The following is a 144,179-nucleotide window of genomic DNA, read 5'->3' on the forward strand; positions in this document are numbered from 1 at the left end:
AAAGTTTGTTTAAAATTTCCCAGCTCCTAAAGAACAACGGAAATATTTTTGAGATGCTCTGCTGCGACTGGTCAGTTGATTTTATAGTCACTATACAAGCTTTTGTTTTTGGGATTGTCACAGTTTCATTATACAGATTTTTATGTCTTAAGCACAAAATAGCACCTTTAATTCTGGTATATTTTGTGTCAGATTTTTGCTTGGTGTTCCTTTTTGCCGCTGGGATGTTCTGTTTTTAATGTCCAGTGTTGATCACGAAAGAGCTCTAATGTAACAATATTGTAATTTTTGAAAAGCTTCTATGTGCACCTGTGGTTAAAAAATGACTAAAATAAAACATTTTAAATTAATTTTTATTTTGCAATACATTTTTCAAACAAAAACAATTTGACACGTTAATATGAGATATGCCAATGCAACTTTAGGCACGAAAGCCAAGCCAAAATGGAACAGATTCCACAGTTAATAAAATGGAGTAAATAAATTCTATTACATGTACAAACATTCAATTTGCTTATTTAGTTGGAAATTTGGCCTTTAACCGGTCAAAACAAGATGATATCAAATTAAGGGAAGTAAACGCCAACTAAGATTTTTTTTTTTTCATCCAAATCATATATGTTTAGTTACATGTTCACACATTTAAACATTGTAGGGGAACAAAATATTGATTGAATAAATATGTGGAAACATTTTTTGTTCACCGACTTACCCAGCTTTACATGTACAATGTGCAGCTACAACGTATCCCTGCTTCTTGTTCAGGCACACCCATGGCTCATGTGGCTTGTCGTTGGCCCGTTGGGACGGAGATACCTTTGCTTTCAGAAAGCACACAGCCGTAAATGTAAATGTCGCTGTACGGAACCCTTGGCCAGCATTTCACAGACTTGCTCCGTCCCTTCAGGCTTTTGCCATATGGATCTGGCAATCGGATACCATCAATCATCAACTTACTCTTATAACGATCTTGTGATACGTTATCTAAAGAAGAAAAATACGTCGAGAACTCCTCGTGTCCGTTGTTTGCGTCTGCCATCGTGTTCGCCTTCTGCCTTCCAGTCCGGCGCGCATGCGCGCAAAAAACCTGGATAAAAACAATAGCAGTGAACTGGTCTATGGAGGCGCTCCAGGACTGTTTTGAGTGCTCTGACTGGGACATGTTCAAAGCTGCAGCAACTTATGAGGACAAGATCAACATTGATGAGTACGCCATGACTGTGTCAGCCTACAGCCTTTCAAATGCATTGAGGACATCAGCACCACCAAGACCATCATCACCCAAGCCAACCAACGACCCTGGGTCACTGTGGAGGTCTGTCAAGTTTGAGGCACCAAACAGCACTCCAGCAGTGAAGGCTGTTCCCCATCAGGAAGAGGAGGTTCTCTGCCTTGACACCGCCGACGTGTGGAAGACTCTGAGGAGAGTCAACCTGCGGAAGGCCCCAGGTCCCGACAACATACCTGGGCGTGTGCTCAAGGAGTGTGCAGGTCAGCTGGCTGGTGTCCTCACAGACATCTTTAACCCCTCGCTGGACCAAGCCACAGTGCCAGCATGCTTCAAGTCTGCCTCCATCATTCCGGTGCCAAAGAAACCTCAAGTCACCTGTTTTAATGACTACCGGCCTGTTGCACTGACTCCCATCATGATCAAGTGCTTTGAAAGGCTGATAAAGGAACACATCGTCTCCAGTCTCCCCCCAACACTCGACCCGTTCCAGTTTGCCTACCGACGGAACCGCTCCACTGAGGACGCCATCTCCTCTGCTCTTCACCTGAGCCTGGCACACCTGGAGGAGAAGAACACGCACGTGCGGATGCTGTTCCTGGACTTCAGTTCAGCGTTTAACACCATCATCCCACAGCATCTGGTGGGAAAACTGGAGCATCTGGGCTTCAGCACACCCCTTCACAACTGGCTGCTAGACTTCCTCACCAACAGACCTCAGTCAGTCCGGGTCATCAGAACATCTCTGATGTCATCACCCTCAGCACGGGCTCCCCTCAGGGCTGCGTCCTGAGCCCCCTGCTGTTCACCCTGATGACACATGACTGCGTCCCCCCTTATAGTAATAGCTACCTGTATATCATGCTCACAATTCTGCCTATAGTAATAGCCACCTGTACATATATTCATAGTACATGTAAACTCTGTTATATTATCAATCATCTGTATATTATGCTATTGTACATATCTGTAAAACTCTTCTCACAGTAATATCCACCTGTATATTATATTTGGTACATATCCAGCTGTAAATTTAGTTCACAATACTAGTTATCTATACATTATACTCATAGGACAAATCTGTCAATAAAATTATGTTTATAATAGTAATTGTTGAAAGTCCGTCCGTTTGTTTAGCACTACATTACCCAGAATGCATCTGTTCTTTTGTAGTTCTCACTTCACGGAGCTAAGCGAGCTGTTGTGTTTTTCTCCATGCTTTTGGGCGGTTCTGTGAGATAGAATTAGACTCCCTGGAGAGCATCCACCGTTAATCCAACCCAATCCTGTGTGTATAAACCTGTGTGCGTTCTTTGTCATGTAAGTATACAGTTAATGTCGGATATTTGTGGTTTATATTGGTCATTAGCCCAGGAAGTGAAATCGTCCCGGTGTTTCTCTGGTTGCCGACAATGTAAGAGTTTGGTTATAATAAACTCTTACATTGTCGCTGGCGTTGTTTTGTCAGTTGTATGACTGTTGCGTTTGACCGATGGTGCATCTGTGGTGTTTTGGTGCCGTCTGGTGGATGTTTTGTAACACTGCAGGTCATTTCACCCTGCATCAACGTGTAACCAATGTTTGCATAGCTACTAATATGCACCTTTATTGTTATTCTGTTTCAGATAACCACACACTCACATGCAACCATACACACAGATACATCTCCAATGTACCCATCTTCATTTCAATAATAAACCTTCTGAGCTGCACCGTTCAAGTTAAGCTGTTCCTTCTGACCGAGGAAGATTCAATTGATTAACAATCGGGAATTAGCGTTTCCTGAACGCACGCGGTCTTATACAAGTGGTCCTTCGAGCCGGATTTCATTGGTTGAATCAACAACATGGCAACTTCACAAGACAACGATTCTCAGGAGAAAGGGCATGAACATAGTCCCCGTCCACGCAGGAGCAGGAACATCTGGCGGAGTATGAGCATAACCTACCTGATCCAGAGGAGTCAGATTCGTCAACAAGCAGCTCAGAAGGATCTAATAAGGATAAGAAACATAGATGGGACAAGATGGAGGCTGTATGGGGCAGTGTTTTAGAAGCGATGAACGAGATGCAAGTCACTATGAAGGAGACCAATGGTGCATTAACCAAGCGTGTGGAGCAACTAGAGCGAACATGTAAGTCATGCAGCCCTTTCCTGCCACCCAGTCATGCTCAACAACATAATAGAGCAGAATCCCTTCCTGCATTCCTACCACAGCCTAGCAGTATAGATATACATAGCAGGCACACCAGGAGTCAGTTGGACATCCTGACATCAGCAAGGCAGGACAACAGAACACCTGCTGCACCCTTATCATCGCTAAAGGCAAGCCCAACGGTACAGACAGCACCACGGCCAGTTCCACAGCCAGATGTACTTGCAGCACCTCAGCCTATGTTTCAGCCACCACTTACATCCCAGCCTTGGATGAACAGAGCCTTCCAGCCTGTGGGTCAATCCGTACCTTTACCTGTTCCACAGCCAAGAGACCCTTTGGTTTATCCAGAAATCCAGCCAGCGTCGTTACCAGCTCCGCCTCCTAGAGTGAGACATGTGATCCAGCCTGCTCTGCAACCCGACATCCAAGTAGCACAATCCACGCACCTTGGGAAGCTCGAACCACATCAGGCTGAGTCTCTATACAGTCAGAGATACCAACAACCGCAGCCACCAAGCAGCACCAACCAATTACATCATGCGCCACCCTGCAACCTCTCTGCAGCCTCCGCTAAACCTCTGTATCAGCCACCACAGGGAGCAGCAGCACAGCAGAACTACGGCCAGCAATATGCAGCTCCACCTGCAAATTTTCCCAGCCATTACTCTGCTGCCTATCCAACACCTCCAGTTGTATATCAGGCAACAGCCCCCTTGCCTTCGACAGCAGAAGTTAACCAGCCAAACCTGATGGAGATGATTGTGGCATCATCATACAGCATTCCAAAGCCTAAATTGGTAAAATTCAAATCAGGCCGCGAGAGTGAATTTGCACTGCTGAAGAAAGGATTGGACAGCCTACTAGGGCCCCATGCACATCTCATGGAAGAATATAAATATCACATCCTGCTGGATCATCTAGATCACCCAAGTGCTCTGCAAGTTGCTAAGCGCTATATTCACGACCGCACTCCCTACGCTAGTGCAATTCGAGCATTGGAGCAGAGATATGGACAGCCTCGACAGTTAATCCAGAGTGAACTCAGTGCTATCCTTGACTGCTCTCCTGTTAAGGCTGGTGACCCTCAAGCCTTTGAAGATTTCTCCCTGTCAGTGTCTAGCCTTGTAGGGCTCCTCAGCACTATGGATGATGTAGCAGCCAGTGAGCTCCAGTGTGGTTCACATGTAGACAGGTTACTCACCAAACTCCCTCCTAGCTACAGAGACAGTTTCATCGAGTACTGTATCACACGTGGCATTATACGCACTGGTAGCAGCCGCACATACAACATGTATGACCTGTCCGAATGGCTCGAACGCAAGTCCCAAGTTCTTCAGCTATCCAGGGAAGTCACTCAGCCACAGTCATCCGACAGCACGATCGGGGAGAAGTAACTTCAGCGCATCTACAGGGTCCAAAGCACAGAGTAAGTCTGCATCCATATACTATGGCTCAGATCCTGCTCAAACACCACCAAAGACACACACTAAGGCAGAAGCCGCTAGTCCTTCTTCCCCTTCCAAGAAGAAGCAGAAGTTTAAACCATATTGCTCATACTGTGAAGGAACAGAACACCACCTCGGTGGCTGTGTAATCTTTAAGAAGCTAGATCTCACAGCTGTCGCCACTTGGCTAAAGGATAAATCCAAATGCTGGCGCTGCGGCTGTAAACACACTCCAGAACAGTGCACTCTAAAGAAGCTGTGCACTTATTAGTGCTGCATGACCTGGCTGAGGCTAGAAGGGGGACCCTAATATTCTAACAGTGAGTACCAGAAGAGTATTCCTGGATCCTGTCAGTCACTCTGGCCGTGTTATGCTTAAGGTTGTGCCCATTCAGTTACACTATCAGAGAAAATCTCTAGACACATATGCTCTCCTCGACGACAGCTCAGACACGCCTTCCGCGGACCGTCTCGCGGAGGGGGGTGGGGGGGTGGGGGGGTTGGACGACACATTTTCCGCGGCCCGACTCGCGTTGCGGGGGGGGGGGGGGGGGGGATACGACACGTTTTCTTTCCGCGGACCGACTCGTGGAGAATGTTGGCGAGGCGGTAGCGTGAGTTTAGCGAGGGGGCCAAGATAGGGCTGCGGGAAACCCTGCATTTACAGCAAGTGTCGCTGGAGGGATTCAACCAGATACAGCCTCTAGTGTTAATCGGTTCAGATAACGCTCACCTTATAACTCCTGTTCATCCAGTCAGGCGTGGCCCAGCCCGTGCTCCTGTAGCCGTTTGCACCAATCTAGGGTGGGCCATCCAAGGTCCAAGCAGCAGTATGCCTATACATCAGGGAGACATGCACTACCTGAATATATCATGCCTTTCTCCTGCTGAGGCCCTACATCAGGATGTTCAACGTCTGTGGCAACTAGACGCTCCCATACATAGACCTGAGAAGGAGGTCACACGCTCAAAGGAGGACAAAGAAGCCCTAGCCATGTTAAAGGCTAAGACAATCAGGATTTCCGTAGACGGCGTGGAGAGATACGCCACTCCTTTGCTGAGGAAGAAAGACTTCCCTCGGATGCATGTCCCTCCAGAAGTGGTTAAAGGCCTGCTAAGGTCCACAGAGCGGAGGCTGATTAAACATCCAGATCTGGCCTGCACATACAACCAGGAAATTAAGAAGCTGGCTGATTCTGGTTATGTGGTGAAGCTGACTGCAGAAAAATTCAAAGTTCTGCTGAGTCTTGGTATGTACCACACCATATAGTACATCATAACAACAAAGTTCGGGTAGTCTTTAATTGCTCTTTTGAGTTCCAGGGCACCGTCCTCAATAACTACCTCCTGCCAGGCCCCACACTGGGACCTACACTACTAGTTGTACTCCTCCGCTTCCGTCAGTATCCTGTGGCAGTTAGCGGAGACATAAAGGCCATGTTTCACCAGACCTGTCTGCTCCCTGAAGACTGCCCCCTGCTACGGTTCTTGTGGAGAGATGGTGAAACAGAGAGGTCCCCAGATGTATATGAGTGGAGAGTCCTACCCTTGGGGACAACGTGTAGCCCCTGCTGTGCTACGTTTGCCCTTCAGAGACACGTAAGTGAACATCAAGACACTCATAGGGACATCTACGACTCCGTCCATACAGCCTTTTATGTGGACAACTGTCTGCAGTCCCTTTCTGACCCACAAGAGGCCAAGTTGCTCATTCACAGGATGAGAGAGTTTTTTTCCCCAATATATTTATTGATTTTTTGCATTGCATAACAATTCAAAATAGAACATTAACACATACCCCCCCACCCCCACATACACACAGACCTAGGCTAAACCTGCAAATTCCACCTTTGTACAACTTAGCTTAAGGAATATATACATTTGAAATCAAGTACTCAAATGTAAAAAGGATCTTTGTTAAAAAATTATAATGAAAAACAAATAAATAAAACATTTAAAAAAAAAATACAGAACTTAGGATAAATAAACATTATATCTCAGACTCTATAATGCTCATATATGGTTCCCAGAGATTATAAAACTCTTTCTGTATTCCCTTAGCAATATATGTTAGTCTTTCCAGTCCAAGGCACTTGGAAAGCTCCTTTACCCAATGTTTCATTGAAGGAGCCTCTACACTTCTCCAATTAAGTGCAATCACCCTCCTGGCTTGTAGAAGTCCAAAGTCCACCAATCTAGTCTTTCTGTGCATTTGTATAAAGTCCAATGGATAGATCCCAAGTACACACAGTTTAGCATTCAGTGATATGTTAAGATGAAAGGTCTCTGACAGAGAATTTATAACATCTTTCCAAAACTTCTGAATCAATGGACATTCCCACAAACAATGAAAAAGAGTTCCCTTGTTATCTTTACATTTACTACAAGTGTCTGGAATGTTGCCAGACATATGATGAAGTTTGACAGGGGTCATATATGTTCTCATTAACCATTTATATTGGAGGAGTTTAGACCTTGTATTTATTGTCTGTACTTGTGCCTTTAAACAGGCCGCCTTCCAATCCACTTCAGTTATGTCTTCTTGTACGCCATCTTTCCAGGCATTTAACCTGTCCACTGCAGATTCTTTAGAAGTAGATATAAGCAAGTTATAATAGATAGAAAGTAGGTGTTTCCTTCCCATACGCCCAAGGGAGACTTCTTCTATTTTTGATAATGGTTGGACGTGTGTAAACGGTTTGTATCTGGATGAGATGAAATGTTTTAACTGCAGATATTCATAGAAATGCTTTGAAGGGATTTGATATTTTTCACATAATTGTCTGAAGGTTAGCAACACTCCGTCCATGTATAAATCTATCATTCTCTGTATACCTTTTGCATGCCATAATTTAAACGCCCCATCTTTTTTACCAGGAGTGAACTGTTCATTACCCCAGATTAAGGTGAATTGAGAGATTACTGGAGAGTCCCCTATTTGTTTGTGTGCAGCATGCCACACTAAAATTGTGTTTTTCAGGAAGGGATTTTTTGTTTGTTTTTTAAGTCTTTTTTCATCTGAGGAATATATATAGCTATGTAAGGACAGTGGAACGGATTCTCTTTCAATGCTTACCCAAGATGGAGGTGATGCACTAAAATAATGTGTAGCTAATGTTAACTGGGCAGCCATATAGTACCACCTAAGATTTGGAAGCTGGAGTCCCCCCCTCTCATATGGTTGATATAACAGTTTTAGGTGAAGTCTCGCTTTCCTGTTGTTCCAGATAAACTGATTAAACAATTTAGCTAAATTATCATAATACAGTGTTGGTAATGGTAGAGGAAGTGTTTGGAAAAGGTACAGAAATTTAGGTAAAATTGACATTTTTATAATATTAATTCGCCCCATCATAGATATAGGCAAACCAGACCATCGGTTTAATAATTGAGTTACCTGATTTATCAAGGGGTCGTAGTTTGATGGGATTATTTTATTGAGATCAGGAGTAATTTTAACGCCCAGATATTGATATATTTAATTTAGGTAAATATTTGTCTAGTCTCTTGGCAAGAGCCTTACATAATATCTTAGTGTCACATTCCATGAGACTTATTCCCCTGTAGGAGGAACATTCAGTTGGGGGTTTGTTAGGTTTTAATATAAGAGTTACAGTAGCTATTCTCAATGAGTCTGGCAACATTCCCAATTCATATGATTCATTATACATGTCTAGAAGGGGCTGAACCAATTTACTTTTAAATTCTTTATAAAATTCTATTGGCAACCCATCTGGCCCAGGTGCTTTACCACTATTCATGTCACCTATTGCCTCTAAAAGTTCCTCTATTGTTAGTGGGCTATCCAGCATTGTTTTATCCTCCAATGTCTGCAATTGTAATTGGTCAAGAAAAGTGTTCTGGGCTTCTTCATTTCCATTATATTCTGATTTGTAGAGAAGCCTGTAAAATTCTCTAAAGTTATCATTTATCTCTGTGGGGTCAATTGTTAAGTTGCCTTTTTTTGTCTTGATACTATGAATAGTTCTGTCAGCCTGTATTTTCTTGAGTCGCCAGGCCAGTAATTTACCAGCTTTTTCTCCTTGATCATAATATGCTTGTTTAGTCCACATTAAATTCCTAGCCACTCTTTCAGCTGTCAGTTTATCAAATTTAGCTCTCATGGCATTTAGGCTTTGTAATTTTTTAGGATTTTTGTCATGATAGAATTCACTCTCTATTTTTTTTATTTATTTTTCTAATGACTGTATTTCTTGTCTGTATTGTTTATTTTTGTTACTAGAGTAGCTTATAATTTCTCCCCTTATGTAGGCCTTGAAAGCTTCCCATCTAACACTAGCTGTAGTTTCATCCCCATTTAATTCAAAATACATGTGTATAGAATTTTCCATAAATTTGACAAAGTCTGGGTCCTTCAACAAAAATGATTGTAGTCTCCATCTTTTTGGACAATACCCAATCTTTCCCAAACGGACTTCCATTGACACTGCTGCATGATCACTAATTAGAATGCTATTATACCAGCATTTTTTAACCTGAGGTTGTAACTCTATAGATATTAAAAAATAATCAATTCGTGAGTGAGTTTTATACGAACTAGAGTAACATGAATATTCACGATTGTTAGGATTACTAACCCTCCAGATGTCACATAATCTCAGGTCTTGTATATAATCATATAATATATTTCTGGTTCTTGAATGAGTGCTGTCAGTTTGAGTAGATCTATCTAAAACTGGGTCTAGGGTACAGTTAAAGTCTCCTCCTATGATGTATAGGCCCTCCAGAGTAGACACAGTTAAGAATAGATTTTCAAAAAAGGACGGGTAATCATCATTGGGACCATATATATTAATAAGGTTTAGTTTTTGTGACATAATACTGACTTGTACTATAATGTATCTCCCATTTGGATCTCTGATGAGTTTTGTTGTCTGAAATGGTATCGATTTGTGTATAAGAGTAATAACCCTCTAGCCTGACTACTGAGTGAAGCATGAAATACCTGACCAGGCCATCTTTTGGCTAACCTGACTGGGACACCAGTAATGGAAATAAAAAGAAATAAAATAAAATAAGAAAAAAGGGAGACCCTATTGGATAGATGCAGGTTTACACATACACTCAGACACACACATACACCAAACACTGAACCCCAAATAAACAATCCCTCACTGAACATTGGCATTTCCTCTGTGAAATGCCTACCCCTCCCACAGATTCAAAGTGGATTTTGAGAATGCTGATCTACAGTTTGAAGATCAACTATCAGCCTGAACACACAGTCCTCCAACCATATATCCAAAAACCGTGGTACGTTTACATAACGAACCCTTATAAAAATATCACTTATTTTAAAGACTTGCTTTCAACATGTAGTCTTGTACAAAAAAGTTGAAATTAAATTAAATTAATTGTATCCTTTGAACAACACAATAGCCTACAATATAGACTAATAAGAGAAAAGGGAAAAAACAAACAAAAACAATCTGCACATTCAGTGTAGCCTCCTCATAGTCCTACATGCATTTGTCAGGAAGAAATTCTAAAACATCACCTGCTTTGATTTAGCTACATCTAAATGTCCACCTGTTTCCACCAGACTCGCCTGAAATGTCACTCACTCATTGGATCCTCTCCTGTTGCTGCTGCCGCTTGTGTTGGGATGGTTTTATAAAATTCTTCTGCTTTCTGTGGTGTCGAAAACACACGCACCTTCCCATTGTAGAAGATCTTAAGTCTGCAGGGATTGTGCAAAAATCCACGGAAGGCGTTGATATCAACAAACGACTGTATAATCGGGTGAAACCCCCGTCGGATGCGCATCGTCTCCGCGGAGAGGTCTTGAGCAAATGTAATCTTGGCCCCATCATGCTTGACCTCTTGTTTTCTTGTCATCCGGTATACAAGTTCCTTGTCTTGGTAACTTTGGAAGCGAACCAGCACCGCTCTGTTTTGATTTGGCTTCCTTGAGGCCAATGTGCGATGAACCCGCTCCAGGATTGGCAATTCCAACCATTTTGGCAGCATGACCGTCATAAAGTTGAGGAGTGTTTGGTCTCCCTCTGCTCCTTCTTTTAATCCAAATATGCGCAGATTCTTTCTCCTTCCCCGGTTCTCTAGGTCATCGGTTTTTGCCTCAAGGAAAGCGATTCGCTTGGTAACTGCTTCCCAAGCTGTCTCGACTTTTTCTAGCGCCCTCTCCGTTCGGTCAATGCGAGTTTCGGCTTCTTCGACACGTGCTGCATTAGTCAAAACATCTTGTTTCATCTCTGTCACTTTCCCCTCCAGAGCAGACAAAGCATTTGACATTCCGGCCAGTTTTGTGTCAATATTATCCAACTTTGTCTCAAATTCCGACCGTAATAATTTTAGCTCATTTAGCACCTCCATGCTAGCATCTGTTTCTGGCCCACTGGATGAACTCGGTTGAGAAATCTTACTTTGTCTGCGTCCACGGCCAAAAATATCACACTGCTTAACTGCCGTTGGCTTTGACATACCTCGCTGCGTCTTTATAAAGGGTTGTTGAAAGTTTGTAAGGGTACTTTTTAAAGAAATGTAGTTCACGGTTTCTGAGCTTCTCCTCTAAGCTACCATCTTGGTCACGTGACCTCTCCGTCCTCCCAGGATGAGACAGTTACTCCTCCAAGGTGGATTTGAGATAAGACAGTGGGCCAGCAACCTACCTGAAGTAGTTACCCATCTGCCCAGTACAGTCAGGTCAGAAAGCCGTGAACTGTGGTTGAATCTCAGTAGCCTTGATCCACAGGAGTCAACATTGGGCCTCAGCTGGCACTGCCCAACTGATGTCCTGGGATACAAGCATCGCCGAGTGTCCTATACAACTGTAACACTGCGCAATATTTATAAGGTGCTAGCCAGTCAGTATGACCCATTGGGTTATATTTGCCCTTACACCACAAGAGCAAAGCTCATTGTGCAGGCCCTGTGGAACACAGAGAGAGGATGGGATGAACCCATAGAAGGAAATCTGCTTCAGTTGTGGATTGAATGGGAGGAAGAACTGTCTAACCTCCAGCATATCATCATCCCTCGCTGCTACAGTCCTCACAGTGTCACAGGTGCTACAAACGAGGTTCACATCTTCTGTGACGCCTCTGAAAGATCTTATGGAGCTGTTACCTATCTGCGAGTCACAGAGCAAAAGGCACACATCTCCACCTCCTTCATCATGGCACACTCGAGAGTTGCACCCCGCAAGCAGGTGTCGATTGGAGCTGTGTGCTGCATTGACCGGAGCCCAACTAGCCAAAGTGCTCCAAACCGAATTAACATTACCACTGCGCTCTATACACCTGTGGACGGATTCTACTATAGTGCTGCAGTGGATCCAATCCAGTTCCTGTAGGTACAAAGTTTTCGTTGGGACTCGGATTTGTGAAATACAGGAGTTGACCTCTCCAGAGCAGTGGGGGTATGTCAACTCGGATGAAAATCCGGCTGATGACATCACAAGAGGGAAACCGCTGTCAGAGCTCACCATCTCCAGCCGCTGGTCACAGGGCCCACACTTTCTCACACAGAGTCCTGACACCTGGCTGAAACCCCCAACCGAGTTCTCAGATTGTGGCAGCGAAGAACTCAGGAAGACTACTATCTGTAGCTTTACATCTATATCTCAAAGTCTACCAGATCCTGCACAGAGTACATCATTAGAGGACCTGATTCTGGCCACTCACCACTCCCTGCATGGGGCGGCTGCCACCTCCTTCACTGCTGCCGAACGTCTGGAGGCAGAGACCCAGCTGCTTCGCTCTGCACAGGAGGACAGTTTCCCAGAGGAGGTCCGAGCCCTCCAAGTCGGTGATTCTGTGCGCCCAACCAGTCGTCTTAGTGCTCTTTCCCCTGAATATGACCGTAACAGTGGACTGATCAGAGTTGGAGGCCGCCTGCGCCAAGCTATAGATGTGGACTTTGACAGCATCCATCCGGTTGTATTAGCTCCTGATCATCCTCTGACTCGTCTCATCATAAAGCACTATGAAGCTCAGCTGTTTCACCCAGGTGCAGAGAGGCTCTATGCTGAGATACGGCGCACATATTGGATTCTCAGAGGTCGACAGGCCATTAAGAAACACCAGTACCAGTGCGTGGACTGTAGGAGATGGCGTGCCTCACCTTCCGCACCAAAGATGGCTGACCTTCCTTCAGCTCGCCTGAGACTTTACAAACCCCCATTCTGGTCTACAGGCGTAGATTGCTTTGGACCCTACCTAGTTAAGATTGGACATCGAAGAGAGAAACGCTGGGGGATCATCTACAAATGTATGACTACTCGATGTGTCCACTTGGATCTCCTCTCTAGCCTTGACACCGACTCCTTCCTGATGTCTCTACGTAGGTTTATTGCTCGCCAAGGGAAACCGTTTGAGCTGTGGTCGGACAAATGCACCAATTTAAGGGGAGGACACAAAGAACTGCACTGCAAAAACGGATCTAAAAATAAGTAAAATGTTCTTAAAGTTAGTGTAATTGTCCTTGATTTGAGCAGGTAAATAAGATGATTTGCCAATGGAACAAGATTTTTGCACTTAAAATAGGAACAATTCATCTCCATCATCCTATTTCAAGTGCAGGATGTCTAATTATCTTATTTTAGGGGTCAAAATACTCATTCCATTGGCAAATAATCTTATTTACCTGCTCAAATCAAGGACAAATACACTAACTTTGAGAACATTTTACTTATTTTTAGATCCGTTTTTGCAGTGTGCAGAGCGCCTTTGAAAACATGGCCCCAGTGTTGCAGCAACAGTTAGCTAAGCAGACAATCAACTTCAACTTCAACCCGCCGCATTCTCCTCACTTCGGGGGAGCTTGGGAGAGGGAAATCAGGTCAGTCAAATCAGCTTTACAAGTTGTTCTGAAAGACCAAGTTGTGGCAGACGAAGTACTTCTAACAGCTCTTATAGAGGTTGAAGGCATCCTTAACTCTAAACCTCTCGGTTACGCCTCCTCTGACGTGGCTGACCCCGACCCCATCACGCCAAACCTTCTGTTAATGGGGCGGCGGGATGCAGGACTACCACAAGCAGTGTATGGTCCTCATGATGTCCTGTCTAAGAGAAGATGGCGACACAGTCAGATCGTCAGTGACCATTTTTGGAAGCGCTTCATCCAGAACTACCTCCCAGGACTTCAGTTACGACAGAAATGGAGGAAATCTACTGCAAATGCTGCTGTGGGACAAATTGCGATGATCGTTGATTCCAACCTTCCCCGAGGACTATGGCCTGTCGGGACCATCACCAAGGTTTTCCCTGGGACAGATGGCGTCGTTCGAGCTGCTGAGGTGAAGGTTAAGGACAGTATCTACATCCGCCCGGTAACCAAACTGGTAGAGCTTCCTGAAGTGCCTGAAGATTGGGATCCTCCTTTAAATTAACAGACTTTGTATGAGTGTATTTGTTTGCAAATACAGGGGCGGCTGTTGAAAGTCTGTCCGTTTGTTTAGCACTACATTACCCAGAATGCATCTGTTCTTTTGTAGTTCTCACTTCACGGAGCTAAGCGAGCTGTTGTGTTTTTCTCCATGCTTTTGGGCGGTTCTGTGAGATAGAATTAGACTCCCTGGAGAGCATCCACCGTTAATCCAACCCAATCCTGTGTGTATAAACCTGTGTGCGTTCTTTGTCATGTAAGTATACAGTTAATGTCGGATATTTGTGGTTTATATTGGTCATTAGCCCAGGAAGTGAAATCGTCCCGGTGTTTCTCTGGTTGCCGACAATGTAAGAGTTTGGTTATAATAACTTGAATTCCATATTATACTTTGCCAGATATATCGCTATTATATTAATGTATAGAGGGCATTACCGTTCATTTCATATCCTCTGGCGTTGTTTTGTCAGTTGTATGACTGTTGCATTTGACCGATGGTGCATCTGTGGTGTTTTGGTGCCGTCTGGTGGATGTTTTGTAACACTGCAGGTCATTTCACCCTGCATCAACGTGTAACCAATGTTTGCATAGCTACTAATATGCACCTTTATTGTTATTCTGTTTCAGATAACCACACACTCACATGCAACCATACACACAGATACATCTCCAATGTACCATCTTCATTTCAATAATAAACCTTCTGAGCTGCACCGGTGGAGTTAAGCTGTTCCTTCTGACCGAGGAAGATTCAATTGATTAACAATCGGGAATTAGCGTTTCCTGAACGCACGCGGTCTTATACAGTAATCATCTCTCTATTTATTTATTTAGTAAAACCCATGTCCTGTACTTATGGAACCATTGTTTATCCTGCACTTGCTGCTATTGTACTTCTGGTTAGACCTAAACTGCATTTTGTTGCCTTGTACCTGTACCTGTGTAATGACAATAAAATTTATTCTAATCTAATCTAAACTTTGGAGTGTTATAAAGATTTATAGTTACGACTTTATGGCTTCCTTTCAGGACCACAGTGAACTGTATGAGGTCCAGTTACTGATAAAAGTCGGATCCATTTCAATCTATCCAAGTCATCCAACAAGTACAGACCTTGTTTTGCTCCCATCTACACCGCCGCCATGCAGAACTAAATGGTTTGGAAAGTCACTCACACCATCAGTTTTACATGTTTTAAACTTTAGTATTTAACTGTATAAAAAGTGAAAGTGTGTTTGTTTTTTCCTGCCTTTTTACTGCTGGCTGTAAAACACAGTTGCCTCCAAGGATAATAAATGGACGTTGGACTTTGAAGCTTGATGGTTGGCAGCATGAAGATGGATGTTTACCTCACAGGAAAAAAGAGAGAAAGAAGTGACAGCAGTCACCTCCAGACTTAAAAATCCACAATTTCAAATCTGACCTCAGTGTTTTAAATCTCGGTTTACTGTAGTTATAAAGAAGAAATGAAAAGAAAGGTGTTTAAACAGACCTTGACAGCAGGGACGTGCAGCGGGGGGGACGGAGGGGGCTTGAACCCCTGCCCCTTTGCCCCTCGATGCCCAAAGTGCCCTTTTGTCAGTTTTTTTTTCACTCTGCCCTTCTCCTCTCGCAGTTCCGCTGCATGGCGGCTGCTGCTGCCGCTTGTCTGACTGCCTTTCCCTTTAAATCTGCAGCACACGTGACTGTGCTCTGTCCTTTTTTTTTAACTCCACTCTCATTGGTTGTACTGCCTTAAATTCCAGCTTTCCTCTTTCTGACTGGCTGCTTTCTAGTGCGTGCGTGTGAGTGCTTGCTTGGAGCGTGAGATTTACAGTTTTTTAAAATCACTATGACACAGTTTTCAATACATTTAACAGGTTTCCTAAACTCTTAACGCACCAACACACCTAAAACACACAATTGGCGAAACTGTTAATTTCATGTTCAAATTCACACATCGTAAGCTAAACTCCAAAACTAATTTTCAACATACAATAATACACTAACAAAACACTGCAAACATGTTTCAAAATTAAATAATTATTCAAAACACTAACACATGTTCTCTTCCAACAGGAACATTTAGTCAATCATAACACAATGACAAAAAAAACACTATCATCAGCTGAAATAACAGAAACTGCATTATTTTAGATATGTCAGGTGCATATATATATATATATATATATATATATATATATATATATATATATATATATATATATTCATTCAGGAGCTTTCCTCTGCCCCCTGAGGGAGGTAGACGTTGAATGCTTAGAGAGACAAAATACAGTTGCATATCAGAGACTGGAGGCATAAAGTCACTCTATACTGTAAATGGTAATTTTGCAGTATTTACACTTTGCTGTAGGAGAAGCAATATCCTAACTGTTGGTTTCTCTGAAAATACGGACAATGGATGCCACTGTGTCCCAGCTGATATTTGGCTGTACTCGTTCACCAGCCTCTGTGAGATAGCCCGTGGTTTATGACATGGTCAATGATAGTGGCTCTTATTTGATCAGTTACACATAACATCATCTGCCTACTCCGACTTCTTTTGTGTACTTTTTTTATATTCTTATGTATTTCTCATTTTCTTTTTGATCCACTGTACATAATTGATGCACCCTTTCCTACTCCTGACTGACTACTGAGCTGATATGACAAGTGAATTTCTCCAATGTGAGATCAATAAAGACTATCTTATCTTATCTTAGCTCTGGTCCTTCTTTGAGCGCCACCACGCATTCTTACTCCTCCCCCTCTACCTTGCCCCACTCCTCTCCCTTGTCCTGGTACTCGTCTTCCTCACCCCCGTGCAGGCATTTCTTTCTTTCTTTCTTTCTTTCTTTCTTTCTTTCTTTCTTTCTTTCTTTCTTTCTTTCTTTCTTTCTTTCTTTCTCACATTCTGTTGCTCCAAATTGTTCCTTTTCCAGCCAAGACCAGCCCTAAGATTCCTCTTTTATAGCATATGATCATGTGATTGAAAGAACATCAACACTTGAGTGTGCTTCCTAGATGGGAATTATCTGTGATTTCAACAACTGCATAACTTCAATCAGATGTTTCTCATTAGCAATGGAATAAAATACAGGGAATATATTTGTGTTTCAATTCAATATGAAGAGTTGTTCACCTTGACTTTAGCCTGTAAGGTTAGGTTTAGAACGTGGTGTTATCTGTTCTGACATATAGTGTTAAAGCATTGGTAAATTTGGCTGTAAAATTCTATTGTTTTGGTCCTGTTTGAGCCGGTGTGTAAAAGGAGTTTAAGCATTTTTAATTTGTGTTAATTGTATGCATTATGTGTTAAAGCAAGAAGAAATGTGTTAATCGTATAGCTTACGCATGTGGATGTAGTGCTAACTGTGTTAAGAGTTTTGGAAAATTGTTAAAAGTATTGAAAAATCTGTCATAGCAATTGTAAAAAACTGTAAGTTTTGATTCATACTGGGATACTGCCATCACCACAATTAATATCAGGCTACGAAACTAATCCTTGTTAAGAAACTATATATTATCAGCACTAAAATAGGTGAAAGCTGCTGAGTGCAGTTCTGTAAAGAAGCAGGAGAGAGTTTTGATTTCTTGAACTAGTGAAATTTAAGTAACTAATGTTAGCATCTCAAAATAGCATTTAAATTCTGAAGTATAATGCATTTATCAGCAAAAACATAATCTCTTTTCTAAAACTAAGTATTCTGTGCCAGACAGGAGTTCTGAAGACCACTGGAAAGATGGAAAAGCAAAGACTGCAGGTTATTAAAAATTCAGATTCTTAGCCACAGCTGCCTGAAAAAGAAAAGGTGAGGGTTTCCCTTTTAGCAATATTTTGTTGCTATTATTGCTTTCATTTTTTGTTGATCCTTCGAGGCAGTTCAGGCAAAAATAGCAGGTGTTATTTCTTTTACATTATATACAGCACAACAACACTAGATGCCACCTAAACAACTGCTATTTTTTGTTTAGACTAATTAGGATTCCATAAAATGATAGTGCTATTTATTTCACAATTTCTACTTCTAGAATTGGAATAAAGACAAATAAAACCAAGGAACACCATTTACATTGGTTTTATTGTACAAAGGTTTCCACACTGTCCAGTAGTAAATTAGTGCAAACCAGAAACAAAGCTAGACATTCTCATCACCAGAGGCTTAGCCCATAAAATATTTCATCATTACGAGGGTAATTTGGTACACCAAAAAAGTAAGAAATGATTTAATCTGTTGATGTGGTCGCAAAATTAATTTAATAAAGGCCTTAACATATCTTAAAGTTTAATCTGCTCTTCTTGAATAGTTGTACTAGTATATACCAATAGTACATTAATATGTTCTCATTTCAATGATGAAATGGACAACCACTCATGTAACAATTCAGTCTTGGTGTCACCCATCTTACTCAAAGTACAGTATTGGGTCCTCCATGCTGCTTATGTATTAAGATTTACTGCACATTTAAACATCGACAACTCACTATTGTTAGGGAAATAATTAGTTGTCTGAGAGGATGTAAGGAGAAGCTGTTATCTACACTTCAGATATATGATGTAAGAGGTGTGTTTGGAATATTAAGATAAATTACATGAAATGGGCTAAAGAGAGCAACTACAGCCCAGTTATACATTTGTTGTTTGAATTTAATATTTGAAATGCTGTCAGTGTCAGTTACAGTTCTTATTCCAGTGCAGAGTAAATACAATACATTTATTTGCAGTCCCTTGAATGTATAATTTTTCTGTGTTATATAATGCAGATAAAGTATCTAGGATAAAAAAAATAATAGTGGGGTTTATCTCTGCGCATTTCTATATCTTCAAAAGAAAATACAGGATAAATCTGGACAACAGACATATTTTGACTATATTTGGTTTAATAGGCACGTATTTACCGTCTGTCTCTGTTGTGGGTAAGTTCAAATGCAAACTTTTTCAAAGTGGGAAAAAAGTCCCAATTCGACATTGATCAGATCCGGTGATGCTTTAAACATTAACAAACAGCATCTAGTGTGTGTCGTGCTTATAAAATTTGTATAAATGTAGCAAATAATGCTTCCTTTTGTCTTTAGACAGGCAAAACGAATCCTGATGCTCAAATCAAGTATCAAGAAATAGGAGCAAGTATATTGCGTAGGACCAATGACATCAGACCAATGAAGCTTTGGACCAATAGTGTCCCTACCAAAGTTCAAATCAAACCTACGCCTTTGATTCCATGTTACATTCTTTATAGTATGGGATGGTACATTTCAACCGGTTGTATAGCAAGGTATGTTTCTGTATCGTGTTTTAAATCCGTGCCCCATGTGCCCTCTTTTAACTTTGAGCACCTGCCCTTCCAACGGTCTCTGCACATCCCTGCTTAACAGGTGGGCGGAGCCTCAGTTGAGTTAGTTGTAGTTGGGGTTCAGATCAGGAGAGACAGGTTCAGAGTCCATTTGGTAGCAGAACAGAACAAAAAGAACATCCTGGGTCAGGTTTAGTATTAACTTCTCCTGGTTTTCCTTTCAGTGGGTTTTGTCTTTGTGGACTGTGGAAGGACCAAGACACTTACTGGACCTGAATGACTGGGAACTGACTGGTTCTGGTTTCTCTCTCAGACTGACTGAAGTTCAGAATTGGTCCAGTCGTCCATCTATGAGGAGTGACAGGTCCAAATATACACCTTCAGACTTCAGTAAAGACCATGGACCCTCAGGATCAGGGTAAGACCTCAATTCAATTCAATTTTATTTATGTAGTGCCAATTCATGAAACATGTCATCTCAAGGCACTTTACAAAGTCAGAATCAATCATATTATACAGATTGGTCAAACAATTCCTATATAAGGGAACCAGTTGATTGCTTCAAAGTCCCAACAAGCAGCATTCACTCCTGGAGAAGCGTAGAGCTACAGGGAGAGTCATCTGCATTGTTGATGGCTTTGCACCAATCCCTCATACTGAGCAAGCATGAAGCCACAGTGGAGAGGAAAACTCCCCATTAACGGGAAGTAAAAACCTCCAGCAGAACCAGAACCGGGCTCAATATGAACGGTCATCTGCCTCGACCCACTGGGGCTTAGAGAAGACAGAGCAGAGACACAAAAAGCACAGAAGCTCACATTGACCCAGGAGTACTTTCTATGTTAGAGAAGACAGAGCAGAGACACAGAAAGCACAGAAGCTCACATTGACCCAGGAGTACTTTCTATGTTAGAGAAGACAGAGCAGAGACACAGAAAGCACAGAAGCACACATTGACCCAGGAGTACTTTCTATGTTAGATGGTAATAGAGGATGATCTGCCTCCCCTGATGATGTCACAGCTAACAGAACACCAGACCAGGTGTACCTTCTATGAAGAGAAAAATGAGAAAAATGACAGAGAACAAAAAGTTAAAAGAATAGATAACAACAAGCAATGGAAAACTGGAGAACAGTAGAACTCATCAGAGTGAGTGAAATAGATCCTGACGTCCTCCAGCAGCCTAAGCCTATAGCAGCATAACTATAGAGGTAGCTCAGGGTAACATGAGCCACTCTGACTAGAAGCTTTGTCACAAAGGAAAGTTTTAAGATTAGTCTTAAAAGTAGACGGGGTGTCTGCCTCATGGACCAAAACTGGGAGTTGGTTCCACAGGAGAGGAGCCTGATAGCTAAAGGATCTGCCTCCCATTCTACTTTTAGAGACTCTAGGAACCACCAGCAGACCTGCAGTCTGAGAGTGAAGTGCTCTGTTAGGAACATACGGGGTAATCAGAGCTCTGATATATGATGGAGCTTGATTATTAAGGGCTTTATACGTTAGAAGGAGAATTTTAAATTCTATTCTTGATTTAACAGGAAGCCAATGAAGGGAAGTTAAAACAGGAGAAATATGATCCCTCTGGTTGATTTTCATCAGAACTCTTGGTGCAGCATTTTGGATCAGCTGAAGGCTTTCAACTGCATTTTGTGGACTTCCTGATAGTAAAGAATTACAATAGTCCAGCCTTGAAGTAACAAATGCATGGACTAGTTTTTCAGCATCACTCCTGGACAGAATGTTTCTAATTTTGGCGATATTCCAGAGGTGAAAAAAGGAAACTCTGGAAATCTGTTTAATATGAGATTTAAATGACATGTCTTGGTCGAAAACAACACCAAGATTTTTTACTTTATTACCAGAGGCCAAGTTAATACCATCCAGATTAAGTGATTGATTAAGTAGTTTATTTTTTGAGGACTCTGGTCCAAAGATTACAACTTCTGTCTTGTCAGAATTTAAATGCAGGAAATTTAAAGTCATCCAGCTTTTGATGTCATCAAGACATGACTGCAGTCGAAGTAACTGATTGGATTCATCAGGATTTATGGATAAATATAGCTGAGTGTCATCAGCATAACAGTGGAAATTAATCCCATGCTGTCTGAAAATTTTGCCAATGGGAAGCATATATATATAGTAAATAGAATTGGTCCAAGGTCTGAACCCTGTGGTACTCCACAGGTGACCCTAGAGTTTGAGGAAGATTTATTATTAACATGAACAAACTGGAATCTGTCCGACAGATCAGATTTAAACCAGCCTAATGCTTTCCCCTTAATCCCTACAGTATGTTCAAGTCTTTGTAGGAGAATATTGTGATCAACTGTATCAAATGCAGCACTGAGGTCTAACAGGACAAGTATAGACACAAGTTCATTATCTGAGGCCATGAAAATATCATTAGTGACCTTCACCAGAGCTGCTTCAGTGCTATGATGAGCTCTGAAGCCTGACTGAAACTCCTCATGTAGGTCATTTGTAAATGTTCACAAAGTTGATTAGCAACTACTTTCTCAAGGATTTTAGATAAGAAGAGAAGATTAGATATAGGTCTGTAATTTATTAACTAATCTTGATCAAGAGATGGTTTCTTAAGTAAAGCTTTAATAACAGCTACTTTAAAAGCCTGTGGTACATTTCCATTTACTAAGGATAGATTAATCATGTCCAAAATAGTGCCACTGATCAAAGGGAATATCTCCTTAAACAACTTGGTTGGGATTGGGTCTAACATACATGTAGAAGGTTTAGATGAAGCCAGTGTGCGATTTGCAAAAAAAAACAGAGGAGGGGGGATCATTTCCTCGATTAATCACATAATGTCGACAGGTAACTCGAGATTAATTGCAAATTAATTGTATGTTGTATAGTTTTATTTCTGAAAGTGTAATAGCCTGTTTGGGCATTTTAATATACAATTTTCCAATAAATGACACTAATAAAATACATGCTTGTACAAAAAATATTTTTATTTTGTTATTTTTCAAGCACTTTTGAGAATTGGAATGAAAACATCCTAGTGACAAATGTTAAACTCTGGTCTATGATGGCTAAGTGACTAATCATGACGCCCTGATGTTTACACAATGTGTAAATAAATACCATGCCGATATATTTTTTGCCTCTTAAACAAAGATAGACATGGTATTAGGCATTAATAAAAAAGAAAAAAATTTCAATAAAGTCATAAGTTTAATTTTTCGTTTTTTCACTCTTTCTCACACACATATAATTCTGAGCTTTCACACCAACAATAACTTCTTTGAATATTTTTGCTTGCTGTTTCTATCCATATTCATACAGTTTAAGCCTGGAAAAAGGTTTTAAATTTCCAGGTCATTCCAGTCTTACACTTTGCTTGCAACTGGCCAGGAGCTTAATACCCTGAATGAGACTGTTTAGCAACTGTTTAGTAACTCCAGGTCCTTCGTTTGGCAACGTGATTCAGCCTTAGTTTGTCAAATACAGAGAAAACAAATTAATAAGCATTAAAGTACGGTTTATGGGTTGGGTTTCTGCAATGTTCTCAGCATGTTAAAAACTCATCTTCAGAACCAATGTCTGATAAAATGGTGATCTGCACCAAGTAATCTACTTTCAGCAGTTATCACCGGTTATTGCACCGTAAACTGCAGAAAATACGTGCAGAGTTGCTCTGTCTGCCTTTACTACCGTCGGCTCCTATGGCGGAGGGATATTTCAGCTGGATACAAAGTGTCTAGTGCAGGCAGGTCTCTTAATAACCGCTGTTTCGTCACTTATTTTAGAGCCCAAATAAGCGATTTCACTTTCAGAAACGTGCCCAAAAAAATGCAACCCGTGACTTATAAGATTTACAAGCACCTTTAGAATAAAACAAGCCCAAAGTTGCATGAAATGAACAGCCTATGCAACAGTGAGCGTGGGTCTGTTTTGCTACAGTCTCTAACTCTCTTGAGACTACGGAAAGCGCCGAGGGTAAAAGAAACCTCAGTCCGGAGAGCGCAGCGGGGAAAAACATTAGGGAACGGTGTTTTGACGCGCGATTAACGGCGACAAAAAAAATGTCGGCGTTAACACTGACAGCCCTAATTTATATACATTTTTAAATTCAGACCAGAGGGGGGGGAGGAATGTATCCACCCCAGGGATAAAACATGAATGACCAGAGGGGGGGACGTCACAAGCAGAGGGGGGGTAAATCCCCCCCATCCCCCCCGGCAAATCGCACCCAGGATGAAGCTAAAACTTTAGATAGCTGTGACTCTGTGTAAGTTTGGCATCTGTACTGAAGAGAAATCTAGGATTATTTTATCTCCTCTATTATTTATGAATAATATGCTGCTCTAACTCTGCGAAGGGTCCTTTTATTCAACAGTAGACTATGTAGGATTCCTCGAGATTTGTAAAGCACCAAAGAGAACAATCCAATGATTCAACTGGTCACATGTAGACAGAATCAGATGGTCCTCACTCAGATATAATGCAGTAATAGAACAAGAAAAGGTTTTTAAGACCTAAGGAGCCACGATAAACAGACTCTGTGGGGATCCCTGTGTGTCACAATATGTCTAATTGCTGTTGATGATGTTTTTCTCATTTTGAATTAATGATGTTTCTGTCTGTTGTTTGCCTGCAGAGAAAATACTTGGCAGTGTTCGTGCAGAATTTGTGGAGAGGGTTACTGAGACCGTCCTGAAACAGCTCCTTGACTCCCTTGAAGCAGGTGGTGTCTTTAATCATTTGGAGAAAGAGGAGATACTTGAAAAGAACCAAACCAGAGCAGACAAGGCCCGCTCCACCATAGATGCTGTGAGGAAAAAAGGAAAGGAATCCTGCAAAATGATGATCCAACTTCTTCAGCTAAAAGATCATAAACTGTCCAAACAGCTGGGTTTGTCCTTTGCCTTATCTGCTCAGCCAGGTTTTGCTGCTCAGCCAGGTGAGGCTACACAGTTTTGTAATGCTGCTGTTACTGCAAAGTTAACTGCCTTAAAGGGCCTTTACAAAAACATTAGTTAAAACACACAAGACATACCTAATAAAACACATAGACATATCATAGTAAATTAGCTGTGCTCACAAGACTAACTTTTCTTCAAACACATTTAAGATCACATCTAAAATGTCCTCAGTCCGAGTCTAATTTGGGTTCAGGACTTGTCCGAATGTCTGAAACAAGTTTATTGTCAAGTAGGTTTGCACTTACAAGGAATTTGACTTGATGCTGTTGGTCCAGACAAAATAAATATATATATAGAAAATCTATAGCTATATCCACAGTAGACTGTGTGTTAATGTAACACAGAAGGTCTGGAGATGCTACGTTGGTGTAGCTTGTACGTCCTGAACAGGGGAGGGAGACAAAGGTCGCTGACAACAACAGACTGAACAAAGTGATCAGGAGGACGGGGGATGTTGTGGGGGAGGAGCTGGACACTCTGACAACCGTGGCAGAGAGGAGGATGCTGTCCAGGCTCCAGTCCATCTTAGACAATGTCTCACACCCTCTCCACGACACACTGACCCAGCAGAGGAGCTCCTTCAGCAGAAGACTCCTCTTACCCAGATGCACCACAGAAAATCAAAAAAAATTCCTGCCTGTGTTCATCAATCTCTGCAACGCCTCCCTCAGAGAGTCAGACACCCCCCCCCCCTGTAATTGACCTTTATTCATTCTTTTGCGCTATATTTTGCACGTCACTATTACTTTATCTTAGATCTCTCTCTCTCTCTCCACATATATATGGGTGGTTGACGAATAACACAGACATGTGTCACATACTCTTAAAAATTCATAACCTTTAAGAATACATATAAAAATGTTGTTCCTCTGGTAAGATAAACCACAATAATAGCAAAGGTGTTGAGGTTTTATTTAATATTTCTGGGTGGAATTTCGATCTAAACATAAAAATGTCATATGGTGTGACTGTCCGGCATATGTGTGTCCTCAGAAATAAGCACATATTTCCAAATAATTTATAAATGTTTGTTAGTTATATGGTGCATATAATATAATAATGAGTTATTAATGACCACATTAAGTCTTGATGTTTAAGCATTATGTGAAAATAAATTATGGCGAAATGCATTTTGTCCACAAAATGGTCACCATATGGTGTGACACAATAATGTACATTTTGAACGGGCAATAATTTGGACATAATAATGATAGAGAGGACCAGGCCCAACCAGGAATGTACAGTAGCATCTTTGGAATGACTTGCTGATTCTTGAGGTGAGCTGTTCTTCTTTGATTTTTTGTTGAAAAGCTTTAAATCTGACATCACTAGTGGTGGTCAATGTTTTGCGTTTTATGATGTGACATTATTTGCATGAAAAATGAAACATTTCTTGTAATGAATTGTATAAGGAGAACCCAAATGTTAGCCGGACACAGAGCTGTAGCTTGAAAAAGGGGTTTATTAACAAAAAGGTTCAGGGGACAAAAGAAGTGGCTTCAGGCAACAAAACAAGGCAGACTCCAAAAGCAGACGAACCGAAACAGGCAAACGGACAGGCAGGCTAAACAAAAACAGACAAGGAGAAGTATTCTTACCGGGGAACTTGGACATGGGGATAACACGAGACGTCCTGACAACAAACCAAAAACTAAAGCGAGCTTAAATAGATGAACGGAACAGAAGAGCAGGGCGGGACTAATTAACTAACACAGGTGGAAATAATAAACGGAGCACACAGACTAATAAACCTAAGGTAAAAAGCAAGACAAAGACTAGCCGAAATAAAGACTAATACCGGAAATCCAATACAAAACAACACAACACGGAAATAAATCCTAAAACAGAAAAGTCGACTAACTGAAAATAACCAAAACCACAACAGAACATTACATTTCTCACAAATTTTACTTATTAATTATCGAAGATCAATGCTGACAAGTGACTAATTGCATGTTTACTTTTGGCTAACTGTTTTTAGTTTGCTATTAAATTAGCTTGAATGATCACAATATCATATGGTGTGACAGGTTTTCCCAGTAACACTATATGACAACTGTCACACCATATGACATTAATGTTTTTCATTAATATTTATATAAAGGTTGATAGAAGTACAATATATTTATGATAAATAATACTTTCCATTTTTATATTGCATGCATCTATAGTTTACTAGTTTTTTACTTTTTTTTAAACCATATTTAAAAAATTTTCATAGTATGCATATTAAAAGAGAAGTCCGGTCAAAATCAGAATTCAAACTGCTTTAAATATAACGTTTCTTTTACATACTGTTCAATAAATTATAAGTTTTTTAAATTAAGAGTAATTTTCATTTGAATGTGCTTTTCGTAGAGGTTTCCATGTTTGTTGAACAGTACTGCACCTCCCAGTTTGACGTCTCACCGCGCGGTCGGCTGTTGAGCAAGTCCCAAGGCTCTATTTGTTGTGTGTCACTGCACACTATTATCCAAGATGGCGACGACCAGTGCTCTATAGGATAGAAGAAGAAGACGATTTTGATTTTTAACAAATCATTTATTTACACAAGTAAATAAGTTAACAATACACTATTGTCTTCCAGTTTAAAAATATTTACATTAAGTGCTTGCCATATTTCTATTATTTTCTATCAGACACAGTGCTCAGAATTCCCCTAAAACCGCCAAAAAAGCACAAAGTCTTCTTAATTCTCATTGAATACATAAAAGCAATATTCTAGCCGCAGCCTGGCCTTTACATTGCACCTCCACAAACTATTGACATCAAGCTGAGGTCCAGCCTGCAGTCTGTCCTGCCGAGATAAATAAATGGCCATTTTAGCCTCAGAAACTAAAAAATTTTAAATTTGGGACTTATTTGCTCTGCTGTAAGGAAATCCGTTAATAAAATTAGAATTTTTAAAAACCACACCGAAAAGGCTAAAAACACTCATAAGTAGGTTAAAAAACTGTTAATCTATTACAATCCATAAAAACAAATCACTCTCGGGCAAAACTGCAAAAAGGACATTCATTTAAAACTTGGGACTGATGATCGATAAAAATTAGTTTGTTGCAATAGCACCATGAAGACTCCTCCACTGAAGATCACCAGTCTGTTTTTTTATTGGAGGTTTCTAAAGAGTTCTCCACTGGGGTTTTTGTCCTCTAAGCTTGTCCACCCATACACTGATGGCCCTTTTTTCCAAGGTTCTTCTATTCATTACCTTCACACAACACTTATATGCAACTTTTGAGGTTATGTTGCATAAAATCTTGGAATCTTTGTTGCTTTAAAGAGGACTTTTCAAATCCAGAAAACCTGGATCCAACTCTACTTCGGGGAATGGATCTGCCGAGTCAGGTGAACGTTCTCCTTCAGCAAACAGTTGTAAAAGACACCTCTCTTTCACCGTGACTCTCTCTTTCAACAGTCCCAGGAATCTCTGCACCAGCCTTTCAGACCGCATCCCCAGTAGAGAAGCCACTGCGTTGGTGGCATCAGTTGGTACCAGATAGGCACAGCGCTTCCGTCAGGCCTGGTACTCTGCTGTCACAGACATCAAATCTTGCCCCACAAATTAAAGGTTCCTTTAAAAGCCAATGCAGAGAGTCAGGCGCTTGTGATCTTTTTAACTTAAAAAAAAACACATGACCTAAAAATACTCTGATAAAACTGAGGTAACCCCTTTAACTTTAAATGACTAAAATCGGTTAGAAACAGAGCAGCATCCAAGCCCAACTTATTCACGCGTCTGAAAATGCAGCTGGCCACGTCCCTCCAAATAAGTATTTCTGGATGAACTGTATGTGAAAAGTGGCTGTTCTACTAGCCAGGTGGACAAGTACCTGCCCCCCCTCCTCTTGGGGTGAAAACAAAACAGACTGTGGCACCCGATGCAAAGCGTTCCAAAAAAACTTAACCATCTCCGACTGTATTTTGACTAAAAGGCCAGGAGGTGGATCTAAAACAGAGAGCTTGTGCCACAGCTGCGATGCAACAAGATTATTTAAAACCAACACTCTGCCTCTGTATGACATTTGAGAATGTAACCATTTCCACTTTGCTAGTTTATTTTTTATTTTTTGTTCTACATTTTCACAATTTTTCAGTTCTATAGTTGTATCACCTAGATCAGGGGTCGCAACCTTTACCACTCAAAGAGCCATTTGGACCCATTTCACACAGTAAAGAAAACACTGGGAGCCATAAAACCCTTTTGAAATGTTAAATTAAATCATACTGCATATAACACATTTTTTTCGACACAATGGACCGGGAGCAGAACCAACGCATCTTTGCCTCTTTTTTTTTTTGTAGAAGTACAAAACTTCTATTGTTTTATGGAAATCATCAACTCTGCTAATGTCAGAGTTTTTATTTTGAATAAAGCTTGGTGCGAGTAAACACACGTTATGGTTGGATTATTTGATTTTCATCCCATATAAACGGTACTTTCGGAATATTTTTCTTTTAATCCGAACACATTTTAATCACATCCGGGAAAGTTATTATCTGACTCCGCCAGATAGATTTGCTCCGCATATCCATCTGGAAACCTTCCGTTGAAGTAATTTTGGGAAGGGGCGAAAATACTGGTTAGCTGATTGGCCTATGTTGGTGATAGACGGGCCAAATGAACCAATCAGATTCCTCGTCGCTCGTAACAGAGCGACGACGAAAACACAACCACAAGCCAAGCTACTCTTGCTGCTGCAGGTAAAGGCTCGTTAGCTCAGCAAAGAAATACTCTGTGATTCCGATAAAACTTGCTCGATAGCCACGCTAACGCTAGTTTCATCGGCTGAAGCCGCCATGTTCTTTAGACTGAACTGTCGCGCTTCCCGTTGCGTCACACCTCAACCCGCCTCAAAGCCAACGCTGATTGGACGTTCGTTTGGTGAACGGCTCCAAATTTTCTTTAACGGAGAGTAGCCAGACTGATCTGCGAGTGAAACCTTGAAAGCTCGCGAGATCAGGATGGTCTCACGAGGCTAGGAAAGTTATGCACTAAAACGAGCTCCTGTCATTAACAAGCTACCAGCTGCATTAGACTTCAGCTGCGCGGGACTCCGCTCACAGCCTCGAGCAAAGGGCTGTTCGCTTTTCCTCACTTTGAAAATGAACAAACGTCAGATATAGAAACGACTCTTACCCTGATGTTTAGCTCTCTTCACCCTCATCAATGACTCCATGTTATTTTAGGTCCCGTGTCATCGTGGTCCCCTTGTCATTTGTAAAATTTACTACAAAAAAACAGCATCTGAAAATGCCGCCTTCTCTACTTATTTCGCTCTGCAGCCACTCGCAAGCATTATTTCTTCTTCTTGAGTTTATTGACAGTTGGCAAACATCTTTTCAGTGCGCATTACTGCCACCAACTGGTGAGGAGTGTTCGTCAGCCAGCATTGACGACCGCCTGCATGAGGTACACAGCTCTGCGACATAATTGTTTTCAACAGATGAGCCGCATCAGATGCATCAAAGAGCCTCATGCGGCTCCGGAGCCGCGGGTTGCCGACCCCTGACCTAGATGAATCCCAAGGTATTTAAAACCATCTTTTTTCCACAGAAGATTTTGAGGGAGAACTGGGAATCCTTTAGGCCACTCACCCACAGCGAGGGCTTCACTTTTTCTCCAGTTCACTTTAGCTGCTGACATACAAGAGAATTTCTCCACGTTGCTCAGTGCATTAACATCTTGCTGATCTTTTATAAAAACAACAACATCATCAGCATATGCAGATAAAACTATATTGCTGTTAAAACCAGGTAAAATCAAACAACGAACACATGAACAAATTTTCTGGAGGAGGGGTTCCAGGGAGAGTGCGTAGAGCATCCCTAGAGAGATCAACCCTGCTGGATGCCTCTACACAACCTAAAAGGAGCACACAGGCTACCATTAACCTTTAACACACTCTCAATGTTACTGTATAGTACCTGGATCTTGGCTATAAAACCAGCGCCGAACCCAAACCTCTCCATAGTTTCCCAGAGGAGGCTGTGCTTGACGCGGTCAAATGCCTTTTCTTGATCTAGTGCGATTAAGGCTGTATTCAAACCCAATGGACCTCCAAAACATCCCGAATTAGGTAGATGTTATCTACCATGGACCTGCTGGGGACGCAGTAGGTCTGATCCCGGTGGATGACCTGTTCCATAACTCCTCTCATCCTGTTTGCCAGGGCTTTGGAAAGTATTTTATAATCGGTACACAGGAGAGACACGGGACACCAGTTTTTAATGTCCTGCAAATTCCCCTTCTTTGGAAGAAGGGTGAGGACCGCTTTACGGCAAGACAGTGGAAGCGAAGCAGACGTCAGGCTCTCATTATAGACGTCTAACAGGTCTGTTGCTATGATGTCCCAGTAAGCCTTATAAAACTCTACTGTGAGCCCGTCTATGCCAGGGGCTTTCTGGCCCTGCATGCTCTGGAGGGCTGTGTGGAGTTCCTTCAGCCCCAGGGGGCGCTCCAGCTGAGTTCTCGTTTCCTCAGAAACCTTGGGTAGCTCACAAAGGAACTACCTTAACAGCTCTTCATTCTTCTTGTATTCACTCTTGAATAACAAGGAATAAAACTCCACAGCCCTCCTCCTGATCTGACCCGGTTCGCTCAGTTGTTGGCTTGTGTCCGATAGCAGAGAATGTATTAATTTCCTCTGCCCACGTTTCCTCTCCAAATTAAAGAAAAAGCTGGACAGGGCATCCATTTCCTTGATGTTCTGAACCCGGGACCTGACCAATGTGCCTTGCACTTCGGTTTCCAGCAGGTTTGCTAAAACTAGCTTTTTAGAACTGAGAGCCTCAAAAGGCTCTCGATTTTCCGTGGTTTCACTCAGCTGTTCCAACTCCACAATGCTAATCTCCAGATCCTTGATAGACCTGGTAATATCGCGAGTAACATTGAGATTGTGCTGCTGACACAGCAATTTTATTTCAACTTTACCGTAGTCCCACCACTATTGCAAACACGTAAAATCAGTCTGTCTAAAACCAGTCCAAAAATAAGTCGGAGTTTCTTTAAAACTACGATCATACGTTAAAACTGAGTAAAATGCCAGTAAGTGTCAGGGTGCAGTTCTGCATGTCACACCCTGAGAATTTCCTGGCTCCTTCTTCCTCCAGTGCACCCCTGATCAGTCACACCTGTCAGGCTGCAATCAACCACGGTCTCTACTCACCTGTCTACTCTCCTTTACAAGCCTACCTCAGTTTGCTCTTCGCTGCCGGGTCATCAGCAGTCTCCACTCACACCACGCCTGTCTAGTCCAGTACTCTCCCTTGCTGTTGGAACTCCTGTTACCCCAGTGTTTCATTTCTTCAGTTTCCTCCAGTCAGCCTGCTCCTGCAACTCATCAACTCCAGCCCAGTACCTGACTCTGGTTTTCACCTTCCACTACTTCTTTGCAATAAACTCTCAAGACCAGCTCTGAGTTTGTGTGCTCTGTTTGGGTTCATGAAGACAAATCATGACAGTAAGCCCTTTTAGGTAAAATATTTCTAATAAAAACACTACCTAAAACCAGGGAATGATCGGTAAAACCTACTGGTAAAATCTGGCACGTTTTAAACACATTAAAATGTTGTTTAAAACAATAAAACCGGTCAAGACGAGAAAATGAAACATCCTGCTCCTTACGTCCACCAGGCCCTGAGACAAGACCAGCTGCTTCAGAGCGCGCTGAGCTGCTACATGCGGCTCTGCATGATTACGAATTAAAGAATTGCCTTCTGTACAATTAAAATCCCCTCCTATAAAAACGTAATCCTCAGACCCGCAATCTCCCAACTTCTCATCAGTTTGTTCTAAAACACGCTTTTTCTCTGCATTGGTAATTGGAGCATAAATATTGATAAAAATCACATTAAAATGATCAAAACCAGCCCTGGCTAAAAGACACCTTCCTGGAACAATGTGTTTTATTTACAGTGATCCTGGAGTGAAAGCTTTAGAAAAAAGGAAACCCACTCCTGCGCTCTGGGAGGTGCCATGACTTAAAACAACCTCCCCCTTCCACTCCTTATGCCGATCCGTTTCATTTGACAGATCACTATGAGTTTCTTGAAAAAATAAACCATCTTTTATGGTTTATTGTTTGATAAATCTGTACACGTTTTACTGCCTCTCTAGCCCCATTGATGTTTAAGGATGCCATTTTAAAAGAATCCATAATGGGTGCGAGATTAAAAACAACATACCAAACAGCTATACAAATATTAAAGTGCCTGTGCGTTTCTTGGGATTCAAAATTGCTTTCTAACTTTTCTCATTACTTTTTTCAATCTGTAAACAGTAAAACCAACCTCTTCTTTATTTTTAATATGGTGTCTGGTTGAAAAATAAAAAGTTCTCAAGTCTGGACTTTCAACCTTCACCCCTTTCAAACCTTTTGTTTGCTGCAGAAAAGGTAAAAACGGTTCTACAGGATATCTGCAACAGCTGCTCTGGGACAGCGACACCTCACTGCTGTCCAGTGACGTGTCAGGGGAGGCAAGTGAGGCCAGGCTTCACTTGTCATCATGGAAAGAAAGAAAATATATAACATAATATACATTTTTATTCATTCAGTCATTTGTAATAAGTCATTTTTTGATCTAATTTCCTCATTTTTGATCATATTCTCTTTAAAATCGCAGACTTTTCGCTATTTTTCATGTAAATCCTTGGTGGCGCTTGATAGTGAAGCCGGTGAGGCCGCAGCGAGCTTGGCCTCCCCTGGGATTGCGCAATCCCATGTTAACTGCGCTGGCTTCCATTCTGTGAATGCATCTTCCTGTATCTAGATCATAAATTCAATTGTTCAAACAGTTATGAACTGATTTTCCACAATTTAATGTATGTGGATTACGAATTGTGTTTTGGTCATCAAACTGTGTGCAGGGGCGGACCCAGGATTTTTCAAAGGGGGGTGCGCACCTAAGAGTCATGTCAAGACAATGTGAGGCTAAATGTCCGAAGAATGCCTTCTTTACTCTTCCACACTACCCTAATTATTCATCTAAGGTTTTTTTTAAAAATTGATAATCATTATAATGGATGAAAATAAGTGGAATTAGCATGATTACATTATTGTAATTGAAAAAGGATTTTTAAGCCAAAATCTCTTGGTTTTTACAGCATGCACAAGGTTAAAAAGTAGTTTGAAGAAAAAAATTATCCTTATCAACAATTAATCAAACAAAGATTTTCTTTACTTCCAGAAATTATATTTATACAGAAAATGAGATAAAAAGATCCAAGGACTTAAGAACAGTTTGGTATGGTTCAAGTGATAAAGGAGTTTTAAATATTCATGTATTTTAACAATATATTTTAACCAGATAAACTATATCAAGAAAACAAAAAGACTTATAAAGACCCAAAGACTTAAGAACAGTTTGGTATGGTTCAAGTGATAAAGGAGTTTTGAATATATTTTAACAAGATAAACTATGTTGAGAGAAAAAAAAACTTTAAAGTAAGTTAAACCAATGAACATGTATGGTGAAGTTAAGCCATAAGCCTATAATAGAACAGTAAGACTTGACAAAGAATATTGTTCTCTTCTACAACACCTTCAACTTCATGATGATGATGATAATGGGTTTACAAATGTCAACCTTCAGGGATGCCTATGGACAAATATGTCTATGATTTTGTTGATGTCTAAATGAATGTCCTTGTGGACATACATAAGTAGCAAAGCCACAAACCTTTCCTGTCTCATTGTTGACCTTAGCAAAGTTTTCACTGCTTTAAGGCCCGGGTTAGCACGTTCCACAGAAGCACTCGTAACAGGTAGAACTGACAGAAGGTGAAGAATTATAGAAATGTTTGGGTAGCACTTCATATTTGTTATCCTTAGAATTTCAGGGAAGGGACTTCCGGTGACGTCATCCTGCAGACAGTAGCATAAAAAAAGGCTCCCCCAGCTAATTGCTAATTTCCTAACAAAACTACTTAAAACTCTTCAAATTTATACAAACTCAATATAACAAGTTCTTTGAGAGGCAAAGGCTCAAAACAGGATCTCACGGGCGACAAAAACTTGAGGCAACTAACTTTAAGGCAGACCTCGAGTGGCGCAGCAAGTGATAGCCCTAGCAATCACAAGTCTAAAATACTAGCTGAATTGGAGAAAATAAGGGAAGAAAATCAGGACGGACACAAGCAGACCAGGCAGTTGCTGACTAAACTTGAATCCTCCATACAAGAACTCAAAGGAGAAATTACCAAACTTGAAAAGAGAACCACAGAGGTAGAAAAACTTATTAGCACTTCAGAGGACACCAGGATGCAATAATTTGAAGCCTAGTATGTTTTCATAAAGGAGACCTGTCATGGTTTAGGTTTTGTTTGCCTTTAGTGTGCAATTCACTCAGCCCTCCCTCGCTCTGCTCCATACACTAATTAGCCTTAACTCCCCGTCACCTGTCAGGCAGCAATTAACCCTGATCTGCCATCACCTGTTTCCACCGCTTTATAAGACTCACCTCTTTCTGTTCCCATCGCCGGTCCATAGCGTTCACTCCCGCTCAGTCTCTGCCAGTATTCTTGTCAGCTCCGTTTTGTTACCATCAGCCTGAAGACTCCTTTCAACCTGGTTTTTGTTACAGTCAGCCCATAGACTTTCCGTCAGTTTGTTATCTCCAGAACACGGCTCAGACGTTCAGCTCTCCGGTGCACGGTTCATACGTCCTGCTCTCCAGTGCACGGCTCAGATGTTCAGCTTTCCACTGCACGGCTCAGATGTTCAGCTCTCCGGTGCACGGTTCATACGTCCTGCTCTCCAGTGCACGGCTCAGATGTTCAGCTTTCCACTGCACGGCTCAGATGTTCAGCTCTCCGGTGCACGGCTCAGATGTTCAGCTCTCCGGTGCACGGTTCATACGTCCTGCTCTCCAGTGCACGGCTCAGATGTTCAGCTTTCCACTGCACGGCTCAGATGTTCAGCTCTCCGGTGCACGGTTCATACGTCCTGCTCTCCAGTGCACGGCTCAGATGTTCAGCTTTCCACTGCACGGCTCAGATGTTCAGCTCTCCGGTGCACGGTTCATACGTTCTGCTCTCCAGTGCTCGGCTCAGATGTTCTGCTCTCCAGTGCACGGCTCGGATGCTCTGCTCTCCAGTGTTTGGCTCAGAGGTTCTGTTCTCAAGTCCACGGCTCCAGAGTTCCTCCCGGTCAGTCTCTCCACACGCCTCCTGCCGGCCAGCTTCTACACCCTTCACCTCCGTCTGTTGAAAGACTCTGGTCTCATCATCCATCTTCCACACTATTCAATAAAACTCACTCATAAGAACTGACTCTGTGTGTGCGTGCTGTGTCCGGGTTCATCCCAGAAAAATATCCTAACAAGACCATTCTTACTTTTAATAATAAAACACATGTGGCACCAACAGGTTTAGACCAGACAATACACACTACACAATAACTATTGTATGCATGTCAACGTCCACTATTTTTTTTAATTTTACACTCTTTTTTCATTATTTTTCAAAAACCGTGCAACAAAAATAAAATTTTCATAACTTTCCCGTTACTTGAAAAAGTTTCCCTAAAATTGCATTATTTTACAACTTTACACAACTTGTGAGAACCCCATGTTTTCTCATTGTCAACATTTTCTAGCAATCATCATACCTTTTTTCTGTGGGGAGAATATTTTTAATTTATTTTTTTATTAAAGATTTTAACAAATGTACAATATCACATAGCATGTACAAATATAAAGAAATGAGGTCTTACAATCTTAAGGCACACATATTAGAAGATGACAATAAATCAGAAATGACAAAAGCAAACAGAAAAGCCAAATGACAAACAAACAAATAAAATAAAATAAACAATAATGAGGCATTAGTTCTCAAAAAAATTGAGATCAAGATAGGCGTTTTAAGGTTCTGAAGTGGTTTTCCAGTGTGGGAAGAATATAAGATTAAGGTTGATCCATACTCCAATCTGGAAGGTGGCGGTAATGCACCTAAAAGTTGTTTGCCAACCACCATAAAAAAGAGAAGAAGAAGAACAAGAACAAGAAGAATCCAAGATGGCGACGACCGGTGCGGCAGAGAGTGATGAATTAATTTTAATTCTATGAAGGATGTTTAAAATTTCGGTCTCTAAAATAACACTTTTGGTCTCCAAAAGGGAGGTGCGCGCGCCCCCGCCTGAATCCGCGCCTGGTGTGCAGGTAACATGTTTTTGTGCTGCTGGGCAATCATAACCGGCAAAGAACTGGTTGTAGGTGGGGCCAGCAGTTCCTTGGCCTCTAGGCAGGGGGCGCTGAAGGGGCACCGCTCCTGATCCCAAACTAGAGTGACAGGAAGTTATGGATGTTTTATAGGGCTTGGGCGTCATGACGTAAGCACTTTGCGTGACTGCCATGTTGATGGCCTCCTTTACCGCTACTCAGACTACTGCCTATGACTACCGCGTACAGTACTCCCTCTCTCAGCCGTGGTTTAATTTGATTAATTTCACCTTAACTTGATTTCAACCATGGTAAACCGTTGCTGTATTGTGGGCTGTAACAGCGCAACACATGATCGCCATGGGAAAAAAATCGAAAATGGGTTAACTTTCCACCGCTTTCCTGCCTGGAGGCGCAACCACGGAAAACAAGTGTCAGAGATAACGAAGAGTCGTCAGCTCGCTTGGATCGCGGCTGTAAGACGACCGAACATAACTTTCCACAGTATCCCGATGTCAATCAGAGTGTGTTCCCTGCATTTTCATTCTGGTAAGTTAAAGATGCACGGTTTTATTTTATAGCCTACATTGTTTCTTTCCTTCAACCGCGACACCACATACATACATAAATGCGCGCACAGAGACGGCTGATATAGCATTTCATGCTCTTCAGTAGAAGACGTGATTTTGCTTACAGATTGGCGTGAAATCATGCTCTCACAACAACCACGCTGTTATCTTATAAAGGACATCACGCAAAGGTTGCCTTCAAGTAAGCAAAACGATGCTTTGAAAAGCGTCTTGTTTCTGGAAAGGCAAGGGGGTAACAACAGTACAGAGACTGACATGTCCGATGGAAGGGCTAACGTTAATGTTATGAGAGTTAATATATGGGATCTTTAACGGGAAAATACTAAAACGGCAGCGGGAAAAGGCTTAAATACGTGAGAAACCTGGAGGGTTTAGGGAGGTTTGGCACTTAACATTACTAACTACACCTTTGAAACACATAGCAGCTAGTTAAAAGTACATTACATGCGTGAGTGGTTGTTAGCACTAACGGTTAGCAGTTACTAAACTAGCAGGTGCCAGAGCCCGTCTGAGCACAGCTTACCTTTGTGCGAATTACTGTGTTCCCACTGTTTGCTGGCTTTATGATCTGCAGCTCCTGAACCCATCCATTCGTGAACTACACATGAGACTCCAAGGACTTGTAGCTTTGGAACTGTTATGAAGTACAGGCGCTCACACCACAAACAAGGTAGCTGAAGACGTCCGATATGGAAAACGGTGGCAACAAGTCGTCATCAGTGCTCCACTCATTGTTTGAAACTTCATATGGATCCAAATTATTAATAATGCTGATTTTATCAACAGTCCGGTCCCTGGCTTCTCTATTTAATTTGTCCCGGTAAATTTCAGATCCTTTTCGGGATTTTAACATCTTTTTTCTATCTATTCTACCACTACGTCTCTTCGTTCAGCAACGTTATGTCAGCGCTATGTTAACGGTCGCGTAGCCATCAACATGGCCGCCATGTCCCACAATGCAACGCGGATCCCAAGCCCTATTAGCGAGTTTTGCTAAACAAGTAAAGCACTAAAAAGACTAAATACAAAAAATGTATGAGATTTTTTTTGTATTTAGAGTCTTGAACAGGACTGATGAAGGAAGGCTTTCCTCCCTGGCAGTGAGCTCCACTGAAACTGAGAGACTTTTAAAACTGAAGAAGATAAAGAGAACTTTTACCGGAAAATGATGATATTTTTGTTCAGAAAGAGCGCCGCATGGACTTCATTTATAAGTAGAGGTAAGACAGCGATAATTATTAATGTTTTGTTTTTGTAATGAAATGTGCGTAATGTGGGTTATAGTTTTTAAATGTGTTACAAATGCAGAAATCCATCATAACTCATAAACTGTTACCAATCAAATGACAAATAATTTATCATTTTTTTTATCAAAGAATCAAACATTTCTTCATGTCTCTTGGTGAATTTATTTGGCTCAATCAGTCTCCTTCAGCACTGTATATATTTGTAAATCTGACTCTGATGACATCAGTGCCTCTCCAGCTATGAACCCTACTGCACGTCACTGGTGCTGTCAGAGATCTAACCCTCACTATCACTGCTGTCAGAAATCACTTTTCTCTCTGTGGTTTGCTTGCTGACCCGCCTGCTAGCCTGCAGAGCAGCCACCACGTTTTTCCTTTCACTGCACCTTTTAGTAGGAGCCTCCAGCTCCATCACCTGCTCCCCGTCACCTTTCTCCTCCACAAAAACCACCACAGGCTCCTCCACACTCACCTCCCCTCCACCTGCTACCACCTCACCTTTCCCTCCTGCTCTCCGCACACACCATCCTGCTCCATCTCACCCTGATTCTCCCCCTCCTCACCAGGCACACAAGTTTCTCCACCACCACACAACACCGTGCTCCCTTCACTCACCACACAATCACTCTTTTGTGGATCAGATGTTTTATCCACAGTGCTTTCCTCCACTAAACTCCCCTGCTGGTCTCCAGAGACCGGACCCGACACTACAGCTTCCTCCACAGCTACGCTGGAGTTCCCCGCAGTGCCAGACTCCTCCGCCGCGGCAGGAGCTCCAGCCTCGCCGGACACACCCACCTTCTCAGCGGAACCGACTCGGCTCTGTTTGGGCACGATTTGATCAAATGTCCCTCCTGTCCACAGCCGAAGCACTTCATGCCGGATGAGGTGGCGAACAAGACATAGTCAAATTCGTCCACTCTCACCCGGAAACGCAGGTTTAGTTCCTCGTCACGTTTATTGAGGATCATGAAGAGTTGTCTCCGGTGGGAGACAACATGCTTCAGCAAAGGTGATTTACACCCCGACGGAATCTTTTTAATGGGGGGAACCACCTTTCCATGACGAGAGAACTCTTTAACGAGGAACTCGTCGCTGATGAACGGAGGGACATCTGATAAAATCACCCTGGTAGCGGGCTGCGTGAGCCGCGACACCTGGATGAACGAGCCGTTCACAGAAATGCCTGACTCGATATGTTCGCTGCTCAACCCGCTCAACAAACAACACCGCGGCTCCGTTCATACGGGCCGCAGACTTGATGGAACCGTGACCAATCACCTCACCCACCGCCAAACAAACGTCCTCCACGCTGCACGGAGACCTGGCACCCACTTCCTTCTTCTTCTTCTTGTTTAATGGCAGATTGCAACCTCAGCTTTTAGGTGCATACCGCCACCTACTTGGCACCCACCTTCATGCCGTTCCTACGTGTCAGCGCGGAGAAGACGCCCGAACCACCACCCACCACCATGGCGTTTAAGACGGGACCTGCCGCCGTGCAAAACCCGACGGCCACCAAACCCCACAAAAACACCAAGAAACCCTAAAAAGCTAAAGTACAGCAACTATATACACAATATTTACACACACCCAGTGAAAAAGGATAGAGAAAAAAGTAAGAAAAAACACTCAAACAGATTTTCTCACAAACGCTCTCTTCCGCTCTTTTACTCACACTCCTCCCACACCAAGAAGAAGAAGAAGAGCTTGTGCCTGAAGACGGAGGACTTCACTTCCGGCAAGATGGCGATGTGGGCACATGTATTATTCTAAGCTCCATCTATGCAGCCCTCAACCAGCTACTTAAACTTAAGGTGACCAGATTTCTAAAATCAAATCTGGGGACATTTCTTGCTCGTGGATAAAAATCAATACATCTAATCAAGATGAAATAAGGAAACGGGGACAGTAATGGTTTCATTTATTTTTACATGTTTATTAATATTTAAACAATAAAAATCAAGTGTAAAAGACAGGAATGTGCCTCTCCAGACCTTTAGTGCATCCTAAGATTAATAAAATCAATAAATAGTGTTATTAATAGAAACTAGAACTGTGTCTCTGAGTTGGGGCAAAGTGGTGGGAGTGGGAGTGGAGGGGTCCAGAGTGGTTAGCAGGGTTTTTCAATTTTGTGGGGCTCAAAGAGCTCTGTCACCCCCTAAGGGGAAAGTGACATGAGGAAAAGAAAAACCAGTAAATACAAACATTTAGCCTGTGGCTGTCTGTGGAGTCCCCCAAATTTCAAAAAAGTGCAACAAATACTCATTCTGTTCACGTCTACATACCAATGAGAAATAGGTTTTTCTGCGTTAACATCAAAAAGTAGCAGTCAAGCCCGCTGGTAAAGGATGATATATGTTTCTTACTGTCACCTGACCACATAAGGGTTCTGTGCATCACAAAGCAGATTAATTTCTCCCACTAATGAGCTATAAGCACATAGAGCACATAGTGCATAGAGCCTGTTTGGGACAAGACATTGTCCAATGGATTGTGGTGATGTGAGGTAAAACAAAGGCACAGACTTGGAAATCCTCCTGACATGAATGCAAGTGATTGTGTGTGTAGTGCAGCATGAGCATGTATAAACTTACATAAAGTGTGTATAACTACATTATGTGTATGTGTATGGTAGTAGTTGATGTGCTAGTATATTGTTTGATCCTTTAAGGTGAGTTAACTCCGGTCAGTGAGTCAGCTAACATGAGATCATCTCTGGTTTCTTCAAGGCCTTCTGTGTCTGAAGAGCTATCAGCCACGGTATCCAGAGGTCTGGATAAAATAAGAGGAGAAGAGGATTTATTATGTGCAGAACTGAAATTTTTAAAACACAAGAAAAAAACAACAACTAAACTGCCTCTTTATTGTGCCACAGCTAGGGAAGTGCAGTGAAACTCATGTTCAGTGCAGAGACTCAGGAAGAGGTTATATCCTCAGACAATTGGGCTTCTCAGCTCAAACCTGAGTATATCATGTCAGAGCTTTATCACTTGAACTTTATTAATACTCTAAGTAAATATTTCTCCCTTCTCGTCAATCATTCTTTACATCAATATTCCTATTTTCCTCCACTCTCATTTAATCTCCTTACTGTCTTCCTATTCTCTTCCTTTCACCTCTTGTATCAATCTTACATTATTCTAAAACAGAGACATTATATATTTAAAATCACTTCCAAAAACATTAGATTGTACAACATGAAAATGTCCAATTATTATTATTATTATTATTTCCTCTGATTAAATACAAAAAATGCTAATTACCACAATACTAGGAGATACAAGCAAAAACAACATAATAAATGGACATTACACAGGTGGTTATCTCTTCCTCCATAGTTCTCAGATCATGTAAATATTTTCTCATTCAGTTTTCCTGTTACTGACTCCTATTTTTTCATGAGGAACTTTCATAAATCCAAACTGAGCAGTAGAAAAGCTAAACCTAAACCTGGAAGTCTATGCTCATAAATCACAACCATAAATCAGCAAAACAACTTGTAATAACTCTACTAATAACTAACTATCTGAAATATAAACTAAAGGTCACCAATCAGTTCTAAAACCTCTTTAGACGAACCCTTGTTGATCCCTGGAGAACCAGCGAACCAGATTAGCGCCTTGCAAAGAGTTTTCAATCATTCTGTTACATTTTATCTGAGTGTCTTTTACTCATATGAGCAGCAACTCGTGGTCATGTCTTACTTTTTATTGATTATTTTTTAACCTGGAAAAAAAAACATTTCTCAAAGGATCAGCTTGATCCAAATAAAATGAATCGATTAACACATTTACCATAACACAGCAGCTCCCCATCAGTTGCCACCAGTTGACGACTTTTCACTTCTTCTTCTTCTGTTTTAAAAGTGGTGCGCTCGTCTTCTTCTTCTTCCTCTTCGTGTTTTAATGGCATCTGACATCCAAAAGGATAATTACCGCCATCTAGTGATGCGCTCTGTTCCTCGTCTTTATATTATCAGCAGCGCAACCAGCTACCGCAACACAATTTCCCCCTCGGTAAAATCGGGGACATTTCCGGGGACAGCTTTAGCCGGGGACAGGTGGTCCGAAACGGGGACAGTCCCCGGAAAACGGAAAGGAAAAATAAGAGTCTTATAAAAGATGTCGGCTGTTAATGAGAAAGATTTCCCTAGTCTGAAGAAGGCTAACACTGCTAAGATAAACATGAATAACTATGCTGCTGCTGCTGCTGCTGCTGGTGCTGCTGCTAGCGTTGAAACAGCAATGGAGTTTTCAAAAAATGCCTCCGGTACAAGACGGCAACTGAATGCAACCAAGCCACTGAGAATGAGGTCTCCTTAGCTGTTGTTTTAGAAGCTATTAAAAGTCTGGATAGCAAAGTTGATGACTTTGGAAAACAGCTAAATAGGCCATAGGCTGAAGCTCAAAATGAGGCTAGAAATAGGATTTCGCTCCACTAACCTGGGGACTACTTTTCGACAGCAGTTTTCCAATCTTAAATATGTACTCGAGCTGGGGAAAAAAGTTCTCCATGGGATTCCTGCCAGTATTTGAGAAAATGGGTGCCAAAGGTGTCAGTTTACCCAAAAAAGTGACAAATTTGGGTCTTCTACCATTTTCAAACCCTTGTAACTTTTTTATTATTCAGGCGATCGGACTCAAAATTATGATTCCTACAGACATTCATACTTACTCAGAGCTTATAAAGCGGCAATGTTCTGCGTGCTTTAAGTAAGGAGTTATTCTAAATGAAAAAATACACTTTTTAACAATTTCACAAATGCCCATAATATATCTTTATTGCACATGAAAACTGCAATTCTTTGAATTTTCAATTGAAAAACTCTAATAGCAAGATCTCCTTTTGTGTCTGGTTAACTAATAACTATGAAAAGTGGTGTGAATTTTATCACCTAGCACAGTGATTCCCAACCTGGGGTCCGCGCCCCCTAGGGGGGGCGCCAGAGATCACAGGGGGGGCGCAGAGCTTTCTCTGCTTTGAGGTGATGAAAATTATGGTTAAAAAAAAAGAAAAGAAAATTATGGTTGTGATCATAATTAAAAAATCTGCACACCCAAATCGATTTTACAATATTTATAAATTGTATTAAATATTTTGGTCCAAGGTTGAATAATTTTTGGTTCACGCGTGTCAGTGCAACATCCGGGTCCCGCGGATAGGCAAAAACAGTACTGTTCTCGTCTACTACATGACAAAACGGGTGATTTAGAGCGTACTTTTAGTTAGTTTATTTTTCTAAACAATGCCTACGACTTGTTGTGCTCCCGGTTGCACACAGAGGCATTCCAAATCGTTGGATGTACGTTTCTGTCGTTTACCGAAAGAGGAAGGACGAAGAAAGAAATGGATATTTTCAAGAAAAGAGCGCAGGCAGACACTCCTGGGGGAGCCAACATACTACGACAGAATTTGCAGTCTACACTTCATCTCCGGTAAATACAACTTAATTCTGCTCTAGTCATTGTTCTACTTAAATAGCGGCGGAGGGGAGGTGGCGATCGATACACGGGGCCGGGAGAAGCGGAGTCGATGCGCAGCAGCCGCTGTCTGGAGCAGCAGACAGCGGCTCCATTACGCCCCCTGTTCACGCGCGCTAGTACGTCTGTGTTTACGTTGCAATGTCGCCCACACACCCACCCATTTTAACAAGACAAAAACACCAAAATAATCCTTTGTATATGTCGCGGTACGGAACCCTTGGCCAGCATTTCACAGACTCGCTCCGTCCCTTCAGGCTTTTGCTGTGTGGATCTGGCAATCTGATACCATCAACCATCAACTTACTCTTAAAACCATTATGTGATACGTTATCTAAAAAAGAAAAATACGTGGAGAACTCGTCAGCGACACACTATCAACTGTAGTTAAAGTTGTAAACTTCATCAAAGCTCGCCCTTCTAACAAAAGACTTTTTGCCCAGCTGTGCGAGGACAAAGCGCATCAAACACTGCTGCTACACACCGAGGTGAGGTGGTTGTCGCGTGGACTCGTGCTTGTGCGTTTTATTGAGCTACAAGAAAAAATAAAAGAATTCATCCAAGATCACAATCGGCCACTCTTTGAACAACTGACTGACGCATTTTGGATCAAAGCGGCTTATCTGGCAGACACATTCACTTTGTTCAACGAAACAAACAAGCGGATGCAGGGGCCAGAATCGAACATCATGCTTTGCAAAAACGCCCTGGACGCTTTTGTGCGCAAACTGGAATACAGAGTCACTAAAATGTCAAAGGGGGACTTGCAGCATTTCCCGCTGCTGCTGAAACAGTCTGGTGGTGCCGTGCGTGTGTCTTTGCGCACGGAGTTTACGCGGCACATGAACCTTCTCCGCGATGAGATTCAGAGCCGCTTTGCCGACATGGACCAGTATTTATCCAGAGAATCGTGGGTGTTGGAACCCTACGTTTCCACCCCGAAGGACATAGAATACATCGGCTGTGAAGATGAGCTTTGTGACCTTCAAGCTGATTCTGTGTCCAAAAGATATTTCCAGGAAAACGGATTTAAAAAGTTCTGGATTGCCAAAGGACACGCTGTCACTCCCACACTGGCCAAACACGCAACAACCAGGGTTATTCTCCCATTTAGCACTACATGCCTGTCTGAAGCAGCTTTCAGCGCGCTATTAACAATAAAAACTAAAGTCAGAAACAGACTCGATGTTCACTAGGACTTTAGACTGGCTATCACAACAATCAAACCTGACATCGCATCCCTGGTCAAAAATATGCAAGCTCAAGGTACCCATTAGTAACTGAACAAATAAGAAGTAAAAAAAGTTGTAAGTTTAGTACTGGTTTCTGAAACTGTTGTATAATTTTATTTTTTAAGCCAGTAGTTGAGTGTGTATAATCACATGGGACTGTTTTTTTTTTTTTTTTAGTTTATACTTTATACATGTTTTTAAATTAGAACTGGAAAATATATAGAAAATGTGGACATGCTCATGAAAGTTAAGCTTAGGTTTGAAGTTTATATGTTAGCTCTCTTTTTTGGAGTTTGTAGTTAATTTCTGTGCACTGTACACCCGTTGACATAAAAAATACATTATTAATCAAAAATAATAAGAACAAAATGACATAGCTGCCATTTATTCTTTATTTTTCAAATAAATAAATGTTCATTACAAATCACTTTAATCTTTTGATACGTTTGTGCGGGCATGTGTAAGGCTTGGGGGTGCTTGGCTTGTCTTGGACTTCAGCAGGGGGGGGCTTTAAGAAATAAAGGTTGGGAACCACTGACCTAGCAGACCAGTTACAATATTGGAAGCAAAATTTTACACAGCTAAAATTTGAACAGTGAAAACTAGGCACGAAGACATTTCTGTTTTTAAACAATGACTTTTGTTGGACCCAGCAAGAGATGTTAAACTTTTTAGGATCACTTCAGGTTGTTACGACTTCAGAATTACAATAGAAAATAGTGTGATGGGTGGTACCCTTCCCTGACGATGTTTCCTCTCCAAAATCTACATTGTCCCACACTAGAACAGTAAAGTTATTACTGGCAAACCCTTGTGGGAGATCCAAACCTCTGGACAACTGAAGCTGAGCAAGACTTGTCTCAAAACCTACAACAGATTCCCAAGATACACAGTGACCAAGTTTACTCACCATATGTACAACCTGAAATGACCCTGTCAAGTGGCGCAGAGTTAAACCAAGTGTTAGAGATTTTGGGGTTTGATTTCTACCTTTTGAGGATAAATAAATAATATCTTGGCAGATTGACAGTAAACGAAGATCAACCTCCTCCGATACATTAACCATGTTAGATAATGTCAATTCATCACTTACACCTATGCACCAAGCAAGCAAATTATACAGTTCAATTGGCACAATCTTTCTAGCTGAGGAAATATTTAGATCCTCAGATGTAGGAGGCCAATTGGCACTCATTTTAGGGGCACTCTTAACTGCTTGTTTAAGAATTATACCTGCACTATAAATGGTTCTGGTATGGTCTCGTTGTGCTGCATATGTACGACCTTCCTGAACTGTCTCTCCACCACTCGACAAAGTATCTTGCGATCCTGATGACTCAGTTTCAGTTGATGAACCCTTGTTGAGAAGTCCTGTAGCTTCTGTAAAAACCATTTCACTCAGGTTTTTCCTCAGAGGCTTGTAGAAATTTAGTTGGGGAAAGTCTTGCCTCAGTCTTTTCTTCAGAAGATCTGATCTGTGAAAAAGTTACAAGGAATAATAAATATATGCTGATGTGAATAATATCAAAATCTATTAATGAATCATAATTCTATTAATGAATCATAATTACCTGTAACTTCCATGACCATGGTGTTCTCGTATCATTTTCTGGAACAGGGAAGAGAGCTTTTTCATCCTCAAGATTTCCTGTTTTTTAATCAACTGTGCCCGAATTATTTTGTCACAAAATTCTGTGTACAGTGGCATACTCCCAGGCTTTTGGCATCCTGTGTAAAACAATGCAAAATACAGATTAGTTAAAATGCTTACTCAATCTTAAAATTAACAATGAGAGAATATCTCATTCAATAAAATTTTATGGTTAAAATGTTTTATGTAAAACTGCATCCAAATGTTTATTCTACATTATTTACTACAATATAATTTCTCTATAAACTGGGCTTCATTTGTAAGAATAATCAACTTTCAAAAACGTTTAACCCCAGAATGTAACCCTACCATCAATATAAGGTTCACTCTCAAGTATTTGTATTTCACATATATTCTACTTGAATTATCTGAAATTCACCTTTCATCACTTGTTGTAGCCACCAGAAATCTTGTACATTCTTTGTAGCACCGTTTGTGGTACCGCACTTCAATTGCGACACAATCTTTTCCACGTACATCCTTGAGGATGGATTCGTCCATTTTCAGTTCAGCTGCTTTAACCAAACTCCCTAGCAAAGAGAGAGTTAAAAAAAGTTCAATCATAAACCAGCTGCCAACAAATAATATAAAATACCTTTTCTCTGTTTTATGAGACTGAACTGGTAGTTGGGTGACAAATTTAAAATCTAACCATTATTTGACAAATTAATGAATTGCCTATCATCACTTCAAGTTCATAATAATGCCTTTTATTATTATTGAGGCCCTACACATAGCCTTCATACGCCTTTTTCATAATGATATGAGCAGGCTTGGGCTGGCACCAATTACACATGCATTTTTTTTTTATTACTTTTGCTTTTGGTTATAAGCCACAAACAAAGATGCAGTCTGCAAATTATCTACTCACCAGCATTTATAGTTTCTGCTTGGACCAATTTATCTTTCTTTGTCATGTGTCCTTCTTTCACAAAGCGGTCAAGCCTCTTGCAAATTATACAGATAGCAGGAAGTACATTGCCAGACCTCGATGATTTAGTCGTGGATCTCAACCGTTTTGGCAATGGTGGCCGGCTAGTCGTGGACGTGGTTGTGGAAGATTCGTGATCAGAATCAGAACCATTGTTGTCACCACCAGATGCTCCCCGTTTTTCTGCTAGTTTTTCAGCACTGGCAATTCGTTTCTTATGGATGAAACGTCTATAACAAGTTGGATGAAAACCAAGTTTGTGTACCTCCAAGAAGCCAGGAAGAGTTTCGTCTGGACAAGCCAGGGTTGACGTGGAATCATCATCATTGTTATTTTTGGCGAACTCGTCATCGTGTACACATACAGCCTCCGCCAACGTGCGGTCGATTCTGTCAATTTCTAGCCACTTACGGGCACATACAACCAGCTTCTTCCAACGAACAACTGTTAGTGGCTGTGTCCGTTCTTTGTCCACCGATGATATGTGTGTGTGATGCATGTATAATCCTCATTTTTCTGGCGTTTTTTGTCTGACCCAACGGGAATACGCTGCTCCACGGGAGAGGCCATGTTTGTTGTTGTTGTTTTCTTTCCGCTCGAAGTGCGAGAGCGTACCTGAATGACGTGCTCTGATTGGCTAACGGCTAGGCGGCTTGATTCGAGTGTAGATTAGCGGTGTGATTACGGTGTGATCAGGCTACCGATATAGTTACACTTTTAAGTAATTACTGTAAAAATACTGGCGCAAAGCGATTGGAGAACTTTTGGTTATGGGCTCAAAATTCCGTCCGTCCGTCCGTCCGTCCGTTGTCTTCCGCTTATCCGGGGTCGGGTCGCGGGGGTAGCAGCTTCAGTAGGGAGGCCCAGACGTCCCTCTCCCCAGCCACTTGGGCCAGCTCCTCAGGAGGAATCCCAAGGCGTTCCCAGGCCAGCCGGGAGACATAGTCCCTCCAGCGTGTCCTGGGTCTTCCCCTGGGTCTCCTCCCGGTGGGACGTGCCCGGAACACCTCTCCAGGGAGGCGTCCAGGAGGCATCCTGACCAGATGCCCGAGCCACCTCAACTGGCTCCTCTCGACGTGGAGGAGCAGCGGCTCTACTCTGAGTCCTCCCCGGATGACTGAGCTCCTCACCCTATCTCTAAGGGAGAGCCCAGACACACTACGGAGAAAACTCATTTCAGCCGCTTGTATCCGCTCAAAATTCACTTAGGATTTTATTGTAGGTGTCATTTAGTAGTCCCTAAATAGGTGGAGCGAACCTGAACGATACAGGCTTCAGCCTATGGCCTAAAAGGAAAATGCTGACATGTTTAGCCGCATTACCCTCCAAGTGGAGCAGAACACACTCTACGTTGCTGAATGTAAATCTACAGTAGAAAACCTTCAACAGAAGTTTGATGTGATGAATAAAGAAAACGCAAATCTGAAAGAAAAACTCATGGAGGCTGAAAGAAACAAGCGTCAATGGAACCTGAGGCTGTCGGGCCTCAAAGAGCAAGAAGGAGAAAACCTCAGAGAAAAGGCTGAACAACTTCTCTCAAAAATCTTACCACAGTGGGTGGAACAGACAGGAGATATGATCGATAAAATCCACCGGTTGGGAAGAAAAGAAGAGGGACGGAGGTCATCCTGCAGTTCACTAGGAGGTGCCATCAAGATGCAGTCTGGAAAGTGACGAAGGATTCAGCGGTATGCAAAGAACAAGGTCTGCGTTTTGCTCAGGATTTTATTATTTATTAAGACCGGCTGGCAAGAGAAGAACTTTGGCCTAAGATTAAAAACGCCAGATCCCAGGGTAAGGTGGCTTTTTACAGAGGTCATATCGCAGTGATTGACGGCAAGGTGGTCAAAGCTTCATCTCCCTTCTGAGACCACAGATGTTTCTCTGTTTATAACATCCCCCTATTATAGGATTAAAAAATCAACACTGTTTTTCCGTTTAATATTAAGTTATATCTCTTAACTGCTTGCTACAGTATTCTTATCTGCGCTCCAGAGGTTTTTTCTGTTGTGCAAATGAAAAAGGAGTAGTTTTACGTTAACTTTAGTGAAAGTTGTGGATGCGAGGTTTATTTTATTTTTTTATTTTTTCCATGTTATATTGTAAAGGGCACTCTTATATTTTCCAGGGGCTTGCCTTTAGTTCATTCTACCTTAACAAAAGTTTTTTTATTAAGGTTTGTGTCTTTAAAACTTTTCTTTTCCTTTGTCTTTTTTATTTCTTTAAAATCTAATCTTAGGTTTTTGTCACTAAATGTAAGGGGCTTGAGAGAAAATGTCAAAAGGAAGGCAATGTTTATATACTGTAGAAACAAGAATCCACATTGTATTCTTCTTCAAGAAACCCATTCAACGGTCTCTGATGAAATATTTTGGTCAAATCAGTGGCGAGACCAGATTTCTTATTCCCATGGTACATCTAAATCAGCAGGTGTGGCTACTTTACTGAATAACTTTCCAGGAATAATAATTCATACAAAACATGATAGTGATGGCCATTGGTCTCTTTCCGTATTACATACAGAGGACACATTAATACTCCTAGGGAATATTTATGGTTACTGTAACATTTTTAAATATAAGGAGCTTCTTACGATTATTGAAGTAAATATCAAACCACTTAAAGATTTCCTACTAAATATGTTTTATTAAGCGGGGATTGGAATATGGTAAAGGACGAAAATCTTGATAGATACCCAAACAAATTCTCAAATGTCCATCCAAACCAAATTCTGTCTGATTTCTGTGAGAGATTGGGACTTATTGGCTCATGGAGATAAACATATTAACAAAAACAGTTCTCTTGGTTTAAATCAGATGCTTCAAGCAGATCTACAATAGATTTTTGGCTAGGAACAGATGATATTCTCAGCTAACATCAGACTCCATTCTTACTGATCACTGCAGCATTGAATTATTAATTACTCCTCTTCCTGAAAGTCTGAGACAAAGAAGGTAGTGAAAATTCAATGCAAATCTCTTAAAATATGAGTTGTATTGCAAGAAAATCAAAGAACTAATTAAAAAGATTCTGTTAGACGATTCAATAATAACCTACACCAAAAAATGGAAAGTTTTAAAATATAAAATAAGGGCTCACTCAATCTCTTTTAGCAAAAACCTAAAAAGGAACAATGGCATGGAAGAAGTAAGGTTAGTTAAAGAGTTTAAAGTACTTCTTGATTCTGAGATCGACCAGCTCGGAAATACATGCATTAGTGACCATATTTTCAAAAAATGTAGCATTAAAGGCATACTATGCAACATTTTTCAGTTAATTAATGTGTTCCATACCGTTTTGGACGATTAAATGAGTCATTTCAGGTCGAACAAAGGTTTTCTCGGCCGCCCTGGGGGTCTGTGGGGGAAATACCGCAGGAGCTCATGGCCCGCACTCACAGAAGTCTCGCTTTACGGCGAGAACTCCATGTGTTTTTGCCCTGCCATTCACTATATGCACGCGCGAAAGCAACAACAAAGAACCGCGTGTTAACGTCAAATAAGCATGCTAGCATATCGAGTTTTATTATTATTATTATTATTATTATTTATTTATTTTTTTTATGTTGGCGAGACGCTACCGCGGCGAGACGGCGGCTGCCGCGGCTTGGCGAGGCGGCGGCGGTAGCGTCTCGCCAACATAAAAAAAAAAAAAATAATAATAATAAAACTGGCGAGTCGGCAGCGGCGGCGGCAGCGGCGGCGGCAGCGGCGGCGGCCGCGGCATGGCGCCGCCTCGCCAAGATAGCGCTGTGGGAAGCTTGATGTTCATACCTTCACTGTGTTAGTCATTGTTTGTACTGCCGTTTTTTCCACTTTTCGTTGCGTTCGCCTGTCTGCTAAGCTCAAAACAACCGCGCCTGGCTTGATGGAGGAACCAGAACAGCTGAGCATCTTTATGACAGTGCACTTTTACTTTCGCCCTCTGGGGGGAGCCTCGCTGGAAAATCAACCCCGGTTGCATAGTATACCTTTAAGATCGTGATTGCGCCGTTAAAAGTTTTTTTAAGGACTTAAAATAGTCCCTCGGCGACCGCTAGGCTGAAAATCCACCATTTGGGTCGATGACGTAGTTTGTGGGCGTTGCCCAGGCTACGCTACAGAGAGTTCAATGAAGTACACCACGAGAAATTCAGATGGCGATTCACAAAGTGATGATTTTAACACGAAAGACAGTGCAAGCGTCTGTTATGACTCGGGTAAGTCTGAGAAAAACATTTTAGGAGAATAAACGGAATGGTTTGCTAATGTATAATTGGAACTGGTGCTCATAATCGCAGTCATGGCTGACCGTTCAGATGTAAACACAGAAACGTTGAAGCTCGATTGTCTGGTATTGTTTATGACGGCTGAAATCCGCCAAAACAGCACATGAAAAAGATGTGCATTTAGCACAAACCATAGCAGTCATTTCAGCATTATGTGTTCCTGGAATTTTACTAAATAATCTAGACGTGAGCGCTCTGAGAGCGGACGCGCGCTTATCTGCTGCGCTGTGGCACTCATATTCTCCCGGGGGGGGGGGGGGGGGGGGGGGGGGGGGGGGGGGGCGTCAAACCGAAAGGGCTGTGGGGATAGACCCATAGCCCTTTCGGTTCGGAACCCCCATGCCGCTCACTAGTGAGCATGTTGCTTCTCAGCAGGCTGCTGTGATGACGGCGAGATTTCTCCGCTTCACTGCGCGATGAGCTGCCTGAAGACAGCGTTTATTTATTTTTATTTTACAATTTTGTAAACAACAGCTGCCGATTAAACTGAATGTTACAATTTTGACATGATTATATGAGTTGTTTTACCGAGAAACCGATCAGAAGCGCCGTGAAACCCCGCCTCTCTGGCTGCAGCTCCCGACACAGAGGGGAACCGATTTTCACAGGGGAGCTGAATTTCGCACATCACCGGGACTTTTTGGGTTCGGAAATGTGTGTAAAGAGACATTTTCCTCGTTGGTATTTGACCAACCATAAGCCATACATTTTTTTAGCCATGTTTAATCCGTCTATTTGTCTTTGAGAAAGCGAGTTTGCAACCAGGAAGTATCTTGTTACCATGTCAACAGATCAACGCCTATCCACATATTACGTCATCGGTCATGCAACATTTTTTTATGAGCCTTGAGCTAAAAAGCCTTAAAAATCCACTTTTTCATCGAATTTTGATTTTTTTTTCCCTCAGGTCATAATAACATGTAAACTTTCTAACATTTAGCAACTTGTATGATCTCAAAATCAAGAAGTACTTTAACCTACTTTTTCTTAAACAGACGTTGACTGATGCTGACAAAAATAACCTCCTTACTCTACAACAGGCGTTAAAGTTCTCCGTTGCTGCGACGGTTATTTGGAAAATGAGCGCAAATTGTTCTGTCTAGCATTTTTTTTTCAAGGTCTTTGCAAAGCGGACATCTGAGCTTCATCAGTGTTCAATCATTAAAACTTTTGGAAAAAGAGCAATGGTTCGTAAAACTATTAAGCAAGCAAAAAAGAAAACATGGAGAGAATATTTTTCCTTAATAGGTTCAGAAATAAAATTACAGAATGTTTGGTCAGTGTTTAGAAAAATGACGGGGAAAAGGAATGATGTTAAAAAACCAGCCTACCAGGGGTAAAAGGCAATGAAAAGGCAAACAAATTTGCAAAAAGGACTTTAGAGGAGGCAATAACAATTACAATTCCATTAGGGAAAGGGGAAGGAAAATCATTTATTAAGAGTAAAGAAGTTTAAAATTGGCAAAAAAGGTGGAATCAAAATAAGAAAGGAAGACAATTATAAAGAGTACAAAAGTCAGTATTAAATAGAAATATTAATGAGAGAAACCGAAGGAAAGAAATAACAATGATCAGATTAAGAGTAGGTCATACTTATTTAAATGACAATTTATATTTAATAGGGAGGAAATATAATGATAAATGTGAAGGATGTGGAGAGACAGAAAATGTAGAACACATATTGATGAACTGTAAAACATATGAACCTGAAAGGGAGATATTGAGAAGAATAGTAGAAAGGACACGCCAATAATGGAGTCTGAAAGGATTATTGGGAAATAAAGGAAATATAAAGAATATTTATAGATTAAGAAAAGTGTAGTAACTGTGAAAATGTTGGTGTTTGGAAATAAACCTTCTCCTACTGGAATAAAACCTGACACCGCAAGTAGTGCATAAGATCTCAGCAAAACAGACCCCTAGTAGGCAGCAGCACCAGCGTAAGGGTTGCTACAGGTGTGGCGGTGAGCACCATTCAGCGGGGGAATGTAGGTTTATCAAAGAAACCTGTCACAAATGTGGAAAAATTGGCCACATTCAGAAAGTATGTAGGTCCAAAGGCCCAGCTGGTCAGTCAAAGACTAGAGGGGGTGGTGTGCAGACAGGTAGACAAGGGAGAACGCAGGGAGCAAATTACGTCAGCCAGAGGGAGGATGACAAAGAGAGCATTGATGCAGATGCAGTCATGTTCACATTGTACAAAATAGATGAACTTGACATACCAGCGGTAGCTCCATTCATTGAGACACTGACAGTTAATGAGACAGAAGCTCAGTTTAAAGTGGACTCAGGATGCGGAGTAACAGTAATGAATCACTCCGTATTCAAAACCTTGAGGGGGAAAGAGGCACCAGAGCTACGCCCATGTAGAGTGCGACTCAAAACATACACAGGGCATAGAGTAAAAGTTGTGGGAGCAGCAGTAGTTAAGGTGCAGTACAAGGGAAAAGTGCATGACTTACCTGTAGTAGTCGTAGCAGGGTCAGGCCCCAGTCTGATTGGTAGGTACTGGATTAAAAGGTTAGGCCTACAGTGGAGATCAACCCCCCCAAGTCCACCACATTCTAGAGAGAACCCCAGTAGAGGTACAGGGAAGTTCAGAAACCCAAATCTACCAGGTTAAAAAAGAAACTTTAGAGGAGGTTTTGGAAAAGTACGGGGAGGTGTTTAACAAAGAACTAGGGAAATTTAAAGGCCCCCCAGCGAAAATATACGTAGACAAAAAAGCAGTCCCCAGATTTTTTAAAGCTAGGCCTGTTCCTTACGCCATGAGAGGAAGAGTTGAGGTGGAACTGGATCGTCTCCTTTCCCAAGAGATCATTGAACCAGTGAAACATGCAGAGTGGGCTGCACCTGTGGTTCCTGTGTTAAAACCTGATGAGACAGTAAGACTGTGTGGAGACTACAAACTGACAGTAAATTAAATATCCAAGTTGGAGCAGTACCCAATTCCAAGAATTGAGGACCTGTTTGCGACGCTGGCGGGTGGACAAAAGTTCACCAAATTGGATCTGAGTCACGCCTATCATCAGATTCCACTAGATGAGGAAGCGAAGAGGTATGTGACCTTTAACACTCACAAAGGATTGTTCACATACAAAGTACTACCTTTTGGGGTATCGTCCAGCCCAGCGATATTCCAACGAATAATGGAGGGATTGCTGCAGGGCATTCCTCATGTTGCAATTTTCCTGGATGATATCCTGCTCACAGGGAAAGATGATCAAGAGCACCTGCAAACGCTGGCCATGGTGCTGGAATGGCTGGAGGAGGCCGGGCTACGTCTCAAAAGAGAAAAATGTTTGTTTCATAAAGTGGATGCAACCGGATTACACCCAGTCCATGAGAAAGTGCAAGCAATCCGGGAGGCACCTACACCTTCGAATGTGACAGAGTTGAAGGCATATTTAGGACTGTTAAACTATTACAACAAGTTCCTGCCCAACCTGTCAACAATTCTTGCTCCAGTGCATAAACTGTTACAAAAAGATAAGAAGTGGCAGTGGGGAGAAGCACAGCAAGTTGCTTTTGAAAAATCAAAAGAAATGATGCAGTCTGCAAAAGTACTGGTGCATTACGACCCAGAGAAAGACATTGTGCTGTCATGTGATGCCTCACCTTATGGAGTAGGTGCGGTGCTGTCACATCAGATGCCAGATGGAACTGAAAGGCCAATAGGATTCACCTCACGAACATTGAATGCAGCAGAAAAGAACTATTCCCAGCTGGATAAGGAAGGATTAGCTGTGATGTTTGGAATAAAGCGTTTCCACAAGTACATTTATGGACGTAAATTCACTATAGTAACAGATCACAAACCTTTGTTGTCGCTTTTCAGTGAGATGCGAGCTGTACCACAGATGGCCTCCCCCAGAATCCAAAGGTGGGCAGTGACACTGAGAGCCTACGAATACACCATAGTGTATAAGGAAGGAAAAAATCACTGCAATGCTGATGCCCTGAGCCGCCTTCCTTTACCAGAAAAAGCCGAAGTGGAGAGACGGGAAGAGACAGTACTCATGCTTGAGAGCGCTGACATAACATTGGTGACAGCTGATCAAGTGAAAGAATGGACAGACAGAGACCCGGTGCTCTCGAGGGTGCGGGAGATGGTGCGAAAGGGATGGACATCAAAGCTGAAAGGGGAGGAGTTTACCCCCTACGAAGTAAGGAAGCATGAACTCAGTATACAGAACGAGTGTGTGTTATGGGGCTCGAGGGTGATTGTGCCGAAACCAGGTCAAGAACAGGTTATGAGGCAGCTTCATCAGTGCCACCCGGGAGTGTCCAGGATGAAGGCATTGGCTAGGAGTTATGTATGGTGGCCCAGGTTGGACAAAGAGGTGGAGGATACTGTAAAGTGCTGTACTACATGCCAAGAGCACCGCAACATTCCTGCACCAGCTCCATTGCATCCATGGGATTGGCCTGATAAACCGTGGAGCCGCATACATGTGGATTATGCAGGACCGTTTATGGAGAAAATGTTCTTTGTGTTGGTTGATGCATATTCAAAGTGGATGGATGTGTATCCAGTAAGCTCTGCTACTTCAGCCACCACAATTGAGTGCCTGCGTACCAGTTTTAGTAACCATGGTCTGCCTGAGTTGTTGGTATCAAATAATGGCACGTGTTTTACAAGCACAGAATTCAAGGACTTCCTGATAAAAAATGGCATTCGCCATGTAACCTCTGCTCCTTATCATGCAGCAAGTAATGGGTTAGCAGAGAGAGGTGTACAAACATTCAAGAGAATGATGAAGAAATGTCCAGAAGGCACCCTGACAACTAAAGTAGCCAGAGTGTTATTTAGCTACAGGGTGACTCCTCACACTACAACTGGTTTATCTCCAGCAGAGTTACTTCTCGGGAGGAAACTACGTTGTACCTTAGATTCCATTTATCCAGATCTAAGCAAAAGAGTGAGAGGAAACCAAGAAAGACAGAAAAAAGATCACAATAAAATAGCAAAGGGACACTGGTTCAAACCAGGAGACTCAGTGTTGACCCAGAACTTCGGTTTTGGCCCAAAGTGGATCCCAGGAATCATTGAGTCGGTGACTGGACCGGTGTCATGCAAAGTGATGCTTGGTGATGGAAGAATAGTGAGGAGGCATGTGTATCAGATTCACACACACTACCAGAAACAAGGACGATGCAGCAGCAACCAACCGGTTGACCTTGTTCAGTCTAGTGGGTCTGAAGAAAAAAGTGAAGGATGGCTGCAAGCTGAGGAGGTGGTTCTGGCTGGAGAGAAGTTGGAGGAGCCCAGAGACTGAACAAGGGACTGAAAAAAGTGCAACTCCAGTTAAGAGACAATCAAAAAGGCAAATAAGGTTGCCTAGTTACCTTAAAGATTATCAGTTAGCTAAATGAAGAGTAAGCTAGTTAGTGGATAGTTGTTGAACAGTTAAAAGTTGTTAGTAAACGCTTAAGAGGGGAGGGATGTAGTAACTGTGAAAATGTAGGGTAATATATACATGACCACTAGGAAGCGTGTTACCGTTTGAGATAATTATTGACCGTAGAAGAAGAATGATCAGTTGTAGAAAAAGAGCCTGTTGTGAAGCTGTACGGTGTTGGTGTTTGGAAATAAACCTTCTCCTACTGAAATAAAGGGTCTCCGGTAATTTACTACAAAAAGCATTATTTATTTATCTTCAGAATACAAAATTAAAAAATAGAATTTAATAGATGTAGAGTAATGTTGCTGCACACCCATGTACAGTGGGTGGCGGTATGCACCTTAAAGTTGCTTGCGATCCGCCATAATAGAAAAGAAGAAGAAGAAGAACCTTTGGAAGAGCGTCTTAAGTAGGTCATTACTTTGTAAACAGTGGCGGATCCAGCCGGGGGCGCTGGGGGTGCACGCACCCCCCTTTTGGAGACCAAAAGTATTTTTTTAAGAGCCCGAAATTTTAAACATCCTTCATAGAATTAAGATAAATAGCCATTGACTGTCAGGATGCAGCTTGTAGGCTGCATTCTGAGCCTTCCTCCCTTCCCTGCGCAGCCTAATTGGTTTCACCTGTCAGGCTGCAATCAACCCCAAACTGTTTCCACCTGTTTTCACCACTATATATACTCACCTCAGTCTGCTCTTGCTCGCCGGTCCGTAGAGGTTCATCTCCAGCCTCAGCCAGAAACTCTGTTTCAGATCAGCCACAGCCAGAGACTCCGTTCCAGCCCAGCCAGCTATCAAGGGTTCGCCGGCTCCGGCGTTCGGCTGTGGTCTCATGGTCTCGGCTCCTGTGCTCCGTCCTGGTTTCAAGTTCTCGGCTCCTGGGTTCCGTCCTGGTCTCAAGTTCCCGACTCCTGGGTTCCGTCCTGGTCTTAAGTTCTCGACTCCTGGGTTCCGTCATGGTCTCAAGTTCTCAACTCCTGGGTTCCGTCATGGTCTCAAGTTATCGGCTCCTGTGTTCCATCCTGGTCTCAAGTTCTCAGCTTCTGGCTTCCGTCCTGGTCTCAAGTTCTCGACTCCTGGGTCCCGTCCTGGTCTCCTGTCATCAGTTAAAGATCACTTCCTGGTCAGTGTCTCCACACCACTCCTGCCAGCCAGCTTCTGCACCCTACAACTCCGCCTGGTAATAGACTCTGGTTCCTCATGTCATTCATCATCCACTTGTACAATAAACTCTCTTAAAACCCAACTCTGTGTGCGCGCTGTGTCCGGGTTCATCCTAGAAAAATATCATGACAGTACCTGTAATCTAGAACGCACTGTGACACCGGCGCGACGGTCGAGACTCCGGATATCCGAGCATGAATTTGAATTGGTCACAGCTCAGGTCTCGCGTTATTACAACGTGACGTGATTAGTCAGTGATACCACAATATTGCGTCAAAGCAATCACGAGGAGAGGGTGAAACAGGAAATGATTTAAAGGGAAAGTCCGGTCAACAAGGAAAAATCAGTGGATAATTATCTATACCTAAAACTAATACGTTTGTGGTGATTTAATGAGTTTAGTGTTAATCAGTAAAGAAATAAAAACAAATTGTCATCGCACTCACCGATACTGACATCACATCCTGTGACGTTTCTTAGCGGAGAGGCACTGCGCTCATACAGCTGTGATAAACAACAAATATTTCGGATTTCAAGAGGATTTCACCATTGAAATTCACGAGAGCTATTGTTGAAGCAACAATGCCCACGTGCATGGCAGTTGGATGTTGCAATACATCGGGTAAAAGTGGAAAGAACATTACAAAAAACACAAAAATAAGGAGACGGCTGCCGCAGCAGACAGATTCAACTCACATCGTCCCTTTTTGGTCTCCTTGCCCCAAACTGGTATGGCTGGATTCCGTCAAACGTCAGGTTGCTGTCAAGAAAGTCTTCTATATATTCCAAATTACTATCAGATGATGATAAATCCATGGAACTCCCATTGCTTTTGCTAATTAATCCATCACTCTCTGCCGCACTGGTCGTCGCCATCTTGGATAATAGCGCGCAGTGACACACAACAAATAGAGCGTCGTCGTCTTCTTCTTCTCTTTTTAAATGGTGGTTGGCAAACAACTTTTAGGTGCATTACCGCCACCTTCCAGATTGGAGTATGGATCAACCTTAATCTTATATTCTCCCCACAGAAAAAAGGTATGATGATTGCTAGAAAATGTTGATAATGAAAAAGCACGGGGTTCTCACAAGTTGTGTAAAGTTGTAAAGTAATGCAATTTTAGGAAAACTTTTTCCAGTAATGGGAAAGTTATGAAAATTTAATTTTTGTTGAACAGTATTTGAATAGTAATGAAAAAAGAGCGTAAAGTTAAAAAAAATTAGTAGATATTGACACACATACAATAGTTATTGTGTAGTGTCTATTGTCTGGTCTAAACCTGTTAGTGCCACATGCATTGTATTGTTAAAACTAAGAATGATCTCCTTTATGAAAAAATACTAGGCTTAAAACTATTGCCAAGCAACTAGCATATGATCAACGATGAGAGTGAGAAAGAGATCTTTCCATCATATAAAGATGATCTACCATCAGGATCAACATTCAGGCAGGAAGTAAAGTTGTGGCACACAAAGTGGTCATCAGTGAAAATCCCAGCTCTCTCCCTGAAATTCTAAAGATAACAAATGTGAAGTGGTACCCAAACATTTCTATGATTCTTCACCTTCTGTCAGTTCTACCTGTTACGAGTGCTTCTGTGGAACGTGCTAACTCGGGCATTAAAGCAGTGAAAACTTTGCTGAGGTCGACTATGTGACAGGAAAGGTTTGTAGCTTTGCTACTTATGTACGTCCACAAGGACATTCATTTAGACATCAACAAAATCATAGACATATTTGCCCAGAAGCATCCCAGAGGGTTGACATTTGTAAACCCATTATCATCATCATCATAAAGTTGAAGGTGTTGTAGAAGAGAACAATATTCTTTGTTAAGTCTTACTGTTCTATTATAGGCTTATGGCTTAACTTCACCATACTGTACATCTTCATTGGTTTAACTTAAAGTTTGTTTAAACTGCATCTAAACAGTTCAGACACTGCGCAGGTTCTAAAGATTCCTCCAACGCTGCCTCACTTACTGAGGACGAGGTAATCATGTTTGGGAGGATGCCAATTGTTTATTTTTAATGGCATCAATTTTATTTATGAAGAATCCCATAAAATCATTACTGCTAAGAGCTAGGGGAATGTATTGATCAACAGAGATGAAAACATCGTTCCTTTAAGCCAGGCCAATAACAACCCTAATGACTCCTCGTTACAGAGTGGACGAGTCTCGGTCCAATCTGCTGGCTTAATGACTTTAATGACTGCCCATTACTAAGGGGTGGACCTGTTTCTGTTGAATTTGCATGTTATCTAAGCTATTACAAGGCATTTGCTGGCAGGAGTATAAAGCTTGGCACTCCACATTACTCCAGACTTTTTGAATTGAGAAAGCTTCTTGGAGAGGAAGCGAAACGTCTTCAACTACGGAAAGCAAGTCCAGTTGCTTTGTTTTTTTACCTTTTTCTTGGATTGATCAACAGAGCTGTGACTCTGAGTAAGTTTGGCAACTGTACTGAAGAGAAATCTAGGATTATTTTTGTTCTCCTCAATTAATGATGAAAAATATGCTGCTCTAACTCTGCGAAGGGTCTTTTTATACAACAATAGACTGTCTTTCCAGATTAGGTAGGATTCCTCTTGGTGTGCAGAGCGCCATTTTCTCTCCAATTTTCTAACATTGTGCTTCAAGGAAGGCAGCTCTGAATTAAACCAGGGAGCCAGCTTCCTGTGAATAATCACTTTCTTTTTCAAGGGAGCTACATTGTCTATTGCAGAACGCAATGAGGAAGTCACACCGTTAACAAAGGTGTCGATTTGTGAATGGGGAGAAACAGCATTGCTGCTATCTGCAAGGTATTTCTGCAATATTGAAGATATTAAAAGGGAGACAGACTCTTTTAGTTTTGATACAGCATTATCCGATAAAAATCTACTATAATGGAACCCTCTTTTGGGGGTTGAGAAGTCAGTTAGATTAAACTCAAAGGTTATTAAAAAATGGTCAGATAGGACCGGGTTGTGGGGAAATATTGTTAATTCTTCACAATCAATGCCATATCTCGCACAAGGTCTAAAGTATGGAGCCAAGAGTGTGTCGGTTTATGTACATTTTGAGCAAAACCAATTGAAACTAGGATAGTTTTAAAGGCTACACTAAGGTTATCACATTCAGTGTCAACATGAATGTTGAAATCCCCTACTATAATAACCTTGTCAGTATTTAACACCATATCAGATAAGAAGTCTGACAGCTGATCCAGAAACTGAGTGTAAGGGCCTGGTGGACGATACAAAACAACAAACAGAAGAGGTTTTATTGCTTTGCAGTTTGGATGAGGGAAACTGAGGGTTAACTGTTCAAAAGAACTGTAATTATTAATTGGCCTGGGACTAATGAATAAATCAGACTGAAAGATGGTTGCCACTCCTCCTCCTCTTCCCACAGATCTGGGAATATGGAAATTTGAATAATTGGAGGGAGTTTACTCATTTATACTAACGTAGTCCTCTTGTAGCCAGGTTTCTGTGAGACAAAATAAATCAATCTGATTATCGGAAATCAATTCATTAACTAACAAAGTCTTTGGAGGGAGAGACCTTATATTTAATAAACCACATTTAATTATTTATTTTGGTTCAAAGTGAGCCGTATTGATATTTATTATATTTTTATGATTTGCTCCTTTTAGATCCATTTTTAATTTGTTCAGTAACAAGATTCCAAAAAAAGTAAAAAACAAAACAACTGGACTTGTTTTCCGTAGATTGAAGTCCAGTTGTTTTGTTCTTTTACCTTTTTTTTTTTTTTTTTTGGAATGACCATGACCCGGATGACTGAGAATCTTCACAAGCTTAGTAACAAGATGATTCAAAGTGCTGAATGTACACTACATACGTAGGTGCTTTCTGGATCAGATCTACACAGAGCTCATTCCCCTGTCCTAGATCTTCCATTCTTCTGTTTTTTTATTGAGACAGACCAATCACAATGTACAGCAGACATTGTAACCAATTATGAGTAGTGATGGATGCCGACTGGACCAACCTACCTACTGCCAAAAATATTAACCCAGAGGAAGCAGTAGAAGCAAGGTCTAGGCAAGGCAAGGCAAATTAGTAGAGCACAAGTACAAAGACAATGCAAAGTGCTTTCCGTGGTTAAAACATAGGAAAACAAAACTGAATAAAAAAATGTTGGAATAAAATGTATAAATAAAATAAAACAACATGGGAAAATAGAAACTAAAATCAAATATTTAAATAGTTGGACCACAAAGTTGAACTAATAATGTTTCAGTCATGTCATAGTTTTAGGCCCATACTTTTAATCATTAAATCAAACTTTCCACCCTGGGGAAAAGATTTGCCCTGGAAACTTTGTTTTTTACCCATAATACAGACTTCTGCTCCAGACCCTCTTTTTTAAATTTTGATCATTCATTTGAGGTCCTCTTTAAGGTCGACCAATGAAAAGAAAGGTTTCACACTTATTGTGAGTTGTCTAAGTTATTGGCCGGTCAGGTATGATGAGAGAAAATTCTCCTTTTCAAATCTACCTACGTCTAGAAAGAGAAGCCAGATGCTTTAAGCAGTATTGAATGCTGGACAGCCTCTTGTCCCCCCTGTCCCCCTGTCTTTTGCTTCCATGTGAAAATCAACAGCCGCCTCCTCCTGGCAGGAGTGCTCAGCTGAAAAATTTAATTATATTTAATGTAATTAAAGTCAAAACTTCAGTCACTGTTCTGTATTTGTGAGTCCTATTTTGTTAGCTTTAAAGGCATACTATGCAACATTTTTCAGTTAATTAATGTGTTCCATACCGATTTGGATGATTAAATGAGTCATTTCAGGTCGAACAAAGGTTTTCTCGGCCGCACTGGGGGTCTGTGGGGAAAATACCGCACTTGCAATTGCAAGAGCTCACGGCCCGCACACACAGAAGTCTCGCTTTACGGCGAGAACTCTATGTGTTGCCATTCACTATATGCACGCGCGAAAGCAACAACAAAGAACCGCGTGTTAATGTCAAATAAACATGCAAGCATATCGAGTTTTATTATTATTATTATTATTATTATTATTATCTTTTTTTTTTTCTTTTTTTTTTTTTTTTTTTTTTTATGTTGGCGAGACGCTACCGCTGCGGCCGCGGCGAGGCGGCGGCTGCGGCTTGGTGAGGCGGTGGCGGTAGCGTCTCGCCAACATAAAAAAAAAAAAATAATAATAATAATAAAACTATTGAAAAAAAGAATTGAGCTCCTGTCCTACATGTAGGATATAAACTAGTCATGTGGTGTACCAGAAAGACCCAGTTCTCCAGGCGCTCTAATAGAATGGAGTGTTCAACAGTGTCAAATGCTGCACTCAGGTACTATATTACCAGCTCTGTTGACCTGAGTATTATTGGAGCAGAGTAAAATAATATCAAATGATTAAATATTTGATTTCTCCTTATGGTCTGTAGTAGTGACCTCTGTGTTTAGACAACTTGTTGCAATACCTGATAAAGAGGACCCAGAAAATTCAGCTGAACAACATGAGCGGCTTCAAAGGTTTTTACAGAAATAAATGTTCTGGTGTGAGACATGGAAACAGCCAGGAACACGCACAGGAACCTCTGAAAGGGAGAGAGGTTAGTGGCTGTGAAGGACTCTGAGTCCTAGTGAACACTGAAATAAAGCCACCAACCTTCTCAGAGTCCCGAAAGGTGCACTGCATCCAATAAGTAGGGATGAAGGTGAAGTTACATGAAGTGGGGCTGTAGGTTCACTTCATTAAGATAAGGAACAGGACTGAAACAGAAAGGGGATCTGAAGCCAAGTGTGGGTCATACACTGTGCAGAAACATCTAGAGATATCCACGGGGGGAGACAAAGGGCTTGGTCAAAACCATGTCGACAGGTTTGTGTCCAGAATTCAGAAGCCAAATGAGAGTCTGACCAGGTCAAGGCAGGCAAGGAACTACTCCCACTATGGCTTTACAGGAAACTGGTGGGGAATGACTGTGGGAGACCGGTATATAAAGGCAGGAGTGCAGGTAAAAGGAATGAAGGGAATTAGGACAGTAACAGGTGCTGCTGCTCCCACTAATTAGCAGAGCAGAGTGGAGCAGATCAGAGAGTGGCAAACAGTCAGCTGGTCCAAAACACAACAGATATACAACTATCTGCTGCAGAGAAGATTTATAACAAATTCCTATAAACCCAATATATTTACTGTGAGTGTTGGATTTTAATAGGTTCATGAAATCTTGTGTGCAAACCCACACTGAGAACATCAGAATTAGTTCTGGTAATTTGTGTCTCATTGAAGTGTCTCCTCTTGTGTCTTTATTCAGGTGTTTTGGGTGAATATCAACAAGGCTTTAAAGAGTTTTTGAAGACAAAGTTGCAATGTGTGAATGAAGGCGTTCCTAAAGCTGGAAAAAAAACCTTTCTGGATCAGATCTACACAGAGGTCTTCATCACAGAGGGAGGAAGTAGAGAGGTCAATGATCAACATGAGATCAAATGGATTGAAAGAGCATCCGAGAAAACCTGTGGACCAGAAATAACAATCAGACGAGAAAACATCTTTGAACCCCCACTTGGAAGAAAGGATCCAATCAGAACAGTGATGACAATGGGCGTGGCAGGCATTGGAAAAACAGTCTTAACACAGAAGTTCATTCTGGACTGGACTGAAGACAAAACCAACCAGGACATCCACCTCATATTTCCATTCACCTTCAGACAGCTCAATGCCCTGAAAGGAGAAAGGTTCAGCTTGGTGGACCTTGTTCATCGCTTCTTCACTGAGACCAACGAAATCTGCAGCTTTGAACAGTTCAAAGTTGTCTTCATCTTTGATGGTTTGGATGAGAGTCGACTTCCTCTGGACTTCCACAACAATATGACTGTGAGAGATGTCAAAGAGCCCACCTCAGTAGATGTTCTGCTGACAAACCTAATCCGTGGTGATCTGCTTCCCTCTGCTCTCCTGTGGATAACCACAAGACCTGCAGCAGCTGGTAAGATCCCGAAGCAGTTCATTGACCTGGAGACAGAGATCAGAGGGTTCACTGACCCACAGAAGGAGGAGTACTTCAAGAAGAGATTTGGTGATGATGAGGAGAAGGCCAGCAGGATCATCTCCCACATCAAGACATCACGAAGCCTCTTCATCATGTGCCACATCCCAGTCTTCTGCTGGATCACTGCTAATGTTCTGGAGGATGAGTTAAAGATCAGAGACCAAGAAGAGCTGCCAAAGACCCTGACTGAGATGTACATCCGCTTCCTGGAGACTCAGATCAAACAGAAAAAGATCAAGTACGAAGGAGGACCTGAACTAAAAACACTCTGGACTCAAGAGAACATAGAGAAGGTTCTGCCGCTTGGAAAACTAGCATTTGAGCAGCTATGTGAAGGAAACCTGATCTTCTATGAATCAGACCTGGAAGATTCCAAGATTAATGTCCAAGATGCTCCACTCTATCTAGGGTTCTTCACTGAGATCTTTACAGAGGAGAGAGGGATGGATGGCGACTCGGTCTATTCCTTTGTTCATCTGACCATTCAGGAGTTTCTGGCTGCAGTCTACATGTTCCACTGCTTCACCAGCAGTAATAGTGATAGTGATAGTAATGGTATCAGGAACACAAAGGTGGTGGAGAACTTCTTGAGGGAAGATTACACCAGCTGTATCGAAAAGGTGATGAACTTCCTGGGAAAAGGAAAGAATTACTCATCTCTGGATGAGTTCTTGAAGGCAGTCATGAATAAATCCCTCAGAAGTGAAAACGGGCACCTGGACCTGTTTGCTCGCTTCCTTCATGGCCTCTCTGTGGAGTCCAACCAGAAACTCTTAAGAGGCCTGCTGGGTCAGACAGAGAACAGTCCAGAAACCATCCAGAGAGTCATCAAAAACCTGAAGAAGATGAACACTGGTAGAATCTCTCCAGACAGAAGCATCAACATCTTCCACTGTCTGATGGAGATGAAGGACCGCTCAGTTTATCAGGAGATTCAACAGTTCATGAAATCAAAGAACAGATCAGAGAAGCTCTCTTTGTCCCAATGCTCAGTTCTGGCCTACATACTTCAGATGTCAGAGGAGGTTCTGGATGAATTGGACCTGGAGAAGTACGACACATCAGCAGCAGGACGGCTGAGACTGGTTCCAGCTGTGAGGAACTGCAGAAAGGCTCGGTGAGTCCAGATGTCTTCATTGAGTGATGCTGATTCAGCACTATTGCCGTTCCATTTATTCTTCATCATTCAAGTCGGTTATGGTCGGTTTTGGACCTTTAACTAATTCCTTCATACTAAGGACTATTTCAACCATTCAGATTTCTAAATCTTCAGCTCATTCAGGTCAGCACTGCTGCAGCTTTTGGTATTTAGAGATTTTGATCTTTTTGAAAGATACAATCATCCAGAGACACATTTTAAACTTTAAAGTCATTGGGCTGTTACCCATAATTCACCTTTTTAGAAAATCACTCTTTAGGTCAGGACTATTGAACTGATGGTCTGTGGAAGAAAAACTCCCCATTAACGGGAAGGAAAACCTCCAGCAGAACCGGAACCAGGCTTAGTGTGAACGCTCATCTGCCTCGACCCACTGGGGCTTAGAGAAGACAGAGCAGAGACACAGAAAGCACAGAAGCTCACATTGATCCAGTAATCTGTTCTACATTAGATGGTAGTAGCGGGTGAGCCGTCTTCTCTGGATGATGTCACAGTTAACAGAACGCCAGACCAGGTGTACCTACTATGAAGATAAAAGAGAGAGAACAGAAAGTTAAAGCAGAAATGACAACACGTAACGCATAATTGAAGAACAGTAGAACTCTATAGAGTGAGAAAATTAGATCCTGATATCCTCCAGTAGCCTAAGCCTATAGCAGTAAAACTATAAAGGTAGCTCAGAGTAACATGAGCCACTCTAGTTATAAGTTTTGTCAAAAAGGAAAGTTTTAAGATTAGTCTTAAAAGTAGACGGGGTGTCTGCCTCACAGACCAAAACTGGGAGTTGGTTCCACAGGAGAGGAGCCTGATAGCTGAAGGATCTGCCTCCCATTCTACTTTTAGAGACTCTAGGAACCACCAGCAGACCTGCAGTCTGAGAGCGAAGTGCTCTGTTAGGAACATACGGGGTAATCAGAGCTCTGATATATGATGGAGCTTGATTATTAAGGGCTTTATACGTTAGAAGAAGAATTTTAAATTCTATTCTTGATTTAACAGGAAGCCAATGAAGGGAAGCTAAAATTGGAGAAATATGATCCCGCTTGTTGATTTTTATCAGTAGAGAGTTCTGTGTCTCGGTCCGCTCTGTGGAGTTGGAAGCCTGCCATCTGCAGCGCAGAGTCCCGGGTTAATCCACACAGCCACGTCTCTGTAAAGCAAAAAACACAGATGAAGAGAAGTCCCTGTTTTTCCCCATCATCAGTTGTAATTCATCCAGTTTGTTGGGCAGGGAATGCACGTTGGACAGGATTATGCCCGGTCGCGGTGAGCATGGATGAGTCCATGCTGGCGGAGATGCACCAGTGCGTTTCCCTTTCCTCCGGCGTTTCGCTGCGTGAGCAAAGGTGAGCGCACCATTGACCAGAATGTCCAAAATTTCTAGTGTAGGGAGAAGAAAAGTGGGGAATAAATCCTCTGGTGATGTTGCCCTGATGTTCATGAGTTCTTCTCTGGCGAAAGAGCTCCGGGTATCATCGCAAAAACCAGAGTTAAAAAAAAGTGTGCACTAACACACCGTGGCAGCCGTCCTGATGACAGTGCCCTGCCTTTTGTTAAAAGACATCAATAAATTCATGGTGTGAATAAATTACATAAATAAGATAATAAACAAGTTCATAGTTTAAAATTAGTCCAAATAAATCCAAGCTAAAAATTGTTAAAAAGGTTTTGGGTTTTATATTTAATCTCATCTTCGTCAGATTTGTATTACGTGAATTACATGAGGTAGTGAGTGCTCGCTCCTTAAACGATCTTCCGCTCCATCTTCCCCTCATTCGTGAACAAGACCCCAGGATACTTGAACTCTTCTACTAGGGGTAGCACATCCTCCCCAACCTGGAGGAAGCACTCTACCCTTTTCTGGCTCACGACCATTGTCTCAGATTTGGAGGCACTGATTCTCATTCCGGCTGCTTCGCTTTTGGCTGCGAACCGCTTCAGTGAGAGCTGTATATCACGCCCTGATGAAGCCAATAGGACCACGCCATCCGCGAATAGCAGAGACGCAAACCTAAGGCCACCAAAACGGATCCCCTCAACACCTTGGCAGCGCCTAGAAATTCTGTCCATAAAAGACTTAGACTTAGACAACTTTATTTGTCATTTTGTATGTACAGGGTGCATACAGAACGAAATTTTGTTGCATACAGCTTATAGGAGTATAGTCAGATTCCAGTTGGAATAAGGCAACATTGCAATATAAAGTGCAGCAGTGATCAAAATGTTAACATATAACAGTGCAGGACAAAAGCAGTGGGCTGTCACATTATGCAGGAGAATTTACAAACCATTTTTAATGTGCAAAATAACGGTGCAAAAAAGCATTTGGGCAAAAAATGCATGTCCGTTGTGTAAAGGGAAACTAAGAGTTCGGCAGCATTGGTGATGCCAGATAGAGATGTGGTGGCGCAGATGTACAGATGTAGAGATGTGGTGCAGAGTCCAGTTTATAGTTCAACAGTCTGATGGCAACATGGAAAAAGCTGTTGCAGGACCTGGTGGACCTGCAGCGGGTGCTGCAGAACCTCTTCCCAGAAGGCAGCAGGGAGAACAGTCCATGGTGGGGGTGTGAGGGGTCCCTGATAATGTTACGGGCTTTGGACACACAGCGCTGAGATGAAGTGTCCTTAATGGAGGGAAGAGGAGCCCCGATGATCCCTTCTGCTGTTCTCACCACTCTCCTCACGTTCTTCCAGTCAGAGGCACTGCACCCTCCACACCACACAGAGAGACAGCTGGTCAGAATGCTCTCAATGGTGCTTCCGTAGAAGGTCGTGAGGATGGGCGGGGGCAGGTGGGCTCTCCTCATCCTCCGCAGAAAGTACAGTCGTTTCTGTGCCCTCTTCATCAGTGACGTGGTGTTCACAGTCCAGCTGAGGTTGTCCGAGATGTGCACCCCCAGGAACTTGGGGCTGCTGACCACCTCGTCAGCTGAGCTGTTGATGAGCAGTGGAGCGTGGTGAGGCCGGTTCTTCCCGAAGTCAACGATGATCTCCTTCTTCTTCTCCACATTTAGGATCAGGCTGTTGTCTCTGCACCAGGCCACCAGCTGCTCCACCTCCTCTCTGTAGTCCTGGTCGTTGTCGTCTCTGATCAGGCCCACCACCGTTGTGTTGTCAGCAAACTTCACGATGTGATTGGTGGTGAACCTGGGGACGCAGTCGCGTGTCATCAAGGTGAACAGCGGGGGGCTCAGGATGCAGCCCTGAGGGTAGCCCGTGCTGAGGGTGATGACATCAGAGGTGTTCTGATGACTCGGACCGACTAAGGTCTGTTGGTGAGGAAGTCTAGCAGCCAGTTTCGTAGGGGTGTGCTGAAGCCCAGATGTTCCAGTTTTTCCACCAGATGTTGAGGGATGATGGTGTTGAACACTGAACGGAAGTCCAGGAACAGCATCCGCACGTGTTCTCCTCCAGGTGTGTCAGGCTCAGGTGAAGAGCGGAGGAGATTGCATCCTCAGTGGAGCAGTTCCGCCAGTAGGCAAACTGGAACGAGTCGAGTGCTGGGGGGGAGACTGGAGACGATGTGTTCCTTTACCAGCCTTTCAAAGCACTTCATTATGATGGGAGTCAGTGCAACAGGCCGGTAGTGGTTGAAACAGGTAACTTGAGGTTTCTTCAGCACCGGAATGATGGAGGCTGACTTGAAGCATGCTGGCACTGTGGCTTGGTCCAGCGAGGTGTTAAAAATGTCTGTGAGGACACCAGCCAGCTGACCTGAACACTGCTTGAGCACCCGCCCAGGTATGTTGTCGGGACCTGGGGCTTTCCGCGAGTCTTCCACACGTCGGCGGTGTCATGGCAGAGAACCTCCTCTTCCTGATGATGGGGAACAGCCTTCACTGCTGGAGTGCTGTTTAGTGCCTCAAACCTCCCAATGAAGTTATTTAGTCCATCAAGGAAGTCAGCATCAACTTCACCCACCGGGGTGGACGGCGTATTGTATTCAGTGATCGCCCGTATACCTTTCCACATGCTCCTGGTGTTGCTGGCGTCATGGAAAAGCTCCTGGATTTTCTTAGTGTGGTTCCGCTTTGCTAACCTGATGGCACGGTTCAAGTTGGCTCTCGCTGTCCTCAGTGCCTCCTTGTCACCAGACTTGAAGGCTGAGTTCCGCTTTTAGCGCTTGACGGACCTCCTCAGTAATCCAGGGTCGTTGGTTGGCTCGGGTGATGATGGTCTTAGTGGTGCTGACGTCCTCAATGCATTTGTTGATGTAGGCTGACACAGTCATGGTGTACTCATCAATGTTGATCTTGTCCTCATAAGTTGCAGCAGCTTTGAACATGTTCCAGTCAGAGCACTCAAAACAGTCCTGGAGCGCCTCCATTGCTCCCTCAGTCCACACCCTCACCTGCCTCACTGCAGGTTTAGCTCTGATCAGCAGGGGCCTGTATGCAGGAATTAGCATCACAGAAAGGTGGTCTGAAGAGCCCAGGTGGGGGCGGTGGGCTGCCTTGAATGTGCCTTTTATATTTGTGTAAACTAAGTCTAGAGTGTTCTCTCCCCAAGGTGCAAAATCCACGTATTGGTAGAAATGAGGGAGAACAGTTTTCATATTTGTCTGGTTAAAATCCCCAGCAATGATGAAAACACCCTCTGTGTGTGCACATTGCAGCTCAGAGATAGTCCGATAGAGAACACTCATAGCCTCTTTTGTATTAGCACTCGGAGGAAATTAAACCACTGTGATGTAAACAACAGTAAACTCTAGGCAGGTAAAACGGTCTGCAGCTAACAATCAGGAGCTCAATGTCCGGAGAGTAAAAGCTTGTGACTGTTCTAGCATTTTCACACCAGGTGTTATTGATGTAAACACAGAGTCCGCCTCCTTGGGTCTTACCACTGAGTTGTTTATTTCTGTTGGCGCGGAAAGTAGCTTGCCCCTCCAGGCTAACGGCGTTGTCCGGGATTGATGAGTTAAGCCATGTCTCCGTCAGGATGAGAGCGCAGCAGTCCCTAAACTCCCTCTTTGCAGAGAGTTCAAGCTGTAAATGATCTATTTTGTTATCCAGTGAGCGGACGTTGGAGAGCAGGATGGATGGAAGCGGTGATCTATAGGCGTTAGCCTTTAGCTTAGCATCCAAACCTCCATGACAGCCACGTTTTATCGGTCTGTTGCACCGCTTCCACTTGGCCCTCCTCCAGCGTGAGCTGCTCGGCGACTCCGTGGCGTCACAGGGACTTCCTCCTGTAGTACTCCGAAGCCGCGTAAACAATCGAGCCTAGTAGTGGTTACAAGTCCAAAAACACTACATGACTGTAACTCCAGCAGGCGCTGGCGGTCATGTACTGATCGGCTGGGTAGATGAGTAGTTTGTAGTGAGTTTGGCGGCATTTTTTATGAAAAATATCCGCAGTTGGTCGGAGCTGTATATCCCAGCGGCTTGTACATACAGCTCCGACAAACTACGGAAGGCACCGCCGAAAGTAAACAAGTATAAAGTTATGAACAGAATCGTAACAAAGGGCAACGTTGGTCCGACTTATTGCCGACTATGTGGACCAGACTCTGACACCGGTCATACAGAGACCCAACAGCCCTTATTAAAGGGCCCGGTACTCCATACTCCCGGAATACCCCCCACAGGGTCTCTAGGGGGACACGGTCAAATGCCTTCTCCATATCCACAAAGCATATGTAGACTAGTTGGGCAAACTCCCATGCCCCCTCCAGGATCCTGCTGAGGGTGTAGAGCTGATCCAGTGTTCCACAGCAAGGACGAAAACCACACTGCACTTCCTGAATCCAAGATTCGACTATCCAACGGACCCTCCTTTCCAGAACCCCTGAATAGACCTTACCAGGGAGGCTTAATAGTGTGATTCCTCTGTAGTTGGAACACACCCCCCGGTCCCTCTTTTTAAATAGGGGGAACCACCACCCTAGTATGCCAATCCAGGGGAACTGCCCCGATGTCCACGCAATGCTGCAGAGCCGCGTTAACCAACACGGCCCCACAACATCCAGAGCCTTAAGGTACTCAAGGCAAATCTCATCCACTGGGGCCTTGCCACCGATGAGCTTTTTAACAACCTTGGTGACCTCAGCACCAGAGATGGGAAAACCCGACCCAGAGTCCTCAGGCTCTGCTTCCGCAATAGAAGACGTGTTGGTGGGATTAAGGAGGTCTTCGAAGTATTCCGTCCACCAACGCACGACGTCCTCAGTCGAGGTCAGCAGCACACCACCTCCACTATAAACAGTGTTGGTACTGCACTGCTTCCCCCTCCTGAGACGCCAGATAGTGGACCAGAATCGCTTCAAAGCCGTACGGAAGTCTTTCTCCATGGCCTCTCCGAACTCTTCCCACGCCGAGTTTTTGCCTCTGCGACCAGCCGAGCCGCCTGCCGCTTCGACTGCTGGTACACATCAGCTGCTTCCAGACTCCCACAGGCCAATAAAGCCCGGTAGGAATCCTTCTTCAGCTTGACGGTTTCCCTCATCGCTGGTGTCCATCAGCGTGTTTGAGGGTTGCCGCTGCGACATACATCGACAACCTTGCGGCCACAGCTCCGACTAGCCGCCTCAACAATAGAGATGCATAACATGGTCCATTCAGACTCAATGTCCCCTGCCTACCTCAGGACGTGTTCAAAGTTCTCCCGGAGGTGGGAGTTAAAGCTCCGTCTAGTGGGGGACTCTGCCAGAAGTTCCCAGCAAACCCTCACAATACGTTTGGACCTGCCAGGTCTTACCGGCTTCCTCCCCCACCATCGGTGCCAACTCACCACAAGGTAGTGGTCGGTGGAGAGCTCCGCCCCTCTCTTCATCCAAGTGTCTAAGACATGCGACCGGAGATCAGATGAAACGACAACCAAGTCAATAATTGAACTGCGGCCTAGGGGGTCCTGGTGCCAAGAGCACATATAGACACCCTTATGCTTGAACATGGTGTTCGTGATGGACAATCCATGACGAGCACAGAAGTCCAACAACAGAACACCACCGAGTTCAGATCAGGTGGGCCATTCCTCCCAACCACGCCTCTCCAGGTCTCACTATCATTGCCCATGTGAGCGTTGAAGTCCCCCAGCAAAACGAAGGAGTCCCCAGGATGGGCACTCTCCAGTACCCCTTCCAAGGACTCCAAAAAGGGTGGATAATCCGTGCTGCTGTTTAGCACAAACACACAATAACGCACACGTGTGCAGAGGGAGGCCACCCTCTCGTTCACCAGGGTGAACCCCAACATACAGGCACCAAGATGAGGGGCAACAAGTATGCCCACTCCAGCTCGGCACCTCTCACCAGGGGCAACTCCAGAGTGGAAGAATGTCCAGCCCCTCTCAAGGAGACTAGTTCCAGAGCCAGAGCGGTGCGTCGAGGTGAGTCCGACTTTCTAGCCGGAACCTCTCAACCTTGCGCACTAGCTCAGGCACCTTCCCCACCAGAGAGGTGACATTCCACGTCCCAAGAGCCGGCTTCTGCAGCCGAGGATCGGAATGCCAAGGTCCCCGCCCTCGAGTGCCACCCGTTGTACAATGCGCCCGACCCCTTTGGCCCCTCCGACAGGTGGTGAGCCCATTGGAAGTGGGACCCATGTTACCTCTTCGGGCTGAGCCCGGCCAGGCTCCATGGGTAAAAGCCCGGCCACCAGACGCTCACCAACGTGCCCCACCTCCAGGCCTGGCTCCACAGTAGGGCCCCGGAGACCCGTGTCCGGGGGAGGGAACACGGCGTCCATTTATTGCATTCATCATAAGGGGGTTTTGGGCTGCTCTTTGTCTGGTCCCTTACCTTGGACCTGTCTGCCTTGGGTGACCCTGCCAGGTGCATAAAGCCCCTGACAGCATAGCTCCTAGGGTCATTGGGACACTCAAACCCCTCCACCACGGTAAGGTGGTCACCCAGGGAGGGGGCTAAGTTGTGGATTCACAACTTAGTGAATCCAAAGGAAATCGACAGCACATTGAAGCTCTCTCTAAAAGGCTAGTTTTAGCCAACCTGCTGTAAAATAGAGTCCAAGGCGCATTGGTCAGGTCCCAGATCCAGAACATCACGGAGATGGATGCTCCCTCTAGCTTCTTCTTCGGCTTGGAGAGGAAGCACGGGCAAAGGAAGCTGATCCACTCTCTGCTTTCGGACACAGGGCAGCAACTGAGTGAACCAGGGCAGATCAGGAGGAGGGCTGTGGACTTTTACCGTTCTCTGTTCCACAGCGAATATAAAAAGAACAAGGAACTGTTTATGGAGTTCTGCAACAAACTACCTCAAGTCTCTGAGGAGACCAATACTGAGCTGGACCGCCCCCTGGGGCTTCAGGAGCTCCACACAGCCCTCCTCAGCATGCAGAGCCAGAGGTCCCCAAGCATTGACGTGCTCACGCTCAAGTTCTACAAGGCCTACTGGGATCTTCTGGCCCAAGACCTGGTAGATGTCTACAATGAGAGTCTGCACACTGGTTCACTACCCTTGTCCTGCCGTAGGGCAATCATCATAGGGGAATCTGCAGGACATCAAGAACTGGCGCCCTGTGTCCCTCCTCAGTACCGACAACAAGATCCTCTCCAAGGTCCTGGCCACTCGGCTGGGAAGGTCTATGGAGCAGGTCATCCACCGGGATCAGACCTATTGCGTCCCCAGCAGGTCCATGGTAGATAACATCTACCTAATTCGGGATGTTTTGGAGGTCTCCGGTTCATTGGGTTTACAATCTGGCTTGATTTCACTAGATCAAGAAAAGGCATTTGACCGCGTGGAACACAGCTTCCTCTGGAAAACTATTAGGGGGTTTAGATTCAGCGAGGGTCTCATCGCCAAGATCCAAGTGCTGTACAGTGACATTGAGAGCGTGCTGAAGATCAACGGTAGCCTGTGTGCTCCTTTTAGGGTGTGTAGAGGCGTTTGACAGGGCTGCACACTCTCGGGGATGCTCTACACACTCTCCCAGGAACCTCTCCCTCAGAAACTACGCTTGACTGTTTATGGTCTGGTTTTACCTGGTTTTAAACGGATGTCCTTTTTGCAGTTTGTCCGAGTGTTTTTCATGTTTTTATGGAATGTGTACAGCTAACTAGTTGTTGTCTTTTTTAGCATGCATTTCTTTTGCGTGGTTTTTACCAATTCTGTTTTCATCAATGGTGTACATTACAGTCGAACCACTAGTTTTAAATCCCGGACTTTCAAATTTTCAATAGCCGAAGCCAAAATGGCTATTTATATAACTCGAAGGGACAAAATCTAAGCTGGACCTCAACTCGATGCTGTGGCTCTGTGGAAGGTTAACATCAAGGCCAGGTTAAGGTTGGAGTTTTGTTTCCATAGAGCGCAGAAAGTAGCCTCTGGTAATAAAGACACTTTTCACTACCCGCTCCGTACCGGTAGCACGATCCGTACCATCAGCTTATTTGGGCACGCGCGAACAGAATAACTTCCGGGTCGCCAAAAAAATAATGTAATTACGGTACTGAAAATACTTATTTCTATACTTAAATCATTAAAGAATGGTAAACTATATTGTATAGAAAATATTTAAGATTTTCCTGGATGAAATCGATGCGTTTTACATTCTCTCCATTGTATAGCTTGACGTCATCATCGGATATGCTCAGAAGTCCGGGAATACATTATTGCGCAACGTTTGTCTGTATTGTCTGAATACACTCTATAAGTTATATTATTTGTTCAAACAGGACTAGAAAAAATATTTTCATCCTTAATTATAAGGTGAATTCTGTTATACAAATAATCTTGTACTAAAAATTCGTTTTATTAGAAAGTTAAAACTATATATTAAGAGATTAGCGCCCTCTGGTGTACAAATCATAAACAAGAGAAGACCCAGTCATAAAATTACCCGCATTGTTTATTTTTTACAAAAACCGAATAGGGATTAGAACAAAGAACACATAACAAAGCCAAGGCATACTTTTTAAAATGCATTTATTAAGTACAAAATACACAAATACATATGCAAATCAAATAAATAATAAAAAAAAACCTGAAGAATATTCAAAATAAAATACGTTTCTATACTCCTAAACGTGTTCATAGCTGGGGTTTGTTATGTACTTTAAGTAATGGTGTATATATTCTTGTTTCCCTAACCACAACTGGGAAACATTTTTGCTATTAAAAAAAACGAAAAATATATATATATAGGCTATATATATATTTACGTATTTCTCTATTTGTTTTTAAAATTTGCAATATTTACGCAAATACAAAGATATACAAAAAGAAACACCTGGGCCGAAAAAAGACAAAAGAATAAAAAAGTAAAAAAAAAAAAATATTGCCTACCGGAAGTTATTCTGTTCGCGCATGCGCAAATGAGCTAATGGTACGGATCGGGTAGTGACAGTGCTGATTTTGCTGAAAAACTGAAGTCACTAGCCGCCATCTTGCTACTCCCTACTCTCACAGAATCCCATAGGATTTGCTTGCAACAACAAGCAGTTTTCTGGCTGTGTGAAAACGTTTTACAGGTAATTCTACAGTCAGTGGATGTACTAATACTATCAACTACTAGGAAATTAGGTGCTAAAATATTTTACATGTTATTCATATTAAATATATAAATATGTATATATAAGTATGTGTGTATGTATATATGTATATATATGTATACACATATGTAAATATATGTTTTTGTATATTGTTATTTATATATTTATAAATGTAAAATATATATATTTAATTGAATAAAATGCAAAATATTTCAGCACATGACTTTCTCAGTACTTGATAGTTTTAGAACATAACATAAAAGTATATGGCATTTGACATTTTAAAAGTCTTAAGCACCCCCTGAACATGAGAAAATCCTCGTTATTTGATGCTGTAGCGCACATATTCCTTAGTTACTGGGGGGAAATAGGAAGTACCAATATGGCGGCTGGTGGCTTCAAAGTGACTCGTTCAAACAGCGGGCTATTAGCACTCCAGTGTATAATACAGCTCAGTGGGTGCGGCAGAGAGTGATGAATTAATCTTAATTCTATGAAGGATGTTTAAAATTTCGGTCTCTAAAAAAATAGTTTTGGTCTCCAAAAGGGGGGGTGCACGCCCCCTGCGTCTCCGCCTGGATCCACGCCTGTAACACACATAAGCCAAACACTGATGCTCACCCACACACAGAACATCAGCCATGGCCTTGTAAAAGAGGGGAAAGGGGAGCCTGGTAGCAGGTGGAGCATACCTGAAGCTGCGCTGGCCTTCTCCTTTGCCTCCATCTGCAGGTGTGAGTGGCTTTAATGCTCAGAGTGGCTCAGAGCTGATAGGTCTGGCTTTAAAACACAAGAGGCCTTTGCTCCACAATGTTCTCATCCAGCACTACTGACTAGATAAAGGAGCTATTCACTTACTTTATGTGATCTAAGATGTCAAATCATTAGGAGGACTTTCCTGTTGGTGAAACTTAAAAAATTCAAAGTTCAAATGTCAAATATAAAATACATAATAATGAATAAATAATGAATGGAGTATAAATGTGAAAACATTGTCCACTTATCTACCATTTTAGTGTGTGGTGGCACAAGTGAGTTAGGAGTCAAGACATCTATCAATTTTAATATAATTATGTAGATATGGTGATTATTATTATACTCAATGTTCATATTAGAAGAACAATAAAATAAACCCAATGTTTTTAACTTGATAATTATTGCACATTAACAAGCTGCAACCAGCTATAAAATGGTTGTAACAAAATCTTCTCTTGCAGCAATATATCAAGCTAAAACAGACTTTGTAGTAAATGAAATAGGGGTCCATCCACTGCAGACAGCAGCAGGTAGAATGTACTTCAGGTAATATACCACTGAAGAAGTAAAGTGCTAAACTAAGTCACCCACTGGTAAACTCCTGCAGCAGAGAGCATGCTCTGAAGAAAAGCTGCTTTATTGATTGAGTTGTAGTAACACACTGTGTTCTATTGGAAGTAACATAACGCCGTTATCTGTTACATTATGTCATGACTCTCTTTACTAAATGAAAACTGAAGCCTCCTGTTTTCTTTTTTATACATTGCCAGTAATTTTACCCAGTTTGGTCACTTCCAGTAAAAGGAAGAGGCGTCACTTGTATGTATAGTTAGAGATGATTTGTAAGTGAGATGAAGCCAAAAAATCATAGTGTATTATCACTAAACTCACATATGTCTAGAGATAATCTGGTTTTAATTTACATAGAGGAGACGGCCAAATGCAAACATGGACATCCAGATATATTTAGTCAGTTCTGTTTTACTCTAGATGATCTTTCTTCATCTTTGTGGTTAAATGAAGCTTTTAACCAAAGCAGAGACACAGCAGCTCTGCAGTAGAACAAAGACCTGAAGAGACTGAAGAGATTCTCTGTGTGGGTCAAACAGGACATTGATGTGAAGAGCAGATGTTCATCTGATGATGACATCACTGTTTAGTCATCATCTTTTTAGTATGTTTATCAGTGTTTATTAATCTGATTTAACTAGAACTGATCTTATTGTTTCTCTTATCACAGACTAGTGGGCTGTAGTCTCTCACTAACTGAATGTGAAGTTGTGGCCTCAGCTCTGAAGTCCAACCCCTCCCTGACTGAACTGGAAATAGATGAGATCCATGATAGAAAGAGAACCTTTGAAGACTCCGATGTGAAGCGTCTCTGTGAGATCCTGGAGACTCCAGTCTGTAAAGTAAAGAAGCTGAGGTTGGTTTTATCTTCACTGCTACTTTAATACTTATTTTAAATAATAATTTTGTTTTCACAGATTTTGTTTACAGACAACCTGCTTTCCAAATGTTTTGCCTTGTAAATTATTTATTTTCCTCTTTGAAATTTTCAGTATTGAACATTTCACACTTAAAAATGTTTTGGACTGAAGAACAAAAATTAGGAAAATAAGTCAAATTATATTAATTAATTATGGAGATATTTTAATTTGATTTGGGATAGATTTAGATAACAAGATCAGATAATTTAGCTTTATTTTCTTTGTCACATCTTTACATGAAACATTAATTTTTGTTCCTCCAGAGTAGTGCCAGGATCACATTCATACACATAAACAAGTTAAATAAAAATAATAAAATAGCATTATCTAAAAGATTAATGTTTGAGAAGAACAAAGACAGAAAATCTAAAATAAATCAAACTGACGGCACCACCAAGTTGCATGTTCTCCCTTTGCATGCGTGGGTTCTCTCTGGGTACTCCGGCTTCCTCCCATAGTCCTGAAACATGACTGTTAGGTTAATTGGCTTCTCTATATCCTCCTTAGGTGTGAGTGTGTGTGAATGGTTGGTTGTCCTGTGTGTCTCTGTGTTGTCCTGTGATAGACTGCTTACCTGTCCAGGTGAACCCTGCCTCATACCCACTAACAGCTGGAGATAGACACCAGCACCCCTCAGCACCCCAGCAGGGATAAATTTTGGAAAATGGATGGATCTGAAGAAGGACATTCTGGGGAGCCCCATCAGCCCGGATGCTCTGTTTGCTCCTCAATTTAAATCGGCGCTGGAGAAGATCCAGAAGAACGCTGAGGAGTCAGAGTCGCTTCAGGACCTGGTGAGGCCTTGCTCTGGGCCGACGTCCCTCACTGGTCTGCCGGCTGGTTGGACCACCGTGGAGTACAGGCACTCCACGGCTCCTGGACTCTCCCTCTGCTCCTCCATCAGCCTTCTCCTCCTTCTCCTCCTCATGGCTCCAGCACCCCTTCCATTGCAGCAGCCTGTGGCCCACAGGGGCCTTCATCAGCAGAGGGGACAGAGGAGTCAGCCCAATAAGTGACTTCTTGAGGGGAATGTGTGTAATTTTAGAATCTGTAAAACATTTGGAAATAAAACATAAACCTTCCTCTGTAGACAAAATGCCAGAAGATTCCAGCCTTGCAGTAAAATCGGCCGATCTCACTCCAGCTTCACCCACATTCTCCACCCACGGTGAGCCGGTAGCCTCTAAACCTCCGTTTCAGACGCACCGTTACCTCACCAGTCCTGAGCCGAGTGTCTCTCTGTGGATGGAATTCTAAGCAAAGATAACTGAGTTTCCATCATTACTAAATGAAAAGACGGTGGTGATGACGTTCCAGCACTTTTATTGAGAAACAGAGCAGAGATCACATAGATGGAAAGTAATTGCACCCCACGGTCCCGCTGCAGTCTGCGTCTGCCCTGTCTCTGTCTGTCTTGCTTTTCGGCTCTCCCTAATACTGCACAGTGGCCTTGGCTTGAGACATAACAAAGACAGTTTATCCTAGAAAAACACCATGCTGCACCGTATCTACGCAGCATTCAGCCTTGCACTCAGCAATAGTGGATCTTATACACAGACATCAGGTCTCCAGGCCTCCTATATCCGAGTGGTGTGAGGCCATAGTGACTTCAGAATAATAATTCTTATAACAGTCTCCCACTCTAGTCGAGACAATCCCTGAGCAGCCTGAGCCCAGAGAAGCTCCCTAAACTCAGTCAAAACCCACCGAGCTCTCTGCTGATGCCTCCTTCTCTCCTCCTTCTCTCCTCCTTCTCTCCTCCATTTCTTCTCCTTCCCTCTTCCTTCATTTCTCCGTCCCTCTTCGTTCATTTCTCCTTACCTCCCCCTTCTCCCCTCCTTCTCTTCTCCTTCTCTCCTCCTTCCCTCCTCCTTTTATCCTCCTTCCCTCTTCCTTCATTTCTCCTTCCCTCCTCCTTCTCTCCCCCTTCTCTCGTCCTTCCCTGCTCCTTTCCTCCCTCTCTCCTCCTTCCCTCCTCGTTCCCTCCTCGTTCCCTCCTCGTTCCCTCTTCCTTCTCTCCTCCTTCCCTCCCCCTCTCTCCTTCTCTCATCCTCTCTTCCTTCTCTCCTCTTTTCCTCCTTCTTCTCTCCTTCTTTGCTCCTCCTCTCCTCTTTATCTCCTCCTCTACTCCTTTCCTCTTCCTTCTCTCCTCCTTCCCTCCTCCTTCTCTCTCCTTCTCTCCTCCCTTCTCTCACTTCTCTCTTCCTTCCCTCCTTCTTGCCCCTCTTCTCTCCTCCTTCCCTCCTCATACCCTCCTCCTTCTCTCCTCCTTTCCTCCTTCTTCTTTCCTCCTTCCCTCTTCCTTCATTTCTTCGTCCCTCTTCGTTCATTTCTCCTTCCCTCCTCCTTCTCTCCCCCTTTTCTCTTCCTTCCCCCTCCTTCTCTACTCCTTTCCTCCTCCTTCTCTCCTTCTTCTATCCTCCTTTTCTCTTCCTTCTCTCCTCCTCCTCTCTCCTTCCCCTCTCTTCCTCTCCTGCTCTCTTCCTTATCTCCCCCTTCTGTCGCCTTTACTCCTCCTTCCCTCTTCCTTCTCTCCTCCTTCCCTCCTTCTCTCCTTCTCCTCTCTTCCTTCTCTCTTCCTCTCCCCTTCTCTTCCTTATCTCCTCCTTCTCTCTCCTTCTCTCCTCCTCTCTTCATATTCTTCTTTCCTCATTCCCTCCTCCTTCTCTCCTCCTTTTCTCTTCCCTCCCTCCTCCTTCTCTCCTCCTTCTCTCCTCCTTCTCTCTCCTTCTCCTCTCTTCCTTCTCTCTTCCTCTCCTCCTCTCTTCTTCTCTCCTTCGTGTCTCCTCATTTTCTCCACGTTCCCTCTTGCTTCATTTCTCCTTCCCTCCTCCTTCTCACCTCCTCCTCTCCTCCTTCTCTCCTCCTTCTCACCTCCTCCTCTCCTCCTTCTCTCCTCCATCTCCTGCTTCTCTCCTCCTTCTCTCCTTCTTCTCTCCTCCTTCCCTCTTCCTTCATTTATTCGTCCCTCTTCGTTCATTTCTACTTCCCTCCTCCTCTCTTCCTTCCCTCCTCCATCCCTCCTTCTTCTCTCCTCCTTCCCCCCTCCTACCCTCCTCCTACCCTCCTCCTTCTCTCTCCTTCTCCTCTCTTCCTTCTCTCTTCCTCTCCTCCTCTCTTCCTTCTCTCCTCCTTCCCTCCTTCTTCCCTCTTGCTTCATTTCTCATTCCCTCCTCCTTCTCTCCTCCTTCCCTCCTTCTTCCCTCTCCTTCTCTCCTCCTTCTCACCCCTCCTCTCCTCCTTCTCTCCTTCTTCTCTCCTCCTTCCCTCCTCCATCTCTCCTGCTTCCCTCCTCCTTCCCTCTTCCTTCATTTCTTCGTCCCTCTTCTTTCATTTCTCCTTCCCTCCTCCTTCCCCCCTCCTTCTCTCCTCCTTCCCTCCTCCTTCTCTCCTTCTTCTTTCCTCCTTTTCTCTTCCTTCTCTCCTCCTACTCTCTCCTTCTCCTCTCTTCCTCTCCTGCTCTCTTCCTTATCTCCCCCTTCTGTCGCCTTTACTCCTCCTTCCCTCTTCCTTCTCTCCTCCTTCCCTCCTCCTTCTCTCCTTCTCCTCTCTTCCTTCTCTCTTCCTCTCCTCTTCTCTTCCTTATCTCCTCCTTCTCTCTCCTTCTCTCCTCCTCTCTTCATATTCTTCTTTCCTCATTCCCTCCTCCTTCTCTCCTCCTTCTCTCTCCTTCTCCTCTCTTCCTTCTCTCTTCCTCTCCTCCTCTCTTCTTCTCTCCTCCTTGTCTCCTCATTTTCTCCTTGTTCCCTCTTGCTTCATTTCTCCTTCCCTCCTCCTTCTAACCTCCTCCTCTCCTCCTTCTCACCTCCTCCTCTCCTCCTTCTCTCCTCCTTCCCTCCTCCATCTCTCCTGCTTCTCTCCTCCTTCTCTCCTCCTTCCCTCTTCCTTCATTTCTTCGTCCCTCTTCGTTCATTTCTACTTCCCTCCTTCTTCTCTCCTCCTTCCCTCCTCCTACCCTCCTCCTTATCTCTCCTTCTCCTCTCTTCCTTCTCTCTTCCTCTCCTCCTCTCTTCCTCTCCTCCTCTCTTCCTTCTCTCCTCCTTCTCTCCTCCTTCCCTCCTTCTTCCCTCTCCTTCTCTCCTCCTTCTCACCCCTCCTCTCCTCCTTCTCTCCTTCTTCTCTCCTCCTTCCCTCCTCCATCTCTCCTCCTTCCCTCCTCCATCTCTCCTGCTTCCCTCCTCCTTCCCTCTTCCTTCATTTCTTCGTCCCTCTTCTTTCATTTCTCCTTCCCTCCTCCTTCTCTCCCCCTTTCCTCTTCCTTCCCCCCTCCTTCTCTCCTCCTTCCCTCCTCCTTCTCTCCTTCTTCTTTCCTCCTTTGCTCTTCCTTCTCTCCTCCTACTCTCTCCTTCTCCTCTCTTCCTCTCCTGCTCCCTTCCTTATCTCCCCCTTCTCTCACTTTCTCTCCTCCTTCCCTCTTCCCTCCCTCCTCCTTCTCCTCTCTTCCTCTCCTCCTCTCTTCCTTCTCTCCTCTTTCTCTCCTCCTTCTCTCCTCTTCTCCTCGTTCCCTCTTGCTTCATTTCTCCTTCCCTCCTCCTTCTCTCCTCGTTCCCTCTTGCTTCATTTCTCCTTCCCTCCTCCTTCTCTCCCCCTTCTCTCCTCCTTCCCTCCTCCTTCTCTCCTCTTTCCCTCCTCCATCTCTCCTGCTTCCATCCTCATTCTCTCCTTCTTCTCTCCTCCTTCCCTCTTCCTTCATTTCTTCGTCCCTCTTTGTTTATTTCTCCTTCCCTCCTCATTCTCTCCTCCTTCCCCCCACCTTCCCTCCTCCTTCTCTCCTTCTTCTTTCCTCCTCCTCGACGTGTAGGTCGGATGAATGCGACCTGGCCGTACAGACACAGGTCGCATTTAAAAAGATCAGATATGTATCGGATTCAGGACCACCAAAAAAATCGGAATTGGGTCACTTCAGGCTGCAGTGTGAACGTAGCCTTAATGTATCACTGACTACATGACCTCCTGTTTGAAGAGCATTGTGCCTACACAACGGCTACGGTGCCTTCCAAACAACCCCCCCCGTGTGACCCCTGAGCTGAAAGTCCTCCTGACCAGGACGCTTGTGGTTCTGTTGACCCAGTGAGGCATGGACCACATCCTGCTTCACCTTTAACTCACTGGTGAGAGCCTTAAAGGACGAAGCCTAGATGAAATAGAATGTTGGTTACCTACCGTGACCCCAAATCCTATGAATATAGGCGTAGCCCTAGTTCCTAAATGGCTGAAGAAAAATAGCTATTTGGGAGCCGATTATCCGATCTGACTGTTATTTATACTGACCGGAATGAGGCCCACACAGCAGGTAGGCGTGGACTAAAGTTCATAAAAGTTATCCATCAGAGGAGAAAATAGGCTGAAAACAGCTTAGAAGCACCAGAAAACTGAACAGAGACCATAATGTCATTGGTTATAATAGGGGTGAGCAGCAGAAGAAAGCATGATGTGCTCCAAAATGTTCTGGTAGATGGCTGCGCTGACTGTGGACTTCAGGAAACCCAATGGACCAGAACCAGCAGATGACATGTCTCCCTAAATAATCAGTGTAGAAACTTCTCTCTGGACTTCAAGCAGCGTGGATTTTGGACCTCTCCACTCTTCCTCCAGACTTTGGGACCTTGAATGGATTTTGCTCAACAATCTTCTCCAGAGTTCAGTTTTCTTCAGAACCATTACAATGACTGTGTTCTGGACCTTTGTCCAGTCATCTGCTGACCCAGACACCGATATTTCTATTGATATCAATGTAGTCCAGATAAATAAGAGATGCAGTAAAAAGTCTATGAAGTAAACGCTAATAAATAGCTAAATTCATAAATACAAGAAATAGTTTAAAAAGGGTAAATTCATTTATTCTTGCTTCATTGAAAGTGTTCATCTTTAAATGTGTTTACAATGTGTTTAAACATCTATGTGCATAGGTGTAATTCATTTTAATAACAGTACATGAGAGAAGTGTATTTTCCAAGCTCCAAGGTGGAGGGTGACGGCCGGGCTGCGATTGGTTGGAGAGATGTCAGAGAGAAATGATGTGTCAAGAAGTGATCTTGTGGAAATGGATGAGGGTTGTGATGGCAGGGAAAATGAAGGAGTATGGTTTACTCAAAAAGCTAAACACAAAGGCAAAAAATCAAGACAACAAACATAATCGTCTGTTTCTGAGGCTGAAGGAGAAACAGTTGTGATGACAGAGTTTAAAATAGTCTTAAGTGGTCAAAGAGGGTGTGTCCTTTGGTAAGTGGAATCTGATTAAACTTACTAAAGAAATTAGATCACTGGTTGGAAAAGTGAGAAATGTTAAAGTGATGAGAGATGGATCTTTATTGATCTTTTGTAATGCTGTTAAACCAAAAGAAAGGGCCCTAGATGAGAATGTGAGGGGGAGAATGTTAGATAACGGGAAATATGTATGCATATTACGGCGTTATTTCAGGTATTTCTCCTGATGTGCCAGTTAATGACATTAAATCTAATTTGTCAGGAGGAAAAGTAGTTGAAGTCAAACAGTTGAAAAGAAACCAAAATGGAGAAAGGAGTCATAGTTTTTTCTATCATGATAAAGTTTGAAGAGAAAATTCTAGCAGACAAAGTGTTTGTGTGATATATGAGGTATGATGTTCAACCATTTATTCCTCAATAAATGTCAAAGATTTGGACATGTGGCGGCAGAATGCAGGGGGAAACAGAAGTGTGGGAGATGTGCTGGGGATGAGTATGGGAAATGTGAGGAAGGAGCTCCTTTGAGATGTTGTAATTTTGGAGGTGGACATAGTTCAGGTTTCAGGGGATGTGTACCTAGTAAAAGAGCTGTGAAAGTACAGAAAGTTAAAATCACTACTGGGATCACTGATGCAGACACAGCTAAAAAAAAGTGCCTGTTCCACCAATGATGCAGCCAAAGAAAGTGACAGGGGTAGAAGAAGGATGTTCTGATTGTCTGAAGGCAACAAGATTAAAGATGACACTCTACTCATGAAGTAATAGGATTTGGTTTATTCATGGTGGAGGTTATAAATTGCATTGCTCAAAGGAAAACGGGACAAATTCAAATAATTGTGAAGGCAGCCCAAAAGTATCTTGATTTTAAGAATGGTCAGATTTTAGTGATTAATCTATATAATTCTAGCAGGAAGTTGACCATTCAAGATCTTAATGAAGTAAATAAACAACAAGAAGGAAAGACTGTATGGTTTGGTGATTTCAGTTCACATTTTTTGGGGGAGGCAAAATACAGATGCAAAAGGATTGGCCATTGAAGGGTTTCTGAAACTAAATTCACTGGTTGCCCGAGTCACCTCAACTGGCTCCTCTGGACGTGGAGGAGCAGCGGGTCTACTCTGAGTCCTCCCCGGATGACTGAGCTCCTCACCCTATCTATAAGGGAGAGCCCAGACACACTACGGAGAAAACTCATTTCGGCCACTTGTATCCGGGATCCCGTTCTTTCGGTCATGACCCAAAGCTCATGACCATAGATGAGGGTAGGAACGTAGATCAACCGGTAAATCGAGAGCTTTGCCATTTGGCTAAGCTCTCTCTTCACCACAACGGATCGGTACAGCGCCCACTTCACAGCAGATGCCACACCAATCCGCCTGTCCATCTCCCGCTCCATCTTCCCCTCATTCGTGAACAAGATTCCAAGATACTTTAACCCCTTGGGCCACAGGAGGAAGCGTCTGGATGCCCTAAACGGTCTAGGCTGTCATGGAGGAGACTGCTGACTGGACTCCAGAATACACCAGGAGGGAAAAACACGCAAGGTTGTTGCTAAACCTGCTGCTTGTTCACAGAGAGCTGGAGCACCAATCCGCCTGTCCATCTCCCGCTCCATCTTCCCCTCATTCGTGAACAAGACCCCAAGATACTTGAACTCCTCCACTAGGGGCAGCACATTCTCCCCAACCCGGAGAAGGCACTCTACCCTTTTCCGGTTCAAGACCATGGTCTCGGATTTGGAGGCACTGATTTTCATCCCGGCCGCTTCGCACTCGGCTGCGAACCGCTCCAGTGAGAGCTGTAGATCACGCCCTGATGAAGCCAATAGGACCACGTCATCCACGAATAGCAGAGACGCAATCCTAAGGCCACCAAAACGGATCCCCTCAACACCTTGGCTGCACCTAGAAATTCTGTCCATAAAAGTTATGAACAGAATCGGTGACAAAGGGCAACCTTGGCGGAGTCCAACTCTCACCGGAAACGAGTCCGACTTACTGCCGGCAATGCGGACCAGACTCTGACACCGGTCGTACAGAGACCTGACAGCCCTTATTAAAGGGCCCGGTACTCCATACTCCCGGAGTACCCCCCACAGGATCCCTCGGGGGACACGGTCGAATGCCTTCTCCAGATCCACAAAGCACATGTAGACTGGTTGGGCAAACTCCCATGCCCCCTCAAGAATCCTGCTGAGGGTATAGAGCTGGTCCAGTGTTTCACAGCCAGGACAAAAACCACACTGCACTTCCTGAATCTGAGATTCGACTATCCGACGGACCCTCCTTTCCAGAACCCCTGAATAGACCTTACCAGGGAGGCTTAATAGTGTGATTCCTCTGTAGTTGGAACACACTCTCTGGTCCCCCTTTTTAAATAGGGGGACCACCACCCCAGTATTCCAATCCAGGGGAACTGCTCCCGATGTCCACGCAATGCTGCAGAGCCGCGTTAGCCAACACAGCCCCACAACATCCAGAGCCTTAAGGTACTGAGGGCGAATCTCATCTACCCCCGGGGCCTTGCAACCGAGGAGCTTTTTAACAACCTCAGCAACCTCAGCACCAGAGATGGGAGAACCCGACCCAGAGTTCTCAGGCTCTGCTTCCGCAAGGAAGACGTGTTAGTGGGATTAAGGAGGACTTCAAAGTATTCCGACGAATGACGTCCCGAGTCGAGATCAGCAGCACACCACCCCCACTATAAACAGTGTTGGTACTGCACTGCTTCCCCCTCCTGAGACACCAGATAGTGGACCAGAATCGCTTTCTCCTGTGCTCTTCTCCCTGTACACCAACAGCTGCACCTCCAGTCATCAGTCTGTCAAGCTCCTGAAGTTCGCGGACGACACCACTCTCATCGGACTCATCTATGATGGTGACGAGTCTTCCTACAGTTGGGAGGCTGACCATCTGGTGACCTGGTGCAGGGAGAACAACCTGGAGCTCAACGCTGTAAAAACAGTGGAGATGGTTGTGGACTTCAGGAAGAACTCAGCCCCAGCTACCCCCATCACCCTCTGTGACTCCACCATCGACACTGTGGTGTCTAAGATGACTTAGTTTATTTTTATTTTACAATTTTGTAAACAAAAGCTGCCGATTAAACTGAATGTTACAACCTTGACGTGATTATATGAGGTTTTTTTATTTTTATTTTTATTTTATTTTTTTAAGCTCTTGAGAGTTTTTTTTTTAATGTTTTGCTCAGATTGTTGATATTACGAGTAACAGAGAGAGAGAGAGAGGTTTGTGTTCTAACCAAACCATTTCTCAAGAGCTAAAAACATTTTAATAAATCTGGATAAAACAGCTCCAAGGATGAGGTCTGAGCGTTAAATTGACTGGATGAATTCCTGAACCTGATAAGGTTTGATGTGAGGCTTGGATTTCTAACTAAAATGGAGATGTTACTAAAGGACGCCCCCTTGTGGTTTCTCAAAGTTCATCCAATCAGAGATTTCATTGCCAAATGCTGGGAAGTATTAAGCCATTTTTATTTATCTACAGCATTTCACAGCGCTTAAAAAAAGGAATGAAAAAATAAATTGACCGACGCATGCAGATTGATCAAACCTGTTTAGCTTTGCCCCCCACAAATTCATCAAAAAGCAGGGTTTTTCTCTTCTTTCAGTTAACGACAGGAGAGTAAAACTACATTTAAAAAAAATTCAGATATTTCTTTAATCAAATTTTCCCCTAAGAAAATGTTTTCTTAAATAAAAGTGTAACACCCCACACGTCTCCATTCATATCACCGGCTATCAGCATTTTACACAACTTACCCTTTCACATTGCAATCTCAACGCTCAACATGCAACCTTACAAAGTGATATGTTAATCTTCAACTTAGAGCATCTGGACGTCTCCCAATAACCTCATAAGACAACACAAACCTACAGCAGCTTAAATAAATTAGGGCTTTAGGAAAATGTGCTGGAATGTTTAATATCTCGGGAGAAAAAAAATATGAGTTTTTTTTACCGAGAAATCAATTAGAAGCGCCGTGAAAACAGCTGCAATGCGCGCTCCCGACACAGAGGGAACTGATTTTCACACGGGAACTGAATTTCGCACAACACCGGTTTGGCGGCCATAAGTCAACATCTTCATGTTAAGCTGCTTGTCTTTAGACTATAAACAGTAATGTGTACCATGGTTTGTCTCCACGATAATTCACATTGAGTGAGTGAGCTTCAGTCCGAGATAGAAGACACTGAGGTTTCTACTCGAAGCTTTTTGGACTGTGTTTAGCCGCTAGCTTAGCATGGCAAATAGCTAATGCTAACAAGCTGGCTAATGGACTCTAGGCTGCCGTTGCTAACTCAGATGGACCTAGGAGCTTGGAGAGTTTCGTTACCCAACCGGAAAACCAGAGATTGGACCCAGAATGCACTCTGAGCCACCTGGAAGTGCTCAGACCTCTGGGGACATTGGAGACAAGGATGAGGAGTTTGTGATGGGTGTGGACCCTGCAGGTGGCCTAGTATTGGAGTGGGAGCCATTATTGTGGGAGCCCAGTTTTTTCCACTGGAGAGGAGGACTAAACAGCAGAGCGTTTCTGTTAGCATTATTATTCATCTGGACCAAGGAACCTTTTTAGTTTTTATTATTTGGAGCAAAGAAGGAGCAATTAGCAATTTGTTGGTGGGGAATGGTGGCCTGGTCGATAGAGTAGGATGCTTGTGTCTTGGGAAGGCTGCAAGTTTGCTGGTTTAAATCCCACAGGCTCCTGCCCTGGGTCCCTGAGCAAGAGCCTTAAGCCCCATTTACATTACCCTTGTTAAACCGATCCATGCTGAGCTCAGTCCGAGCTTGGATCAGTTAACCAAGCCAAGCTTAGTTCTGACGAGCATTTACACATCACGCTATCTCGGTTCCTTGGTTCCTCGCTTCCTAGTGACGATCTGCGGTACTACTGCTCTCTAGGTTTTAAGGAGGGAAATGAGCAATCAAAACGGCGGCACCCATAACATTCAGGAAGTTAACTTATGCTTGATTATTATTGTGATATTTGCGGAAAGTCAGCCGAAGACGGCAACTTGTGGTGAATTTACTTGACAGAGTCGGCTTTTGAGAAGTGTATAAGACAAACGAACGTCTAATACGGATTTACAGACAAAGGAAACGACAGACGCTGAGGTCCATCACACTGCTAAGCAGAATAATCACTGGAAATTGTGTGTCACGGTAGGGAAGCTAGTATTTTTATGAATGTCTGAAATGTCAGCTGGCTGTAAGTAGATGACGCGGTCTGCTCATGCTTTGTTATCAGAGAACCAGGCTACTGGATCTGAACCCACACATGGAACTGGTCTGAATTTAGCGCAGTCCCGTTGTGTCTGGCTCGGTTCAGTTTAGTTCCATTTAGAACCGGTCGATCTGGGTATTAGACCCAGAATGCTCCCCGGCGCCACCCAGTGGCAGCTCACTGCTCCCTGAGGCACGGGTTAAATGCAGAGGACACATTTTATTGGTTTACAAAGATGTAATGAAAAATCCAGATGATTATTATTTAGTCCAAAACTCTGAGTTGCCCTCAGGTCTTCAGGAAGGCTGATCCACAGCTGAGGGCCGCAGGTGGAGAAAGTCTCCTCATCGTAGGTTTTAGTTCTCAGAATGACCCACCAGACACACAGAGACCCACTGAGAACAACTGACCCAGTATGATGGAGAACATGTGAGCCCAGCAGCAAAACATGGGACCAATGTTCAGTGATCAGGGACTGAAGGAGCAGAACTTTAAACAGACGCCATGTTTCCTTAGAGAAAAGCCTCCATGCAGGCTGCTGGTTTAGGTTGAAGATGAATTCAGAACAATGTGAGCTGAAACTCTGTTAAATAATCCATGTTTAGAACCCTGACCCAGAGTAGAAGACAGCAGCATTTTAAACAGACGCCAGAGCGATCAGACTTAAATATCCAGCAGCAGCAAGTGATCATGGATGGATTTATGTTCAAGGAGAGTTTATTGTTGGCTGGTAATCTCCAACCTCTAGTGCCCCCCCCCCCCCCAGCCCTATCCCCAGAACATCTTCATCACCAGCTGCCACTGCTGAGAAACACACCTTAATCTGGACCTTCACACGTCATGATACCATGTTGTGGTTCTGCTGGGTTTAACTCTTTAAATCAGTTCTACTGGATCAGACATCAGTTTATCATGTTTCTGGGACTTTTACATTCAGGGAAATTAATTTTCTACATTTTATCATTTATTTGTTCATGTTCCAGTTTTAAACTGCATCCTGGTGGCTTCAGCTCACATCTTTTGTTCTTTATTCAGACTGATAGCCTGCAGTTTGTCAAAGATCAGCTGTGATCATCTGGCATTGGCTCTGAAGTCCAACCCATCCCATCTGACAGAGCTGGACCTGAGCTACAACAAAGACGTGAAAGATGCTGGACTGGAGGAGCTCTGTGGTTTCCTCCAGACTCCCCTCTGCAAACTTCAGACACTGATGTAAGACTCCATGTTTTAGTTCTGATATTGGTGATGTGAAAGTTGTGTTGACACTAAACTGCAGACATCTGGCTGATATTCTACTGATCCACACTGAGGATCTTGGTAAAGTCTGCTTTCTTCTTCTCTGCTTTGCTCCAGTTAAAGTTTCTTTCTTTTTCTAACTTCCTGTCAGGATTTATTTAATCATCAGAAAACATGAAGCAATGAGCTGAATTTCAGTTTAGAGTTGCAGCTTTTATCCAGAACTGGGGAAGAGGAAGAGAGAAAAAAAATACTGATGTCTCACTTATTTGAAGGTTTTTAATCTCCTAAAACCTTCATCAGGTCAGTTTTTCTACATATTCTACAGGAGGATTTTAAAATAATTGGATATAATTCAGCTGAAAAACAAAGTTCAGATCTTCTATTGTAATAAATCTTTGCCGAGTTTGTTCCTGGACTTGGAGCCAGTTTTTAATGTTGTCTCTCTGTGTAACTGAGTCTAAGCCATGAACTCAGGTCAGAAGCGGACAGCATTGGGACCCCCAGGGTGTATAAATGCCCCTCATGTGAAGCGGCTCAGAGGGGATTCAAGCCAGTTTAGAAAAGTGAATTTCAGCTGCTGGAATCTGTCTGACAGGAACAAATCTATAATCCCTGATTGATGCTTCAGCACTTTTAGAAGCTCTGGAAGGATTTTACTGACTAAAACACTCAGACACAACATGTCACAGTAGCAGGTTCTGCTTCTGGGAGCTTCAGCTCCTAAAGTAAGTTTACATGAAATATTCTCCATGACATCATGTTTTTATGTCTGTGGAATAATTAAAATAGTTCAGTTATCTGCATTAATCTCAATTTGTTCATATTTCCTCCACAATTGCTGTTGACTTGTTTGCTTTCTGTGAAACTTGAATAATTTGACTGCAGAACCTGAGTTTGTATTGATGGAGCTGCTGGTGGAGCTGACAGAGGCGAAGAGCTGAAGTCAGCAGGGCTGTCATTTAGAAAGCTTGCTGACACTAAATGGACCTGAAATGTGTGTACGCCACTTTCCACCAGAAGTTAGGATCTCTAAAAATGAACTTGAGGGGAAAATGTGTGGTCCTCATGCCAGCTCTGACCCAGGCGTACGCTCATTTTGGAGACGGGGAAACTGGAGATGCAGATGGTGAAGTGGTGAATTACAGCCAACCTGCATGAGGATTCCTCTCAGACGTTCACTTTCACTCCATATCAGACTTTAATCATAGATCATCTTGATCAGAAGCATTAAAACCTCAGTATTATTCATTCTCCTGCTGGTGACTCTTAAATCAATCTGGGATATTTCAGTAAAATCTAAATGCCCATAAGCCATCTTAAATCTTAAATCAAAGTCTAATATCTTCTCTGGGTTTTCTACCTTCACATTCCTCTCTCCAATCATCACCAGGGTGACGTGTTCCACAGATTATTGTGACCAGGTGAGCAGCAATCACTTTAATGGGGTACCGCGCACGTGACGTCACCGTCTCAAGAGCAACGCCCCTTTTGCCGCTTAGGTAGGGCATACAGGAGAGAATGCACGGATAACCCAGCTATTACAAGCGCAACAGAACCAGCGATATGACCGACTTTGCAGCCATTAAACTTTCCCAAGACGATGTCCCAGGCACACGGTTTACTGGTCGCACTGTCGAAGAACACACCAACCTTCAGCTCAAACGATGGCTTGAGGTTCAAGGGCTTAAAAAGACTGGAAAACTGGCCAAGTTGATGAACGGTAAGCTTTGTTTTTTTTTCCTGCGCGGCGATCATGGCAGCGTCGGCCGTTTTTTTTTTTTTTTGTTGTTTGCAATCACCGTCCAGGAATGGGTATATGTTTAATGTTTGTCTCATTTGAAATGTTTTTGAGTAAGCTATCCTGGTAGCAGGCTATCATGTTAGCGCCTGCTACCATGATAGCCTATATGCTGTCATGGTAGCAGGCGCTACTTTATTAACATGTCGGCACCAAAATACTCTTACCTTGACTTGATGTTGCTGGAATTGGGTCAGGATGTTCTTCGGTTGTGCCCTTTCCTCCGACCAAATGCTTGCTACATATGTACTTGAATTTGGTAACTTTTTCCGGGTTGAACTGTTGTGTAGGCCGACCGCACCAGTGTACTTGGCAGTCTTGAAGAAAACATCCTTCATATGCGGCCGATCAGCGTAACTTGAGTCGCTGTTGCACGTTCCATAGCAACAATGTTTAAAAACCATGGTCTTAGATTTGGAAAAAGCAGTCGTTTACCGAGTAAAACCTAGGCTAACGCACGTCTCTTTTACAGCAAAACAGCGGCGGGTTTCCGGAGTTTGCCCCACTGCGTACCACGTGATGTGACGTCATCGTGACGTTGTTTCTAAAAATAGCTCGCGCGCGGTACCCCATTGCTGCTCAACAGTCAAACACACTCGTGCGTAATGCTGCTGGCTGGATGCATTGGCACTGCTGGAAGACCGTGCAGATGGAGAATTGAGGAAACGCGCTTTCAGGGATCACAGATTTCCTGGCCAACAATGAGGACTGGCCAATATCCTGCTTCTGACTCCCAGCATGCATTGTGCTGTTCCCCACAGGGGAAAGTGGCTCCACCTCCCTCTGAGGAGCTGAAAGGCAGCTCCCCAACCCCCAGATAGCGGAGAAGGAGGATTTCTGCTCACACTCAGGCAGTGCTCACCTTTTTAGGGGGGGGGGGGGGGGGGTTAATAATGGCGGGGAAACCTCTCTCCTCTGAATGTGGATCTAAACCCACAGTAACAGGGGAATTTCAACACAGAGCACAGCGTGGTTTATTTTTTAACAACTTATTTTAACAGCTTACTAACAACTTGTTTTAATGTGGACAACATCTGAGCTTTTACCTCTGATTTCCACATTTAAGAAATACCTCTCTGGGAAATTTTCCCAATGTTTCTTTGCTTTTTCTCTGTGGCTGCCATGTCACTATGATGAAAAAATTATCAGCTGACTCATTTTATACACATTAACATTCATGAGGTGCTTTGCATCGACCATTTCTGGTTGAATCTGGGCGTGTATAGGGCAGAACCTGAGCCAGAACCTGGTACCAAATGTATCGCTACAGCTGTGATCTAGAAAGGAAAATCGCTGCTGCTGTGCCTGAGCATGGTTTTATTAATCTGAATATTTTTACCAAACTCCATTTTCTTTTTTTTGGCGTTCACTTTTAGTAAGCATTCCACACAAAGTTTTACAAATGAGAGCCAGGACTGTAAAAACTGCTAAACAAGTTTTAACTATTGAAAGTTCTGATATTGTTGAAGAGCTGAAGTCAGCAGGTCTTTATTGAAGCAGCAGCTTGTTGTCATTAATATTAACGAGAGTTCTTTAACTGGTTCTATTGGACTGTTAGAACCTGCACCCTGGTGGCTTCAGCTCACATCTTTTATTCTTTATTCAGATTGATGAGCTGCAGTTTGTCAAAGATCAGCTGTTCTTCTCTGGTATCGGCTCTGAAGTCCAACCCGTCCCATCTGACAGAACTGGACCTGAGATTTAACAACCTGGAGGATTCAGATGTTCAGCAGCTGCAGGATCTTGTAAAGAGTCCAGACTACAAACTGAAATCTGTGTAAGTAGATGGTTGGAGTGAGTCCAGCTGCTGTCAGCAGAACTGTTCTGAACCCAGTTGGTACCAAACCAAAGATCCAGTGTTTCCAGCAAAGCTGCAGCTTCTCGGTGGGAGGAGAATGGTGACAGGCTTCCTGATTGGACACAAAGACAACAATGAGCCAATCAGAGGAGCCAGCAGCTTGTCGTGTTCCTGTCTTTGTGTCCATGTGAAGATGACTGTTGTTGTTGTGTTCATGTCTCCAGGAAATGCAGCTGGATTCCAGCTGACAGCCTTCCACCATGTCTAGAGACAGTGGTCCTCATTTATCAAGCTGTGGAGCATCAGATCTGATCTCAGACTCTTTGTTCTCTCATTTCAACAGGAAAAAGCTGATCAGTTTCATCTTAGTCACAGCTCTGAGATCAGTCTGACTGCAGCCTGCACTGATTTCACAGCCCATCATTACATTTAGTTACCATGTGGTCTTTCTACGGAGCAGAAGCTCTGCTGAAGTCCACTCAGTACATCTGGACACGTGTCCTTCTGTGTCATTAGTATCATCCAGATGTGTTCAGGGACAGCCTCCATGTTTCTTAGTCAGCTGATGTTTCAGGAACAGATGAGATGATAATGTTCAGCTTCCAGAGGCTGGAAACACTTACTGATCTCCTCTGTTGCTCCTTCTTCTCTCTGCAGGGAGTGGGGGTGGTTTGATTTTTAGAGGAGAGAAGCTGAGCTGTCCTGATGATCCAGAGGTTGAAGCTGCAGCAGTTTGAGTTTAAAGAGACTCTAACTGGATCCTGATGATGAACTCTGACCTTAGAGATGTTGATTCTGTTTATCTGATCATGCCTGTCATTTAGTGTCTGATATTGTTTGTCTATGTGGACCAATGAGGATGAAATGAAAACTAAGCTGCATTTAGTGACTCCATGTAGTTTTGATCTGAATCTGATGAAACTGCAAAGTTGATATTTTTTCTCTCTGCTTCATTTTCAGCCTGTAACCCAGAAATCAGAAATAAAGCTCAGCAAAAACTAACTGAGACACCTTATGACAAAATTTGATACAGGGGTGATTGATGGGTGATTTATGACTATTAAATTACCCCCCCCCCCCCCCCCCCCCCACCCACCCACTTCCGGACACCTGTCACCCCACACACCCACACACCTACTCTACGCTTTTTTTATTATTTAATTATTTTATCATTATTGTGATTATTTAAAATATATTCTAAATATTTTATTGCTTTATGAACATCTGATTTAACCATCGAACTCTGAATACCTAAAGGATAAGAGATTGTAAAATAAATAAATATACCAACCTAATCAATGGTAAAATATTTACTAATATTTTTTTTTTAAAAATCATGATTTTATTCTTGTGTTTTTTCCCCTCCAAAAAAACAGCAAGCGGTCTAGCCCAGACAGAAGGCTACAAAGAGATCTACAATAAGGAAAAGTGTCAATGTCTTCAGCACACTGTGAAAAGGACAAAGACATTTATGTGTGAAATGTTTGTCTCCCCTTTTTAGATAATTATAACTTTTTCATGCATCGTTAGCATCAACGCTCACAATCAGTATAAAATTAAGCTTTCTGCACAGTCTCTCCATCCTTGTTGAAAATGATTGTAGCTATTGAACTTTATGGTGCTTACTGCTGTTTCTTGTTCTTTCTTCATTCAATTTTGCATAAATATCCAGACATTTCTCAATAAACTATGCATTAAAAGAGTGGCTCAAGATTTTTTTAGTTGGTTTCTGTTTAAATGTTATTAGAAGTTAGTCTCTGGCCTGCAGTATCAACCAAATAAACTTTATTTGTAAAGCACTTTTCAGTTCTGCCTCACATAGGTTAAAAAATAAAAGAACTAAACTGAGAGAAAAAGGTTATATAGATGAATTAAAGTAATTTATGAGGAATGGCTGAAAAACAGTTGTGGAGTTTAACGAAGAATAAAAAAACTGCATTTAATATGAAAAAAAATTAACACGAGCTATCATCATGGAAAAGCTAAATGTTTTAACAGGGTCTGCTGTAATGACACAATTTAAAAGACATAGTCCAAGATGTTAATAAAAATTGATGTATAATGATATGTTAGTTGATTATGGTAATTAACTTCCATGAAGTTGAACTTAGTTATCTGCTGCAGGTAAGATATCAAGGGCTTCTCATTTTACCTCACTGTTGATTAATATAACACATATAGCACTTCACATACTAAAACAAAGTTTCCTTTTTAACAGAATCAAATATCTAGATTTTCTTTCTGAATTTTTACAACATTTTTGGCATTTGAGTAAAACCCTGGAACTTGGCTGAACAGAAGTTGGGTTTTATTATCGATATGTCATTAAATTCTAAAACAAGAATATGATAAAACTGGTGCAGTTTCAAAAGCTTTTACAGTTGGATTTGTCAGATAAGCTGTGGACTTTCCTCTCCAACTGAAACACAGTTTGTAAAGTTTAGTACACCTTGTTTTTCAAACCTAAGGATTGCAGTTTTAGTGCTCTGTTAAACATTTACAACCGGTTTTAGTTGTTTGGAGACCAATGAGGTACTAAAATGCCCCATTTCTTAATTCTATAGCGTAGTCTTTGCTGTTCAAATATTTCATATGTGTGCATAACCTGCCGAATGAACTATTGTCCTCTTTATAAATATAACGTTTTACTTTGGACGCCATGAATATTAGTGTTACAGCAGCATGCAGCTTTGAGTAAGCTCAGACGGGCTTTCTGCCCTTCCTCTGTGAATGTCTTTGTGTTCACGGGCAAAATCTAAAAAGTTTTACCATATTCCATTTTTACAAGTCTAATTCTTCTAATTCTAATTAGAAGAATTAATTAGAAGAATTCATTCTTCTAATTCTAATTCTCTAATTCTTCTAATTCTCCCCGCGACCCGACCCCGGATAAGCGGAAGAAGACGGACGGACGGACAAGTCTAATTCTGCGATTCCATACACATTTTCCACATTGTGGTGTGGGCTTGGCTCAACTCACCGTTCATTCTGCTTACAAACTAAAAAATATATATTTTGAACTTGATTGTTTGTGTGAGAGCCTCACATTTAGACAAATCTATTACGCTTAGCTTTTATTTACAACACCAAGCATCTTCTTTATCCATGTAGTTGGTCAGAAAAAAAAAGAGGAAAAAAATGTGACAATAAAGAGCTTGGTCTGTACAGTATATACACGCAAAGCAATAATGTAACATCTTACACAGTTTGTCTGAGAATCAACTTCACATATCTGCATCTAGAGTGCAGAGATTGCTCCTTGTCTTTGCCCTCTCTGACGGCTGAACAATCAGTCCCATCTGCTTCCTTTAATGTCACTCCAAATTAGCCCTAGTGCTTAGCAGCAAGTGTCAAGATAGACTTTAATCGCTTCATGCTTAGTATGAGGGATTGCTGCAAAGCCATGGACAATGCAGAGGATTACTTTCTGGAGGAGTGAATGCTGCTTGTCAGGACTTTTATGCAATCAACTGGTTCCCTTTTTTGACCAATCTGTATAATCTGACCCAATCTGATTGATTTTGACTTTGTAAAGTGCCTTGAGATGACATGTTTCATGAATTGATTGAATTGAATAAAAAAAGCACTAAAGAGTCAGGACAAATACCAGATGTCAGGTTAAAAAATTAAACAGGAAAATTGCTGCTATCCGCTAATGAATTACATCTACAAGGAAAACTTTGTAGAACCTTCTTCATATGGAGGATCCTCTGGAGTCTATTGAGCTAAAATTAAATGTGTTTTAAATATAACATGATGCAAGGCTTGAGGAAGAATAATGGCAGAAATGTACCGTATAATCTTCCCTCACTGGTTATGTTTAAGTCACTCTCACCACCGGCAAACAAACTCGCACAACGTCAAGCACAACACAGAGTCACAGACTTTACCCCCGTTTTTAGGTTAGTAGGCTAATTGTTCAAAACTATTCCTATGTGTTTTATTTTAAGTATTTACATACTTTTATGATGGAGAGTTTTTACAAAAGTCAAAAGAGGACTATTTGAAATCCCTTAAAATCCAGTCATTTAATTCCAGAGAGAAAGACGGTTAGAACAATGATTCATGGTTAATAGATCTTATTCTAATTCAAGTCTGCATGCTTTAACTTTTGCTGTATGTACTTTCTTAACCATTTGGAATGATGAAGACAAATTGCCAAACTTACCAGCCACGGTTCACTCAGAGCTCCTCTAGATAACAGATATAGGACAGCATATTGATTTAAAACATACCTTACTTTACATCTCCTGTACAGCTCCTGTACAGCTTAAGATAATCACAATTTTCTTAAATGTAATGTACGGAGCTGTTGTGGGAGTTTTGGGTGGAATATTAAACAATAGTAACTGAGTTCCCATCTTTACTAAATGACGAGACGGTGGTATAACGTTCCAGCACTTTTATTGAGAAACAGAGCAGATTCACATAGATGGAAAGTAATCGCACCCCACGGTTCCGCTGCAGTCTCTGTCTGCCCTGTCTCTGTCTGCCTCGCTTTTCGGGCTTCCCCTAATACTGCACCGTGGCCTTCCCATGAGACAAAACAAAGACAGTCTATCGTAAACAATCAGTATCCCTCAGCAGCTGCAGCATTTGGCCTTGCAATCAGAAAACAGTGGATCTTATACACAGACATCAGGTCTCCAGGCCTCCTCTGTCCGAGTGGTGTGAGGCCATAGTGACTTCAGAATAATAATTCTTATAACATTCCTCTCTTTTTTTTTTTTGATGATGGCGTCGTCAGCATCAAGACAAAACAAGATGACCCATCACTTGAAAATGTGAACAAAGCACAGAGGAACCATTTCTGTAAACTCGTAAAGTGGGACCCAAAGGGTTCCCGTGTTGGAACCGGGTAGTGCTGGAACTTTTAGTACAGATCAACATGAATGCTTCAAAGAGGTTTAACACACAAGATCAAAGATTTAGCTTTTGTCTACAATTTAGGATTCATCTAATTAGGTAAGGCCTGTTTTAGGTACCTATGCGCACATTATTTTAAAATTACATTAGACTATGGTAAGCTAAACCCTGTTCATTAACCAAGGTCGAATCCGTCTACTCTTTACCCACCCTGAATACCCTCCTACTCCTTTCTCCACTCACCCCTACGATGGACAATAATCCACCACTCCAAACTTATAACACCAGGAGCAAAGGCAGGAGAGGTTCAGTGCGGGCAGAGGAAATGCCAGAAAAAGCTACCCCTAGGGGGCAGTAAAAACTGGCAAGCCCCCTCCCAGGGAGATCTGCTCTCGGCCAATCTGAGCCTGAAAACCCTGTATTGAATCTAAGTCTTATCATTACCAGCTAATATTAAAGGATCTTTAGAGCCAATCCGATCCTGGTTCTTCCTATATCAAATCAAAAGGTGCATAAACCATAGATCCTTGTGTGTCTGAAGCAAACAGTTTCCAATTTTTCATAACCCCATATTGATCAACATGATGTAATATTAAAGTGTAGATCTCATAACACAAAAAAATCAAACATGTGAGTCAGTGGAACAGAGCAGTTAAACAAACAGCAACACAATATGAGAAGAGTCCTAAACGTCAAGAACGCAAAGTTAAGAAAGCCTTCAGGCCATTCAGGCACAAGGCAGAAAATAATCTAATCGCGCTTAGGGTCTCTTCAGGCAACTCCTCCCGTTGAAGAATAAGGAATCAGAGTTCTCTGGCTTCTTCATCCCCAGTCCTCTTCTTGTTTCCTCCTCTCAGGCTGGATGATTGAGCTGGATGGTAATAAGCGTTCAGTTCTGGATGGGCACTGAGCATTTTATTTTGCATTTCTTTCTAATAAAACACTTTGTGAAGATGGTCTGCAGACACGAGTCCTTGTTCCCACTAGAGAACAGAAACAAGGTGTAATTAGTGTTCTTATCAAAACCCCTTTCATGTGTCATTTATTAAAACATCCTCCAAGCACTTTCACATTCAAGATATTTCTGTGCACAATTATTTAGCTCTCAGAATTCTGCAATTTAATTATTAATTAAAATAGTAATCTTTAAGTTCAAATGTATATGCAGTAAATTCATAATAATTCTTAACAGAATGCTTTTAATGTGTGTCTTAACTGTTGTTGTCTGACAGTTGAAGTTCTCTGCAACATAATTTCATCAACATATTCGTTTCATGACATTTCCCATTTATTTTGAAAACCCAACTGAGAAAAAGAAAGACTTTCCATGTGAAAGCCTTTTCCCTCTCTCCCTCTTTTTTTTTTTTTTTTTTAAAAAAGCGAGGTGCTGTCTTGCACCGAAAAGACAAAATATTTATACCATGCTGTTACTGTTCAAGGACGCCATGGTTCTACAAACAAAGCAATGAGAGAGAACAGGAGCTTTTGAAAACGCTCTAACATTGTAGAACAACTAAAGCTACTTAAGCAAATCAGAATTAGTTCCCAAATTAATCCTAAAATAAAGTAAACCATACATGTGATTATTTATTTTCTTAAACTGAGGATTAAGGACTTTTATTAAGAAGTTCTTGGATGAACGCGTCTCTGCGTTCCTATTTGTCTAGGCCTCTACAATCTGATCTATGATCTATGTATTCTTAGTGCCCGGTCAGGAAGGGTTAAGGTTCTCTGAAGCTTTCTGTTTTCAGCAACCCTGAAAACCCAGAACCCTTTACAGTCAGTGTCAGGTGTCAGGTGACCTGTGGGACCACCTCGTCGTCTCTCTGGTTCCACCAGCTGTGTCAAGTCCACAGCAGCTCATCCTGGGTGCCATGCCCCAGGGGTCTCCACACCCCCCTGTGTGGAACGTCTCTCATTGTAAGGATCTCACCTTATGTCCCGTTCAAAACAGGAGTTCCAATGTGGGGTGTCTTTGCTGCTTTGATGTTCCTCAGAGAAAACCTTCATTCATTGATATCACCTTCAAGCTGTTACCCTTTCATCATCACAGCCCCCAAACCATCCTGACCAGATCCAAAATGTCCCCATAATCTAATCTAATTAAATTAATCCTACTTATTTTCTGTATGTAGGACGATAACCATTAAATTATCCCGATCTAAAACCCCTCAGGTTAACAGGTTAACTGGTTAAAAAGACTTTTGAGTTATTTGTGTTCTAGTTGAAGATATTAAATCCCCATAAATATTGTAACCATTGTACCCTGATGCTTTAATCCTAAATTTACCCATGTTAGTTAGTAGGATGTGTCATTATGCTAATTTTATTGCAACATTACCCATTTTAGCCAGTAACCTTTTCTTTGCGTTTTATTGATGCCTGCCAGAGTAGCAGAAATCAGCTTACACTAAGATGTTCATTAAATGAAATGCTATTTAAAAGTTCAGATTACTCTACTTATATAGTGAAAACTAATTCATTCATTTATTTATTTAACTGTTGATATAATACCCACTTAATTTATTAAGTTGCTCCATGATTCCATCAAGGTGCTTCTTTAAAAGTTTTCACCTTTACATAATCTTAATGTGTTTTGTAATGTGTGTTTTGTTTTAATTGTGTACAACAAAATCTGAAGTGAAATGCATGAAGTCGTGTCTGCAGAACTCATCTGTGTTTGTTGTCGAAGGTTGTCCGATGCCTCAGTCATAGTCCTTCAATGTCCTTTTCCAGTCCAATGTCTAAATTCAGCAGCCCAACATTCTCCTTCTCATCAAGAGTCCATCCTCCAGTCCTCACGCCTGCAAACAGAATGAATTCTGCCAGCATTTTTTGCCAAAGAAAACGCTCCATTGGTTGAAAAGAAATTACAGCAAAGCAGTCACAAACATTTTAACTACAGTGTTCCCTCTAACATGACAAACATAAAAGAAACAAAAGGATAAAAAATAAATCAAACTTTGTCTCTGACAAAATAAAACTCAAAACTGGATCAGGCTGAAGTCAATGACATCACCTTTAGTCCTTGTCCCAAGGATCAGCCCCCATGGCACTGCGGCACTGTTTCTGCATTCTCTCGCATCTGAGAATGTCTAAAATGAGACTAAATCTCTATGTTAGCACAAACCCATCATATTGACCAGGTTTCTTTGCAAAGAAAAGAAGCAGAAAGATAGAGCTGTTAATAGCAGAAAGCAACAAACATTTTTAAGACACCACCTTTCCTGCTGGAAGATCTGGCATAACTTGGTTAAAACTAAGTATAATTTAGTGTCCAAATCTGATTATTACTCCTTACCGCACTGCTAGCACTGTCTTTTCAGAGTCTTCTATTAGCAGAAAAGTGGCGTCTCCTTTAATCTGAAAGCAATAACTCAGAGAAAAACAAGAGTGTTAATAGCATGCAGTTAAAACCCTGGTCCCCTTAGCGTCCCTTTAACGTGATGTTTTCCCCTTTTTTTTCTGATCCTGGGAAGGTTTCTATTCTTCACCTTTCCTTTGAAACTTTGTTCAAAACACCTCCAAAAGAAAGAAAACAAAAAAACGAAAGAAATGAACCAAACAAAATTAAAACAAAATTGTTTTCCAAGGAGCACAATTATGTCTTTTCCAATATGACATAGGTTTTTGACTTATTACAAACTTTTTGATATCCTTCTGGTCCTTTGACCATGTGTATTTGCTGTTAGTAATAATTTTATTCATATATACCTTTTCAATCTTAATTGGTCAAGTGTGAAACTTTAAAACAATGATTTTTCCCTTTTAGTTTTTGAGCTTTTAGTGTTTCTCTATAAATGATAAGAGTTTTCCCCATAATTCAGCACATTGAGAAGGCTACCCAAAACAAACCAAGATTAGAATTAGAATTTAACCCTTCAGAAGCTGGCTTTATTTTATTTTTTCCTCTGACATAGTTTTCGTGCCCCAGGCCAGAACACACAGACCCAGCCTCGCCATAAACATTCAGATGTTTAAATCATGGTCAGATTTGTTTATCATATCTATTGTCCTTCTCAGGTTATGCTGTCCGTCTAAGGTTCACCCCAGTTCAGCATAACTAATAACATCAGATGATTTTGTAACTGATGACGCGTGTAACGTGGCCTTCTGATATTTTGACGCTTCTCAAAATTTCTCATTAGTTGCATTCAAATTCCAAGTAAAAAATAAATAAAATAAATGAATAGAAAACCCTTAGAAAAGCAACCATATTTAGTTCCATACAGTTTGTTCAAAGCACAGTTTTCCCTCATCTATTTAAATCAAAAATCTTGTATATCTAAACTTCTTTCAACTGGACTGGTTTGTGATGAATCATTATTATTATAAGAAATGAGATCTCAGTAATTTTAAATTACTTTAGGGCTAAAAAACAAGTGATAGGATCTCAGCCTAAATTTGTAAAACAGTAAACTTAACAAGCTTATGTAACGCTTATTTCCAATTTCTAACAAAGCTGAAATATTTCCGTTCAAGCCATGTTAATCTCTCCGTGTATCAATTTAATTTGGTCCTGATATTTAATGTTAAAAAACAAACTTTGTTATTTAAATCTCTCTTTTACTGTACCTCTATTGTTAACATAGTCCATACTTAAAATGTCATTTGAATTACGGAGCTGCAGTTCTCCCAAAACAAATGAACATTCTGAAACCATGAACATTACTTTTACCCCCGAATTAATTCACACAGACTGACGAACATTTAGTTACATAGATACATACATACGTACGGTTACATACAAACGATGACATTCAGACAGACAAACACGTGCAGGCCTGCTTTTTCACCATCTTAAATAGTTCTATGTTTTTCATAATTTTTTAAACGTCAACGCCGAAAGATGTTTTCAACGCGTTAAGTTCCCGCTTAGTTTAAAAAGGTGGAGAGTGTGCGCTGGTTACGACCCCCCGATGCTTCGTCCACACGCGGTTTTACGCTTCAGTCCCGCAAGGATACAACTCTGTGTCTCGCAGACACTTGGACGCTTACCCATTTTTGAAAGTTATACGTCGCTATTAGCAGTTTAGACCAATTTTATCCACAACGGAAGTGCCTAATCGGTCCCCACGTAAACGCTTCCCCGGTGCAACGCCTTTTTAGTTTCGTTTCCGTTTCCTTGTTTTTATCGCTTTTCTTTTTTCTCTTAATTTTATTTTTATTATGTAGTAGCAGTACTGCAATAAAATAAAATAATAGTAATAATAATAATAACCCCTATGTGAGAAATCTGCATGTTTAATCAAATCATTTCAAATAATTTATGCATGTCATGCTTCTGGATGGGCCCCTACGTTTTTCAGCATGAAATCGAACGTCTCACCCTGGGGCAAGGCTGGACCCTGAGAAACTCTGCCTTTAAACCATTACACTGACTCTTCTGCTTCCAGACTTTTTTTTAAATTATTTTATTTATTTTATCCTTTTTTTGTGTTTTTATTATTATTTTTTACGTCCTTAGCACGATCGACCAACTAAATGAAAGGCCTCACATCCGATGGTCGCCTTTTTGGTATAATGGTCGGGGTCCCCACTTATCAAAGCTGCAAACGTCTTCGCAACAGTCAAGGACTTAAGCATCCCTGCCGCTTTCATCCACAACAGAAGTGGACAGCCTCTTGCACAAACCCAAGACAAGAGGACTTTAATGGACCAGCTGCAAACTGCTCAGCCGGTCACCTGTTCTCCAGGTGAAAATCACTCTGCCACTCCTCCCCCCTTGTGGGAAAGTCCGTATTTCAGCTGAAAACGTATTCTAATTAAATTTTGAATTTTAGTTTAATGTTTAAACCTTAGTCACCGTTCGGTATTGCGAACCCTGTTTTATTTGCCTTAAGGATTAAATATAATTCATTATTTCTACCGGCTTTTACTTTTCCTACCTTTTAGGTTTACAGTTTTTAATTTTAAAATTTCTTGAGGTATACTTTAAAATGGGGTTTAAAATTTAAAAGCTTGCAAGCATTTTTGACCAATTGCGTTTGTTTTTAAAAGAGCTGGAAAATAATCCCCTTACCGTCTCATGAAAGAAAGGTTCGGATCTTCGCGCCGACGCCCAGAGACGCTCCGAGACCAGGAGCTCCTCCACATCCCTTGAAAATCCATTCGGGGTACCAGAGGCCGGATAACCTCTCCGGGCCGGCCAAAGCAGCTCCTGTCCCCGGACTCCCTCGCTCGTCGGTCGGAGATCTTGTTCGTTTACGCCAAATTGTTGTGGGAGTTTTGGGTGGAATATTAAACAATAGTAACTGAGTTCCCATCTTTACTAAATGACGAGACGGTGGTATAACGTTCCAGCACTTTTATTGAGAAACAGAGCAGATTCACATAGATGGAAAGTAATCGCACCCCACGGTTCCGCTGCAGTCTCTGTCTGCCCTGTCTCTGTCTGCCTCGCTTTTCGGGCTTCCCCTAATACTGCACCGTGGCCTTCCCATGAGACAAAACAAAGACAGTCTATCGTAAACAATCAGTATCCCTCAGCAGCTGCAGCATTTGGCCTTGCAATCAGAAAACAGTGGATCTTATACACAGACATCAGGTCTCCAGGCCTCCTCTGTCCGAGTGGTGTGAGGCCATAGTGACTTCAGAATAATAATTCTTATAACAGGAGCCCATCAGGCCTTCGAACAAAATCAAAAAAGAACATTTGCTGAACATTCATTCCTGTTTTATCTATTCCGAATATTGCATGTGTATAGGGTGTGGAATTCAGTGACCTGCAATGTCAGGCATTGTACAATATTTTTACTGGGACATGACAATCATGTTTAACTTTTTCATAGTTAAGCATCGACTGACCATTTGGCAACTGTGAGTGCCCCCAAGTACTATTATTATTACCAGGATTAATCAAAGTTTTGAAAATATTTGCAGTTTTATCAAATCTGGCATGTTGGCATCAGAGAAGAACGTGTAGGACATAGTGCGAGATTAACAAATGTTATATTAAGACCTTTGCTGTGAGCCTCCCATGGTTTTCCTATGTTATTGAAACAGACTATGGATGCACAATTGCACGAGAGGGTATAGCAAATATAAGCAAATATTGAAATCACATTTGAAAGTTGAACATGTTCAACTTCCACCCAATGTTGGATGGAACATTTAATAATTATGCAGAGTTCATTATTGCCCTTGAGTATTAAAATAGTTATTCACAAAATAAGTCACACACCCTTGTCAGGCTAAGTATTTAACACGACGAGGCAAATTGCTCTTCATTTGTGCAGACAGTGACTGCATAGGGTACCTGCATAGATCCTATGCAACATTTGCATAGGACCTCTATATGTTTTGTAGCGCTGGGGTAAACGTGCAGCATACAGGTTTACTTTGAAATTCGCAGTCAACGTTGAAATACGCTACCGGATGCATTAAACTTGAACTTTTTTATAGTGTTACTTTATACTCTATAAAAATGTAAGGCAGATAAACAACAGGGGGAAAGACTTTTAAACAAATTATCCACCCTTTGTAAAAAACAAAAGTATCTCACAAACTATAAATACTAAATAAAACAGGTAAATCATCCATGATTCCTCTAGGTTGCACAAATATAGATATTTCTTGTTAAACCATCAGACTGACAGCAACAGAAGAAATGGCATTGGTGTTAAAAAAGAAATGTTGAAATTTTGTAGTTTTCCTTCCAAAGAAAAATGGGGAATTCGCACATTTATTGTAGTTTTTAGAGGGGGTTGGGAAGTGAATTGTGATTTATAGTTGCAATCTCAAAAACTGACGGTATTGTTGGGGTTGCTACCACATTTCCCAATGTTAGTTCCATGAGAGCATCAATCCAAATCTGTGAATAAATGTATGTTTGTGCTATTTAGCAATAAAACCACACTTCTGGTGTCTGAAGTAGCCTATTTCTTTATGGGTAGATTTTTTTAAGACCCGTCTTTGTGTCAGTGAACTCTAGTCACAGCTATACATCTATTGCCAGACGACTAAGGACTTGCCAGACTTTTTAACTTCCCTGCTTATAATAATTAAATTTCATGATACAATTGTGAGTCCATCACTGCATCAAATAACATGAATGAACAAAAGGGTTTTTTGCAATTCCAGATTTCGAAACAGAGATTTCAAAAGATTGTTTTGCCAGGAAGTTCTTTGCAGCTTCTGTAATACAGTCGCATTTATGGAACTCCAAAAGCCATTGTAAGTTGGCTAGCATTCATGTGTTCTCAGTTGCATCTGTGCAAATTATACATGAAGAAAAGTGGTTAAAAAATTCCATTCCTATTCATCTTAGCTTTTACAAAAGAGTTTATGTCTTGTCACAGAGATTAGTTTAATTTATTAAGTTAGTTGAAACATTATAAGATTTACATATACATGTTTCTGGTATATAAATATATGTGTGTGTGTGTGTGTGTGTGTGTGTGTGTGTGTGTGTGTGTGTGTGTGTGTGTGTGTGTGTGTACGGATTATATGCAATGTAATGATTCATAATACATATTTGAAGTTGCGTTCAATAGCTTTAACCTTGCTGGTTTTGGTTTTCCCACAGAACACACCCAACCAACAATCCCAAGTGGGGGTCACCACAATCCAACTATACGCCTGCCTGTGCCCGCCCCCGGACCAGACACCCCCCCAGGGAGGGGGGGCCAACACGACCCATACCACCCACCCACCCAGAACCCCCCTCATCCCCTAAATACCTAATAAACCCTCTCCCTCTCCCACCTTACCCTAGCCAGCCCTACCCCCCACCCCTTTCTGAGGAGAACAGAGGCACAGCCCCAGACCCAGCAAGCCGCTTGCTCCCCACAGCAGCCCCACGCCAAGACCCTGGACCCGGTGGCCCGCTCCTCCTCCAGGCCCCAGACTCAGTGCCGCGATCGGAGATTGGGGGTGTGCAAAAGACCCGATCCTCCCTACGCCCGCTCAGATGTTGTGTTGTTGCATGTTGTTCTCAAGTGTGTTTGAAAATGGGAGCGCCGAAGGGGGTGCCAACCACCCACCAGGACCAACACATCCACCCGCAGCCCACCCACCAAGCCTACTGCCCCCCCCAAAAAAGTAAATAAACAAATAGATAAATAAGAGGGGGGACCCTGGCTAGCCAGCCCGCACGAGCCATCCCAAACCCACTCCCCCCAGTCGAAAACCCCCCCGGGAGACGACACGGACCAGGACCGGGACAGAGGGCCGGGCACAAGCCCACCAGAACATCCATACCCCCCGACCCATAGATGTAATCCCTCCCCAACACTAACATTCAAACAACTCACCATACATATGACAATAGACATTCAAGCTGGGTTAGTCCCTACTCCCCCTCCCTCCCCTCCCCCCACTAGCAGAGTGCCAATCCAAAGTAGGCCGCCCGTAGGCCTCCCAAGTCCCTCCCAGATGGGGGCAACAGACCCCAGAGCCAGACCGACCAGGCGCCCCACTCCGAGTGCCCCCCAAAGCCCCAGGAACCCCCCTCCTTTAAGCCACTGCGCCCTGCAGGAAGCAACCCACCGCCCCCTTTCCACTAAGTGATGGTGCTGATCAAAGGAGCCCAAAGAGATCGATCAGATGTAGATGCAGATGCTGTCTCGAGATTAATATGATCCAACAAAAGATCTCTATACTGATTGATACTGAGATTTTCCTTACTTTTCAAATTCATGAGGATAGTTTTCTTTACGATACACAATGCAGTGAAGACCATGTAAACTAATTTTTTTCCAGAGGGCTTTCCTCAGGTGAAATTTTACAACTCAGGCACTTTGATAAGTCCTTACATATCTGTGTCCAGAACCTCTGGACTGGTGTGCATAACCATAACGCATGAATATGATTATCAGGATGATTGCCTATGCAGTGTGGGCAGATATTAGATTGTGTCAAACCCATCTTGAATAATCTTTGTCCTGTGTAGTGTACTCTGTGAAGGATTTTGTATTGTATTTGTTGTAAGTTGGTGTTTCTAGTCAATTTGAAAGTTCTTAGACATATCTGAGCCCAGAAGTTTTGTTCAAAGCTGACTGATAAATCCATTTCATAATAGGAAGAGATATCGAATCATCTATTTTAGTCAGTGTCCTGTATGATTTAGACAGTTGTTGGGGGGGGGGGGGGTTAAATCTAGGAACTCTAATATATTAGTTGGGAGTTGTAAATCACCTTTAATATGTTTAAATGTATTTCTAAATATAGATTTAAGTTGTTCATATTCCAAGAATTTATTTTTACTAATGCCATATTACATATTTAGTTTGGCAAAAGGGATGAACTCGGTTCCGTCAAGTAAATGTTCCAGATATTTAATACCTTTATTCTTCCAGTATGTAAAGTTTATCATATTATTATTTTGTAGGATGTCAGGGTTATTCCAGATGGGTGTACGACTGCATGGGATAAGTGATGACTTTGTCATTTTAAGAAACTCCCACCATGCTGTCAGAGTAGAGCTGATGTTAATATTTTAAAGCATATATGCCGTTTTATATTTGAGCTAATAAACGGCAAATCTGAAATTGTGATATTATTGCATAATTTCTGTTCTATTATCTATCCAGGGCTCGTCTAAAGGATTATTTTTTATCCATTTAGTGATATATTGTAGTCTGTTTGCTAAGTAGTAATTATGGAAGTTAGGCAGATCTAGACCCCCTCTGTCTTTAGTTTTCTGTAGTGTCTTTAAGCTAATACGGGGTGGTTTGTCTTTCCAAAGAAACTTAGAGATAGAAGAGTCTAGAGATTTAAACCAGTGAGATGATGGTTTATTGGGAATCATATAACAGAACTCCCTAACCTTGACAGAGGTTAGGGAGTTCGTCTTGCAATTGGCGAGTTGCAAGTTCAATCCCCCGCACTGACTGTCTCTGTCGTTGTGTCCTTGGGCAAGACACTTCACCCGCATTGCCTGCTGGCGGTGGTCAGAGGGCCCGGTGGCGCCGATGTATGGCAGCCTCGCCTTGGTCAGTCTGCCCCAGGGCAGCTGTAGCTACTAACATAGCTCACCACCGTCAGGGTGTGAATGTGTGTGTGAATGACTGACTGTAGTGTGAAGCGCTTTGGAGGTTGTCAAGACTAGTTAAAGCGCTATACAAGTACAAGCCATCTACCATCATTGAAAATAAGTAATTAATTCTAGGTAAGACCATCATTTTAATTGAAGCTACCCTACCCATGAGTGAAATTGGAAGCTATTTCCATCTTTCAAGGTCCTCTTCTATCTTTTTTAAAAGGTAGGTAAAATCTAACCACATTTAGTAAAATGTGGTTAGATTTTACTAAATCTGCTAGTTTAGACAACACAGTAAAACCCAAATATTTAATATTTCCTGATTGCAAATGTAAATCTGGGGGGTTCTGAAAAGAGCAATTCATTGGCAGTACCGTAGATTTATTTAGTTTATAGAGTAATCTGAAACCTTTAAGAAGGATTCTAGTAATCTAATTACTTGAGAGAGGGAAGAGTTTGAGTGCTGAAGATAGAGTAATATATCATCAGCATCAAGTTAATCTTATGCTCTATATTCATGCATTTTAAAACTTTTTACAACCTTTGTTTGTCTAATTGTTGCTGCTAGAGGTTCGATAAAAATGGCAAAAAGTGAGGGGGAAAGCGGGCATCCTTGCCTAGTGCCTCTCTGGAGACAAAAGCTGGAAGATGTTTGATTATTTGTCCTGACACAGGCTGTAGGAAAGCTGTATAAACGTTTTAACCAATTTATAAAAAAATTGCCAAAACCAAATTTATGTAGAGTAGCGAATAAAAAATTCCAATTTACTCTATCAAATCTTTTCTACATCTAAAGACATTATATTAGTTTTAATACTTGTACTGTAGGAATAACCCAATAAATTAAGTAATCTGCGTGTGTTTGTGGATGACTGTCTTCCTCTGATAAAACCAGTTTGGTTTGGGTGGATTATGAAAGGAGTGACTTTATCTAATCGTTTTGCAAAAGCTTTACATATTAATTTAATATCTACGTTGATTAAGGATATGGGTCGATAGCTGGTGGGAAACATAGGATCTTTGCCTGGCTTAAGCAGAAGACTGATGGTGGCAGAGTTCATATTAGCTGTAAATCTGCCATTTTCCTGAATTTCCTGCAACATTCTGTGGAACGTTGGTGCCAGAATATTCCTGAACTCTTTATAAATCTCAGTAGGGAATTCATCTGGTGATATATTAAAGAGTTATTTTTGTTCTTTGACTATGTATTTTGGGAAAAACTGGTTAGTTTTAAACTAAGAGCAACATACATGCTCGTGCCTGTTATGTTGTTCACATAAAACTGAGAACCACATGTGTTATTGTGCTATAACTTGTTTTAACTTGTCGTGGGAACCTATGACAATGTGTTGTGGGAAAGACTGATTCTGTATTCTTATTTTGTTTGATTTGTTGTATGCAATATTATTTTGCTTCGCACACTGCTGAGGTGCTGGGAACGGTTGATGTTTTGGGAAACATGCTTAGGGAGGCAGGGCAGCTGTTGAGTGAGAGATGGCCACTCTCGCTCCACATCTGACTCTTTGTTTACAAGTATATAAAGAGGAGACTGCCCTCAGCCCGGTGAGTCTGCCGTGAGTTTGTGTGTGGATACCGGCATCGTGAACGCTGATCTTAACCTCGGACTGAGGGCTCCCAGTTCGTATCAATGGTAAGAGCTGATTCTGAGAATCTGTTGAGCGTCACGTTTGTTTGAAAGCTTGTTGCTTTATTGCTTGCTACTTTGCGTGTGTGAAGAGCTAATTGTTTTGATGTGCTGTATTCTGTGGGGAATAATAATAAATGTGTGCCTTGTATTCTAACAGAAACAGTGTTTGAGTCCTTATTTGTGTTTGCCGATCTCTCCCGATCCTGAAATAAACATTTCATAAAACATCTGGGCCTGGAGCCTTTTTATTGGGCATGCTTGTTAAAGCTTCCTGAACTTCAACTGTTGTCAGCGGTGAGTCCAGTGTCGTTCTTTGGTTATCTGATAGTTTAGGAAGTGTAATTTTATCCAGAAATTCCTTGATGTCATTATCTGATGGATTTATCTGTGATGTGTATAAAGATTTGTAGAAATCTCGGAAGGTGTTGTTTATACATTCCGGATCATGTAATGTATTACCAGTAGAGTCTGTAACTGCAAATTTATTCCTTTTCTCTTTATTTATTTTTAGCTGATTAGCTAAGAAGCTTCCTGACTTATTGCCATGTTCAAAATTTTCTAATCGAAGTTTTTGTATTCGAAATTTATTTTGCTTTTCAATTTAATGGTTTAATTCTAATTTTATTTTACGGATTTTACCCAACTTTCCCTCTTCTTGGGAAGTTTCTAGTAACTTAAGTTTTTCTTATAATTCCTGAATCTTCTTGTTTTCTTTCTTCTTTTTGTGAGATGAGAATGAAATTATTTTACCTCTCATCACTGCTTTCCCTGCTTCCCATAGTATAGATGCCGATGTACCTGGCAGATCATTGTATTCTAAGTATGAAGCCCACTGTTCTTTGAAAAATTTAATAAATTCTTCATCTTTAAGCAGCAATGCATTAAATCTCCAGCTCTTGTTTTGTGGGGTTATTTTTTTATTTGTTAGGGTTAAAGTAACAGGAGCATGATCACTAATGGCGATAGGATGAATTACAGCCTCTGAAACGTCCGACAGCAGCGAACTGCTGATTAAGAAATAGTCCAAACGAGAATAAGATTGGTGGACATTTGGAAAAAAAGTATATTCCTTACTATTTGGATGAAGAGATCGCCATGCTTCGCAAAGACCAAAATCACTCATCTATTGTTTGACTACATTTAATGACTGCCAACTGCGCTGAGACCCTGTTGCATTCAGCCTGTCTATTTCCTCATTTAGACCAAAGTTGAGGTCACCTCCAATAATTAGAGAACAATCCCCGTGTTTTGAAAGTGCATGGAAGAGTTTGTGGAAGAATGAGGGTTCATCAACATTTGGACCATATATACTAACAATACATAACTTCTGGTTATGAATAGATATTTTAATTATTATGAATCTACCTGCAGCGAGCAAAACTTGAGGCACGGAAATTTATTCTCACACACCCTGACCTCCCCTACAAAATCTATCTAACCCATCCTATAGTACATATGCTCAGGTGTAATTCTCCTATGTGGCTCTCAAAGAAATGAAAAAAAAAAATGCTTACAAAAAATATGTAATAAGTAAATACGGTATATAGAAAATACTTCCCTGTGTGAGATAGGGGTGGGCAATATGAAGAAAATCTAATATCACGATATTTTTGGGCTATATTGCGATACACGATATATATCACGATATGTTCAAAGAAACCTTGAATACATTTTTTTTTAGCCAAATAGTGCCTAAAGTTGCATTGGCATATACCACTCTCCGCCTCTCTGCCTGCTCGGACGCTTTTTTCTCTGCTCCCTGCTTGCTTGCATTTTCCTGCGTTTTACTTTTTATCTCCTTTTTATCTCTTTGCCAAAACCACGGAAAGTTGGATTTAGTTATTTTTATTTATTTTCTTTTTATTTATTTTTGATTTTGATTTTGCAAAGATGCCTACCTTCACCACAGTGGACCTTGACACGCTTCTACAAAAGATCGCCGTTATAGAACAGAAGATATGCCGACTCGAACTGAATTATGATGTAAACGGCGCGTATGGAAATGAAACAACCCTGCCTGCGACTCCAAACGGGGACCACCAGCCCAGCAACTCTCTGAACAAACAGATCCCTGAGGAAAATGAGAATCCCTGGATCACTCAGGGTGCAAGACCAAAGGATCAACGAACCCCACGCCTAGACAAAGAAAACTGGCCGAGACTACAGAGAGATGTCCCAGGACAAGTGAAACAACAGCGGGCTGTTCCCACAACAAATGATAGGAGTAAACCTGCTGGAAATGCTGGAATTCCTTTACGAAACAGATTCGCTCCGCTCCAAAATGTGACCCAGGAGAATCATGACAACACTCAGAGGTACGTCAACGACTTTCGCTCTAATACATCAGAGAAAAGACATGCCACGGGGCCAAGGACCCTGATTTTATGCAGTGGGTCTGTATGTGGGATTAAACATTTCTGTAACAAGAAAAACACAGAGGTGTTAATTTATAACAATTCGAACTATGGCCTGGTGTCTGATTTATTAGACATCCTTCCAAGGATCTTGAAAGAGCGCCCGACCTTGGAAAAACTCATAATACAAGCTGAAGCCCTGGGCGACATCACCCGGATAAGAAAATCAGAAGTATTGAAAGAGGATTACATTCGTCTGTTGAACTTAGTTCATGGCAAAAATGTCAAGGTGCTTCTCAGCGGCCCTTTCCCGCCCGTGGCTTGTGGAGACGAGATTTTTTCCCGAATTCTGATGCTAAACAAATGGCTGGAAAAAACATGCAAAGAAACAACTGTAACCTTCATAGACAACTTTAACATCTTCTGGGAAAGAAGACATCTGTTCAACAGAGATGGCTTCTCTCTAAATAGGTCAGGTGCAAAACGACTGATTTCAAACATCTTCTATTCTGTAAACCATACAGCATCAGCTTTGTCCCAAAACAAAGAACATCCAGTGCCTAAACAAATGATAAGCCCAGTACAGCCCGAACAAGCCAAGATAAAGATGGCCAGAAAGATGACACAGAAAGAGGCTACATCAGAATTACAGGAGGATTCATCCCAGATCTCAGCAGGACAAAGAGAGGACCAAGAAAATCCATCGTCACGAACACCGATCCAGACTACACCCGCCTCGCCTTCTTCTCCACAAAGCCCAGAGGTTCCTTTCCTGGATTTTTCTCACACCATGAACAAAGTCCTTAAGATTGGTCAACGGTTGACATCCTCTCCACATATTAATTCTGAAAACCACAGTTCTGTGACTAAATCAGCATCTTCCAAAGGACGCAGGGGTCCAGATCCTCCTCCTCCTCTACATATCACAGAACATGCCTGTCCTGAAGACCTTCGCATAACGTCCTTGTGATATGCAGCAGGCCCTGGCTGTACGTTTATCAGTCAAGACCGCCACCAGCATAAGCCTGGGCCTCCTGACGGAGAACATGGAATATCTGTTATGATACGTGGCAGAAATAAGAAAAGCAAAAGGAAAACAGACAGGAATAATCAGTCGTACTTAAAAGTCATAAACTGTCAGATGCAACCTGCCACAAAGACACCATCAACCACCAAATCATATAAACTGGGTTTATTAAACATTAGATCTCTGTCAGGAAAATCCCTTTTAATTAATGACTTCATTATTGACAATAATCTTGATGTTATGTTTTTAACAGAAACATGGTTACATGAATCTAATGAAGCAGCTATTCTGCTGGAGTCGACTCCTCCAAACTACAATTTTCTTTGTGAGAGCAGACAGCAAAGGAAAGGTGGAGGAGTAGCAACATTGTTTAATGATTCACTAAAGTGTAAAAAGGTGTTTTTGGGAAAATTTGACTCTTTTGAACATTTGGCTCTCCAGGTAAAGAGCCCGGTACGAACTATGTTTCTGAATGTTTACAGGCCTCCTAAGTCCACATCAAACTTTTTTAATGATTTCAGTGACCTCTTGTCTGTGATATGTGTTGATTATGACTTTTTAATTATTGTTGGAGACTTCAACTTTCACGTTGACAACCCTGAAGACAGAAGTGCAAAAGAACTGTGTGACACACTTAGAAACTTTGGTTTAACTCAGCATGTTAAACAGCCAACACACAAGCAGGGGCATATTTTAGACTTAATCATCACTAAAGGTCTAAACATTTCACCCGATCACTTCTCCGTTACCTTTGAATGTATCATTACCAGTGACTCATTTAGCCAAAGGGACATCGTAAGAAAACGCACCTTTAAGGACAATGCCACAGAAAATTTTATTCAAGCTTACTCTGCTACCTCAACCTTGGGCTGCAACTCAGTAGATGAGCTAGTAGATAACTTTCATTCTAAAGTCTCAGACATCATTGACTGCATTGCTCCAGTTAAAGTGAAGGTTTTTTACGGGAAGAAAAAATCTCCTTGGAGAAATGCTCCATCAGTTAGAAGTGAAAAAAGGGAATGTCGCAAAGCTGAACGCAGGTGGAGAAAGAATAGACTCCTGGTTCACTATGACATCTATAAAGAGAGACTTTACAGATATAACTTACAACTGAAAAATGCAAGAGAATCTTTCTTCTCTGAGATCATTAAGAAAAACATTAATAACGCTCGTGTCTTATTTGCCACAGTCGACAGATTAACAAATCCTCCTGTGTCCGTGGCTTCAGAACTCCACTCCACCAGGGCCTGCAACGAATTTGCTAACTTCTTTACTGAGAAAATCCTAAAAATTAGAGGATCAGTTTGTACATCCACACCAACTCTAGAACCAAAGCGGTACTCAGCTGGAACTTATCCTGACAAAATGTCCCAATTCAGCCAAATAAACTCCAAAAGCTTAGAGCAGATCATTCAGCAGCTAAGTTCCTCTTCATGCTGTCTTGATGTTCTCCCCACAGCTTTCTTTAAAAAAGTTTTACCTGTCATAATGTCTGATTTGACTCAGATAATAAACACGTCCCTCCTGTCAGGTGTTTTCCCCCAGTCCCTAAAAACAGCAATTATCAAACCACTGCTGAAAAAGAATAATTTAGACAAACTTCTACTCCAGAACTACAGGCCCATCTCAAACCTCCCCTTTATCAGTAAGATTATTGAAAAAGCTGTATTTCAACAATTAAACACCTTCTTAACAACGACCAGCCGATTTGACGTTTTCCAGTCAGGTTTCCGTGCTCACCACAGTACAGAGACCGCCCTTATCAAGGTGTTTAATGACATCCATATAAATACAGACTGTGGAAGAACCACCGTGCTGGTACTATTGGACCTTAGTGCAGCATTTGATACTGTCGATCACTCCATTCTGTTAGAACGCCTGGAGAACTGGGTCGGCCTCTCTGGTACAGCACTCAACTGGTTTAAATCCTACTTAAAGGACAGGGACTTTTTTGTATCAGTAGGTAACTTTACATCAGAGATGACAAAAATCCCATTTGGGGTTCCCCAAGGGTCCATTCTGGGTCCCCTCCTCTTCAATATCTACATGCTCCCTCTAGCCCAGATAATAAAAAATAACAACATCAGCTACCATAACTATGCAGACGACACACAGCTCTACATCACCATGTCACCAGGTGACTATGAACCAGTTCAGGCACTGAGTAAATGCCTAGAAGAAATCAATACGTGGATGTGCCAAAATTTTCTCCAATTGAATAAAAACAAAACTGAAGTAATAATATTTGGACCAATAGAGGAAAGATCAAAAGTTAGCACACAGCTTCAGTCGCTTCAGCTAAAAACCACTAATCAGGCCCGCAACCTGGGTGTAGTGATGGACTCAGACCTGAACCTTCAAAAGCATCTAAAGACAGTTACAAGGTCGGCTTTCTATCACTTGAAGAACATTTCTAGGATTAAAGGACTGATGTCTCAGCAGGATCTAGAAAAACTAATCCATGCGTTTATATTTAGTAGAATTGATTACTGCAACGGTGTTTTCACAGGACTTCCTAAAAAGTGGATCAGACAGCTGCAGCTGATCCAGAACGCTGCTGCCCGCGTCCTCACTAAGACTAAGAAAGTAGAGCACATAACCCCAGTTCTAAAGTCCTTACACTGGCTCCCTATATCTCAGAGAATAGACTTTAAAATACTTCTGTTAGTCTATAAATCCTTAAATGGCTTAGCTCCTAAATACATCACAGACTTGTTATCAGCGTATAAACCATCCAGACCATTAAGGTCTTCTGGCTCCAGCCTACTCTGCATACCTAGAACCAGAACTAAACACGGAGAAGCAGCATTTAGTTCTGTTAGGATATCAACAAGGTCAAGTGGAACGAGCTGTTTATCCCAGAACTGCATGGCACACTTAGATGGCACTGACCCAAAAGATTGGCACATATCTATCAGATACCACCCCGGAGGTGACACAGCTTCCCTGCTGATGTCACAGTTTGGATGTGTACCGCCCTTGTATGGGTGTGTCCCGAGATCCCTTTATAATGTTTGTGTGATGAGCACTCGAGGCCTCCTGCCGATCAGGGGCCCATCAGCGCTGGTGTGACTGTAACTATTTCTCTGTCTTTACCTAGATAAAATATAACTAAAAGCATACTTGTCTGTTTTATGCTTCCTACATTCAAGGTAATAAGTAAGTGGGGGTCGCCTGACTGGGTAAAACGAACTGGGTCCACCGAGGGTGTTTCACCTTAGACACGGCACGGTGAAACAGTAACAAATTGGTGTTTCCACCCGGACCCAAAAGGCGGCGTACCACCTTCCGTTTTCCGGCCAGGACGTCATTCCGGAAGAAAAACACACAGCGTGCGGCCGCACAAAAGGTAAGGAGATTTCATTCATCTCCTAGTGTCTTTTTCTTCCTGGAGGGCCGACTTTTTGTATTCCTAAAGGCAGAGAAAGGTTTGAGGATAATTGTTTGCAAACGTGTCGATAATCGATAAGAACTTGGGATTTGCGTGCGGTCACAGAGGTGAGAGTCCGGGAAGCCTTGGCCAGGCTTCTGAAAATATTGTGAACCTTGAGAATTTGGGGTTTAGAGGTCCTCGTGTTAGACACAGAGGAAAATACGTGTTCCTCTGTGTGTAACATAAAAGCCGCCATTCTGACAAGACACGCCATTACGCGTGGCTTCTAAAACATCGTGTAGCCTAGAAAATGTGGGTTTAGAGTCCCGTATTTTCCGCAAGGACGAAAAAAAAAAAAAAAAAAAAAAAAAAAAATCTTCGTTTTTGCGGTAATATAAAAGCGGCCTTTTTCGAAAAACGAGCGCGTATGAGATTGAGAACAAGACCTGGCAAATACACAATAGTATGAATGCGGAGGTTTGACGGAGGGTGGCTCTCTGTTAAAACCCCGATTACAGACAAATATAGAAAATCAGCCAGTGAGTTCAAGATATCTAGTTTGAGAAGCCGAGAACCTGTCGTAGAGACAGCAATGCCGAGATATACCCGTGAGCTGGACGCACACACAACCAGCAAGACCGAAGGTACGTACAGAGTTAACTAAAAGATTGGCCAGAGAGTGTGAGTGTATGTGTGTGTGTGTGTGTGTGTGTGTGTGAGACACGTTATTGTCATTGAGCCGTGGAAGTGAAGTGAAGGGTAAGGGCCTTCTCATCCTGAGTACACTGGCTCATTGAAATTGCCGTGTAAAAACACAATAATAAGGCATATAGGAACATAATAAGTTTTGGTGTCTGAGAGATAAAAAATAAGCTCTCATTGGACCGGGGTCAGGACGCTGTCCCAGCAGGTTGGCCAAGACGTGTGAGTGCTGGAATGGCTGAGAATCAGGCAGAAAATGAGCTCCAGGGGGGTTCTTTAGGAACACTGCTGGAGACAGGAAAAAGGAGCATAATGGCAAACTTCCCACACAAAGATGCTGAAAACCATTTAAAACAATTTGAGGAGTGGTGTGAAAAAATGAGGAGAGACGGGGTTTTTGGTGATACAGAAGGGTCACCACCAGAGGCCGAAATGTGCACTTACTATTTGCAGATGTTAAAAAATAGATTAGCCCTAGCACAAGTAGAAACGGGTGATGCAGGTGAGTTTGCTCGAGAAAAATACCAAAAAGAGGAAATCAAAATAGCAGGCTTGATAAAACTAACTGAACTGTATTTCAGCATGTGCTTCTCAGGCCTCGACAAACAACAAGAGAGTGAAAATCTGCAGGGGGTAAGGGAATCATCTTCTTTCAAACAAGAAGGTAAGTACACAACTATGCAAAACAATCTGCATGGTGATAAGGGAGAACTGTTATCCAAGGCCAGGAGTGTGGTGACTTCATCAGACCCTTCGGTGCAGGTGCCTGGTATGGTGTTATGTGGGGGACAGATAAGCTGTGACGTAAGACCCAGATGTAACCTGCATTCTAGCGAAACTGATCTTTCTTTACCTGCAACAAAACAAAGTGTGCAACTGCCATTGTTTCAGACTCGCAGTGCTACAGGACAGGTGAATGCAGCTGTTTACAGCCCTCTTTCATGTGCTGACAACGTTCATCTGAGGCACATGTTCCCTGATCCCAGAAAAGGGGCGCACCTTTGGATCAAAGCATTCGTGGAGACTTTAAGCGGGTATGTATTGGCTATTGGTGATGTGAGGACTGGCTTATCAGCATACCTGGAACCACAAGAGGTACATGCGGTTGAAGTCTCTGCTGGAACTGACGTACTAGGAACAGCTGCTCCTTTGGCCCCAGTGGCACGGCAACTTTGGAGCACATTGAGGACATTTTTATCCAGTAAGTACGGATTCTGGCCTTTTTAAATGACACTACACGTTGGGCAGGGGAGACGGCTTCAGCATATGTGAACAGAATGTTGAAAGTTTGCGCGCAAGCTGTCTGTCTGATATTGTTGCCTTCGTCATGTCTTGTACAATATATTGTGTCTGTTGAAATGAGATTATTGAGTCAGAGTGAGTGGGGGAGAGACTGCTTGGATCCGCGGATATTGAGTGTGTCTGTGTGTGTGTGTGCAAATGGGTCTTTGTGTGTAAGTGAGGTTACAGATAAATGTATTTGTGTTTTGTTTTGTTTTGGGGGTTTTTGGCGCAGGGGGGTGTTCAAAGTGCAACCAGTTGGTCGGGGCAGTTGGATTAATAAGAAAAAGAAAAGCGAAAGTTTTTGATAAAATAAAAAATAAAAAGGAAACGGAAACGGAACTAAAAGGGCGTTGCACCGGGGAAGCGTTTACGTGGGGACCGACTGGGACTTCCGTTGTGGATAAAATTGTTCGTAACTATTAAATGCAACGTATAACTTTCAAAAAGGGGTAAGCGTCCAGGTGTCTGCGAGACACAGAGTTGTATCCTTGCGGGGCTGAAGAGTAAAACCGTGTTTGGACGAAACATTCGGGGGTCGTAGCCAGCGCAAGCTCTCCCCTTTTAAACTAAGCGGGAACTTAACACGTTGAAAATACATCTTTCGGCGTTGCTATAGACGTTTAAAAACTATGAAAAACATAGAACTATTTAAGACAGTCAGAAAAAGCAGGCCTGCACGTGTTTGTCTGTCTGAATGTCATCTTTGTATGTAAATGTATGTATTTGTGTATCGTATGTAACTAAACGTTCGTCTGTGTGATGTTCATGGTTTCAGAATGTTCATTTGTTTTGGGAGAACTGCAGCTCCGTAATTCAAATGACGTTTTTAATCATGAACTACGTTAACTAAAAGCTGAAGAAAGGTAAAGAGAGATTTCAATAACAGTTTGTTTTCTTCCCACATTAAACATCCGGCCAAATTAAATTGTTACACTGAGATATGCTAACGTGTCTTAAACAGAAAATATCCCAGGGCTGTAAGAAATACTTGGGACTGGGGATAAAAGTTTTTTGTTGTTTGGAGCTTAAATATGCAGTACAGCAACCAGAGGCGTTAGGGCTGTATTCAGTTATGCTATTAGATTGCGTTTGGCTTGTGTTTGTCAATGAATTCATGACAGCTGAAATAATAACAGAGTAAAAGCTTTTATATTGTAATTTTGGAACATTAATAAAATGGCAAACAGCATATGGGGAGCATATGGGAGAATGTTTGGGAGAAAAGGATTTTACAGCTGCCTAAAAAGAAGAATTTAAGAGCACTAAGATATACATGATTTTTGATTTAAATAGATGAGACAAACTGTGCTTTAAACAAACTGTATGGGACTAAATATGGTTGCTTTTCTAAGGGTTCTGTATTAATTTATTTTATTTCTTTTTACTGGGGATTTGAATGCAGCTAATGAGAAATTTTGAGAAGTGTTAAGGTATCACAAGGCCACATTAAGCATGTCATCGGTTACAAAAGCATCTGATGTTATTAGTTATGCTGAGCAGAGGCAAGCCTCAGAGGGTCAGTTTAACCTGAAACAGGACAATAGATATGATAAACAAATCTGACCATGATGTAAACATCTGAATGTTATGGCAAGGCTGGGTCTGTGTGTTCTAGCCTGGGGGCACGAAAACTATGTCAGAGGAAAAAATTAAAAAAAAAAGCCAGCTTCTCAATGTGCTGAATTACGGGGAAAACTCTTATCATGTACTCAAAAGCCTGAAAGAGAAAATGGTTGCTTTAAAGTTTCACCCTTGACCATTTAAGATTGAAAAGCATTAATAACTAAGTTTGCATGATCGAAAGAGCTAGAAAGAAATCAAAAGAATGCTATAAGATATTGGAACACACATAATGCACTCCTGGGGAGACTTTTTACTTTCGGGTTTTTATTGTTTTGTGCATTTTTGATTATTTCTTTGTTAAATGATTCCTTTGCTTTAATTTTTACATCACCAGCGGCAAAAAAGTGAGGTTGTTTGGCAGATAATTTAAGGAGAAGTTTTAATACAAAACGCTGAAAGAAAAGGAACAAGAGATTCCTACCTCCCCTGGACCAACCAAGAACTTAGACACATCACGTTAAGAACCAAGACACTAAAAAAAAGACCAGGTTTTCTTTTGTCACCTAATACACTAACAGAATTGTTTTTCTCTGAGTTACTTCTTTTAGATGATGTGAGATGAAACTGTAGAGCCACCTTTTGTTCCGACAGAAGACTCTGGAAAGTGAGCTCTTTCAGGCCGTATGGTAAGAAGTCATGATCTAAAATGGACGTGCAGGGATTGACAAAAGTGACTAAATTATGCTAAGTTTAACAAACTTATGACAGGTAATATTGAGACCTTCTTGGCAAGGCAAGGCAAATTTAGTTATAAAGTACAATTCAGTATTCAGTATCCTTCTAGCGGTAAGAAGGTGGCTTTGGAAATTGTTCATGTACCTCTTCCAACTGTTCCACTCTCCACTGACTCACATTAACATTTCTATCCTGTTCTCTGCTTTTTCTTGCAAGGAAACCTGGTCATATATAATTGGAATGTGCTAACGGAGAGATTTTAGTCTCTTTTTAGGCATTCTCAGAGACAAGTTAATACCAAGCGGTGCCACAGTGGTCCAGAGGACGGAGAAAAAGGTGATGTACTTGACTCCTGCCTAATCCAGTTTTTAATCAAATTTAGAGAAAAAAAAAAAAAAAAATCAGTAATTTTTGCAGCAGCTGCATAGAGGTTTAATGGGGAATGTGATGCTACAAGGTTAAGAGAAATGTTTTTTATTAATGAACTTATACAAAGAGGTTGAAATGTCTGTAAAATATTTTGCTTGGATAAATTTTTAAGGGATCAAGATCTGGGGTAAAGGTGAAAAACTTCAAGAATAATTTTGTTTAAGAGGGAACGATGTGGTTGATTTTGTTTTGAGACAGTTTTCTTGTAATTTTTGTTTTGATTTTTTTCTTTTCAACTTATTTACACTACACTACGGATGAAGATAGACAATTCTTGTATTGGAAAATTTGATTTTGGACAAAATCCATATTGGCAAAATGCTGGCAGAATTCCTTGTGGTTTCAGACACAACGATTGGAGAAAGAATATTCATGGACAACGCTTGTCCTGGAACGATGTTGTGCTGTTGAACTGAGACATGAGGACTGAAAATGGACAACTAATTGCGGGGGCAAAGACAGAGGCATCGGATAACCTTCAATGGACCGCAACACGAAACAAAGATGAGTTGGCAGACACCCCTTCTGCATTTCACATCAGATTTTCCTGCACATAATTAAAACACGAAACACACATTAGAAACATACACATTGGCGGATGCGCTTAGAAGAAAACTTTCAGATTCAAAGCAATCAGGATTATAATTAAACCCCTAGGATGTTAATTGTTTTAAGTCAGAGCTGTTATTAGCGAGCGATAAGAGGGTCAAACGCATTCGGACAAGTGGTACTGGTCTGGAAACAAAGCTGGTAGAGATTTTGGGCCTCTGATAAGAAGGATTTTCTTTTACTTTTCTAACAAAGTTTTTATTTAAATCATTTAAAATACATATAGATATGTTTTGGAATTTTATTAGCCCCACAAGGGGTTTTGAATAAGATTCAAAGAGGCACCTTTAAGATGCAATAAGCTTCATAAAATACATCATGCATGAGAAGAAATAGGGGGAAACTGCTAAAAGACATCCATTTTGCACCAAAATATTAAGTTACGGGATGAGAGCATAGAGCAGCTTAAGTAATTATGCTAAACCTAAAAGGTTTGACAATTTATATTGGGGATTACAGTAAGGGAATTACATAGAGGGGCCGTTTAAACGTAAAAGGAAAGTAGATAAGAACAATGTATGCTATTACATCAATGGGCGATAATTATGATCATGACAAAACTAGTGGGCGAAAAAGTTAAAGTAGGCATTACAGCAACAGTTAATAGCATAACCGACTGAACGAACGAGTGAGCAAGCTAATTTTTCAATATAAGCAGAATAAACTCTAAACCTTTTAACCTTGTTCAAGCGAAGGAGAAATTGTGAGCACAACATTTACTGGGTATCTTAGAGTAAGAAGAGGCGCAAATAAAGACCAAATAATTAGGATGCCTGTAAAATCTGCCACTACGGCAGACATCAATAAAGCACCACAAAGGTTAAGGACTTAAATGGATAAAACTGCAAGTTTAGAATAATGCCTTATTCTAATAAATAACTTGGGTAAATTAGGGATTAAAGCACCAGTGTAAATAGTTTGGAATTGTACGCAGTTACCTAAAAGGTTTGAGGAGACTTAACAACCACTGTTTGAACACAAAATAGCACAATAGTTGTCCTTTAACTAAATGTTAAAACATCCAGAAGAAAAAACCCCACATAAACATAGTTTAGCCATCTATTAACCTAGTGGTCTTTTAGACCAGGATAATCTAACGATCGTCCTCGTGTACATCCAGAAAAGTAATGAGGTCAATTAGATTAGTTGGACATTTGGTATCTGGTCAGGACAGCAGAAGCACTCCTGGACACAAGATGAGGATAACAGCTCCAACATGATATCAATGCATGAAGGTTGGCTCTGAGGAACATCAGAGCTGCAATGGCATCAGACAGTGACACTACTGCTGTGATAAAGAACATCTTGAAAAGAACTATGCATGACTGCTTTGCTTCACAGGTGATGGAATTCAACTATAAGGTTTCACGAACATGACATGGAGAGGTTGGCGTTCAGGAAACGCACCTAGAAAACACTCTTGGACTCTTTGGGGTAAATGGGCTCTAAAGGGGGACACTTAACAGGAGATAAACTGAAAGCCTGGGCTTACGACGAGAGACATTTCAGACAGGGGGTGTGGACACCCAGGAATTGCTGCTGTGGTTTGAAAATGTCAAAGATTTGTCGCAGGTGGTGGAGTGTTTCGATGTCCCAGGCGCTTGAAACCAGGTTGAACAAAGGAGACGACGTCGTGTTCCCACAGGGATTACCTATAACCTAACACTGACAGTGAACATTTTTGTTTTTGGGTTTGCTGGGGTTGCCAAAAGGAGCATCGGAGATGACTTTCTCTATCCTGACCAGGTTCACACTTAAAATGCAAAAAACAAAATTATAGAGGCCAAAACAAATAAGGACACAGAGAAGTGTTTATACAAAGAATTCCACTATTCGTCAATTTAAGGTGCAGATACTAAGGCTAAACAAAGAATTAGAAGAAGGGCAAAACTTAAAGCTGATCATTTACCAACGGGTGGTCAATATTTAAGAGGGTTTAAAGGAACTGCACAATTTCTTCAATAATCACAACAGACAGTGATTGATGAAACAAAAAAGCAAATTCTAAAATGGGAATTTTTAATCTGCTGGGACAAGACGGTGTAAACATAAAATACGGATTTATAGATCACTGGGTGATATAAGTTAACAAAACACAGATCCTAAATTTGGACAAACTGTAGAAAAAGCAACAGTAGTAATAATGGATAAATGACAAGGTAAGAAAATCACTCGGAGTAATGTCTGCTTAAAGTTTTTCAAGGATAAACTAAACACATGAGAACAAGAACTAGATACTTGTTAAAGGGTTGATTTACTTGGGGATAAAATTATGCTTGGAAGTATTATCTATTACACTAATGTTGGAGGACTGAAAAGGGTTTAAAGTCTCATAAAAAATCTATTTAGAAGCAGCATGGAGCTACTTACATGGTCAGGGGGCGATGTGTTTAATAAGCAACAATGAGTTACTGCTCACAGCATACTACAGTTTAAAGGTTTGTTTCAAACAAGATTCAAACAGGGGGACATAAGATAAAAACCAGGGTCGCTTACAAAAGCTGTCTGTTAAAACAAGCAGAAGGGATTAAAAAATCAAGAATTAATGGGGGTAGAATTGCTCTTCGCTTCAGGTGGAGGGCGCATTCACCTACAAGTCTTTTGGGTTGATGCACGTCAAGCTGAAAGTGATTCACAGAACTACTTCCTGTCTCCGCCCTGGGCTACACCCACTTCCTGAATAGCAACCAATCACAACTCCGTGTGGGCGAGGGGCATGCACACACTTCCTTTCTCTTAGCTGAGTTTTTCAAAATAAGACAAGAAGTACATAGGGCTGCTTCTTATTAACATCACAACATTATTCTGCAAATATATATAGTGGAGCTTTCTTTTACAAACTTAAGGGTTTTTCTGTTGGACTTTTTAGAAAAATGTGAAGTATTTTGGAGCTGGTTCAGTAAGAAGTTTCTGAAAGGTTTTAATACAATTCCTTGTGTGCTAGATAAATTGAGATGAACCGTGTCACAGTAGCCATGAAACATATGATGATAAATTTCTATTGCAGAGATCTTTTCAACTGTTGGACAATTGTAAGGTGAGACACACATGGGAAAGAAATATAGAGAAATGCTGCTGCAGATAATGTTGAACTTTCAGATTTCTCCTTTTATATAAGGGTAATGCAAGATCTAATGATTACAGTAAAGGAGGTTAAGCTAAGAGCACAATAATTGTGAACGGAAATATCTGGATGTGAAAGTGTTTGAAGAAGGTAAATGAAAGAAGGATTGGGAGTCTTGATAAGAACACTAATTACACCTTGTTTCTGTTATCCAACAGTAAACAAGGCCTGGTGTCTGCCAACCATCTCAACAGAGCATTTTCCTGGGGATAAAATGCTTATTGCCTGAAAAAGGACGGGACACTCATTACCATCCAACTAAATCGTTTTTGTCCATGCTGAGGAATAAGAAGAGGACTTAAGAAGTTTGGGAGTAACATGCCAGAGACCTATGGATTTTTTTTATGTTTTCTTCTTTCTGTTTGCCATGAAGGAGCAGTTGCCTGAGAACACTGAGCTGACCACTTATGCGCGAATAGATTCATGTCTGCCACGTGCTCAGACTGGCCTGACGGTTTTTACTTGCGTTATTGACGTACAGACACTTTTTATATCACAAAACTGATTTTTTCCTTTTTCTTCTCCACTGACTTCCATCACCATGTTTGATCTTATGTGTTATGATGTTTATACTGTGATGTTGCATTATGATGATCACTATGGCTTTATGACTAAGAATGAAAACTCTCTGTTACAGACACACACACCAAGACCTGCAGTTCTTGCTAACTTTTTGCTTTGTTATATAGAGAACCAGGATCTGATGGCTATCACAGATCCATAAGTTACTCGGTAAGGCTAATTTCTAGATTCAATACAGGGTGTCTTCTCGCTCAGATTGGCCCAGAGTGGGAGTGCCCTTGACTGGGGCTCCATCACTTTTTTGCCATTTCTTAGAGATGGTTTTTTGTGATGAAGACTCAGCCTGCCCTCTGATGCCCCCTACTGGTACTCTTGGATTTGTGAGGTGTGAAGGTGATGGATCGTTGTCCATAGGAATGGAGAGTGGAGGACCGAGTAGGAGGTTTCTTGGGGTGGGGGTAGAGTAGACGAATTTGGCCTTGATTAAGGTACATCTTTAGCTTATCTGGTCTAAAGTAAACTTAAAATAATGTGCGCATAGGAACCTAAAACAGGCCTAGCTCAAATAGTTGAACCCTAAATTGTAGTTAAAATGCTTGGACTGTGGTGTTGAGTAAAAAATGATTCATGCTGATTGATGCTAAGATGTTTCCATTGTGGTTTGTCCGGCCCATTCCTTGGAACTGTTTTCGTTGTGATGTGCCTTTGGGGCACACCAACAGGGGGGGCTAACGGACAACTGGACTGTTTTTACAAAGTGCTTTTCAGTCACACCAGCAGAGATTGTGTGACCCCAGAGACTGAACCGCACTATCGACTGCCATGGAGATCACAGATGGATGGACTCTGGAAGCCGGAAGCTGACGTGCTTGGATTGCTTGGACTGGACGGAATGACCGACTGTTCTGGGAGAGGGACAGACTGAGAGCTGTCGTTCCACTGGTTGATCATCTTTGGTGATGTGCCATAATGACACATCATCAGGGGGACTGTTAGGATATCAACAAGGTCAAGTGGAACGAGCTGTTTATCCCAGAACTGCATGGCACACTTAGATGGCACTGACCCAAAAGATTGGCACATATCTATCAGATACCACCCCGGAGGTGACACAGCTTCCCTGCTGATGTCACAGTTTGGATGTGTACCGCCCTTGTATGGGTGTGTCCCGAGATCCCTTTATAATGTTTGTGTGATGAGCACTCGAGGCCTCCTGCCGATCAGGGGCCCATCAGCGCTGGTGTGACTGTAACTATTTCTCTGTCTTTACCTAGATAAAATATAACTAAAAGCATACTTGTCTGTTTTATGCTTCCTACATTCAAGGTAATAAGTAAGTGGGGGTCGCCTGACTGGGTAAAACGAACTGGGTCCACCGAGGGTGTTTCACCTTAGACACGGCACGGTGAAACAGTAACAGTTCCTATGCTCCAATTATCTGGAACAAACTTCCAGAAAACTGTAAAAGTGCGGAAAGCCTGAGTTCTTTTAAATCAAGATTAAAAACACATTTGTTTAAAATTGCCTTCAACTGTCCTAGTTAACTGAATCACCACTTTTTTGTTCTATTTTCTTTCTATATTTTATTCCTACTTGCTCTTATTCTGTTTTATTTTGCTATATTTTAATCATGTAAAGCACTTTGCATTGTCTTTGTACTGAATTGTGCTATATAAATAAATTTGCCTTGCCTTGCCTTGCCATATTAACGTGTCAATTTTTTTTGTTTGAAAAATTTATTGCAAAATAAAAATTTATTTAAAATGTTATATTTTAGCCATTTTTTAATTACAGCTCCACATATTTAAGTTAACTCCCAGGAACTAAGGTAATAGATTACATCTAACGGTCAAGGGTCAGGAAACAGATGTTTTTAATAGACTTAGTATCTGCACTTACACTGGGAGGAAACTCAGGAAAAGGTTGGTCCGGCCCCCTTCTGGAGCCGCCTGTGGGTTGAAAAGGAAGGTACGAACGTGTAAGCGCTGAGACACACTTATGACACGGGCAGAGAAGGTTAAGGTATCTGCGGCTGTGATAAAACTTGTGTCTCCCACTGTGGAATTCCAAATTGTTATAAATATATGTTAAACTGTCTTCTCTTTTTGCCAAATATTCGAACCGGAATTAATGAGACGGGCGGTAGGTATATGAACGGGCCTACGTCGTCTCAGCAGACCTTAAAATCAGAACATCCCAGTGGCCAAAAGTAACACCAAGGAAAGATCTGACACAAAATAAACCTGAAATAAAAGGTGCTCTTTTGTGCTTAAGACACATAAATCTGTATAATAAAAATGTGACAATCCCAAAAACAAAAGCTTGTATAGTGACTATAAAATCAACTGACCAGTCGCAGCTACATATTCAGAGCATCTCAAAAATATTTCTGTTGCTCTTTAGGTGCTGGGAAATTTTAAACAAACGTTTTTTTCTGTCATATGGGATTTAGCAAAAGAAGACGCCAGTTTCAACAGTTTTACGGCTGGTTTAATTAAAGTTTCCTTCGGTGTGTGTGGGTGGGGGGGGTGTCGACACGCGGAGTTTACAAGAGCTGCACTGGATGACTTTTTAGGTGGAACAAATTTGTGCTACTGCTACCTTTTGTGGCAATGGTGTTACGGCATGTTTTGCAAATTACCGCATTTTGTTCGACACAATAAGCAGGTGAGGGAACTAATGTGGCATGATGTCCACGGTCCGGGAATAAATGGGCTGACTCGAAAATTTTTTCAGTCTAACTGATTATTTTTGCTTAAACGCATGGTTTAGAAAACAGCTGCTATTGTCCGTTCTCTGTTTCCGAGCCTGCCTGTCCCCACTCTGATTCTGTCTGCCTGTTTGAAACCTGTCCACTTGGTTTCTGGAACAAGAACCTGCCTGCCTGTGAGTAACCGAGCTGGGAGAACCATTGAGGACTTTGGGGTCCTGCCTGTTACCCGGATCTGGACTGTTCTGCTGCTCATCCATCACTACCAGTCTGACTGCTGAAGCTCTGCCTGCTCCCCTCTAGTTATCTGCCTCTGAGTTACCGGTTTCTGTTCCTGCTCTGTTGGATCTCCTACTAATAAATCCTTGTAAGCATTAGCTCCGTGTTCGGCTGAATACTGGGTTCTGTTTAATCAATCATTACACTTCCTCACCAGATGAAAATGAACAACAATTTAAATGAATAAAGGACCATGAATAAAATTTAACAAAGGGCAGTGTAATACACAACCACAATAAATAAAGGGCTCTTGGAATAAGACTTAGTTTTAGTTGTATTTGTCTGATGCATACCTTGAAAAACATCATAAATTACCTTCTGGAGGAAACTGATCCAGATGATCATGAAAAGTTTGGTTTTCCTGAGGAAGATTCATGAGGAGGAGCTCATTAGACCTGAAAGTCTGCAGAACGTCTCCATCTAGTCCAGATTGACAACAATAAAAAAAGTTTTTCAACATTTCTGTTGCCAAGCTGTTTTCCATTCATCAACTCATGGCCTAGTTAAAGTACCCCCTACAGAGGAGGCAGCTCATGCAGGGGCAACCACAGGACAGACTGGACCGCTCTCTTTTCTTTAGTAAAGATTTTTGTATCAGTAATCTATCAACATGCTCAAACATTTTCATTTTAAATATATCACCATTATGAGTATTATAACTATACATTTTCACAACCTTAATGTCTTTGGTGGCTCCCTGGTTGGTGCCCTAGACACAGTGAGCGTTATTTTTCATGTCCTTGTTTACGCCATGAGGCTTGAAGTTAATAAAAGTGGCTTCGTGACGCTTTGGATCGGGTTCAGCTGGATCTGATCTAGAACTAGTTCTTTGGTTCTGTGTCATTTATACACAATAAAACTATTGATCTATATAAAATATCTCCCACGTTTGTGTGACATTAATGGGAAAATGGGCACTTTTGAGTCCATGAGTCAGATAGACCAGAACCAGAACTACCGGTTCAGTTCATGATCCACAGTTCTGATCCAGAAAGCTTCCACAGTTTGAAGGTACGGAGTCCAAGAGAACCCGTCCATAACCAGTTATACAGACAGCTTTGATGTTGGACCTCCGTGCTCCTCGGCTCAGCCTTCTTACCTTAACTGGACCAGAACCATAGGTCCAGAAGCTGTTATTGCCCAGCTGTTTGTCTCCCTCTGCTGTTCAATGCCTGCAGCTGCAGGTTCTATTCTTCAATAGTGTTTTGGTTCCACTTGGTTCCATCCAGGGTCAGGGTGAACAGGAACATCTCACTAGAGAACCAGAACCGAGTTCAGTATGTCCTCCATCAGCAGGACTGCAGGAACAGCTCAGCGTAACCAGAACCACACAAAAGCTGGTTGTCAGCTTCATAAACTCTCACAGGAAGCACTCTAAATCCCAGAATGCCCTGCAGCGAGCCCCCCTCCCCCAGCCTGGAACTGACAGCTCTGGGATGGGGATGGAGGTTAATCTGTGGGGCGGTGCCTGATGTGTCCTGATGAAAACCAATAATCCACATAAACAGCAGCTGCACAGAGAGGCAGCAGGGAACTGGACCTCCTTCAGAACCAGCATCTTCTTCAGCCTGGCTGCTGCACACCTGCTCAGGTAAATCCCTCACTAACATCTGCCAAGCCTCATCTTCCTCCGCCCCATCGTCCTCCTCACCGTACTGGTTTCAAACCAGGACCAGGTTACCTATCTGAACTGTGTTCTCGCTGTTGCTGGAAACGGGTTTCGGATGGTTCTGATGGTCGAAGCTGTTTGCTGCTGTTTGTCTCTGGAAGTGGGGCAGTGAGGATGGAGGGCTGGTGATGAGCGTCTAGATGAGTCCAGCACAGCTGTTGTTGATGATGAAGTCACAGGAGGGATAAATCTCTCTGGCTCTAATTTATGGACCGGTACCAGAATAACGCTGAAAAACTGGTCCATGCATTTGTTACTTCAATGCTGGACTATTGTAATTCTTTACTATCAGGAAGTCCAAAATGCTGCAGCAAGAGTTCTGATGAAAACCAACAAGAGGGATCATATTTCTCCAATTTTAGCTTCCCTTCATTGGCTTCCTGTTAAATCAAGAATAGAATTTAAAATTCTCCTTCTAACGTATAAAGCCCTTAATAATCAAGCTCCATCATATATCAGAGCTCTGATTACCCCGTATGTTCCTAACAGAGCACTTCGCTCTCAGACTGCAGGTCTGCTGGTGGTTCCTAGAGTCTCTAAAAGTAGAATGGGAGGCAGATCCTTTAGCTATCAGGCTCCTCTCCTGTGGAACCAACTCCCAGTTTTGGTCCGTGAGGCAGACACCCCGTCTACTTTTAAGACTAAGCTTAAAACTTTCCTTTGTGACAAAGCTTCTAGTCAGAGTGGCTCATGTTACCCTGAGCTACCTCTATAGTTATGCTGCTATAGGCTTAGGCTGCTGGAGGACATCAGGGTCTATTTCTCTCTCTCTGCTGAGTTCTCCTACTGCTCTCCAATCTGCATCATCTGCTAATGTTGCTGACATCACCTTCATATACTCGCCTATTTCATTAAATTATTTTAGGGTTCCCAGAGGGTTTGCACTGAACCTATAGGGAAACTAAAGCGGTTCTGATACACAACAGGCCCGAAGCGCTCTGAGGATGATCTGAAATTATCTCAGGTCCGATGGCTCCCTCATTAACAAGGAGAATTCCATATCTTTAAAGGGAAAACATGAATTCATCAGGCTGATGACTGACAAGGCGTCACAGAAGTGTGAGGAGGTGCATTGCCATAGAGAGAGGAGCACAGAGCCCTGGGGAACACCTGTGCAGGTTCTCCTGGAGCTTGGTCTGCATTTCCCTACTAGCTGCTGTCTCTCTGGAGGTTCCTAGTTCACCTCCAGGTAGAGACTGGAGAAGAAGGCTGAGGCTGTTTGTCAGAGAGGAGATTTGGGATGGCTACAGGAGGTGTTATGCAGCACCTGCTTCCCAGGTAGGGGTACTGGATGTGGTGCCAGGTTCTGCGCAGGTTCTGGAGTCAGACCCGGTTCCTCTCAGTGACTGGAGGTCAGGTTGCCGTCCTTAGCAGGTGCTTTCAGACATTTCCACACCGTGGACCTTAAAGATGTTAGCAGAGCAGGGATCTCTCACAGAGACGCCGTTTCTGTTTCTTTACCTGAGAAGCACTGTGAGTTCACAGAGAGACCAAACGGGCTGCCAGGTGTTGTTGTTGCTGGTTGGATGGGATCATGTCTGCATTCAGGTGCTTCGCAGGTGAGCCTGTACCTGTAAACCATCAGAAGAAGAAGAAGAAGAAATGTGACGTCATTATTTCTTCATCAGCTGCTCAAACTAATCCATCTCTGCTTCTTTTGTTTGAACGGACCACTTCCTGTCTGCACTGGTGAGTCTCTCACACACACACACTTGTTTAATATGTATAGTGAGGACCGTCCTTTGACTTCCACTCATCTTCAAGGCTTTCTATGACCTTCACCAGTTTATACCCTAACCTAACAATAACTGACACCTCAGTGCTGAAACTGACCCTGGCCCTGGCCCAGAATAAAATTCAGAACCTTTTTCAGCCTTCACTTTACATCAAAGTCCCTGCTTTACTGGTAAATTGAGGAAAAATGTTCTCGGTCAGCTTCAAGTGCAGGAACACTCAGGTCACATGGTCTCCAGTAAAAAGATTAAAGCAATAAAACCTGGTGTTAGAATTAAAAAGTAATAAATCATGATGTTAGAATCAAACATAATAAAACTTGATGTTAGAGTTAAAAAGCACTAAAAGCAGTAAAACATGATGCTGTTGTTGTTCATGATGCACCGTGGATCACCATCAGTAACGTTCTGATCAAAGCGCTTTGTTGTGTTCTCTGGCCTCTCCTCTGTGGATCCGTCTGACCTTTGGGTTCTCAGGGTTCTTTATGTCTTAATTCATTATTCTCAGGTCCTTTAAGTCCAGTTCCAGATGCAGACATATAAAATTTGTTGAGAAAGTTCTGTATTGTCCTCCCTGATGTCAGACAGAGAACCTCGTAGATTAAACGGATCTCACAGTGAAATCTTTCGCTCTCTGGATGAGAAATCATTCAAGACACTGAAACCAGCCTCTCCATCTCACCTGCCACCAGAAGGAAGCACGAAGAGCTCCAGAAGGTTCTGGTAGAGAGATGCTCCTGTCTGTGGACTCCAGAAAACCCAGAGAACCAGAACCGGCGGTGGACATGGCGCCTAAAGTCCAGTCCAGTTTCTTTGTAGCAGATTTCAGCAGCCAGGCGATTCAAAGTGCTTTACATCATGACGACAGGAAAACATCATAACAGTCCCGGCTGTGAGACCAGGAGCAGACGTTAAATGGTATCAGGTGAAATATGTTGGCCCAAACCATCACGGATTGAGAAAAATCACTTTGGACCTCCAGCACCAGGGATTCTGGTCCTCTCCTCTCTTCCTCCAGACTCTGGGACCGTGATTTCCAGATGAAATGAAAACCTTTGGCTGAAGACTACCTCACTGATCATCTACTACCTCACTGACCATCTACTACCTCACTGACCATCAACTACCTCACTGACCGCCCTCAGTACGTGCGGCTGCACTGCTGTCAGTCAGAGGTGGCACTCTGCAGCACCGGGGCCCCCCAGGGCACCGTTCTATCTCCGTTTCTCTTCACCCTCTACACCTCGGACTTCACCTACAACACGGACAGCTGCCACCGTCAGAAGTTCTCTGATGACTCTGCCATTGTGGGCTGTGTGTCTGAGGGGAACGAGCTGGAGTACCGGTCGGTCATCATGGACTTTGTGGACTGGTGTGAGAAGAACCATCTGTGCTTAAACACCAGTAAGACCAAGGAGATGGTGATCGACTTCAGGAGAAGACCCCCACCTCACTCACCTGTCAACATCCAGGGGCAGGACATAGAAACTGTGGAGAGTTTCAAATACCTGGGTGTTCACGTCAACAATAAGCTGGACTGGACACATAACACAGACGCTCTGTATAAGAAGGGCCAGAGCCGCCTCCACCTCCTCAGGAGGCTGAGGTCCTTTGGAGTGAGCAGACCTCTGCTTAAGACCTTCTATGACTCTGTGGTGGCCTCAGCCCTCCTCTACGCTGTCGTCTGCTGGGCTCCTGGCAGTGCAGAGCGGGACAGAAAGAGAATGAATAAGCTGGTGAGGAAGGCCACTTCTGTCCTGGGCTGCTCTCTGGACTCTGTGGAGGAAGTAGCTGAGAGGAGGGTGTTGTCCAAGTTCACATCCATCATGGACAACACCTTCCACCCCCTGCACCAGACTGTAGAGGAGCTGAGCAGCTCCTTCAGTGCAAGACTAAAACATCCTGTCTGTAAAAAGGAGCGCTACCGCAGGTCATTTATTCCTGCTGTTATCAGATTTTACAATGCTGCACTGTAACTGTGACCATAACTGTAACAATTAATGTGCAATAACCAAGGTGCAATAATCTATTTAATACACTGTCCTACAACCCGTGCAATAATCCTGATGTAGTGACTTCTGCTGCTATCATCACCTGAACATAAGTCAGCCCACATGTATGTATGTATGTATGTACAAATGTATACAATGTATATGCACATACATACGCGTAGGTGCGTATGTAAGTAGGCGCATAGATATATGTATATATTTGAGTATATAGATATGTTTATATATATATATATATATATATAGACCACTAAGAATGTAAATGAGACATCATATGCCCATTCCTATTTCCTTTTTTGTATTTTTTTGGTATTCTTTCTGATCCATTGTATATATGAAGATTCACTGTATATAATTGAATGCACCTTCCCTACTCTGCACCTTCTTGTATGAGCCGATGTGACGAGTGAATTTCTCCATTGTGAGATCAATAAAGACTATCTTATCTTATCTTATCTTAAGACTTTGGACCTGAGCAACAGTCTGGTTCTGTTCCAGCTCAGCTCAGGTGAGACGTTGTAGCCATGTCGGATCTTGATGGTCCAGCCTCAGTCTGCTCCTGCTGGAGCTTCCTGGATGGATTTTTCTGGACATTCCTCTCAAGGCTGCGATGATTAGAATCAGAAATAGTTTAATAATCCCAGAGGGAAATTATTTAATTTATCTTTTACTGCTGCGGATTCTGGGGGGGGGGGGGGGGGGGGGGGGGGGGGGGGGGCATGGGAGTTTGCCCAACCAGTCTACATGTGCTTTGTGGATCTGGAGAAGGCATTCGACCGTGTCCCCCGGGGGATCCTGTGGGGGGTACTCCGGGAGTATGGAGTACCGGACCCTTTAATAAGGGCTGTCAGGTCTCTGTACGACCGGTGTCAGAGTCTGGTCCGCATTGCCGGCAGTAAGTCGGACTCGTTTCCGGTGAGAGTTGGACTCCGCCAAGGCTGCCCTTTGTCACCGATTCTGTTCATAACTTTTATGGACAGAATTTCTAGGCGCAGCCAAGGTGTTGAGGGGATCCGCTTTGGTGGCCTTAGGATTGCGTCTCTGCTATTCGCGGATGACGTGGTCCTATTGGCTTCATCAGGGCGTGATTTACAGCTCTCACTGGAGCGGTTCGCAGCCGAGTGCGAAGCGGCCGGGATGAAAATCAGTGCCTCCAAATCCGAGACCATGGTCTTGAACCGGAAAAGGGTAGAGTGCCTTCTCCGGGTTGGGGAGGATGTGCTGCCCCTAGTGGAGGAGTTCAAGTATCTTGGGGTCTTGTTCACGAATGAGGGGAGGATGGAGCGGGAGATGGACAGGCGGATTGGTGCTCCAGCTCTCTGTGAACAAGCAGCAGGTTTAGCAACAACCTTCTGTGTTTTCCCCTCCTGGTGTATTCTGGAGTCCAGTCAGGAGTCTCCTCCATGACGGCCCAGACCGTTTAGGGCGTCCAGACGCTTCCTCCTGTGGCCCAACAACGACCCGTCAAATGTACCTGAGGGCCAAAACAAACAAAAAAATCAAAAAACTAAACTAAACTAAAAAGTTATATTGTTATTCATTTTTATAAATGTTCACATAGTATGGACATGCAATTCTAATTAAACAGATTAGTCTGGTTTTCTTTAGGAAACAAACGTTTAAATGAAGAAAATAAAAGCAGTTGTTTATTTATTCTTAGATAAAGCACTGGATTTGAATCACTATTTCTGTCTATTGTGTTTAGACACTTTAACTAAATGAGTTAAAAGCCTGCATTATGATCCTGTTCACTACCAAGCATATTCAATTATAAGAAGCTTTTTTCAGTAACAACTCTGTGCTAATTAAAATAAAAAGCCTAACTGAGGAGGAGTTGGCGGGGGGAGGGGGGGGGGCAGAATCAGTCCAGGGTCCCTAAATGGTCCCCGAGCAGTTTCTCAGACTGAATTTATTTATTTATTATCTTCTGCTGCCAGAAACATCAGAATCTGAGGATCTAAAGGCTGAAATATTTCACTCTGTTTTAAATGAGGAACGGAACTTTAAAGTCTGAGTCTGTAGCTGAGCTCAGCGTGCGTCGTGACGTCAGGTTCTGCCGTAGTAGGTGATGACGTAGAGGGCAGAAAGCAGTCGGTGACCGGGCGGAAAGAGGGCGAGCGTCCTGCACGAGGACAGGTAAAGCTTTGTTTCAGCAGGTGTGATGGATCCAAACCCGAGACGCCGGTCGGGCTCGGTTCGGTCCTCCCAGCCAGAACCGGCGCTGCTGCGCGGTTCCGTTCCCGCTGCAGCCCGCTGCGCGTGTCCGTGTCCTGCTGCAGGACCTCACACACGCGCGCGCACCCGGGACACTCCCGAGCAGCAGCGGCACCGATCCGTCCGGGGCGCGTCCGGTATCAAGCAGCCGGTTCTGATCGGTTACGGTTCTGATAGGTTGGGTTTGTGTTTCTGCTGCGGCTCGGAGGCCAGGTGATGAGTCAGCTGGTTCAGGTGATGAAGCGCATCCTCATCTTCATCAGGTCCACCTGAACAAAGCAGCCTGATGAGGAGGAGGATGGCGGTGAGGATGAGGAGGAAGGCTTCGCTTCATCCAGCAGAGAAAACGGTCTGAGGAAGAAACGCAGAACGTCAGAGATGTTCTGAGCGGCTCAGAGAACGTTCTGCAGGTCCAGTTAACCTCCTCAGAACAGTGATGAAGAGACCTGAGCCTGTATGGATAATTCTGGCCCTCAATCAGAGAAAATTCATTTTCTTCCTGCTGATCCAGATCATTGAACCTCACAGCGTTCCAGTCCTCTGAGTGGACCAGCAGTTACTGACAACAAAAGAAGTTCTGTTCAGACATTTAGAACCGGATCCTCTAGAAAGCCAGAACATTTCAGTAGAACAGCTAACAGTTATTAATTAGGCTCTTTCTCTCATAACTCTGTCTTTAAAGAACCAAACATCAGATCTACCGTCGCCATGTTTCATTTAAAGCTTCTCGGAACCATGAAGACATCCCTGAGGAACATCTAACGGACCTCTGGGTTCTTAGCTGCGTCGTTCGTGTTCTCCTTCCTTTGGACCTCTACCTGAGTTCTGGTGACATGGGGTTTGTTTAAACGGGTCGTAGAGTCATCTGCTGCCATGTTGGTTCTGGAGGGTCCACTAGTTAGGCACTGAAACCCATAAAATCTGCAGAACCTCCACTCATAGAACTCTGTTCTTCTGGTTCTGGTTCTGAACAGATGCCTGTGGTTCTGGTTCTGGTTCTGTCCTGAGCAGATGCCTGTGGTTCTGGTTCTGGTTCTGGTTCTGAACAGATGCCTGTGGTTCTGGTTCTGTCCTGAGCAGATGCCTGTGGTTCTGGTTCTGTCCTCACTCTGATTCTTTCTAATACGCGTCGGTCCAGAACCAGATGCTGACTTCCTGTCAGCGGCTCTCATCCCAGAGCCTTCCTCACAGACTCTCCTCATCATCCTCACTAAATCAGATTACATCAGATTGTCTCTGTCTGTAATCCCTCGCTGGCGTTGCCGTGGTAACCGTTCACCTGACATCTGGACGGGGTCAGCAGCTGGTAACCATGGCGGCAGGCGTTATGACGCTGGTGACAGAGACGTGGGCGTTGCTGGTCTACCTGTGACATTAACCTGTGACATCCCACAGGTGAATCACCATGACAACAGAGCCAGGAGAAGCCCAGCCCCCAGAGGCGGAGTCTTTCCCTGAAGCCGCCGCCCACTCCACGCCAAAACAGGTGACAACTCTGACATCCGATGACCTTTGACCCCAGCGCTGTGGTGAATTGTGACATCACTTCCTGTTTCCCCAGGGAGGGGAGGGGGGGCCGCCCCAAAGCCGAGCTCAGAGCTCATTGGCCGAGGACTCGAGCAGTCACCTGTCATCGAACGGCCGCATCGCTCGCTCTCCTGCCAGAGCGGCGCTGAGCTTCAGGACCATGCAGACCAGGGTGACGCTGCTGGACGGGGCGCTGTTCACCTGCATCGTGGAGGTGAGACAGGCGGCAGGAAGGGGGCGTGGCCAGTCCAGACATGTTGTCCCCTGTGGTGCCGGTAATGAGACAGCAGAGGTTCAGATGAGTAGAGACGGCAGGTAGTGGATGCGGTTTGTTGATGGTTCTGTGCAGAAACGAGCGCGGGGTCTGCAGCTCCTTGAGAAGGTCTGTGAACACCTGAACCTGCTGGAGAAGGACTACTTCGCTCTGTCCTTCAGAGACGCCGACAACAACAAGGTACCGCTTGTTCTCTACCCGTTCCTCTGTCTGTCCACGTCACCCACTCAGAATAAACGTCTCAAAGCCCAGTCCACTCTGTGTTCAGACATGTTTAGTCCATTCTGACCTGGGATGCAGACTCCCAGGTCAGGTGCTGCCAGTTACTGAACTAAGCAGCCAGGTTCTGTCTCTGTCCTCACTGACCCTCTCTGTCTGACCCGGGTCTTGTTCCAGAACTGGTTAGATCCCGCAAAGGAGATCAAGAAGCAGGTCAGAGGTTAGTTTGATGCTGATTGGTCGGTTTTGTTGGTGAGGTCACCGTACCTTTCTGTGTGAGCTTATTGTGTTCTTCATGTCTCAGGTGTTCCCTGGAACTTCTCCTTTAATGTAAAGTTTTACCCTCCGAACCCGGCCCAGTTGTCTGAGGACCTAACCAGGTATGGTTCCACCTGTCCATCATATCTGAGAAAAGTCATGTCTTCATACTTCACCTGGTGAGGAAGGTGATGTCTGTCTTTCTGCAGGTACTTCCTGTGTTTGCAGCTCAGACAGGATATCGTTTCTGGACGTCTTCCTTGTTCTTTTGCAACCCACACCATCCTTGGTTCCTACACAGTTCAGTCGGAGCTCGGGGACTTTGATCCTGGTAAGGAAAATACGCAAGAATTAAAAAAAACTCCAAAACAAATTAGAGACACCTTAATTTAAACACATAAAAGTACCTTAGTATCTTACTGAAATGGGCCCAATTCCCTGCCAGACCCTGAACCCCCCTGGCTGACTCTAACCCCCCCCCCCCCCAATGGACCCTCAGAGGAGTTGAACCTTTATCAGATCCTGCATTTTCCACTAACCCTCGTCCATTTTCCCCCAGATGAATGCAGTCCAGACTATGTCAGTGAGTTGTGTTTTGCTCCAAACCAAACCAAAGAGATGGAGGCAAAGATCATGGAGCTGCACAGGACCCTCAGGTTGTTGGATCATCGTGTTCTTCATCGTGGCTTCTGGTGAGCTTCTGGAGTTTTAATATCTGTCGCTGTGTGTGCAGAGGGATGAGTCCAGCTGAAGCAGAGATGCACTTCTTGGAAAATGTAAAGACGCTGTCCATGTACGGAGTGGACCTGCATCATGCAAAGGTAAAGATGCTGCTTGGGTCTTTCAATCAGAGATCATCTTTAAATCTGCAGTTTTTAGCCAAGAATCCTTCTGATCAGCGCTGACTGCAAAGGTTTCTGCCCTGTAGAACCTCTCTGCTGCGTGTAGTTTGGGTTGGATCTTCTCAGAGATGTTCTTTCTGGACCAGCCTTTGCCTGCGCCTCATCTGTCTGATCTGACATGTTTTAATGAATTTCTGGGGGTCCGGTGCAGCCTTCCCTCTGCTCTGGTGTTTCTGTTGGGGTCTGCAGGACTACAGCTCTGCATCATCCTCTAAGACCTGGGCTCAGATGGGTTTCACAGAACGTTGTTCTCAACTGGATCTGGCGGTTTGTTTCAGTACCACCGCTGATCTGCTTCCAGCTCCACACCCTCCAATAAATCAGCAGCGACACACTTTCTGGTTCCGTCAATAACATCCATCTGCGTTGCAGGGGAAAGAAATGATTTTTCCATTATGTCACCTCAGTTCACCAGAAAGCCTGAAACCCTCTGATCAGGTCAGAATCAGCGTAAATCCACCGACCTGAGCACACCGACCGCTCTGACCATGACGCACCGGTCCGCTGGTCACCGGTCAGCATACTAACCGATATCCTTCATGCTTTCATCCCTTACAGCGTCTGTTTGATGCAGAGTATTCCTGATCCCAAGAACAGCACGAATCCAAACCTCAGAATGAAAAAGCGTCACGTAAACAAACCAATGGGAATACGATGATTGGATTAATCTCAATCTGAATGAAATAGTAATCTGAATGAGAGGAGTGGTTTATGCCGACTGATAATCTGATCAACGTTCCTATAAACGCTTGTCAGGACCAAGTTATTCTGAATGTGGCAAACTGACCTTAGTGCACATGAGCTCCTGATGTAAACGTGACGTATTTCCACGTTGGCGAGTGATGGAGAGACGCTGGGTAGCAAAACTGTCGCTGGTCCCGATTACAACCTTTCTATTAGAAAACATAAAAGAGCTCAAAATGTTGCTTACTCAGTAACGTTTAACCCGTAATTAGAACATGGTGCAAGACCAGCCAAATTAACCTCATATAAAACTGCTTTGTTTACGATTTCTTGTAGCTTAGCAAAGACGGAAGTATTTCTTCTTCTATGGTTTTTTAGGGAAATTTGATAACTGCGCATGTCAGAGTGGTTCTAGTGTGAATAAAGCCAGGTGCATAGAAACGCCCATTATGATGGGATTAATTGATTGTGTGCTCATATAAACGGTACGATCTGATTATTTAATCTGAATACATACATTTTAACAGACTGTCAGATTTTGTGCGTGTAAACATAGTGATCTAGATGAACCCAAAAGCTGGAACAAACATTTAGGACATCTTTCTTCAGTAGGTTCCCACATGTTTATGCCAATCATTCCCAACAATCCAGCAGGTATTTCTCGTGTACGTTCTCTTAACAAATCTTTTTGGAGAAAAGTATTCATGACTTCAGGACGCCTGAAATCATGGCAACAGCAAACAGGCTTAAACTGGAGGATTTGATTT

General features: G+C 42.6%; 3 protein-coding genes across 8 annotated transcripts in view; 2 read left to right on the forward strand and 1 right to left on the reverse strand.

Moving 5' to 3' along the window:
• Nucleotides 1–19,615: 19,615 nt before the first annotated feature.
• LOC105922711 (NACHT, LRR and PYD domains-containing protein 3) lies at nt 19,616–96,464 on the forward strand. The gene is made up of 10 exons (XM_036125662.1): nt 19,616–19,655; nt 19,784–19,888; nt 24,093–24,367; nt 31,618–31,635; nt 47,319–47,333; nt 64,870–66,686; nt 79,176–79,361; nt 91,918–92,094; nt 95,526–95,696; nt 96,375–96,464. The coding sequence occupies exons 2-10, from the start codon at nt 19,870–19,872 to the stop codon at nt 96,397–96,399; spliced, it is 2,703 nt and encodes a 900-aa protein (XP_035981555.1). The 5' UTR covers nt 19,616–19,655; nt 19,784–19,869; the 3' UTR covers nt 96,400–96,464.
• Nucleotides 43,179–48,321, reverse strand: LOC118556948. 3 transcript variants are annotated; one of them, XR_004927515.1, is made up of 5 exons: nt 47,651–48,321; nt 47,159–47,309; nt 46,700–46,856; nt 45,668–46,603; nt 43,179–43,310 (listed from the first exon to the last, which is right to left on the reverse strand). XR_004927515.1 is itself a non-coding variant. In XM_036125683.1 (4 exons), the coding sequence occupies exons 2-4, from the start codon at nt 47,256–47,258 to the stop codon at nt 45,811–45,813; spliced, it is 1,050 nt and encodes a 349-aa protein (XP_035981576.1). In that variant the 5' UTR covers nt 47,259–47,305; nt 47,651–48,321; the 3' UTR covers nt 45,363–45,810. The 3 variants fall into 3 exon arrangements, 2 of the variants coding, with proteins under 2 accessions (XP_035981576.1, XP_035981575.1); XM_036125683.1 differs by lacking the exon at nt 43,179–43,310 and having other exon boundaries at nt 45,363–46,603; nt 47,159–47,305; XM_036125682.1 differs by lacking the exon at nt 43,179–43,310 and having other exon boundaries at nt 45,363–46,603.
• A 38,647-nt stretch (nt 96,465–135,111) lies between the features above and the next one.
• The window catches only part of epb41l3a (erythrocyte membrane protein band 4.1-like 3a), a 27,637-nt gene continuing 18,569 nt past the window's right edge, over nt 135,112–144,179 (forward strand). For all 4 annotated transcript variants that reach the window (XM_036125635.1, XM_036125636.1, XM_036125638.1 and 1 more), the window contains exons 1-9: nt 135,112–135,151; nt 140,964–141,034; nt 141,110–141,289; nt 141,425–141,529; nt 141,746–141,788; nt 141,873–141,948; nt 142,036–142,157; nt 142,386–142,482; nt 142,560–142,647. In XM_036125635.1, the coding sequence (XP_035981528.1) occupies nt 135,127–135,151; nt 140,964–141,034; nt 141,110–141,289; nt 141,425–141,529; nt 141,746–141,788; nt 141,873–141,948; nt 142,036–142,157; nt 142,386–142,482; nt 142,560–142,647 (807 nt within the window). In that variant the 5' untranslated portion in view covers nt 135,112–135,126. The remainder of the gene's footprint in view (nt 135,152–140,963; nt 141,035–141,109; nt 141,290–141,424; nt 141,530–141,745; nt 141,789–141,872; nt 141,949–142,035; nt 142,158–142,385; nt 142,483–142,559; nt 142,648–144,179) is intronic.

This window comes from Fundulus heteroclitus, chromosome 21 (genome assembly GCF_011125445.2).
Source record: "Fundulus heteroclitus isolate FHET01 chromosome 21, MU-UCD_Fhet_4.1, whole genome shotgun sequence".
Taxonomy (NCBI): domain Eukaryota; kingdom Metazoa; phylum Chordata; class Actinopteri; order Cyprinodontiformes; family Fundulidae; genus Fundulus; species Fundulus heteroclitus.

Bases quoted from the DNA above. Each gene is read 5' to 3' on its own strand.
- LOC105922711 (XM_036125662.1), top strand. The intron at 92,095-95,525 runs GTAAGACTCCAT...TTCTTTATTCAG, and splicing joins TGCAAACTTCAGACACTGAT to ATTGATGAGCTGCAGTTTGT. The intron at 95,697-96,374 runs GTAAGTAGATGG...TTCTCTCTGCAG, and splicing joins GACTACAAACTGAAATCTGT to GGAGTGGGGGTGGTTTGATT.
- LOC118556948 (XM_036125683.1), bottom strand. From the start codon at position 47,258: ATGTACGTGGAAAAGATTGTGTCGCAATTGAAGTGCGGTACCACAAAC. The intron at 46,857-47,158 runs GTGAATTTCAGA...TGTTTTACACAG, and splicing joins GCTACAACAAGTGATGAAAG to GATGCCAAAAGCCTGGGAGT. The intron at 46,604-46,699 runs GTAATTATGATT...ACTTTTTCACAG, and splicing joins CATGGTCATGGAAGTTACAG to ATCAGATCTTCTGAAGAAAA.